Here is a 137,612-nt window from a genome sequence, read left to right as displayed (position 1 = left end):
GAATTCGAGGCCCAGGAGAGGAGGATTTTTCTCTCCAGTCAGCCTCCTCGCCTTACCTCCTACGTACCTGGGCGCTGCTACTGGTGCTAGAGAACTGGCTTGAGTCTTTCCGAGCCTAGAGCCCATGGAGGCCTTACTGCTTACGTTTATGGAATATTTTTTATGCTTTTCAGACTAACTGTACCCGTGCGTTATCCCTTTTAATGATCCCTCGATTCACTGGGCTCTTACTATGTGTCAAGTGCTTTGCATTTCTTATTTGCAAGCTAGGTGAAGGAGCCAGGTTCAGAAAGGTGAAGTTAACAAGTACAAAGTCACACTGCTGATTGGGAGTGGATCTAGATTCCACTAGTTTCGAAATACAAGCTATGGGCCTTCCCTGGCGGCCCAGTGGTTAGGACTCTGCGCTTCCACTGTAGGGGGAACGGGTTCGATTCCTAGTTGGGGAACAAAGATCCTACATGCTGCAAGGCGTGGCCAAACAAAACAAAACAAAACAAAAGACCCCACCAAGCTATATCGGTTATCTCACACTACTTCTAATAACCTTAGTAACAAAAACAACAACCTCTTACCTGTGAATAATTTGCAGAGTTGTTCTGCTACTCTTAGTTACCAAACATCCTGGAGGTAGGCAGGGCAGGGATTTTATTTATGAGACTGAAAGGCAGGAGACTTAAGGGATTTGTCTTGGTGCATAATTGGAGATTGACCGAGATTGGAACTCAAGCCACATATCTTCTAATCCAGTGCTTTGACTTGAATTCAAACGTGCTTGTGGTGGGGAGCAGACTGTGGGGAGACACAGCGTCTAAAAACCCTGCCATCATCCCCCAACCTTTGAAATCCTAGGAAAGTACACGGAGCAGGAGCTTGAAGAGTGAGTAGTGATGGAGGAAACTGGAAAAGACCAACCCTGGATGGGTAAAGAGAACTGAGAAGGGAAACAGAAGAAATGTATATCAAAAGACATTTATCTGGGGCTTCCCTGGTGGCGCAGCGGTTGAGAGTCCACTTGCCGATGCAGGGGACACGGATTTGTGCCCCGGTCCGGGAGGATTCCACATGCCACGGAGCGGCTGGGTCCGTGAGCCATGGAGCGGCTGGGTCCGTGAGCCATGGCCGCTGAGCCTGCGCGTCCGGAGCCTGTGCTCTGCAACGGGAGAGGCCGCAGCAGTGAGAGGCCCGCGTACTGCAAAAGAAAAAAAAAAAAAAAAAAGACATTTATCAAAGTTAAAAAACAGATGTTAAACTAGGAGAAATATGGACATTAAAGAGGAAAAAGTTTATTCATCTTAATCGATGCAGAAAAACTACTCAAAATATTCAACATCCATTGATATTGAAGAAAAATGAACATAACCTGTTAAAGGACATATTCAAAAATCCAACAGCACACATCACAATAATGGTGAAGTGTTGAAAGCCTTCCTCTTTTTATTTATTGCAGTGCGTGGGCTTTTCATTGTGGTGGCTTCTCTTGTCACGGAGCACAGGCTGTAGGTGCACGGGCTTCAGTAGTTGTGGCTCGCAGTATCTAGAGTGCAGGCTCAGTAGTTGTGGCACACGGGCTTAGTTGCTCCGTGGCATGTGGGATCTTCCTGGACCAGGGCTCGAACCCGTGTTCCCTGCACTGGCAGGCAAATTCTCAGCCACTGCGCCACCAGGGAAGCCCAAAAGCCTTCTTCCTAAGATGAGACACAAGGCAAGGAAACCTGCTCTCAGTAATCCTAGTCAATACAATAATGGAAGTTTTAGCCAGTCCAATAAACAACAACAGCAAATATATAGACGTTGGAAAGAAACAAGAATTTCAGTATTGGGCTTCCCTGGTGGCGCAGTGGTTGAGAGTCCGCCTGCTAATGCAGGGGACACAGGTTCGTGCCCCAGTCCGGGAAGATCCCACATGCCGCGGAGCGGCTGGACCCGTGAGCCATGGCCGCTGAGCCTGCGCGTCCGGAGCCTGTGCTCCGCAATGGGAGAAGCCACGACAGTGAGAGGCCCGCGTACCGCAAAAAAAAAAAAAAAAAAATTTCAGTATTTACAAATGAAATATACAGTATTTGCATGTGTAGCAACCCTAAAAGAAAATTCAAGTGGAATTAATAAGTGAGTTTAGTAAAGTTGCTAGGTGGGAAATCAATATAGAAAAAAAATCAATTGCATTTCTATCATCAGCAACCATCAGTCAGAAAGTGTAACTTTTAAAATGTACCATTTGGTTACATAACTATATACGTATATAAAAGTCAAGCTATGCACTTGATTTTTGCACTTTATGTTATACTGCAATAAAATTTTTAATTAAAAAATACCATTTGCAATAGCAATAAAAATACAAATTACTTAGGAATAAATTTAACAACTGGAATGTAAACACTTTGTGGAGAAAATGATAAAACTTATTGGAAGATGTTCAAGAAAATCTAAATTAATGAAAAGATATACTATGTACTTGCAGAGAAAGACTTGATGTTGTAAAGATGTAGTTCTCTCCAAGGCCTTGGTGTTGGGCTAAGGGGGATGATAGAGTCCATGATGCCTGGTCCTGCTAGAGTCTCTTTCATCTGCCTATCTCAGGAGCAGGATGAGTGAGACTGCCCTTGGTGGTCCTTTCCCCCTCGCCAGAGATCCCTCCTGCAAGCTGAGGAGGATTTCTTACCTTGGAAATCACATTCCTGAAACCCGTGTCCCCTCTTCCACTGCTTCTCTTCCTTGTTTCTCTGGCGGATTCCCTTCTCCCTGCCCAGCCCTTTGTAGGCCTCTCCGCAGACGACAAAATGTGCAGTAAAGTTACCTTATGATTACCAAAGGGGAAAGGTCGGGGGGGAAGGATAAGTTAGGAATTTGGGAGTAACATATACACACTACTATATATAAAACAGCTAAACAACAAGGTCCTACTGTATAGCATAGGCAGCTATATATTCAATATCCTATGATAAACCATAATGGAAAAGAATATATAAAAAATGTATACACATGTATAACTGAATCACTTTGCTGTATAGCAGTAATTAAAACATTGTAAATCAACTATACTTAAGTAAAAAAAAATTTTTAAAGAAAAATGGAAATATTTAAAGGAAAACAAATCCATCATTCTGCTAGCCACAGAAACCACTGTTCGTATTGTTGTACTGCCTTGCAGCCTTTTTTCCACACATGTTGTTGCCTAGTTGAAATTCCAAAGATAAAAACCAAACAGAGAAACAAACCAAAAAATGTGAGACTCTTTAGATAAACAAAATTTAGTATATCCATAAAATGGACTATTATGCAACCATAAAAAGAAAGTACTCATACATGCTACAACATGGATGAACCTTGAAAACATTATGCTGAATGAAAGAAACCAGACACAAAAGGCCACATATTGTGTGATTCCATTTATCTGAAATGTCCAGAATAGGCAAATCCATAGAGACAGAAAGTAAATTAATGGTTCCAGGGACCAGGGGAGGGAGGAATGGTGATTGGCTAATGGGTACAGGTTTCTTTTTGGATTGATAAAAAGTGTTCCAAAATTAGATAGTGGTGATGGTTGACCAACTCTGTGAATATACTAAAAGCCAATGAATTGTACATTTTAAAAGAATGAATTGTATTTCTCAAAATTGTTATAAAAATGTCACTCAGTTTTCAAGTACAATTCATCATTTCTTAAGTGCCCACTCTGTCATGCATTGTGCGAGGCTCTTGGGCTACACTGATGGAGATAAACATCTCTTTCCTCCCAGAGCTTCCAGTTTGGGAGTGAAGGGGACACAGACAATAAAATGTTACCATATGGCAGAAGGAAGACAGGTGCTAGAGTCAGATCACCTTGCTCAGAGGTGAGGAGTGGGAGAAATATTTCCAGAGGAAGTTCTCATCTCAGCTGGGAGCAGCAAGATAAGTAAAAGTAAAGAGAAAAAGCAGCTTCCATTTCACAGGGGTGGAGACATGTGGGTGCAGGACAGGAGCTGAGGTCCCCAGCCAGAGGTGGTTGATTTCCCCCAAGTTGTTCTCCCTGTATCCCAGAGTTCCATTTGAAAACACAACCAAGGCATAGGTAGATACCACTCCTGTGAGGGAGAGACCCACTCGTTGCCATAGACAGTCCCGGGGAGGAGTGGGCCTTGTGATTTATTCTGGAGAGGAAGGCTTCCGGCTCATCCCGGAATATTCCAACGCTGCAGCTAAGGTTATATTTATTATATGAAGTTACATTTGTATAGCAACCTTATATTGATAACCCATTGTCTATCCCATTGTTAACCCAGCCAGGAACTTGCTGATTTTGTTATAATTAATCATATCTGTGTATTATCTTGCCAAGTTAGATTCCAAATGTCGAGTTTCTCTCCTTGTGGGCTGTATAAGTTAAAAAAAAAAAAAGATCTCATAACACATTTGCTTTCAAAACACACATCACTATATATTTTTTTAACATCTTTATTGGAGTATAATTGCTTTACAATGGTGTGTTAGTTTCTGCTGTATAACAAAGTGAATCAGCTATACATATACATACATCCCCATATCTCCTCCCTCTTGTGTCTCCCTCCCACCCTCCCTATTCCACCCCTCTAGGTGGACACAAAGCACCGAGCTGATCTCCCTGTGCTATGCGGCTGCTTCCCACTAGCTATCTATTTTACATTTGGTGGTGTATATATGTCCATGCCATGCCACTCTTTCACTTTGTCCCAGCTACACTTCCACCTCCCTGTGTCCTCAAGTCCATTCTCTATGTCTGCGTCTTTATTCCTGTCCTGCCCCTAGGTTCTTCAGAACCTTTTTTTTTTTTTAAGATTCCATATATATGTGTTAGCATACAGTATTTGTTTTTCTCGTTCTGACTTACTTCACTCTGTATGACAGTCTCTAGGTCCATCCACCGCCTTACAAATAACTCAATTTCGTTTCTTTTTATGGCTGAGTAATATTCCATTATTTATATGTTCCACATCTTCTTTATCCATTCGTCTGTCAATGGACACTTAGGTTGCTTCCATGTCCTGGCTATTGTAAATAGAGCTGCAATGAACATTGTGGTACATGACTCTTTTTGCGGTACGTGGGTCTCTCACTGCTGTGGCCTCTCCTGTTGCGGAGCACAGGCTCTGGACGCGCAGGCTCAGCGGCCATGGCTCACGGGCCCAGCCGCTCCGTGGCATGTGGGATCTTCCCAGACCAGGGCACGAACCCGTGTCCCCTGCATTGGCAGGCGGACTCTCAACCACTGCGCCACCAGGGAAGCCCTGTTTCTAGATTTTTTGATGATGGCCATTCTGACTGGTGTGAGACGATACCTCATTGTAGTTTTGATTTGCATTTCTCTAATGATTAGTGATGTTGAGCATCCTTTCATGTGTTTACTGGCAATCTGTATATCTTCTTTGGAGAAATGTCTATTTAGGTCTTTTGCCCATTTTTGGATTGGGTTGTTTGTTTTTTTGATATTGAGCTGCGTGAGCTGCTTGTATATTTTGGAGATTAACCCATTGTCAGTTGCTTCGTTTGCAAATACTTTCTCCCATTCTGAGGGTTGTCTTTTCGTCTTGTTTATGGTTTCCTTTGCTGTGCAAAAGCTTTTAAGTTTCATTAGGTCCCATTTGTTTATTTTGTTTTTATTTCCATTTCTCTAGGAGGTGGGTCAAAAAGGATCTTGCTGTGATTTACGTCATGGAGTGTTTTGCCTATGTTTTCCTCTAAGAGTTTTATAGACATCACTATATCTTGATCTTCCACAAAGGAAAACATTTATAATGTAAGGTAAGTGAAAAAGACCACCATCTTGTATATATACTACAACTAAAATTATATTTAGCAAAAAAAAAAAAAAAAAAGGATGCATGAGAAAAAGAGTGGGGAAAAATAATAAAAAGCTAAACTTTTCACCATGTTTACATATGTCATGTAACACGGTTTTCATACCTAGATATGAAAAAATTACTTTAAAAAAGCTTCCCTTGAGACTGACGATACCTCTCCCAAATGATATCAATTGACGTTTTTGAGGACACAAAAGTCAGACGGGGGACGCTGGAAAATTTCAGTTTGCATTTTTCTACCCAAAGACTAATAGAGATATTTAGTCCATAGGTAATTTCCCCAGTGGCTTTCCAGTTTTCAGAAAGATAAGAGAGCTCCTGACATTAACTCCAAACAGATGGCTGGAGCTGCTTTTGCCATCTCTTCCTTCCTCTCCCTGCTCTCCCAAACTACCCAAATCCAGTGAAAGGCACAGATCTAGAATAGGAGGGGAAGCAAGACTGTGGCTGAGAACGGCCGTGTGGCACTGGGCTCGAGGGCATCTTCAGAGCCAGGTGTCATCCGTGCTTCATCTCAAGCTGCACGGGAATCTTATTTCTAACCATGTGTCACAAAATTCCACTATGACAAACCGTAATGAATGAAGGTCCTGGAGAGTTTCTCCTGCTGGAAATGTTCATATCTGGACTTAGAAATAAGTGGTCATTTAAGTGGGCTAGAAGTTTGGTTAGAAGAAAGAAATGTGGTTTTCTATATCATACTGTCATGTCTTTAATGGGAAATGGAAGGTATTGAATAAACCAGGGAGTCTCTGCACACACTCTCCTGCCTCGAGATCCCTGCCTTAGACATGAAGACCTCCACCTCCAGTCTCCAGAAACAGTTGCCAAGGAGGCATCACTCACTACTGCCATACCCTTCATCTGCGAGGACAGGCATCCCAGAAGACAGCCACTCCAAAAAGCAGTGTCAAAGGTCCAGGCAAGATATGCCCTTTAAAGTAAGTCTAGGGAATCATCTTCCTTTGTTTGGTCACTGCTCCTCAGAAAAACTGAGTTATTAAAATCAGTGTTAACATCTTGCTTCATGTTTTGCAAGACTCAAATTCAGTGTAAAAAACTCTTGATCCTGGGCCAGTTGTAGCATGGAGCCTGGGGCTCCTCCAACATGCCACACTGTGCTGGGTGCTAGGAATACAGCAGTGAATGGGACAGACATGGTCCCTGACTTTTCTGAAGTTCTTGCCAGTGAGGAGTACAAACAGATGAGCAGATAGGCAATCACAAAAAACTAGGAGATCATGAATGTGACATACTTAGCACAGCACGTACAACACTATGAGTTACTGCATCACTGGGCACGGAAGGCCAGAGCCAGGCTCTTCAAGTGCACAGAACTGAACAGGGCTGGAGCACAGAACAATCTGGGGAGATGAGGCTGGAAAAGGTGCAAGGTGGTCAAAGGTGTCCTTCACCTCGTGTGTGTCCCTGGCTGTTGGCACCGCTCCACCGGCTCCACTGGCCCCCAGGGAAGTCAGCCACTTGCTCTACAGTCTGCACCTTACTCCAGGTTGTCCCCTGGGCGTGGCTCTGCCTACCTCCTCCTCAGACTTTCAAGACCTCAGCTCCACAAGCAGGCCGGCCCTTCTCATCAGCTGATGTGGCGGCGTCCGAGGTTAGTCTCTAGTAATGCAGCTCAAAGGGATGGACAGACCTCATATAAATGAGACTGCTCTTCTTGCTGCCCCCTGCTGGTGGCTGTGTGTAAAAGGCAGAGGTGCCACATCCTTGAAAACCATCACATTCCAGGAAGGCAGCGATTGTGTCCTGGAGAGGCAGAGAGAATATATGGTTGAAACACGGGTTGATGTATGTGTGGATTAACAAATTCCAAACTATCAGTTTAACATGACCAGAAAACAAATGGTCCTTTACTTTTTCCTGCGTACTCTAAGTCTTGCGTTTGTGGTCATAATCAGTGAAGCTACGTAACAACCGTTGAGAGAGTTGTCGGAAGCCAGGATTCATACGTGACACAGCATCCCAGGTAATGATGTACCAGTATTAAGTAAAAAGTGTGAGGGAACCTCAAAGGCGAGAGATCTATGTTGTTCCAATACAAACATATTCCAAAGAGCCATGACATTGTATTTCCTCAAGGCGTGAGGTATGAAATTATCCAGGAACGGTACATTGAACAATAAAGAACAAGAAACAATGGTTCCTGGACCTGAATGGGAAGAGATGATGCCTGGAAACCACAAAAAATCTTCATATGTACAGATCAGACAGTTAAAAAAATATGTAAGTACATATTTTACCCATTAATATAAATTTCCACCAATATATCACTATACTTCACTTGGGCCTATGTATTTTGTAGTATTTTTATTTATTTATTTTTTATAAATTTATTTATTTATTTATTTTTGGCTGTGTTGGGTCTTCGTTGTTGCGCGTGGGCTTCTCATTGCAGTGGCTTCTCTTGTTGCGGAGCATGGGCTCTAGGCACGCGAGCTTCAGTAGTTGTGGCACGTGGGCTCAGTAGTTGTGGCTTGCAGGCTCTAGAGCGCAGGCTCAGTAGTGTGGCGCACGGATTTAGTTGCTCCGCAGCATGTAGGATCTTCCCGCACCAGGGCTCGAACCCGTGTCCCCTGCATTGACAGGCGGATTCTTAACCACTGTGCCACCAGGGAAGCCCTTTATTTTTATTTTTTTTAATGTATTTTGTAGTAGATATATATATATTTAAGATATTGGGGGTAGGAGTTTATTAATTAATTTATTTATTTTTGCTGTGTTGGGTCTTTGTTTCTGTGCGAGGGCTATCTCTAGTTGTGGCAAGTGGGATCACTCTTCATCGCGGTGCGCGGGCCTCTCACCATCGCGGCCTCTCTTGTTGCGGAGCACAGGCTCCTGACGCTCAGGCTCAGTAGTTGTGGCTCACGGGCCTAGTTGCTCCGCGGCATGTGGAATCCTCCCAGACCAGGGCTCGAACCCGTGTCCCTTGCATTAGCAGGCAGATTCTCAACCACTGCGCCACCAGGGAAGCCCTGTAGTATATTTTACAATCAATTTGTTCATAGACTTTGCCCACACACTGTAGGTGCGACCCTGCCTCGACATGTCCAAACACAGCTTCCCCAGCAACTGCTCCTCATTTTGTGCCTGTCTCCCATTTTCTGACCACTTTTGCCAGAAATCTAACATTCTCCCTCCAACTACCCTCTCTCCACAATTACTGCGAGCCTCCTATCTCACCCACCTCCGAGTCCTGCAGATTCTACCTGCTGCGCATCCTTCCATATCTCCAACCTCTCACCTCTCACTTGGACTACTACAGCTGCATACAACTGCCTCTCCTATCCTCTCCTAATTCCTGCTGACTCTTTCTCCATTTTGCAGTCAGGGTGATCTTTCAAAAGTGCAAATACCATCACATCACTCCCTGGATTAAGAAGCATTGCCTCTCATTGCTGAAGTCTAAAGTGCAAACTCCTGGAGACTTCCCTGGTGGCACAGTGGTTGAGAATCCGCCTGCCAATGCAGGGGACACGGGTTCGATCCCTGGTCCGGGAAGATCCCACATGCCGCGGAGCAACTAAGCCCGTGTGCCACAACTACTGAGCCTGTGCTCTAGAGCCCATGAACCACAACTACGGAGCCCGCGTACCGCAACTACTGAAGCCCGCACACCTAGAGCCCATGCTCCACAGCGAAAGAAGCCACCGCAATGAGAAGCCCGCGCACTGCAACGAAGAGTAGCCCCCGCTCGCTGCAACTAGAGAAAGCCCACGCACAGCAATGAAGACCCAACACAGCCAAAAGTAAATAAATAAAATAAATAAATTTAAAATAAAATAAAAATATATAATGAGATGTCTTTTAACACCATAATCACAGATTGATATTTTATCTTTTTAAAAAAAAAATTTAGTTGACACCATTGTTATATTAAGTCTTTTTATCCGTTAACACGTATGTCTATTTATTTAGGTCTTCTTTAGCATCTTTCAATAAAATACGGTAATTTTTCTCAGAAATTTCTTGAACATTTTTTTGATTTATTCCTAGTTATCTTAAAATGTTTATTGTATTGTAAAGGGCTTTTTATTAAATTATGTTTTCTTACTATCTGCTACTGCTATAAAGGAAACTAATTGTTTTACTTATTAATCTCTATTCAATAATGTTTCTAAGCTTCCCTATAAATTTTAATAATGTGTTGGGTTTTCTTTTCTTTCTTTCTTTATTTTTGGCTGCGTTGGGTCTTCGTTGCTGTGCGCGGGCTTTCTCTAGTTGCAGCGAGCGGGGGCTACTCTTCGTTGCAGTGCGCGGGCTTCTCATTGCGGTGGCTTCTTTCGCTGTGGAGCGAAAGCACCGAGTCCTAACCAATGGACTGCCAGGGAATTCCCCTAGAATTACTTTTAATTAATTTAAATTTAAGTTTAAGTAGGCACATGTGGCTGATGGCTACCATATTGGAGAGCACAGCTCTGTAACATGCAATTATATAAAAAGACCACAAATAATTTTTCCATTCTTTTATTTACAGATATTGAAGTTATTTCCAAATTATTGCTATATAAGGAAATGCTTCAATGAACATATTTCTCTCTGCCTCCTTATGCAAATATGGGAGAATTTGGATATTAGTTTATAAGTGGAATTATATTGTCAACTCTCCTAAATATTGCCAAATGGTCTCCACAGTGGTTTTTCCAGTTTACACTCTTACACAATGTAAGAGGGTCCCTATCTCCCCATAACCTCAGCAACACTTGGTATTACCAGACTTATCTTTGCCAATATGATTGATGTCAAATGTCTCATTGTTATTTTATTTTATTTTAGATATTTATTTATTTAGGCTGTGCTGGGTCTTTGTTGTGGCATGCAGGATCTTTTTTAGTTGCAGCATGCGGACTTATTAGTTGTGGCGTGCAGACTCTTAGCTGCGGCATGTGAACTCTTAGTTGCAGCATGCATGCGGGATCCAGCTCCCCCTGCATTGGGAGCTCAGAATCTTACCCACTGGGCCACCAGGGAAGTCCCTCACTGTTATTTTAAATTGCATTTTCTGTTTCTCCTTTGAGGAATTGTCTTTCATACTGTCTTCATTTTTCTCTTGAGTTGATTGTCTTTTTCATACTGATTTGTGGAAGTTCTCCATAAATTCTAGGTGGTAATTCTTTCTTGGTTATATGCCTATATATGATGACTACTATAATGTTCTTTTTATTATTCATTTAATTTTTGGAATAGCAATAATTCACATGTATTCCAAAAGGTACACAAAGATAACTAGGGTTGACTGAAAAATATTCTCTCCTTGACCAAATTCTAGCCACGTTCCTCTAAGCTCTTTTTCTACTTTGGCCTGCAAAGACTTAAACAGAGGACTTCCCCGGTGGCGCAGCGGATAAGACTCTGTGCTCCCAATGCAGGGGGCCTGGGCTCGATCTCTGGTCAGGGAACTAGATCCCACATGCATGCCACAACTAAGGAGCCCTGAAGGTGCAACTAAGGAGCCCGCCTGCCGCAAATAAGACCCAGCACAACCACATAAATAAATATTTTTTTAAAAAAACTTAAACACGAACATAATTTCTAACAGCTCAAGGCCAAATCCCCACGATGACTTTTGCCGCCCTTAAAGTGTCTGCCTGAGAAAACACAAAGCTGCCAAAATAATTTTTTGTTTGTTCCAGTCAACACCTGAAGATAGGGCCCTTGTCTCCTGGCCTCCCTGGGAAGGTAGGAGTCTAAATTGGATAAGCACCAGTTAACAAACCCAAATGGATTTCACAAGGACCAAACCCCCACTTCCTGCTTTTTGTAATTTTTCACTTCCCTGACTCTACTGAGCTCCCACTCACCCCCCTCTCTATTCCCTCGTTCTCCTTTTAAAATGCCCAGTTACCTCTGTACAAATCCAAGTTGAGTTCTGTTCATGGTGGACTCTTTTCCCTAATGCATTAGTATACTACTGACTACCATCTGTCCTTACCATATTAACTAGTGTCCAACTTTTTTATCTTTGAATAACCCAGCAGTTCTACTCCTAGGCATATACCCAAGAGAAATGAAAACATATGTCCACACAGAAACTCGTACAAGAATGTTTACAGCAGCATCGTTTAATGATAGCCAAAAGGTGGAAAAAGCCCAAATGTCCATCAGCTGGTTAAGTGGATAAACAAATTGTGATTTATACATAGAATGGACTATTATTCAGCCATAAAAAGGAATGTAATACTGATATGTGCTACAACTTTGATGAACCTCAAAAACATTATGGTAAGTGTAAGAAGCCAAACACAAACGGTCACATGTTGTATCATTACTTTTATATAGTATATACAGAATAGGCAAATCTATACATATAGATCAGATTAGAGGTTGGGGTCAAGGGAATATATGGTAAGGCAAACCCTCAAACTTGTTTTCTTGGTTATTCTTGGCCCTTTGTTCATCCATATAAATATTGGAATCAGCTCATGAAGTCCAGAAAAAATATTACTGAGAATTTTTATTAGAATTGCTTTAGATTTATCAATTAATTTGGGAAGAGTTGACGTCATTGTTATATTATGTCTTTTTATCCATTAACACGTATGTCTATTTATTTAGGTCTTCAATAAAATACGGTGATTTTTCTCAGAAATTTCTTGAAAATTTTTTGATTTATTCCTGCTTATCTTAAAATGTTTATTGTATTGTAAAGGGCTTTAATTAAATTATGTTTTCTTTCTATCTGCTACTGCTATAAAGGAAACTAATTGTTTTACTTAATAATCTCTATTCAGTAATGTTTCTAAGCCTCCCTATAAATTCTAATAATGTGTTGGGTTTTCTTTTATTTATTATTTGTTGGGTTTTATTTTATTTATTTATTTATTTTTGGCTGCGTTGGGTCTTCATTGCTGCGCGCGGGCTTTCTCTAGTTGCGGTGAGTGCGGGGGTGCTCTTCATTGCGGTGCGCTGGCTTTTCACTGCGGTGGCTTCTTTTGCTGCGGAGCATGGGCTCTAGGGTGCGTGGGCTTCAGTAGTTGTGGCTCGTGGGCTCTAGAGCACAGGCTCAGTAGTTGTGGCGCAGGGACTTAGTTGCTCCGCCGCACGTGGGATCTTCCCGGACCAGGGCTTGAACCCGTGTCCCCTGCACTGGCAGGCAGATTCTTAACCAGTGTGCCATCAGGGAAGTCCATGTGTTGGGTTTTCTATGTAGATAATAAATTCCTTATAAACAACATAATCATTATTTATGTTTTTTTTAAAATTGTCAAGTTAGTATTGATAATACACACACACACACACACACACACACACACACACACACACACACACACACACACACACACACACACACAAACACTGCTTGGTTTGATTTGAAAAACTTTTGTTTAGGATTTTTCCCACTATGCTTGTCAGTGAGTTTCATGAAATAATTTTTTTTTTGTTTTTTTTTTTGGCTGCACCGCACAGCTTGTGTGATCTCAGTTCCCCAACCAGGGATTGAACCCAGGCCCTTTACAGTGAAAGCGCTGAGTCCTAACCACTGGACCGCAGGGGAATTCCCCCAAATAGTTTTAAAGTATATACTCTTTTATCTCTTCTCTGGAAAGGTGTATGTTGTTGTTGTTAATGTTGGTTGTAACTCTGTATGCAGGTAATAGTAATCTGATGAAGTGTTCTTCTACCATCAGAAACAACTTGTACAAAACAGTGAGCCGGGCTTCCCTGGTGGTGCAGTGGTTGAGAATCTGCCTGCCAATGCAGGGGACACGGGTTCGAGCCCTGGTCCAGGAAGATCCCACATGTCGCGGAGCAACTAGACATGTAAGCCACAACTACTGAGCCTGCGCGTCTGGAGCCTGTGCTCTGCAACAAGAGAAGCTGTGACAGTGACAGTGAGAGGCCCGCGCACCGCGATGAAGAGTGGCCCCCGCTCGCCGCCACTAGAGAAAGCCCTCGCACAGAAACGAAGGCCCAACACAGCCATAAATAAATAAATAAATAAATAAATAAATAAATAAATAAAAAGCCATGCTTATAAAATCTTTAAAAAAAAACAACAACAGTGAGCCCCTCAGCCTCCCACTCTTTTACTGGGTTCACTCCTACTCACCCTTCGGTTCTCATTGTGAACTTCACATCCTTAGAAAGCTCTTTGCTGCCTCCCACACTAGGTTAGATGTCTGTGTTCCACGCCTCTCATAGCACACTTTATTTCCTCTACCATAACTCTCTTCACATTTCACTGTAATGTCTCACTGAATGTTGGTATTCTCAGCTGGACCACAAGCTGCAACCTCATTTTTTTTTTTTTTTTTTGGCTGCACCACATGGCTTATGGGATCTTAGTTCCCTGACAAGGGATTGAACCCAAGCCCTTGGCGGTGACAGTGCGGAGTCCTAACTGAACTGCCAGGGAATTCCCTGCGACCTCATTTTTGTTCACCACTACTCCAGTGTTTGGCACATGGATGGCACAACATTACCCATCAATAAATGTATGTTGACTGTTTGATTAAATGAATGAGTGAAGGAAACAGCCGCAAAATGGGACATGAATCAAGTTATCCCTGTATATGAAAAAATTTGAGCTGCCTGTGAAGACCATCTGCTTTAGAACAAGGGAGAAGATAAGAACCAAGAAAGACTGCAGCCCCAGCTGTGGGAGCAGAGAAATATGGAAGGAGGTGGAGGCACCATCCAGGTCCTTCTGTGCAGAAGCTCAGTATGAAAAGACAGTGATGGGGGGCAGAGACATGGCAGCACCAGGGACCCCACCATTATTGGAGGCTGGCTAGAACCCCAGGGTTCCACCAAAGATGGCTCTGGACACTTAGATGTTCTGGGAGGATCATTATGCCACCTGAGAGCCAAGTGCTATGCAGGATCATGGGGAAGACAGCAGAGATTCCTCAAGATTCTCTCACAGACAGAGGGAGGGGCTTGGACAGGGTTAGATTTCTCCTATTACTGCAGGCAGAGTCCCCCGAAATATCAGTTAAAGTTTCTTGTTTTTTTAACCCAATAAAAAATGGGCAGATGATCTAAAGAGACATTTCTCCAAAGAAGACATACAGATGACCAAAAGCCATTTGAAAAGATGCTCAACATCGCTAATTATTAGAAAAATGCAGATCAAAACTACAGTGAGGTATCACCTCATACCAGTCAGAATGGCCATCATCAAAAAGTCTACAAATAATAAATGCTGGAGAGTGTGTGGAGAAGACGGAACCCTCCTACACTGTTGGTAGGAATGTAAATTGGTACAGCCACTATGGAGAAGAGTATGGAGGTTCCTTAAAAAACTAAAAATGATTCTGCAATCCCACTCCTGGGCATATATCCAGAGAATACCATAATTAGAAAAGATACATGCACCACAGTGTTCATAGCAGCACTATTTACAATAGCCAAGACATGGAAACAACCTAAATGTCCATCAACAGATGAATGGATAAAGAAGATGTGGTACATATATACAATGGAATACTACTCAGCCGTAAAAAAGGATGAAATAATGCCATTTGCAGCAATGTGGGTGGACCTAAAGATTATCATACCAAATGAAGTAAGTCAGACAAAGACAAATATCATATGATATCACTTATATGTGGAATCTAAAAAAAAAAGATACAAATGAACTTATTTACAAAACAGAAACACTCACAGACAAAGAAAACAAACTTACGGTTACCAAAGGGGAAAGGTGGGGGGAAGGGATAAATTAGGAATTTGGGAGTAACATATAACACTACTATATATAAAATAGATAAGCAACAAAGTCCTATTATATAGCACAGGGAACTATACTCAATATTTTGTAATAACCTATATGGGAAAAGAATCTGAAAAATATATAACTGAATCACTTTGCTGTATACCTGAAACTAACACAACATTGTAAATCAACTATACTTCAATAAAAGATACATTTTTTAAAAGTTTCTTTTTTTAAAATATTTTTGTACTGTATGACCAAATTATATCCAAACCTCAGAAATTAGGTTATATTTTTTAAATTCCCAAGTCCATGGTGGTGAACACACTTTAGTGTAAACAGAAGTAGAAATATAATGTTGTACACATGAAACTTACCTCTATTAAAAAAAAATCTAAAATAAAATTTTAAAAAATCCCCAAGTCTACTCAAGGCAGAGATAGCTCAATGGCTTCTGCGGGCCACTAGAGAAACCTCCCTCACCATGTCCTGACCCCACTGACTCATGCTCAGTAACTATTATGTTTATTCTACACCTGCACCTCAGTACCATAAGTGCCTTGTACAGAGGTACAAGAAATTCAGTCAGTGGAGAGACATGATAGCCGGGTATCCTAGCTTACCTGTCTCATGTGACTTTGAATAGCATCCGTTAGCCCCTTGAGCTTCAATAACTGAGTACACTGGCAAATGGACCTTTAGACTTGCCATAAGGCTCATTAGGCCCTGCTCCTAGACCGTTTGTTCATTCATCCAATTAACCCTGCCTGAACACCTCCTGTATGGGAGACCATGGTTGGGTCAGTCTCTGGTATCTACCTAGAGAGCTATTTCCATGTGACTCAGAAATGTTGATCTGTAGAGTAGACTTGAAGGCCTCACACAAGATTTGGAAGGCAGGATATCATACTAGGTAAAAGCATGTGCATTGGAGACAAATCCTGCGTTCAAATCCAACCTCTAGCACTTACTTCTCTGGACCTCATGGAAAAATAGGGCTAATAAGAGTTTTGTCTCAGTTAGGATGCATTCAGCTATAAGCAACAGAAAACTCAGCTAATAATGAAGACATTAAATTGTTTCATTTTACAAAAAGGTCTGGAGGTAGGCAGCTGGTAAAGCCACTCACATATATCATCCAACAAGACCTAGGCTCTCCTCATCCTGCTCCATCACCCTTGGTGTGCTGGCTTTTGGGACCCCTGTGATACTCCATGATTCTCTTGGCACATGGGAAACTTTGCCCCTGGATTTCCCAGATCAATTTGGGAGTATTACTTCTTGGGGGGTGGGGAGGGGACAATGGCCTTGTGGTGATTTGGATTATTATTCCCAGTTATTTGCTCCCTTATAATTTAAGTATACATCCCTGTCCTTTGCTGCATGACTTGCTTGGGCCAACAGGATGTCAGAAGACGTGATATAGGCAGATGGGTTTTTGTAATTTGACTTGGCCTCTTACACTCCTGTGATGTGACAAGAGAAAAGTAAAATCCAGACCTCTACTGTCCCTTCAGCTTGGGCCCCAGAATAAAGACCCTGGACCAGAACTAAACACAACCAGAAGCTTGGAGCCTTATCCATCCTGATCAAGCCCAACTTGGATCAGCCAAACCACAGCCAACTTCCAGCACTATGAACATAAAAATAATTGTTGTTATGGTAAGCCATTGATACCTTGGAGATGTTTGTTTACGCAGCAAAAACTAACTATTGCAGGACATTTTGGGGGCCCTACCAATGTCTAAGCTCTTTATCAGGATCAATTATCTTACACCAAAACTCAGAGGTGTGAGGAAATGAAGTTTACCTAGAAGAAATGTGGCCTTTCTTACAACCCTCATCTACTGGGTAGCAGTAAAAGCTGGAGCTGTTTCAGTACAATGCCATAGAATAAACATGCTGTTCAGATACTTCTTAGTCTCTCTAGGTAAAAATGCTGAGAATCCCAGATTTCTCAGAAGTCTTCCCTCCTCCCAGGCTTCTTGCCAAGTAGCTGTTGGGAGTGCATGAAGACAGAGAAGAGGCTTAAATTCTCTTGTGGGGGACAGGTGTAGGAGGAGAATCAGGGTCCTCATGATCTCACTGCGTCCTTTGGTTCCTCTGGTGTATGGGTCAATATGTACTTGGTCATGTTCACCCTGTTGTTCTTTGGCTAATGTCAGCACTTAGAGTATCTCAAGGGTCTCTCATGGCTGGGTCTGATCTCACTGGTACTCCCTGGCTGACTCAACCTCCCTGTGGCTCTGGAGAGCCCAGTGGACCCCCTGAATATCTACCATGTCCCCAATCTAGCCCCTGACCCAAGCTGTCCAAACTGCACACCTCTGTTGTCCATTCACCACCTTCCTTCCACACCACGCCCATGGCTCTCAGCTCAATACCCACCTAGGGAAGAACTAAAAGTGAAAACTAGACCCTCTCTCCCTCTCGTTCACCCTGGTTTGCCCATATATCTATATTGGACACAAGTTTGTACCAACTTCAGTGATTTCTTCTATTTTCTAGCTGTTTTTGAAGTCATTTCCCCATTTCCAAGGTAAGCCTCTTTGATGTCTATCTCCTTGTCACCTCCGGCTTTCTTCTTCAGTCCCCAAGACAAGAAGGGGCAGGCTTCTCTTTTATTCCTTTCATACCATATCCTTGGTTTCCCGGCTCTAGTCACCACTTCAGAGGACAGGAATTCCTTTTGGAAGCGATCCTTTGAGGTAGATGTTATGATTGTCATTATGGACAAATGAGGCAATCAGAGACGAGAGATAAAATTAACTCTTCCTTTGGTAGAAACTTGGATCTAGATCTGGATCTTGATTATGTTAAATGGGAGCTAAATGAATAAAGAAAATGATTTCTCTCTGAGTCCAATTTCAAGCCTATTGTCTTTCTGAACAATCCTATTCTGAGTTTCAATAGATGCATATTAGCTCTTTTCTTCTCTTTATATTCCGTCTGAAACAATCCTAATCTTCTCACAAGCAGATTGATGCCACTACCAAATAAGGAGGTCGTTTAGTTGCTAAGGGCAAAGAGAAAAGCACATGTATAGTTTCTCCATACATTACTCATTCCAGCTCCCTGTTTCTACCTGACTTCCCTTCTCCAAAGTCTAGTGAATTTTTATCTAGTCCTCTGATTGTGTGCATGCACATGTGTGTCAATATGTGCATATGTATGTGTGTGAATGTATCAAATGTGTGACAGTGTTGAGAAAAATGAACTCTTTATTCTTTTAAAACTGCTTCTTTTTTTAAATAAATGTATTTAGTTTATTTATTTATTTTTGGCTGCATTGGGTCTTTGTTGCTGCGCGTGGGCTTTCTCTAGTGGCGGTGCACGTGGGCTACTCTTCGTTGTGGTACGTGGTCTTCTCATTGCCATGGCTTCTCTTGTTGTGGAGCACGGGCTCTAGGTGTGCGGGCTTCAGTAGTTGTGGCTCATGGGCTCTAGAGCGCAGGCTCAGTAGTTGTGGTGCACGGGCTTAGTTGCTCCCCGGCATGTGGGATCTTCCAACCGTCTCTGTGCTGGTGGTCAGAATGCAGTTAACGTCTTCCACCTGGTGGGGGTTTTAGTATCTGCAAAACAACTCAAGGATATGGCTCAGGATATGATCTGTAGCCCCTGAGGAGGAACTAAATGTCCTTGAGTTTGTTTTATGGCTAAATTATTATCACTTTGTCTTGCTTGACTGTTTTCCTTTGTTTCTGCATTTTTTTTACTTCTCTGAAGAAATTTGCTCTTTGAAATTTGGGGAAGGCCTAGGAGGCTAAGGCTATTTTTTACAAACAAGAGGCAGGGGACACAGTGGGCGGTGGGGGGAAGGTCTATCCCCAGGAAGGCCCTGCAGGGTCCTGCTTGGTTTCAGTAGGTATTATCATTCTTACTTTTTAATGGTGAGGGAGCACAGCCTGAAAGAGGTTGAATAACTTCTCCAAAACCTCACAGCTAAAACATGAAATAGGTGGGATTCAAACCCTATCCACTGTGACTACTAACCTCACCATCCTTTCCCTATGTTAAGGTGCCTCTTGAGAGAATGTGCTGGCACTACATGGGGAGGACTCTATAAAGATGAGTATTTTTAGGACTTCCCTGTTGGCGCAGTGGATAAGACTCCATGCTCCCAATGCAGGGGGCCCAGGTTCGATCCCTGGTCAGGAAACTAGATCCCATATGCATGCTGCAACTAAGAGTTCACATGCCACAACTAAGGAGCCCGCCTGCCACAACTAACACCCAGTGCGACCAAATAAATAAAATTTTTTTTAAAAAATAGGTGAGTATTTTCTTCCTTGTAGAAGTTTATTTTTAAAACAAGCATAAAAGTAAGTATACCTAATCTTGTTTTAAACTAAAGGGATCGGATTTAAGCTGCTGCGGCTGCTGCTGCAAAAAAAAATCACAAGTGGAGAGGGAGGCCCCAGCTCCCTTGCCATGTGTTAGAAGGAGCTCATACTAGGATGGATCCAAAAGTCACCCTGTCTGGAGGTACTTTTGGGAGCATTTCCTATTCTTCTCTTTAAACTTAGGCTTTTGAAGCATATAACCGTGGGTGAAGAAAACAATACCCATGGTTCATTCTTCTTAAAGATTTTTTAAAATTCTAAAATGTATGTTTTCTTCCAGACCAGCATATGCTTTTAGCTGCCTTGTATGTTTGGCTCTTTTCAAGTACAGTCTAAATGTTGTCAGACCTTCTTGGTCTGTAGAGGAAGTCCCTCAGACACTGAGAACTCAAAGTTCCTCTTCTGGTTCAGTTTTGGTTATCTGTTGATATATAACAAACTGCCCCAAAACATGGTGTCTTAAAACAGTAACCATTTTATTGTTTCTCACAATTCAGTGGGTCAGGAATTCTGGCAGGTCACAGCTCGCCTCTGAACCCTGTAGTGTCCACTGGGGCTGGAAGATCCATGAGGATGTCTTCACTCATGTGTCTAGAGCCTCAGCTCAGAGGGCTCCCAGTGGCCAGGGGATGACTAGAACTGCTCAACCGTGGTTACACTTCTGAGGCCTCAGTTCTCAGTGCTTTGTCATGAAATCTCAGGGTCTCTCCCTCTCCGCATGGCCTCTCCGTGCAGTCACTCCAACAGGGTAGACAGACTTCTTACCTGGAGATTCAGAGTTCCCAGAGAGGAAAAGTAGAAACTATCAGGTTTCTGAAGGCTTAGGCTCAGAACTGGCACATAGTCACGCCCACTGTGCTCTATTAAATCAGGTCACAGGGCCAGCATAGATTCAAGGAGAGGGGACTACGCGAGGTTGTGAATATTGGGAGGTTTCCATTGGGGATCACCTATGTCACAGACCACCACAGGTCTTAACCTGCATCGGCCAGTCCTGCAAACAATTCTCTCTCCTGGTATTTCTAGATGAGCCCACGAGAGGCCTTACATGTGTTCATAAACATCAGCTGTGGCCACCTTGAAGCATCTGCCAATGCGCTTCCTCTTCTATTCTGCTTCAATGCCCACAGTTCTCAAAATCACTCAAGGAAGTTTTGCTTTCTAACCCTCATATCTCACTAACATCCATTCCCACTGGAAGTAAATTCTTTACTATAATTGGTTTATGCAATGCATTCCTGATGAACTAGCCAATGTCTTTTTGCCTTCACTTGGGAAGAAAAACAATTCACCTGGACAGTAATGCCTCAGGCTTTCACTGAGAGTCCTTCTTATTTATCACAAATCCTGAAGGTTTATCGGGATGACAGAAAGTTCCCTAGAGGTTCTACTTTGCTGCAATACGTAGATGGTTTGCTTCTTTGCTCTCTTTCCCGAGGCTCCTCCCAGGGAGACAGCATCCAGTTTGCTAAAGCTTTCAGCCTTAAAGGGACATGAGGTTGCCAAGAGAAAATGCAGTTTGCCCAAACCTGGATTTGATATCCGGGCATCTGCTATCAGAACAAGGGCTACACCTAGATCCAGTTAGACTTCATGGTATCCTAAGTTTCCCAAAACCCAAAACTAAGTGCCAACTGTGAGGTTTTCTCTGGATAATTGGTTATTGCCAAAATTGGATTCCAAATTTCTCTCTTACGGCCAAACCTCAGTATGTTTTACTCAACAATAACAACCCCAACCCAATTTTATGGAAAGAACCGGAGACTTAGATTTAAGGCTTTAAAGGAGAGTGTAAGGAACCCACACACCGTTAGGCATCCCAATTATCAGATTCCCTTTTTCCTTTTTGTATATGAAAACTAAGGGAATGTCCTTGGGGTATTCACCCAAAAATACGGGGACCACCATCGACCCATCATGCCCCTTGCCTTAGAGCCATTATGGTCACTGCCCTTTAGGTTGAAGCCACTGAGAAAATTGTTGTGGATCCCCTTTAGCCATTTGTACCTCATTCAGTAGAAGCGCCCCTGAATTCTCATGACACTGAACATTTCTCAGCCAGATGCCTCACCTCCTATGAAGTCCTTTTGTTAAATGGTCTCATGTAACTCATTTATGTTCTAGTAATCTTAACCCTGCTACTCTTCTCCCCTTTTCACCAATGAAATCCCTCACAACTGCTTAACGCTGATGGACCACCTTGTGATTCCTCTTGATGATCTTGAGGAAGTTCCTCTGGGTAATTCTGATCTCTTATGGTTTACTGGTGGTTCTTATTTAAAAGGTGACAACAGTAAATATTGTGCTGGGTATGCTACTACAACTCCTTTTGATGTTGAGGCAGCATCTTTACCTACGGCCAACAGGCTGAATGATATGCTTTTCCATGGGCTTGTACTTCAGCCAAGGACAAAACTGCCAATATCTATACTGAGAGTAGATATGTTTTCAGAGTAGTTCATGATTTTGGAATGTTGTGGAAGCACTGTGGCTTCCTTACTTCCAGTGGAAATAAAATTTAAAATGGCCCCTATGTTCAGAAATTATTAGGTGCAATACTTTTACCTGCCACTTTAACTATTGGTAAAATTCTGGGGCATTCTGAACTTGACTCTCTGGAAGCTAAGGGAAATCACCTTGCTGATACTTCCACAAGAAATGCTGCCCTTAAAGGGACTGCCAGCAGCCAAACTTCTGTCACAGTCCAAAGGGATATTTCTCCCAAATGATAACTTAGAAAAACTGGCTAGAGAAGCCCAACCAATTAGGATTAGGAATTCAACGTTGTTGCTTTGACTCTAAAATTCCCACTCCTCACCACTGTACATGGATTAACCCACTAGGCTACTGACAAAATGATAGCATTCATGAATCCATATTGGTGAGGAAGCATTAACAAGGCCACAAAAACTGCCCACTTCACTTGTCCCACTTGTCAGAAGTATAACCCAGGGAAGCCTATTCATACTTCTATACTTAAACTGCCTAATGGACCATTCAGGATCTGGCAAATGGATTTCAAACAACTTCCTCCATCTCATGGATATATGTTTTAGTCATGGTCTGTATGTTTTCACTCTGGACCAAAGCCTTCCCTTGCAGATGAGCTACTGCCTCTATTGTGGCTAAAATCCATTTGGAAAAGATTATCCCTACCTGGGGAAACTCCTCTCAAACTTCATTAGTGATCAAGGAACCCACTATATTGGCCAGATACCTCAACAAGTCTGCACTGTTTGGCCAGTTTTACAATGCTTTCACTGTGCTTACTACTCTCAATCCTCTGGTTTAGTTGAATGCGCTAATGGCATCATTAAGACTTAACTGGCAAAATTTGTAGAGGTCCTTCAATTACCTTGGAGAGACCCTCCAAAAGCATTGCCATGGGTCCTTCTAAGTCTCAGATCCACCCCTTTTGGAACTCATAAATACTCACCCTTTGAGATAGTCACAGGATGCCCAATGCACTTGGCTTCTGCTTCTTTTGACTCACAACTGATAAAAGGAGAGACACCCAATATTGCAAAGGCCTAATTGCTTCTATTAAAAATAACCGTGCTTTGGTAGAGCAATCTTTCCACAGTGCATACTCAGGAGAGGAAGACCTTAAGCATCACACCTTGCAACCTGAAGACATCATCTCTTGGAAAAGAAACCTCCAGAAGGACTCTCTTCAGCCTCTCCGGAAAGGCTTTTATCGGGTACTTCTACCAACCCTCGTGCTGCCAAACTCCAAGGAATAGACTCTTGGATTTATCTGACACACCTAAAGGAAGTACTGAACCCTGACTGTAGCTGCACATCATTTGGTGACCTGAAAGTAAAGATTCCCAGAATTGAAGCAGATGACATCTGATGAGACAGCTTTCCCAAGATATCCAGACCAGGCCTGTTGAAAAAATTTCCCCAAACCTTTTTGATGACATAATACTTCAGATAGGGACTTCCCTGGTGGTCCAGTGGCTAAGACTCCACGCTCCCAATGCAGAGGACCCGGGTTCGATCCCTGGTCAGGGAACTAGATTCAACATGCCACAAGTAAGAGTTCACATGCTGCATCTAAAGGTCCCACATGCCGCAACTAAAAGATCCCACGTGTCGCAACTAAGGCCCGGCATGGCCAAACAAATAAATAAGTAAATATTAAAAAAAAACCAACAAAAAAACCAACTTTAGGACTTCCCTGGTGGCGTGATGCTTAAGAATCCGCCTGCCTGGGCTTCCCTGGTGGCGCAGTGGTTGAGAGTCCGCCTGCCGATGCAGGGGACGCGGGTTCGTGCCCCAGTCCGGGAAGACCCCACATGCCGCGGAGCGGCTGGACCCGTGAGCCATGGCCGCTGAGCCTGCGCGTCCGGAGCCTGTGCTCCGCAATGGGAGAGGCCACAACAGTGAGAGACCCGCATACTGCAAAAAAAAAAAAAAAAAAGAATCTGCCTGCCAATGCAGGGGACACGGGTTCGAACCCTGGTCCGGGAAGATCCCACATGCCATGGAGCAACTAGGCCTGTGCTCCACAACTGCTGAGCCTGCACTCTAGAGCCCGCGAGCCACAATTACTGAGCCCACGTGACACAACTACTGAAGCCTGTGTGCCTGGAGCCTGTGCTCTGCAACAAGAGAAGCCACCGCAATGAGAAGCCCGCGCACCTCAACGAAGAGTAGCCCCTGCTCACCGCAACTAGAGGAAGCCTGTGTGCAGCAATGAAGACCCAATGTAGCCAAAAATTAATTAATTAATTAATTAATTAAATAGATTTATATAAAAAAAAACTTCAGATGGTATCCAGTGTCTATGATCTTGATAACATATGGACTTTAGATAAAAGGTACATGAGACTTCTCCCTCCTGCCCCTTCTTGTTGCTCAAATGTGACCTTGATAGGTTTTCAATCTGTGCATTTTCTCTCTGACATAAGACACTACACCCAAGAAAGATCCTTCCTGATACTGAGGGACAAAAAGCCGTTGAAACTAGAAAACCTGTCTCTGGATCTGCAATGCTTTCAGAGAATGATCTTGATCAAAAGGGAGAAATGTAAAAAAAAGTAGTATCAATAAATAGAAACCTCAATTAAATACAGTCAGGAGACCAGCAGGGGGAGCTCTCACACCCTGCGACAACAGCAGAGACCAATAGGAAGAAGAAAGACTCCTTTCCTGGCAAGGACTCCGCCAGTGAAAAGCCATGGATTCTTTGTTTGCTATAGCCCTCCCAACTTCCTTTTCCTCTCTGTAAAAGAATTCTCCCTCCCTTGCCGTGTAGGGACTTGCACGTGCCTCACCAGACTGCAGATCCCGAACTGCAACTCTCTGTTGATCCCTAATAAGCCTATCTTTGCTGGAGAAATATCTGGCAGTCTGTTTATTTAGGTCAACAGTACTAATTAGAGGGTCTCTAGACTGGAGGACATCAGAGAGCAAGGGTGTCATCCTGAAATAGGAGGATTAAGTGAAGATTTAGAGTTTCCCAATGAAAGTTGAGATTCCCCGCCTTTCCCCCCACTTAGCTCACAGACCCTGACAACCAGACTGTAACCCTCCAGACAAGAGATTGTCTAGAAAATATGACAAGGACAAAAGAAAAGACCTAAAAATACAGATGGAAGTTCCCAAGTAACAGCCCAGCTAGGTCACTACAGCAGACATCACTGCCCCCACTCGTATCCTCTGGGCAATCCCACTTCAGTGTACTCCTGTTGACTTCCAGCTGCCAAAATCTGAGCCTCTTTGCCTGGAGTCTCTGTCCAAAGCCAGGTAAGGTGACCTTGCCCAGGTACAAGGCAGAGGCCAGAGGTTCTAGGGAATTAATACCTTCCTCCACAGGAGCAGCTCTCAATTAATGACTGTCGGAATTTGATGTATAAATACTCCAGGTCTCTTGCCCTTGTATGCAATAATTCTGAGGTGTGTGTTTTACACCGTTTTCCCAAAGTTACTCCATAGCATTAAGCCTCAGTCATAGTTAGCTTTACAGCTGTTTTCTCTTCCCTATCTCACTTTCCTACTCCCCTACTTATGTTTCCACCAAGTACTTCCACTTGAATACATAGCTTTCAGTTCTCTTTTGGGAGAACCCAAACTAGGATTATCATGTTAAAGTTGAAAAGCCCCATGCAAAGTGAACAGATCTTCTAATCAGCTTTTTAGTGCACCATTTAAAAAAAATTATTTACTTTTGGCTGCACTGGGTCTTCATTGCTGCACATGGGCTTTCTCTAGTTGCTGCAGGCGGTAGCTTCTCTTGTTGCAGAACACGGACTCTAGGGGCACAGGCTCCTAGTGCACCCAGGCTTAGTTGCTCCGCAGCATGTGGGATCTTCCCAGACCAGGGATCGAACCTGTGTCCCCTGCATTGGCAGGAGGATTCTTAACCACTGCGCCACCAGGGAAGTCCCACCATTCTTAAATATAGGCAGACAGTCAAGGATCATCAGAAATTTAAGAAAAATCTCTAACTGGAAATATAGAGATCAAAATAAGAAAATACCTCATAGGAAACAGAGACTAAAAAGGAGGAAGAAAACTTGCCAAAATATCTATTATTAATCTTCAAGAGAGTTAAGAAAAGAAATTACATTCATGAAACAATAACAGAATACTATAAAAAATAATATTCAGAGAACAAAACAGAACTATTGAAAATGAAAAAAAATATATGATAGAAGTGAAAAACATAGAGATTTGAAAGATAATGTTGGTGAAATCTCCCAGAATATAGAGCAAAAGGAAAACAATGTGAAAAAATGAGGAGAAAAAAGGATTAAAAAATTTATAGAATCAGTCCAAGAGGTCCAGTATCTGATTCTGGGAGTTATATAAAGAAGGAAAACAGCTGGAAGGATATAACCAAAGAAATAATTTAAGAAATTTCCCAGGACTGGCAGATGAGTTTCTAGAATGACAGGGCCCAGCACATTAAACAAAAATATGCCCGTTCCAGAGTTATACCATTTTGAAGTTTCACCAGTGAGGAAAAAGAGAAGATCCTAACAACTCCTGAAGGAAGATAAAACAGGTTTTGTTTTGTTGGTTTGGCTGTACCACGTGGCATGAGGGATCCTAGTTTCCCAAGCAGGGATCAAACCTGCGCCCCCTGCAGTGGAAGCACAGAGTCTCAACCACTGGACCACCAGGGAAGTCCCCTAAAAAAGGTTTTATACAAAGAATCAAGAGCAAGAATGCCATTCATTGAAAGCAAGAACACAGTGGAGCAATGCTTTCAAATTTCTTAGGAAATTTTTTTCCAATCTAAGATTCAGTACCAAACCAAACTACTACCAAACTACTAAGATTCAGTACCAAACCAAACTACTATGAATAGGATAAATACATTTCCAGACATACAAAGTCTCAAAGCATTTACTTCTCGTGCACCTTTGCTCTGGAAACTTTTACAGGATGTGCTCCACCACAACTAGGAGATAAACAAAAAAGAAGAAGGCTTGATATGTATGAAACAGGAGGTCAAACACAAGGGAGGAGGAAAATTCCTAGGGGACAGTGAAGGGAGACCCCAAACACCAGAGCTGTTCAGCAGGACTGGAGGGCAGCCACTTCCCATTGGAGCTGATCAGAGGCTTCGAGAGGGAATTTCATTCAGAAGATGTGATAGACTACTTGATGTGTTTGAACAAATTGAGAAGAAATACATACTGGAAGATATGTGGGGGTTGAATTCATGGTAAGAACATAGAAACAATAAACAAAAAGGTAATTATTAGGTCAAGGGAAAATGAGAGTTTATTCAGTGAGTAATGTTTGTGCAGTCATAATAGGTTAATGATGAATATCCATCTAAGCAGAATGAGCTATAATGTACTAACTCTGTATAGTGACAGATGATAACTAGACTTATCATGGAGATCATTTCATAAGGTATAAAAATATCAAATCACTATGTTGTATGCCTGAAACTGATATAATATTATATGTCAATTATAATTCAATAAATAAATAAATAAGCAGTTTAAAAAAATGGGCTATGTTGGACTGGAGAAATGGGCAGATGGGTGGGAGAAGGTATGTTTTTTCCCAACTATTTGAATCTTTAGGCTATGTGCATGAATAACTTTGATTAAAAAATAATAAAAGTATGAAATTAATAGCAAAATAAATAGCTAAGTGAAATAAGGTTGGGACCTCTAAACAGGAGAGGAGAAAAAAGTAGGGATCAGCAGTTTACTTTTTTTTTTAAAGCCTTTTTAAATATTTATTTATTTATTTATTTATTGGCTGCATTGGGTCTTTGTTGTAGTGTGTGGGCTTTCTCTAATTGCAGCGATCGGGGGCTACTCTTCATTGTGGTGCATGGGCTTCTCCTTGCGGTGGCTTCTCTTGTCGTGGAGCACAGGCTATAGGCACGCAGACTTCAGTAGTTGCAGCACGTGGGCTTCAGTGTTGTGGCATGTGGGCTCAGTAGTTGTGGCTCGCAGGCTCTAGAGTACAGTCTCAGTAGTTGTGGTGCACGGGCTTAGCTGCTCCACAGCATGTGGGATCTTCCCAGACCGGGATCGAACCCATGTCCCCTGCATTGGCAGGTGGATTCTTAACCACTGCACCACCAGGGAAGTCCTTATTTTTCTAATTTTTAAAAATGTTTTATTCTTTGTTATTGTTCTGCCTTTTTTTTCTGCTGTGCCTCATGGCTTGCAGGATCTTGGCTCCCAGGCTGGGAGGTCAGGCTTGAGCTCCTGTGGTGGGAGTGCCGAGTCCAGACTGCTGGACTAACAAAGAACCTCAGACCCCAGGGAATATTAACTGGAGTGAGGTCTCCCGGAGGTCCTCATCTCGGCACCAAGACATGGTTCTACCTAACTGCCTGAAAACTCCAGTCCTGGATGCCTCAGGCCAGACAACCAGTAAGACAGGAATACAGCCCCACCCATCAAAAAAAATGAGACGACTAAAAAATATGTTACAGATGAAGGAGCAAGGTAAAAACCTACAAGACCAAATAAATGACAAGGAAATAGGCAACCTACCTGAAAAAGAATTCTGAGTAATGATAGTAAAGATGATCCAAAATCTCAGAAATAGAATGGAGGCATGGATTGAGAAAATACAAGAAATGTTTAACAAAGACCTAGAAGAACTAAAGAACAAACACTGATGAACAACACAATAACTGAAATGAAAAATACTCTAGAAGGAATCAATAGCAGAGTAACTGAGGAAGAAGAACAAATAAGTGACCTCAAAGATAGAATGGTGGAAATAACTGCTGAAGAGCAGAATAAAGAAAAAAGAATAAAAATAATTGAGGACAGTCTCAGAGACCTCTGGGACATATTAAATGCACAAACATTCGAATTATAGGGGTCCCAGAAGAAGAGAAAGAGAAAGGGTCTGAAAAAATATCTGAAGAGATTATAGTTGAAAACTCCCCTAATGTGGGAAAGGAAATAGCCACCCAAGTCCAGGAAGCTAGAGTCCCATATAGGATAAACCCTAGGAGAAACACACCAAGACACATATTAATCAAATTAACAAAAATTAAATTCAAAGAAAAAAATATCAAAAGCAGCAAAGGAAAAGCAATAAATAACATGCAAGGGAATCCCCGTAATGTTATCAGCTGATTTTTCAGCAGAAACTCTGTAGACAGAGTGGAATGGCAGGATATATTTAAAATGATGAAAGGGGAAAACTTACAACCAAGATTACTCTACCCAGCAAGGATCTCATTCAGATTCACCAGAGAAATCAAAAGGTTTACAGACAAGCAAAAGCTAGGAGAATTCAGCACCACCAAACCAGCCTTACAATAAATGCTAGAGGAACTTCTCTAGGTGGAAAACACAAGAGAACAAAAAGACCCACAAAAACAAATCCAAAACAATTAAGAAAATGGTAATAGGAATATACATATCAATAATTACCTTGAATGTAAATGGATTAAATGCTCCAAACAAAAGACACAAGCTGGCTGAATGGATACAAAAACAAGACCCGTATATATGCTGTCTATAAGAGATCCACTTCAGACCTAGCGACACATACAGACTGAAAATGAGGGGATGGAAAAAGATGTTCCATGCAAATGGAAATCAAAAGAAAGCTGGAGTAGCAATACTCATATTAGATAAAGTAGACTTTAAAGACTGTTACAAGAGATAAGGAAGGACACTACATAATGACCAAGGGATCAACCCAAGAAGAAGGTATCATAATTATAAATATTTATGCACCCAACATAGGAGCACCTCAGTACATAAGGCAAATGGTAACATCCATAAAAGGGGAAATAGACAGTAACACAGTAATAGTGGGGGATTTAACACCCCATTTACACCGATGGACCGATCAGCCAGGCAGAAAATAAATAAGGAAACACAAGCTTTAAATGACACAATAGACCAGATAGATTTAATTGATATTTATAGGACATTCCACCCAAAAGCAGCAGATTACACTTTCTTCTCAAGTGCACACAAAACATTCTCCAAGATAGATCCATCTTGGGTCACAAATCAAGCCTCAGAAAATTTAAGAAAATTTAAATTGTACCAAGCATCCCAGAGAAAAGGAAACCCTCTTACACTGTTGGTGGGACTGTAAAATTGATACAGCCACTGTGGAGAACAGTATGGAGGTTCCTTAAAAAACTAAAAATAGAACTACCATATGATCCAGCAATCCCACTACTGGGCATATACCCTGAGAAAACCATAATTCAAAAAGACACATGTACCCCAATGTTCACTGCAGCACTATTTACAATAGCCAGGTCATGGAAACAACCTAAATGTCTATCAACAGATGAATGGATAAAGAAGATGTACATATACATAATGGAATATTATGCAGCCATAAAAAGTAACAAAATTGGGTAATTTGTAGAGATGTGGATGGACCTAGAGTCTGTCATACAGAGTGAAGTAAGTCAGAAAGAGAAAAACAAATATCGTATATTAATGCATATATGTGGAATCTAGAAAAATAGTACAGATGAACCTATTTCCAGTGCAAGGATAGAGACGCAGATGTAGAGAACAGACGTATGGACACAGGGGCAGAAGTGGAGGGTGGAATGAATTGGGAAATTAGGTTTGACACAAATACACTACCATGTGTAAAATAGATAGCTAGGGGGAACCTGTGGAATAGCACAGGGAGCTCAGCTCGGCGCTCTGGGATAACCTAGATGGGCAGGATGGGGGTATGGGAGGCAAGTCCAAGCGGGAGGGGATATATGTATACATATAGCTGATTCACTTCATTGTACAGCACAAACTAACACAACATTGTAAAGCAATTATACTCCAATTTAAAAAAAAGTTTTTAAAAATCTCAAAAACAAACAAAAATTCATGAAGAAGACATAATAGTCCTAAATGTTCATGCATTGAACACAGCTCCAAAATACATATAGCAAAACTTATAGAACTGAAAGTCAAATAGATAAATCCACAGTTATAGCTGGAGGCTTCAGTACTCCTGTCTCAGTAATTGATGAAACAAGTAGACAGAAAATCAGCAAAGGTAAAAAGATCTGAACACACTATCAACAGATTTGACCTAATTGACATTTATAGAACATTCCACCCAACAACAGAAGAACAACATTCTTTCCAAGGGCACATCAAGCGTTCATCAAGATAGATAATAGTCTGGACCATAAAACAAGACTCAACAAATTTTAAATAACTGAAATCATAAAAAGTATGTTCTCTGACCACAACTGAATTAAATTAGAATGATATCTGAAAAATCTCCCAAATATTTGCAGGTTAAACAACACACTTCTAAATTACCCATGGGTCAAAGAGGAAGTCACAAGGGAAACTAGAAAATATTTTGAATTGAATAAAAATGGAAAAATAACATATCAAAATTTGTGGGACACAGCCAAAGTGGTGCCTAAATGGAAATTTAAACATTAAACTAGAAAACAAAAAAAGTTTCAAATTATTAATCTATGTTCCATCTTAAGAAGTCAGAAAAAAGAAGAGCAAATTAAATTCAAAGTGAATAAGTAAGGGGGCTTCCCTGGTGGCGCAGTGGTTGAGAGTCCGCCTGCCGATGCAGGGGACAAGGGTACGTGCCCCGGTCCGGGAATATCCCACATGCCGCGGAGCGGCTGGGCCCGTGAGCCATGGCCACTGAGCCTGCGCGTCCGGAGCCTGTGCTCCGCAATGGGAGAGGCCACAACAGTGAGAGGCCTGCGTACCGCAAAAAACAAAAAACAAAAAAGTTGCTATGGGCTTCCCTGGTGGCACAGTGGTTGGGGGTCCGCCTGCCGATGTGGGGGGCGCGGGTTCGTGCCCCGGCCCGGGAGGAGCCCACGTGCCGCAGAGCGGCTGGGCCCGTGAGCCATGGTCGCTGAGCCTGCACGTCCGGAGCCTGTGCTCCGCGACGGGAGGGGCCACAGCAGTGAGAGGCCCGCGTACCACAAAAAAAAAAAAAAAAAAAAAAAAGTGAATAAGTAAGAAATAAGGAAGATTAGAGCACAAATCAATGAAATTGAGAACAGAAAAATAGAGAAAAATTAATGATACCAGGTTATTTGAAAAGATCATTAAAATCAATAAACCTATAGACAGATACTAAGAAAAACTATTTTAAAAAATTTGTAGGAGGAGAAATCAGATCAGCACTTGCTAGTGGCTTCATGTCGGGGGAGTCGACTGACTACAAAGGAGCCTGAGGGAATTTTGAGGTGGATGGAAATGTCCTATATCTTGATTGTGGTGATGTCTGCGACTGCATACATTTGTCAAAACAGATGGAACTGTACACCTAACAAGGGTGGATTTTACTGTATGTAAATTATGTCTCAATGAACCTGAAGTAAAAGAAAATACAAGAGTGCATTTTAGCACTTTATGTAGAAGGAGAATTTCATGAAATTTTTGTTTTGGATGCATGTGTTCTGGATTGCAGTAATAAACAGTTTTTTATCCCATAAATTGTAGTTAAAAAAGAAAAAACAAGTCATTGCCCGAGAACGTGCCAAGGTCTTCCCTGTCTTGCGACTTGACACTAGCCAGTCCCTCTGCCTGAAACACTGGGACAGTTCATTCTCCGACTTCAAGTCACCCCAGGGAGTCATTTCCAGGCAACTCTATCAAGAAACCCAATGCCTCCCCTCTCTCTATAGCTCTAATTCTCTCTCACGCTGTTTATTTCCTTTATATCACTTACTACAATCTATAATTTTTTTTATCTCTGTAACAGTACATTGAGTCTGTGGGCTTGTAGGTTATAATCAGATAATAGCTTTATCCTTTTCCCCCATTGTCCCTGGTAACCTGCCCTGTGGAGCTAGTTCTTTCTCTGCCTTTGAACAATACTCAGGAAGGTCACAGAGCGAATCTGCTCAATCTCTCTATAAAAAGTCCTCCACACTTCATTTTAAATTAAGTTTCTTCCCTCGGCCAGCCATCACTGGCTTGACTTGGAAAGTTGTGCTGGGGAACAAAGACAGTGTGGCCGGGTTCTTCTTGGTGAATTTCTTTCCAGACTCCCGCAACATCCCACCATACCCATCAGTGCCAGATGCAGGGGAGGAAATGCTTTACTTAACCAGCACAGACCAGAAGTGGTTTTGGTTTCCTCTGGCTGTGACAGACGTTCAGATTGACTTTTGCTCTGTGGGACGTTTGTGGGTTTGTATAGCCCCATGATTGCTGGCTATCTCTCACCTGCACTCTGTATCCCAAACTTCAAATTTATCTAGGTGTGGAATCGGCTGCAATTCTCCCCACTTCCTGTTATCTGAGCTCTTTGTAATGTGCTCTTGGCAGCTACGCCATCAAAAGGTGGAGCTTGTTGCCGCACTGCTGGAATCTGGATTGGCCTTGTGACTGGCTTAAGTCAATAAAACCAGGTGGAAGCAACCTTGTGCCAGCCAAGGCCTCAGAAAGCCCTGTACACTTCTGCTCTCAATCCCGAAACCCTGCCAGCCAACAACCTCAGGCTAGTCTTCTGGATGACAAGACCTGTGGCCCGGGCACCTCTTATCACTGCAGCAACACCCAGGCAACCTTCAGAAGCAGAGCTGTCCAACTGACCAGCTGCTGATCACAAACATATGAGTGAGCTTTGCTGAGATTACAAGAAATCCATACAGGAGCCCAGCCCATGCTGCCAACCCACAGAAGCGTGAGTTAATTAAATGCTTAAGACACAAAATATTGGGATAGTGAGATACACAGTGTTAGAAAACAAACTGAACAGAGAGAATTTGAAGATCTAATTGGCTTTATTCAATGATTCATGAATTGGGCAGCATCCTATCTAACAAAGAGGAGTGTGCTCAGGGAATTCCCTGGTGGTCCAGTTGTTAAGACTCAGCACTTTCACTGATGTGGGCCCGGGTACGATCCCTGGTCAGGGAACTAGGATCCCACAAGCCATGCAGCAGGGCCAAAAAACACCATCAAGAAACTGGGGCTTCCCTGGTGGTGCACTGGTTAGGAACCCGCCTGCCAATGCAGGGGACACGGGTTCGATCCCTGGTCCTGGAAGATCCCACATGCCGCGGAGCAACTAAGCCCGTGCTCCACAACTACTGAGCCTGCGCTCTAGAGCCCGTGCTCTGCAGCAAGAGTCGCCACCGCAATGAGAAGCCTGCGCACCGCAATGAAGAGTAGCCCCTGCTCGCCGCAACTAGAGAAAGCCCACGCACAGCAACGAAGACCCAACGCAGCCAAAAATAAATAAATTAAATAAATAAATTTATTTAAAAACAAACAAACAAAACCCACCAAAAAACAAAGAGAACTGTGCTCTGAGGAGATGTTCAGGATGGAAAGATTTTAAAAACAGAAGGAGGATGAGACAAGGAAGTTAAGTGAATTTTCCAGGGAAGATCCCCTTGCGTTAGGGGAAAGCAGGGGGTTTTATCAAGCTGATTACTTCACTAGGGTTGATCAGGTACTTTCAGACTAATTGGTTTAAAATTCCACTCCTGGGAGAAGTTGAAAGTACAATTAAGTTAGGTACTAAGTCTCGGTGGGGCGTAGCATAAATGACTCCATTTGGGGCCTGTTGTTCTTTTTTAAAAAACAGCAATTAGGGCTTCCCTGGTGGCACAGTGGTTGGGAGTCCTCCTGCCAATGCAGGGGACATGGGTTCGAGCCCTGGCCCGGGAGGATCCCACATGCCGCGGAGCAGCTGAGCCCGTGTGCCACAACTGCTGAGCCTGCGCTCTGGAGCCCGTGAGCCACAACAACTACTGAAGCCCGCACGCCTAGAGCCCGTGCTCCGCAACGGGGGAGGCCACCGCAATGAGAGGCCCGTGCACCGCAATGGGGAGTGGCTCCCGCTCGCCACAACTAGAGAGAGCCCGCGCGCAGCAACGAAGACCCAACACAGCCAAATATAAATAAATAAATAAATAAATAAATAATTTTAAAAAAAAAACAGCAATTAGGACTTCCCTTGTGGCGCAGTGGTTAAGAATCCACCTGCCAATGTAGGGGACATGGGTTAAAGCCCTGGTCCAGGAAGATCCCACATGCCACGGAGGAACTAAGCCCATGTGCCACAACTCCTGAATCCACGTGCCACAACTACCGAAGCCTGTGTGCCTAGATCCTGTGATCTGCAACAAGAGAAGTCACTGCAATGAGAAGCCCGCACCCCAACGAAGAGTAGCCCCTGCTCGCCACAACTAGAGAAAGCCCACAGCAATGAAGACCCAACGAAGCCATAAATGAATGAATGAATTAATTAATTGAAACCAAAAATAAATAAATAAATAAAAACAGCAATTAGCTAACTGATACAGTCTGTTAAGAACTTAGCTGTGCCAGTTGGATTCTTGTTCAAAATTTGCATGGCATACTCTTATCACTTTACCTTAATTTTGTGTGTGTCCTTATGATTTTTGGTTTTAAATTAAGGGCACTTTAATTAATTAATTAATTTATTTTTGCTGTGTTGGGTCTTTGTTTCTGTGCAAGGACTTTCTCTAGTTGTGGCAAGCGGGGGCCACTCTTCATCGCGGTGCGCAGGCCTCTCACTGTCGTGGCCTCTCTCGTTGCGGAGCACAGGCTCCAGACGCGCAGGCTGAGTAGTTGTGGCTCACAGGCCTAGTTGCTCCGTGGCATGTGGGATCTTCCCAGACCAGGACTCGAACCTGTGTCCCCTGCATTAGCAGGCAGATTCTCAACCACTGCGCCACCAGGGAAGCCCCTTATTATTCTTTTTAAAAAGCCAAATAACAGGACCAGAATTATTGTTTATTTTGGTTTTCCAAGCTAACTATCTTTTCTTGGCATAGGCTCTTTAACTCCAACTTTGTGAAGTAGAGATTATTATCTACTTTATGGATAGTTAATTGAGTCAATGAAATTTAAAAGATTTGTCCAAAGTTACTTAGTTAGCAAGAGGCAGAACTGGAACATGAACATGGCAGTCTGACTCCAGAGCTGATGCTATTAAACACCATCTACTCTGTTCCCTGCCACACTGACAAGTATTTCCTGGGATGTGTGTAAACCAGTTTGAAAAGCATGGATTAAAATAAAGTATGTGTATATTTACCTCCAGCCTTTACTTTCCCGAAGTTATTTCTAAATAACAGGCAGCACTCCCCAACATATAAAAATCTCTTTCAAATCAATAAGAAAAGTATTGACAACCAATAGAAAATGAGCAAAGACATAGATTATTTATAGGAAAGGAAATTCAAATAGATTTTCAACCACTTGACTGAAAGAAATACACTTAATTTCACTAACTTTTAAAAGTAAATTAAAATAACAATGACACACTATTTCTTGCCCATCATATAGATATAGAAGTTTGATAACACTCTCATTTGGCAGGGGCCAGGGAACGAAATTAGTACTGTCCACACGTTGATGGGAGGGTACACCGGTGCAACCTCTACAGACAGCAATTTTATAATATCTACTGAAGTTAAATATTTACATATTCTTTAATCTAGTGATTCTCCTTCAAAGAATATACATCTACACTGGACATTTTTGAGAATCTAAGGGAGCACTGTTACAAGTAAGGACTACCCCAGACACCTGCAGGTATGGTCACTCTGACTGTGAATTACATACAAGGTTATTCATTGCAGCACTGTGTGTATTGGTAGAATAGTGGAAATAACTCAATTATTCATCAATAGATGAATGTTTACATAAAAGTACCATTATCCCTACAATAGAATGTAACACAATGGTTAAAAAGGAGGCAACTCTTGTAAATACTGATTTCAAGATATGAAGTGTAAAAAAGCAAGGCAGGGAACAATGAATATGATATACTACTGTTTACGTATTTTTATAGAATATATGCAAATACATGCTTGTATATGAAGACACTGTCTCTGGAAGCTAGCAGATTCAGGTTTGAGGGACTCTGAAACTTGTACAATTCTGGTGGCCCTTTTTAAGAAAAAGAATACAAAAAGTACAAATACAAAATTCGGTATAAGGCCTGGGAAGGGGCCTAAGCAAGCAAAGGACGCTGATGCAGAAGCGTAGTTGGCTTCACAGTAAATTGCCTCTATCTGGAAAGATGCAGGAGAAACCAGTAAAAGAGTCTGGCTCCTGAGAGGTGAACTGGGTGGCTGCAGGACACGAGAAAACAAGCGATGCACCTTTCTCCCTGTGGGATTTTGCAGTATGTTACCTATTCAATAGGAAGAATTCCTTTGTAAATTAATTGCAGTGTCAAACCAATACAATTCCTAAATAACCAGAACAAAGAGTAATTTCTCAGAGAAAGATACATTTCTTTCTTTAGAGACCCCCTTCATTTTCAAGACACAAAAAGAAGATACATACCATTTTTGGTTAGTCGAGCTAAGGATAATAATGCCAACTGTTGTTTTTTAAATACCAGTAGCTTCTTTCCCTCATAAGAAGAAAAGTCTGGATCTTAAAATGGGCCTTAAGGTTTTATTTCTCATATACTGTTGATCATCTTACAGCACCTCCTTGCTGATGTTTCACAGCATCCTGTTCTTCTTTCAGAGACACTCTAGCTTATCTATGAGGAAGTTTATTATAGTTTATGTCACATTCCCCTCTTCTCTCTGCCTCTGTTTGCTCTGTATTTTGTTGTTGTTTGTTTTTTGCCACAGACAGAGCCCGTTGTTCTTAGATCTCTGCCTGTCTTGTCCGTCTGTCCATCCACCCGTCCGTTCTCGTATGTATCTGTATATCTCTATGGAAAGGGAAAGGGGGTTTCTCATGTAAAAATCCAAAATATAGTTCTATGAACACCCGTGTACTAATCAGTCCAAGTGTGGCTATGAAGCCCCAAGCAAGCCTTGGCACACGGGGCCGGACCCTTGGTCTGGGGGGCCACGCCAAGACCCAGGCCTCTAGGACACAGTGGGGTCCCTTGCTTTGGGGGGCTCAGAGCCCATCAGCAGGGAGATGGTGGGGTCATCAGCGTGGTTGTCCTCCTGTGAGAAGCAGGAGCCCTCCCCCAGCTCTAAGAGCACCGGCAGGGCTTCCCTGGTGGCGCAGTGGTTGAGAGTCCGCCTGCCGATGCAGGGAACACGGGTTCGTGCCCCGGTCCGGGAAGATCCCACGAGCCGCGGAGCAGCTGAGCCCGTGAGCCATGGCCGCTGAGCCTGCGCGTCCGGAGCCTGTGCTCCGCAACGGGAGAGGCCACAACAGTGAGAGGCCCGCGTACCACAAAAAAAAAAAAAAAAAGAGCACCGGCAGACCACTGCCCTGCACGTCCACGGAGCCCGGGTCCAGCAGGAGCTGCTTCCCCAAGTCAGGGCTGCTGCTCTCTGCCTCGCGAGGCCTGGGGGTCTCGCGGGCCAGGCTGCTGTCAAGGTCAGGCAGACTCCTGTCGGGCAATGTCACCGAGGGGCCGAACAGGTCCGGCAGGGCACTGGTGTCCACGCTGAAGCCGTGGCTAGTCGGCTTGGTCTGCAGGTCGCCCAGGTTGGAGTCCATGGCGTCCAAGTGGTCCCTGAGCTCGGTCCCCTGGCTGGACTCAAACACGCAGAGAGGAGGAGGGGCAGGGGAAGAAGCGGGCGACCCCAGACATCTGTGGAGCGCGAGTCAAATTGTCCAGGCGGGCTATGCTGAGGCACTTCTGGGAGGGATGGGGTGTGGGGCCGAGGCGGGCAGGGGCGAGAGGGGTCACCCCCTTCCGCCCCAGCGTCTGTGAAGGGTGTGGCCGAGGCAGCCGGCGCAGGCTCTCCCACAGGATGGAGTCAATGAGGGTGGTTGGGGACAGGGGCGTATCCACCATGGTGGACGGGTGCCCGGGACCAGCATCCTCTGCCCGGGGGCTCCGAGGTGGGCTGGGGGGCTCCTTCTTGACTCGAACCAGGGTCCTACTGGACAGGGGCCTCTAGTCGTCTATGTTCCTGCCTGGAGAGGCCAAGGGACTACTGGGGTAGCTCAGTGATGTCAGAGACGAAGGGTCCCGAGCCGGCAACAGCATCTGGGGAACAGAAGCTGCGGCCGCTGTAGGCCATGCTGGAGCCGAGTAGGGGCCCGGGCCGTGGATGTGCTCCAGGGAGTACCGGGCATGGAATAGCTGTCGTACAGCATCAGGGGGATCTTTCTCTTCACCCCCCGGATCTAGTTCCACTGCACCAGCGAGATGAGGAACTGGATGAGCTTGTTGACGACTTTCTGCTGCCGGGCGTGCTTCTGCTGCAGGCCACCCACCTTCCGCCACAGGGCCTCGTTCTCTTGCTTCACGGTCAGCAGTTTGGAATCCATGCTCTCCTGCTTCCCCTTCATCTGCTGCACGTCGGTCAGCAGCTTGGTGACCCTGTCCTGGGGAATCTTTATGTCCTCGCTCCACAGAGTGGACACGCTGGTCACTTTCCTCTTGACCAGGGGCTGCTCCTGGCCGCGCAGGAAGCACAGGTGCTGGAACTTGGTGCCGTCCCCCTCTGGCTTGACCAGGCTGCCCTGCTCAATGCGGACCACCTTCCGGAAGCCACACATGAGCTGCCCCACGAAGCTGGCCGTGCTGCTGTGCTTGGAGGACTTAGGTGGCACCTCCTTGGCAGACGGGCCCTGGTTGAGCACGTGGACGCTGTTCCTGCTCGGGCTCCAGAACGTCCGTGTCTTGGTTGCTCACGAAGGTCCACAACTTGGTCAGGAAGACCCGGACGTTGCTGGGCTCTGCCGTGCCCAGGCACACGGGCAGATCCATCCCGGGCAAGGCGGGAGAGGCGGAGGGAGTGACCACGAGGAGAGACCACGGGCCGGCCGCCACCGCGGGCCGCCCGGATGTGAACCGGCCCGGGGCCTGCGGCCCACATGGCCGCCGCCATCTTGCGACGGGCGAGCTCCCGCCGGCGCCGCCCACCGGCTTCTTTTTAACTTTTTATTTTGATTTTTTGTTCATGTCCAAAGTCTCCCTCAAATACAGTATACAGTCCTGAACTGAGCACTCCTATTTAAAAGCAAGACACCCACAAGCTGGTGGGCCACTCTGGAACCTAGGTGGGAACTAGTGGCCTTGAGGTAATTGAGTGGTAATCCAGACTTAAATTTTTGAAGCACGGAAATTCCCTGGCAGGACAGTGGTTAGGACTCCGCGCTTTCCTGCACGCAGAATGGCAAATTTTTTGAATCACATTCAAACGTCAGTACCTGTGGGTATTTTTTTTTGAGGGAGTCAGTTGCCTCCTGGGGGGTGAGAGTGGATTGTCAGTCTTCTGGGAACCAAATGGGGAAAGGGGGCTGGTGGTTCACTGCTTGGGATATAGGTCTTCACTAAAGGCCCCTGTGTTCAGAATGGAGCCTGCTCTCTGCTCATTTGGGCTTGGTGTCCCCCAGGCCAGAATCTGTCTGGTTTGGCCTTTCCCCAGTCTTCTCTCAGCATGATGGGCTGGCCTGGGAGTTGCCTGGTTACCAGCTGTGGGGGGAATTAACTGCAGGTATCTCAGCTTCTTCAAAAACTTTTAATCCATCCTCTCCTTGCACCTCTGCTTTCACGGGAAACTAGAGCTGTGAAATTCCTACATCTTCCCGAAGTTGTGCCTCAGGAATTGCTTCTTGTTGCCCACAGCTCCTGCTCTCACCCTTAGGTATTGCTTTTTCGGATTGACAAGGTCAGTAATCACTCTTCTCTCAGCTCCACCAGCTTTCCAGTTAAGATGTTGTCTTCTCCTGTCTGATATTGTCTCTTCCCCTGTTCTCTTTGTGCCTTTCTTATCCCATTTCAGGGAGGTTTGCGGCATGAGGTGAGAGGAACTTGAACTTGAATTCTCAAGATTTAACCAAAAGAGCTTAAAATTTCTTTCAAGTTCAAAGAAATGAAGCACAAATTTGTCCTTGGATCAAGATATATCTTTGTTTGGGGATGAACTACTTCTGTAAACCTTTTGTTTAGCATTGGTTTTTTCATCAATTGATTCAAAAATATTTCCAAGTGTCCAGTATACTGCACAGACTGGACAAGACAGTGTTGGTTGCCAGCCTCATAGAGCTTTGATTCCAGTTTCTTTTTTTTTTTTTTTTTTTTTTTTTTTTTGCGGTACGCGGGCCTCTCACTGTTGTGGCCTCTCCCATTGCGGAGCACAGGCTCCGGATGCGCAGGCTCAGCTGCCATGGCTCACGGGCCCAGCCGCCCCACGGCATGTGGGATCTTCCCAGACCGGGGCACGAACCCGTGTCCCCTGCATCGGCAGGCGGACTCTCAACCTCTGCGCCACCAGGGAAGCCTATGATTCCAGTTTTGAGAAAGGAGACCCACAGATAAAGAAGAGAAGACAATATGTGTGTATATATATATATATATATATATATATATATATATATATAATAAACTGCAGTAAACATTATAATGAAAACCAATAAAAGGGATAAAGAATAATCCTATTGTCCTCCTCCAAATAAGAATTGTTAGTATTGGCTTTTCCCATCCCCCACCTCCCACTCATTTTTCACAACCCACTCCAGTTGGGCTTCTGCCTCTTACTCTCCTAAATCCCCCAATGACTTGGATGTAACTAAATACAATAAATTTCCAGACCTCCTCTTACTTGATTTCCCCAGCACCAGATAAGTGGACTTCCACTTTCTTGGGACACTTTCCTTGGTCTCCAAGACCCAACACTTTCTAATATCCACCTCTGTGATCACTCTTGACCTCCATTGCCTTCTTTATCCTGATGATCTTGGAGAAGCAGCAGCAGTGAGTGGTGGCTTGAAGCAAGATCTTAGTTCCCTGCCCAGGAATTGAACCTGGGTAGCCTGGATGAAAACCAGGAATCCTAGCCACTAGACCAGCAAGGGCTGGAGACTAGAAGTAAATTTTCTGTGGCTCTTGCCTCCACTGAAAAATGCATTTCTCAGGGAGACAAAAACTGTAAAAACAGGTATGAAGTTTATTATTAGAGACACAGCACAACAAGTGGGAGAGCACACAGAGAAACAGTTTGTTTAGTGAAGACAGAAGCAAGGCAGAGATAACACACCCAGAGAGAAAGGGTGTGGGCGTTCTCCCTAATGAGGAGGAGTAAAGAGTTGGTTAAATCGTTTATACAGCATGGCTCTTCCCAGCCTTTGTTTACCTTTGGCCAATTATCTGGTTTCTTTTTCCACACCTGACCTGTCATAGGACCCTCCCCAACTTGCATGCACAACTTTTTTCCAAGATGGATTCCAGCCCAGAGGCCTATGGGGGCCCTTGGCATCACCTATTCTGGGGTGGTGACCCCTTCTTTTTGACCCCCAAGGAGCCTTTCTGTGCATGTACGGTGTCTCCTTTGCCCCAAAGATGGGAAATATAGGACCTCTTGATCTTTTACTCAAACAGGGTTTAGCCCCTCTCTGTTCCTGCCATGACTGTTATCTTAAAGTGTAGGCACCCTGTTTCTGTTGTTATTCCTATTTCGAAGTGCAAACAGGAGGCTGGTTGTAAATATCTATCCTGGAGCCCACCTATCTCCTGTTTCAGGAAATGCAAACAGGAGGCCTGTTGTAAATGCCTAGCCTGGAGCCCATCTACTTCCTGCCCCACTGACATTAAATATTGGAGCTGTCCAAAGCTGGAACCCCCTTCTCTTCTCATTTTGCTACTCTGGGAGAGTTCATCCTTAAGAACTGGAAATTTTAGGACTCATCTTCCTGTCTGGACTTCACCAATAATCCTGATGTTACCTTGCATACAGCCTTGACTCCTTTGCTCCTTCATCCTTTCCCAGCACTCTTGGCAAAGTCCTAATTCTCTGCCAACTCTGCCATTGCATGCACGTGGCTGAACATATCTGGAGGGAAAGGAAAACACATACCATGCTGACTGGTCTCATTTTGAATTTTTGGTTAAGTCTCAAGTACACCTTGTGCTGGCTGACAATCATACTACATGTCCCTAGTCCAGTGGTCTTCACCCTGGAGTGTGCAGACTCCAAGGAATACACAAAGTCCTACAAGGGACAGGAGGACATGGCCAGTTATGAATGTATCCATTTTCACATTCTCTATTTCTGTATATCTTTTTCCTAAAACTGATTTACCTGTGAACTTTTGTGCATATTTTCATTTCTCTCCTCCTCTTTTGCCATTGCCCATTTGCCATTCTCCCAAGATGGGGAAATATAAAAACATCTGAGTTGCTAAACTAAAGTACAATTTGAAATTTTTTTTTTTTTTCGGTATGCGGGCCTCTCACTGTTGTGGCCTCTCCCGTTGCGGAGCACAGGCTCCGGACGCGCAGGCTCAGCGGCCATGGCTCACGGGCCCAGCCGCTCCACGGCATGTGGGATCTTCCCAGACTGGGGCACGAACCCATGTCCCCTGCGTCGGCAGGCGGACTCTCAACCACTGCGCCACCAGGGAAGCCCAATTTGAAATATTTGAAATATTGTTTTTGAAAGTAAATGACTCTAATAATTGAGTAATGAATCCTTTAGCAAGTCAGGTGGTTTTCAATTCGTTGCTTTCAACAAAATTAATAGAGAATCTAATTGAGTTTTCAGCTTGAATATCATTAAAATACATTTAATGATGGCTTATTATGGGATTTTTGGCATATAATTCAGAAGGAGTTCAAAGAAGTGAGTGTCATTGCTATAATAAAATTATTTCCATTCCCATTTACTTATTTATGTGAACAAGAACTCTCAGCTTTTATTCTGATGAAAAGAAAAATAGATAGAGAATTGTTACTGAAGGTTGTCTCATTCCAGCTATGCTATTCTTACGATTGTTACATGTAACTATGTTACATGAACTGTTACCTAAAGCAAGCCCAGGTGCCTGAGGCACAGTGAGGCCAAACAATACCAGAACTTGTTGTTTTCAGAGTCTGGAGTAGAGAAAGGTTTATTGCAGGGCCAGGCAAAGGGCTTTTTCATGACTTAAAAAGCCCAAACTCCCCAAAGGCTTTCAAGCAAAGCCTTTTTCTTTTTCTTTTTTTCTTTTTGGCCACACTGTAGGGCTTGCGGGATCTTAGTTCACTGACCAGGTATTGAACCTGTGCCCCATATAGTGGAAGCAAGTGTGGAGTCTTTACCACTGGACTGCCAGGGAAGTCCAGTAAAGCCCTTTTAAAGGCAAGATGAGGGAGTGGCGTGGTTAGTTGTTGCAAACTTCTTGGTGTGGGATCGTTTGTTCTTGCAGCTGTCCAGGTAGGTCAGTTCACAGGTCATGATGTTCCTCTAAACCTCCAACAAGACAAATGTTATTCTGTGTTCAGGTCAGGTCAAGGTCAGTCTATCCTGTATACTTGAAGCTATAGGCAACATTCTTTTACAAAATGTGCAGAGCCAGCATGACTAAGCACAGGCAACAGAGCATAAAGATTAAAGTAAAAGGAGGACTTACCTGGTGGCGCACTGGTTAAGAAGCCGCCTGCCAATGCAGGGGACACAGGTTCGAACCCTGGTCCTGGAAGATCCCACATTCTGTGGAGCAACTAAGCCCATGCACCACAACTACTGGGCCTGTGCTCTAGAGCCCCAGAGCCACAACTACTGAGCCTGCATGCTGCAACGACTGAAGCCCATGCTCCTAGAGCTCGTGCTCCGCAACAAGAGAAGCCACCGCTCACCACAATTAGAGAAAGCCTGCGCGCAGCAACAGAGACCCACCGCAGCCAAAAATAAATAAATAAATAAATAAATAAATAAATAAATAAATAAAAAATTTAAAATAAAATAAAAGGAACAGATCTAATATGGAGTCAGATTTGTTCTTCCTTAATACAGAACTAGCTAAAAACCCATTAAAAGACATATTGTAAATAAAATTTTATGTTTATTGATAGCTATCAAAATGTATATTTATGTGATTTTGATCAATTTGCTTTGTTGCTAATAGTTCAATCCAAAAGAAAAGTTTAAACATTTAGAGTATTATGGTTAAAAGAAATTAAAAAGAACTAATTTTAAAAAATATATTTTGTTACAGAGAAATATAGAAAGATCAATACAAGACTTTCACATATAAAATACATTAAGAAAAAATTATGTAGTGGAAGTGAATGAAATATAAATTCAAGGAAAAAGTAAATAATGTAAAATGTCCAGCTGTTGAAGAAGAGTTTATTCATATGTTCTATCTGGTTTTTTTTTAAAGATTTTATTTTTGGATGTGGACCATCCATTTTTTTTTAAAGTCTTTATTGAATTTTTTACAGTATTGCTTCTGTTTTATGTTTTTTTGTTTTTTTGGCCTGAGGCATGTGAGATCCTAGCTCTCCGATCAGGAATTGAACCTGTAACCTTGCATTGGAAGGCGAAGTCTCAACAACTAGACCACCTGAGAAGTCCCTATTCATATGTTTTTCAAAAGGATGATGCTGAATATCAAAAAGCTATGGCATTGGGACTTCACTGGCGGTCCAGTGGTTAAGATTCTGCTCTTCCACTGCAAGGGGCACGGGTTCAATCTCTGGTTGGGGAACTAAGATCCCACATGCCTCACGGCATAGCCAAAAAAAAAAAGCTATGGCATTTAGGTTCTATTGGTTACATTTAAAACAGTAATATAAACAGTCTTATTTTTAAATGTTGATATTTATAAGATACTAAAATTTTTACACTGTTTGTAGTTATTTAAATTTACAAGGAAAAAATTAGATATGAAGTAAAAGCCATGCAGGAGGTCACATAGTTTTCCAAAATGTTTTTAGGGAACATGCAAGCAAAAAAATTGAAGACTAATGAACTAGTCCTGGTACTGTTAGTACACCCAGGCAAGAATGGACTCTGCCTTGAGCCCACGTTTAAGAGGACACCTCGTGTCAACACACACAAACAATTTTGAAGGGACATAGGGGTATCTCTGTTACTAAGGATCTGACACTTAATTCTGGCTCAGTGTATTAATTATCTCTTGTTATATAAAATTACCCCCAAACTAGTAGCTCAAAACGACACACATTATTTCATGATTTCTGTCAGTCAGAAACCTGGGAGAAGCTTAGCTGGATCCTCTGCTTCAGGGTCTCCAATGAAGCTGCAATCAGGGTGTTGCCAGTGGTCTCCTCTGAAGGCTCCGTTGGGGAAAGACCTGATTCTAATCTTGCTCCATGGATCGCTGGCAGGATTCAGTTCCTTAAAGTTTGTTGGACTGAAGGTATCAGTCTCTTTTTGGCTATTTCCCAGAGGCCACCCTCAGTTTCTTGCCACGTGGGCCGCTCCAAAGTGGCAGCTTGCTTCTTCAAAGCCAGCAATAGAGTGCCTACAAGACAAAAGTCATGAATTTTAATCTCAGAATTGACATCCTGTCACTCTTTGCCAAATTTTATTCAATAGAAGCAAGTCACTAGGGGACTTCTCTGGTGGCGCAGTGGTTAAGAATCTGCCTGCCAATGCAGGGGACACGGGTTCAAGCCCTGGTCTGAGAAGATCCCACATGCTGTGGAGCAACTAAGCCTGTGCGCCACAACTACTGAGGCTGCGCTCTAGAGCCTACAAGCCACAACTAGAGCCTGTGGGCCACAACTACTGAAGCCCACGCGCCTAGATCCCGTGCTCCGCAACACAAGAGAAGCCACCACAGTGAGAAGCTCGTGCACTGCAACAAAGAATAGTCCCCGCTCGCCGCAACTAGAAAAAGAAGCAAGTCACTAGATTCAGTCCACACTCAAGGGGAGGGGATTACATATGGGCATAACCATCAGAAGGTGGAGATCACTGGGAGCCATTTTAGAAGGCAGCCTACTAGACACAGCATGACCATAAGTCTAAACATCTGCTGCTATAATTAACACTATTCAAGTTGCAAGGAAATGTGTCTCCTTACCTCTTGTCCTTTATCATTGAAACAAAAGGTGATGGTGACCAAATGCTGTGAAGATTCCTAGGTTTTGCTGTTGCTGAGCCTGCAGATGGCCACTTGTTTGGGATGCAGGGAGAATTTAGCAGTGATAGTGATTAAGTAACAGAAAAGATAAATCAATCAACTTGTCAAACCTTCTCTCAGTCAATATGAATGTAGTACCTTCTTACATAATGATGTATCCTTTCCCAGTAGGGTCACAGTTGACCACAGTGGCTGAGGAACATGTTCCTGTACTAAACAATTAATATTACTCTTCAATTTGTATATATGCATATGTATGTATAACAAATATGGCACATGAAGTTACACTGGCAACTAAATAGGCATCTAATACTTGAATACTTTTATTTTTATAAAAATATTTCATAGGATTTAATTAAAATTTCAAAAAGTTAAATTTTCAACTGGCAGCTTTCTTTTTTTAAATTAATTAATTAATTTTATTTTGTTTTTGGCTGTGTTGGGTCTTCGCTGCTGCTCGTGGGCTTTCTCTAGTTGCAGCGAGTGGGGGCTACTCTTCCTTGTGGTGTGCAGGCTTCTCATTGCAGTGGCTTCTCTTGTTGTGAGCACGGGCTCTAGGCATGTGGGCTCAGTAGTTGTGGCTCACGGACTCTAGAGTGCAGCCTCAGTAGTTGTGGTGCATGGGCTTAGTTGCTCCGTGGCATGTGGGATCTCCCTGGACCAGGGCTCAAACCTGTGTCCCCTGCATTGGCAGGCAGATTCTTAACCACTGCGCCACCAGGGAAGCCCTCCCTTCAAATGGCAGCTTTCTATAAATAACTTTTAATATTTATTCAGTATAATTTGCAATTTACACTTCAATTTTAATAGATGATTTAAATATTAGAAAAATAACATTTGAAAGCATGATAATTTTAATTTTACATTAACTTCATTATGTCTTCATGAAAATATATTGAAATTATGTAAAGTTTGAAGTCAGTTGCATTTAAGTTTTATTTTATTTTTAATTAATTAATTTTTGGCTGCGTTGGGTCTTCGTTGTTGCATGCAGGCTTTCTCTAGTTGTGGCGAGCAGGAGCTACTCTTCATTGCAGTGTGCAGGCTTCTCATTGTGGTGGCTTCTCTTGTTGCGGAGCATGGGCTCTAGTTATGTGAGCTTCAGTAGTTGTGGTATGTGGGCTCAGTAGTTGTGGCACGTGGGCTCAGTAGTTGTGGCACATGGGCTTAGTTGCTCCACGGCATGTGGGATCTTCCCTGACCAGGGCTTGAACCCGTGTCCCCTGCATTGGCAGGCGGATTCTTATCCACTGTGCCACCAGGGAAGTCCTGCATTTAACTTTTAAATTATTTAGCCCATTACTGTTAATAGAACATAGATTGTATGAAAATCTCAGTTATAACAACATAATTAGTGACTTTGCAAAAATGAGGATAAGAAAAATAAATGGTTTGAAATATATATTTATTAACTTGTAAATAATGCATGTCTCTTTTAAACTGAGGTAACATTGGTTTATAACATAAGTTTCATGTGTACAACATTATACTTCTACTTATGTTTACACTATAGTGTGCTCACCACCAAAAATTTTGTTTCCATCCATCACCATAAAGTTGACCACCTTTACCCTCTTCACCCTCCCCTCATCCCTTCACCTCTGGTAGCCACTGCTCTGTTCTCTGTATCTACGTGTTTGTTTTTGTTTGGTTTGGTTTGTTCATTTATTTATTCATTTATTTATTTTTTTAATTCCACGTATGAGTGAAATCATACAGTACTTGTCTTTCTCCATCTGACTTATTTCACTTAGTGGAATACCCTCAAGATCCGTCCATATTCTCTCAAATGGCAAGATTTAATCTTTTTTATGGCTGCATAGTATTCCATTTAATATACATACACCACATCTTATTTATCCTTTCATCTGCCAGTGGGCACTTAGGTTGTTTCCATAGAGCAGCTATTGTAAATGATGCTGCAATAAACACAGGGGTGCATATTTCTTTTAATTAGTGTTTTCATATTTTGGGGATAAAACCCAAAAGTGGAATAGCTGGGTCATATGGAAATTCTATTCTTAATTTTTTGAGGAATCTCCATACTGTTTTCCACAATGGCTGTAGCAGGTTACATTCCCACCAACAATGTACAAGAGTTCCTTTTCTCCCTCCACATCCTCATCAACACTTGTTATTTCTTGCCTTTTTGATAATAGCCATTCTGACAGGCATGAGATTATATCTTGTGATTTTGATTTGCATTTCCCTAATAATTAGTGATGTAGAACATCTTTTTCATGTGCCTATTGGCCATCAGTGTGTCTTCTTTTGAAAAATGTCTATTTGGCTCCTCTGCCCATGTAAAAAAATCAAGTAGTTTTTGAATTGTATGAGTTCTTTATATATTTTAGATTTTAAGCCCTTATCAGATATATGATTTGTAAATATCTTCTCCCATTCGGTAGGTTGTCCTTTCATTTTGTTGATGGTTTCCTTTGCTGTGCAGAAGATTTTTAACTTGATATAGTCTCCTTTGTTTATTTTTGCTTTTGTTTCCCTTGCCTGTGGAGACATATCCGGAAAGATATTGCTACAATCGATGTCAAAGAGCATACTGTGTATGTTTTTTTCCAGGAGTTGTATGGTTTCAGGTCTTACATTCAAGTCTTTAATCCGTTTTGAGTTGATTTTTGTAAATGGTGTGAGGTAGTGGTCTAGTCTCTCTCTCTCTCTCTCTCTCTTTTTTTTTTTTTTTGCATGTTGGCTGTGCAGTTTTCCGCATCATTTATTGAAGAGACTATTCTTTCTCCAGTAATGCACATCTTTATTTTGTTACTCATCCAGCCATATCTGGTCCACCAAAAGAATACCTAGGTACATGCGATAATAATTAAATGTAGTCATTTTGATATTTTTTCCAGCTGTGTTGCTTTACACACATTCTTTTGTTGTTATGAAAGTAGACTTGGTAAAGTAAGAGTAAAGAACATACCTAACAGTTTATTAGCTTGATGATTAACTTTAAAAAATTTAGACCTATGATATGTGAGCCTCCTTTTTTATTCTTGCCCTGGGGCACCTTCTTTTCTCTCCTCAAATCAACTCCCTCATGCCCAGCTGATGACATTACTTCCTAGTTCACTGAAAACCAGGGACAACAGAAAAGAACTTCTTTTTCCACTTCCCACCTTCTCCTACATTTCTGCCCTTAGACTCTGTCTCCCTCCAGGCATCACAAATGTGTCTATCTAGGGTCACCCCCTCCACTTGTGCACTGAATCCCAGTCCTTCTCAGTCAAGAGCATCACTCCAACAATTGCACTCCCTGGTCCCTGTCCCTGTCTACTTTGTCATTCCTATCAGCATATAAAAATACCAATATATGCCCATTTTAAATATCCTTCCTCTGAGCCCACATTTCTTTCTACATTATGCTGCATTTCTTTCTTTCCCTTTATGGCAAAATTCTTTGAAAGGACTGGCTGTACTCTTGTTGTCTTTCTCATCTACTACTTTGTCTTGAACTCTTTCCATTTCTGCTGTCAAGAGGTTGGTTTATAGACTCACAGACATAGAGAACAGACTTGTGGTTGCCAAGGATGGGGGGATGGGGGAGGGGAGGATTGGCAGTTTGGGATGAGCAGATGCAAACTATTATATGTAGGATGGATAAACAACAAGGTCCTACTGTATAGCACAGGGAACGATATTCAATATCCTGTGATAAACCATAATGGAAAAGAATATGAAAAAGAATATATATATATGTATAACTGAATCAATTTGCTATACAGCAGAAATTAACACAACTTTGTAAATCAACTATACTTCAATAAAGTAATTTTAAAAAAGAAGTGGGTTATGAGGTCCATACCTCCTCCCCTTAAATCTAAACATGTTTGTAACTGTCTTATAACCAACAGAAGGCAGCAGAAGTCATACTGCATGATTTCTGAGGCTAGCTCAGAAAAGATTATACAGCTTCTGCCTTACTCATTTCAACATGCTCTTGGAGCCATGAGTGCCATGTAAGAATCTTAACTATCTCAAGGTTGCCATGCTGTGAAAAAGCTCATGCTACATGGAGAGGACAAGTGCAGGTGTTCTGGCCAACATCCCCATTAGAGAGTCAGCTGACAGCTAGCATCAACTGCCAGAAATGTGACAGAAGATGCCTCCAGATGATCCCAGCTCTCAGTGGTTAAGTCACCCTCAGCCTTTAAGTCTCCCCAGATAAGGACCCAGACATCACTGAGCAAAGACAAGCCATCCTTATTGTGTCCTTTCTGACACAGTATTCCATGAGTATAATAAAATGGTTGTTTTACACCAAGTTTTGGGGTGGTATGTTAGGTGGCTATAGTAAATGGAACAGTGTGTGTGTGTGTGTATGTATGTATGTATGTGTATACATATATACATTCATATATTTCCTAGCTCTATTTGCTGAGAAGGCCTAGGAACGATGGCATCATAGTAGCAATGAAGATATCTGGCACCCAGATCTTGGTTTCCAAATACTACCCTTTGTTAAAAGAAGCCAGAGAGGGCTTCCCTGGTGGCACAGTGGTTAAGAATCCGCCTGCCAATGCAGGGGACACTGGTTTGAGCCCTGATCTGGGAAGATCCCACATGCGTGGAACAACTAAGCCTGTGAGCCACAACTACTGAGTCTGCGCTCTAGAACCCTCGAGCCACAACTACTGAAGCCTAGAGCCTGTGCTGCACAACAAGAGAAGCCACCGTAATGAGAAGCCCACGCACTGCAATGAAGAGTAGCCCCCACTCACTGCAACTAGAGAAAGCCCACAGACAGCAATGAAGACCCAACGCAGCCATAAATAAAATAAATAAATTTATTAAAAAAAAAAAAAAAAAGAAGCCAGAGGCTCTTGAAGAAATGGTTGATTCCTGGGCTGAGTCAGGAAAAGTACAAATTGAGCCTGAATTACCTCTTGTACCAGAAAGTAATCAAATAATGTTGTAGACATTGCAAAAGGACACAGGAACCAGCTTGGAGCACTTTCTCATTTGCCAAATTTGGGATAATTTTTTTCAACCTTACTTTCTGTTTAATTCATTTTGCCAAACAAACATAGTGAAAACTTTAATCTGACTAATTGTGCAGAAAATAGAATTTGTAGCAAACATAACAGGATAGACTTAAGTCCCTGGCAAGCTGGATCTCCACGAGATCCCATAGATTGCCTTGTAGATGGCCTCCTGGGAGGGAGGTCCTAGGAGGGAGAGGCACAGATCTGCCAGTCCCTATCAGAAGCACAGGCTGCACGTGGGAAGGAAAAGCACAAAAAGTAGAACTGATGTTACTTGGATCTCTTATCATTACATGTGGAAGAGTTCTGATTACTGGCCAAACTCAAGGTGTCGTCTTCCCAAACCCATAGTCCTTGGGCATCCTGCCTGCATCCGTAGGGGATAAGTTTCAAGTTCAATGGTTCTGAAGCCTCTGCTTCACCAGAACCTGCAACGTAAATTTGGGGGTGGGGGTGAAGGTGGGGAGGAGTAGACAAAGTCATAATTGCTGGTGTCACCGGTGCAGAGTCTGAGATCCCAGACTTCAGGAGCTTGCTTCAGGAGGAAACGAGAGGGTGCCAGGTCACCAGCAAGAGCCCAACTGCCCTAAGCTTCAGTACTCTCAACCAGTGCCCCAGGAGTATGAGGGAGTTCAACAGCGGCCGTCTAAGGTCCCCACTAAGCTGCTAGGTGTCTGGGAGTTCCGAAGGCCGAAATGGCACTCGTTCACATCCTGTGCTTTTTGCGGATGACAGCCATAGCCAGCAGCCGATCCCTCTCGAGGAGTTCTTCACAGAGCTTGGCCTCAGTGAGACACAGGTGAGGATGCTGCCCTTCATCTCCTTCATCTTCACCTCCATCAGCGCCAGGATGTCCAGCTGCTCGTCCAGCTTGCAGGAGCTCCTTCTCCGTGGTGCCTGACGACAAGTAGAGTGGTTCGAGCCAGTATCAGGGAAGCCCTCACAGCCCTCCCCGCCCCCCACCAGCTGGGGGCCCTTGGGGCTGTGGCAGCCTCTAGCTCCGATGCTGCAGCTGCTGGGGCTGTGGCCTATGAACTCCACTTGCACCACCAAGCCCATGGGCTTCCCATCTTCTCCCGTGGGAATGGTGGGCGCCAGGTGGCACGGATCCCAGAGTCTGGCGCTGCCCAAATTTGGGATAATTTGTGCATGAAATTAATGATGATAGTAACTAACTACAATTAATTAAATAAAATAGAAATGCATGGGTCCAGGCAATATAAGTAAATATAGTAGTAATGGATTACAAGTTATTGAGTAAAATTGGAATCCATGAGTCCATATGATATAAATAAATAAATGAATAAATGAGGGAGAAAGAAATGTTCTTTTATAGTCGATTGTTGACTGAAAACTGAAGAAGAAATGACGGAGTAAAAAAAAAAAAAAAATCACCATTTAATAAACATCATTGGGCTTCCCTGGTGGCGCAGTAGTTAAGAATCTGCCTGGCAATGCAAGGGACACGGGTTCGAGCCCTGGCCCGGGAAGATCCCACATGCCGCGGAGCAACTAAGCCCGTGCACCACAACTACTGAGCCTGAGCTCTAGAGCCCACAAGCCACAGCTACTGAGCCCACGTGCCACAACTACTGAAGCCTGCACGCCTAGAGCCCGTGCCCCACAACAAGAGAAGCCACGACAATGAGAAGCCACAACGAAGAGCAGCCCCCGCTCACCGCAACTAGAGAAAGCGTGCGCACAGCAACGAAAGACCCAACGCAGCCAAAAATAAATAAATAAATAAATTTTAAAAATAAAAATAAACATCGTCATGCTTATTCCGATGAGAGTCATAAAGGGATGCTAAGGCAGGTAGGTGGAGATTTGGTGATGTGCCAGATACTTAGGAATTACAAAGGGACAGTTAGGACTTTAAGGTGGAGAACCTGCCAGACTGGTTTGGCAGCATCAGGAGTGAGATGGTTTTGCCTCCAGCAACTTCTGATGTGATACACAAAGGCCGCATCATTTCTCTCTTGCCCCAACATGTACTTAGGTTGGAGAGATTGTACAGAAATGAAAAGCCTGTACTCTTTAAAACTAATTCATGAAAGAGAAAGACAGAAGAACTGCCCACATTGAAGGAGTCTGCAGATATGTGACTACCAAATGCGATTTGTGATCCTGGACCAAAAAGGACAGAGGCATTAGTGGGACAGCTGATGAACTCTGAATTGTACCTATAATTAGATAGTGGTGTTGACTTCCTGATTAGGATGGTGTATTTGTTTGCTAGGGCTGCCATAACAAAGTACCACAAACGGGGTGGCTTAAACAGTAGAAATTTATTTTCTTACAGTTCTGAAAGCTAGAAGTCAGAAATCAAAGAGTCAGCAGGGTTGGTTCTCTCTGAGGGCTGTGACAGAAGTCTCTTCCATGCCTCTCCCCTAGATTCTGGTGGTTTGCTGGCAATCTTTGGCGTTCCTTGGCTTGTAGACACATCAACCCTATCTCTGCCTTCACATTCACATGACATTCTGGTCTTGACATATGCTGGTCTGGACGTGATGTTCTGGTCTGGACATGTCTGTGTCCAAATTTCCCCTTTTTATAAGGACATCAGTCATATTGGATTAAGGGTCCACCCTACTGCAGTATGACCTCATTTTATTTTAACCAATTACATCTGCAACAACCCTATTTCCAAATAAGGTCATATTCTGAGGTACTGGGAGTTAGGGCTTCACTATCTGAATTTTGAAGGGACACAAATCAACCCATAATAGATGGTTATATTGGGGTTGAGAGAAATAAGCAAATATAACCAAATGTTGACAAATGGGGAATCAGGGTGAAAAGGATACCAGAGTTCCCGATACTGTTCTTAAGTGTTTTCTGTAAGTTTGAAATTACTTCAAAAAATTTTTTAAATTCAATAAAGTGCTGAGTTTATGTATTACACAAGATCTTAGTGCTGAACCTATCATGGGGAAGGAACTATAAGGAGATGATAAAGGTGTTTGGGTGGCCTTATTGCAAACTTGCCTGAGACATAGTGAGGGTATCAGAAATTAATACATTATGTTTACACAGCACTTCATAATTTACAAAAAAAAAATCTTATTTCGTTTGTCCCTCCTGACAACTTTGTGAGGCAAGACTTTTTCAATTTTAAAGAAAAACTAAAGAAAGGTCAGCTGACTGGCCCAAGGTCTCCATCATACAACTGTTAAAGGTAAACTGAGGCATGTTAAAATTTTAAGTTTGAGCAAAAAATGCATTCAAATGGGCCTGCACCAAACCAGAAGTGGTTATGAGCGCTCCTCAGACCTCAGCCAGAGGAAAAACTTAAATGGAGAAAGTGTGGAAACAGAGAAAGGAAATTATTTGATTGGCTATAGCTTAGCCTAGTTGGCTGTGTGTGATTGGTTGTCCTTTAGTGTTTTTTTGTTTCGTTTTGATTTTGTTTTTGTGTTGCCTGTGCCTCCCAGCATGCAGGATCTTAGTTCCCCAAACAGGGATCGAACCTGTGCCCCCTGGAGTGGAAGTGCTGAGTCCTAACCACTGGACTGCCAGGGAATTCCCTCCCTTGGCATCTTGATTACATGACCTTGAGGCATTTACAGGTTTAGATTTTGGCTTGCTTAAGTAGGCCGCCATGACATTAGAGCCACTCAGTCTGATGGCCTCCTTGTTTAATTAACACAACTAATAAATGATTAGTTTGGACCCTGATCCAGTTTTTTTTTGACTTGTAATGACCTCCTGTGGCGGTAGCAAACGATAACATGAGTTGACTCTAAACAAAACTGTGACTTCCCTGGTGGTCCAGTGGGTAAGGCTCCACGCTCCCAATGCAGGGGACACTGTACGATCCCTGGTCGGGAACTAGATCCCACATGTATGCCTCAACGAAGTCAGCATGCCACAACTACAACCCAGCGCAGTCAAAATAAATAAACAAATATTTTAAAAACAACAACAACAAAAAACCTGTGACATCCTTTGTACCATTTTGGGTAAACAAGTTCTTCCCAAGAAAACAATGTCTTCTTATTAAGATCAAACTGGAGTTTAGGTAAGAGACCATAGAGGCTCCAGATATGAGGTTCACTATGGACCCTTTCCTCCGCTGTCCACACTCCACCCCCCAACCACCACCTACGGGGCGGGTGTGGGCCGGTCTCCATATGGACTTCGATTTCCCTCACGAACTTTCAGGCCAGTGCCTGGGGAACAGGGTCCAGAAAAGGCCTTCAACCCGTGCCACAATACAGCCTCTTGGACATTTCCCACCAACTCTCAGGCCACGCCCCTCACGCACAAGCTCGCTCTTCCTTATTATTGCCCCAATAGTTAAGTCCCAATCATTCTCCTTCGCACCGCTGGCCAATCATGTTCTTTCTCTTTTTATAAACCTCCGCCCTGGCTCCTGCAGTCCAATGATTGATATAATCGTCTTCAAAGTCACGAAGCAAGAGTGCGGGGTTTCAGCGCCGCAACCTCGGGGCCCCACAGACCTGGGGAAGAACTACGAGCCTGCGCGGACTGTAGCCACCGCTGCTCGCTCTCCCCCTTCCCCCCACCTAGGTTAGGCGTGTCCCACCCCCACCCCCCCAACCACCCAATGTAAAGGTGAAAAGGGCCTTAGGTGCTTGACTAGCATACTAGGTCCACTTGCTCCCTCTGTCTGTAGGGGCCCAAGACCTTGAGCCTTAAGCTTAGAGGCCCAGAATGACTTGGTCAGCTCCAGCTGGCATGTCTCTGTTGGGCCTTCAGCTTCCGAAACACAGAATTATAAAACGGTAAAGCTGGACAGACTTTAGGAATTGTTTAATCCAGACCATTCACATTGCACTGACTGTTCCAAAGGCTCAGAGGCCCTCCTCTCCTTTCTTTCTCTTGGTTGGGGGAATTAGGGTCAAGCTCCGCAGGTGCAGGACTTGCCAACACCACGTCCCTTAATCCTGGCCAGGCTGAGTAAGGGCTTCCATCCCAGCCTCCGTGCTCCAGCCAGCTGTCACATAGTGGGTTAAGATGGCTGAGGAGGAGGGTGATGTGGACGAGGAGGACGTGTTCCTGGCGTTTGCCCGGAGGCCCTCTCCTCCCAGGGGTCCCCTGCGGCAGGCCATGGACAAGGCCTTCTTTATCTTCCTGGTCCTCACCCTGACACTACTGACGCTGGAGGCTGTTTATAAGCTGCTATGGCTGTTACCATGGGCAAAGTTTGGGGACTGGCTCCTGAGAACACCTCAGATGGAGGAGGAGCTGGAACTGTGACCGCCTTTCCTATAAACGTCCTCTTTCCCTGCCACAGAGGTGAGAGGGGAGAAAGGGGGAAATGGGGGCTTTGGAGGGACACTTGGAGAGCTGAGAGCAGCTATCTTAAAATTTCTGCACCTATACTCCGGGAATTAATTTTGAAAAAGTTTATAATCCTCAGGTATTTTTAAGTAAGCACCTAAAACTTTTCATCATACATTAACATTGTTTCAAGGATGTAATTCCTGGCATACAAAAAATATTCACATTTTAAAATAAAACAATTAAATCAATCTTTTGTGTGTCCAGGGGAGTTGAAATATCAGAGTGACTTGATATTCACCACCACTCGTTTAAAAATATAATTGGGCATCCTTCCTTTTCTTCTTCCATCATTCTCTTTTCTCCTAGAACTTCTATTACCATTCTACTTCTCCACAGACAATTTTATCCTTTTATACTTGAAAGTCTTTTATTGACCAATCTATCACTCTTTTCTACATAAACATACATATTAATTGAGATGAAAAATATTTTTCTTTCTTGTGACCATAAGACTCTAGTTTTTTAGAAAAATTTCTTCTGGGTTATCATTACAATTATTATGTGAGCAGAACTGATTAAATAGCATAAAGATTGTACACATTTTCATAATTGTTAATATTAAAGGTACATTTTTTTTCTGTTTCAGCTTGCAGGATCTTAGTTCCCTGACCAGGGATCAAACCCCAGCACCCTGCTTGGCAACACAGAGTCCTAACCACTGGACTGCCAGGGAACTACCTAAAAGTACATTTTAAGTGAGATAGACGAGGTGGTGCTCATGGTGCCTTGAAGAAACAGGTTACATGTCTCTTTATGTAAGACAAAGTAAGGGAATTCCCTGGCCGTCCAGTGGTCAAAACAAAAACAAACACAAACAAACAAAACCAAAAAACAAACAACAAAAAACAAGGTAACATCCTGAGATTTCATGATTGAGAACTACAGTATCCTTTTTTTTTTTTTTTTAAGAGGGAGAAAGTCTATTGTAAAAGAGAAAAGGAAGAAGGAGAAGCTCTACTGCAGGAATTTACTGAGGAAAACAAATTTTGGGAAAATTGAGAATCTGGAAATTAAGTCCCTTATATCTCCCAAATCCGAGTACCCTTGGGCAAGTCTTCATGTCCCCCAATTTGAAGACTTAGATGACTGGAGAGAAGTGGTGTGGGATTCTTTAATGGAAGGGAGAGTTTGAGGTTCTGGGACTCTGAGGGCTTGGGGATGTAAGGGTCTGTGGTCCCAGAAAGTGGCAAGATGCTCACCATCTGTGGAATTCGCAAGGATGCAGGAGGTGGGAAACTCAGCAGTTGGAACCGTATTAACATTTCCGGTTTCCCCAGAAGCTCACCTTTGGACCCAGCTCTGCCTCCACGAGTCCCTCCAGCATCCCTAAAGCTGGGTTAGGTGGGGGGGGGGGCGGGCGGGGCGGGCGAGGCGGGCGTCAAAGTCGTTTTCTTCTCTCTTCCTTCTTTCATCAGCTCTCTCAGAGGAAGAGAACGAGAGAGACTCGAGGTATTTTACGAGCCTCATTTCGTCTCACGGCAATTGGCACAGATTCTTCTCAGAACCCCCTCCCCACATCGCCCGTCCTCAGGCCCTGGAGCCCCTGGACAAAGCACGGCCTCCTGGTCATCAGCGCCTGCGCCTCGGGAATCCCCTCCAGAAAAGGAAGGAGAACCACCCAGGTCCCACCTACTTGGTTGGTCATTAGTTCTGTGGTGGAGCTTGAAAAGCAAACCAACAACAATAGCAGTAATAATAACACATTTGTACAGCGTGTTGTGCTCATTTGTATGCATGTGTTATGACTTCAAGATTGGGAGATGTAGGCAACTGGATGTAGAAATAGCTTCTGGACAGCGACAAGGGAGCGCACAGCCCATAGAAAGGAATGACAGGCACATTCGATTAAGCCGTGGAAACTGGTACCTGGCAGGTAGGAAAGCAGCGCCAGAAGGCTTGTCAATAGCCCAGTGGATGGAAAAGGTTTTATTTCCCTCTTAAGAGATTCCCGCCCTTCCGTGCATACCTTCCGTGTGGTATCTGCACCCTTGTGCAGCCTTGGAGGGCCGATTCCTCAGCTGCCCTGTTCCGTTCCCCCCTCCCCTGCTTGGACAGGTGGCTCAGTCCTCCCGGCACGCAACTCGCCGGCAGCTGGGCCAGGATGCGGGAAGTTTCTGATTGGCGGAGTGGCAGAAGCACCGGGTGAAAAGAGCTCCACTGGCGGCGCGCCCCAATCCGGGCGTAGCCAGCGCCGTACGGCAAAATGGCGTCCTCCAAGCATTTGGGACGCCCGGATGGGACAATTCCGTCCCCTGCAGGTCAGGGGGAAGGGAGCCGCAGACTATGTGGGCGGCATTAGAAGCCCTCGCGGGGCGGGTCCACCGTCACTTCCGGCCACCGGGGGCTGGGGGGACTGGATTCCGTACGACAATATGGCCGCACCTAGGTGCCTGTAGCCGGAAACTCCGCGGCTTCCGGTCCGGAGTAGGGCCTGCGGTGGGAGGGGGAAGGAAGACGGAGGGAACCATGCGAGGTTCTGAGATCAGCGGCGAGGGTCTTCTCGAGAGACTGTTTCTGAGGTGGGCGCCGGACGGTGCGGGGAGCGAAGGCGGGGGCGGGAATGTCGAGGGACAGGTACTGGGGGGTTCCGGGCGCTGAGTCTGAGGGGCAAGCTGTGGTACCTTCCTTCCTATCCCTGAAGGGGAGTGGGGCGGCCGGGGGCTGAACTGGGGGAGGGGTACTTGGCGGGAAGCTCATCTAGGGGAAGGACCGGACTCAGGGCTGGAATCTGAGTGGAAGCAGGAGAGCCCAGTGTGGGGCTCACTATCGGTTACAGGTCCCAGAAAGAGAATGAGGAAAATTAGGGTGGGGTGAGAGGGAGGGGGACTTGAGGTGAAATATCTCCAACCTAACGCCCCGGTTTGAGGAGAGCCATCAGAGGGTGGAATACGGAGATAATTTAAGTAGGAGAAAGGGGGATGGATTGTTGGGAGGGAACCTTCTTCGCCTCAGAGAGTCTCGGAGTTGGGGTGAACCTTCAGGATGGAGTGAGGGTGTGGATTTGATGTGTGTGAGAACGAAAGGGGAAAACACCTGAGGTGGTGCCAGCGGGGGTGTGGTATCTGTTCGAGGGGATGTCAAGGAAATCTGGAGTGCAATGTGAGAGGTCGTCCAGGGGTTGAGAGGAAGAATCAACTTGCCAACTATGAGAAATAGTGGGGAAATGCAACTGAAAGACCGGATATCGACGTGAGGGGTGGAGCTGGGGGTGGGACTTAAGGTTTTCTGATGGTTTGGGGCTCCCATAGTAAAGGGCCCAAAAAACATATGGTACTAATGGTTGCTGAAGATAGGCAGTGAGGACACTGTTGGGCATGGCTGGGTGTTTTGAAACCCAAGAAGACTGAAAAATGTGTGAGATGAAGGGATGGGGCTATGCTGGAGGGGCTCTGTCTGAGGCCCCATCCCCTTCCAGCAGGAATTACAAAATCCCCAACACTTCCTCCCTCCGGGGGATTTGATCCCCCATGGCCACCGCTAACAGCATCATCGTGCTGGATGATGATGATGAAGATGAAGCAGCTGCTCTGCCAGGGCCCTCCCACCCACCCCCCAATCCGGCCTCACCCAGGGCAGAAGCCCCTGGCTCCTCTCAGCCCCATGGGGCTGGAGGAAGCAGTAGTTCGGGCGGCAAGAAATGCTACAAGTTGGAGAATGAGAAGCTGTTTGAAGAGGTGAGCTTTAGGGGAGAAGATTCTCGTACCCCAGGGAGGGGGATGGCTGACTGGCTCTCCTGTCCTTTCTTCCCCACTAACCCCACCTCACCTTCTTTCTCTCAATCCCATCCCTTGTCTCTTTCCCCCTCCCTTTTTCTCCTGAACCTTCCAGTTCCTTGAACTGTGTAAGACGCAGACGGCGGACCACCCTGAGGTGGTCCCGTTCCTCTATAACCGGCAGCAGCGGGCCCACTCTCTGTTTTTGGCCTCGGCGGAGTTCTGCAACATCCTCTCTCGGGTCCTCTCTCGGGCCCAGAGCCGGCCAGCTAAGCTCTATGTCTACATTAATGAGCTCTGCACTGTTCTCAAGGCCCACTCAGCCAAGAAGAAGCTGAACCTGGCCCCTGCTGCCACCACCTCTAGTGAGCCCTCTGGGAATAACCCTCCCGCAGACCCCTCCTTGGACCCCACAAGTGCTGAGACCACTGCCTCTGAGGCCCCAAGGACCCATGGTTCCCGGCGGCAGATCCAGCGCTTGGAGCAGCTGCTGGCACTCTACGTGGCAGAGATCCGGCGGCTGCAGGAAAAGGAGTTGGATCTTTCAGAATTGGATGACCCAGACTCCACTTACCTGCAGGAGGCGAGGTTGAAGCGTAAGCTGATCCGCCTCTTTGGGCGGCTGTGTGAGCTGAAAGACTGCTCTTCACTGACAGGCCGGGTCATAGAGCAGCGCATCCCCTACCGTGGTACCCGCTACCCAGAGGTCAACAGGCGCATTGAGCGGCTCATCAACAAGCCGGGGCCTGATACCTTCCCTGACTATGGAGACGTACTGCGGGCTGTAGAGAAGGCAGCTGCTCGGCACAGCCTTGGCCTCCCCCGACAGCAGCTCCAGCTCATGGCTCAGGATGCCTTCCGAGATGTGGGCATCAGGTTACAGGAGCGTCGCCACCTTGATCTCATCTACAACTTCGGCTGTCACCTCACAGATGACTATAGGCCAGGTAGGCATTAGTGAGATGCTCCTTGGTAACCCTCATTCGTCAGGTGTGTGGTGGAGGGGGTGTCTCTCTAGTCCCTTCTTCTAGGGTTCTGGGTGAGTACACTGACTTTATATCTTCCCACATAGGCATTGATCCCGCACTGTCAGATCCTGCCCTGGCTCGGCGCCTGCGGGAGAACCGGAGCTTGGCTATGAGCCGGCTGGATGAGGTCATCTCCAAGTATGCAATGATGCAAGACAAGAGCGAGGAGGACGAGAGACAGAAGAGAAGAGCGCGGCTCCCCCAAGCCACCCCTTCCCACTCTGCAGACCCCTCCAAAGCCTCCTTGGATTCTGGTGAGGTATGGAAGGGAATACACCCTTCAGAGAGACCTTGTCCTTCCACTGCACTGGCCAGGAGGGAGTACGTGGTGACTGATCATGGCGTGTGCAGAAGGAATGCAAGAAGCAGCCCCTCTGGGGCAAGGGATTCCATAGAGAAACTCCTTTGTCCCCTGCAGGGCCCTAGTGGGATGGCATCCCAGGAGTGCCCTACCACCTCCAAGGCTGAGACCGATGATGAAGATGAGGAAAGTGATGAGGAGGAAGAGGAGGGAGAGGAAGATGAGGAGGAAGACGAGGAGGCCACAGATTCCGAAGAAGAGGAGGATCTGGAACAGATGCAGGAAGGTCAGGGGGACGATGAAGAGGAGGAGGAGGAGGAGGAGGAGGACGAGGAAGCAGGTATGTCAAGGAAACAGTATTCTTGTCGGTTCCCTCTACTCTGCTGGGCATGAGCCCCCTGTTTGAGATCCTTCCCTTTTTCCTCTTACTCCTAGTGTCCTCTCAGCAGTTTTCTTTCCCCTAGTTCTTTTGCTACCCCTCCCCTCTTTTCTTCTTTTCCAGGGAAGGATGGAGATAAGAGCCCCATGTCCCCACTACAGATCTCCACTGAAAAGAACCTGGAACCTCGCAAAGGGATCAGCGGGTCGTTGGGGGAGCAGCAAAACAAAGGACTCACAGTGTCACCATCTTCACTGGCAGAAGAGCCCCCGGCCCCCTCCAGCGTAGTTGCTGAAAGCAGTGGAGAGCACCTCGAGGAGTTGCCCCTGGAGGAGGAGAGCCCTATGTCTCAGCTCTTTGAGCTAGAGATTGAAGCCTTGCCCCTGGATACTACTCCTTCCCCTGAGGAGAGGGACGTTTCCTCTTCCAGGAAGCAATCAGAAGACCCTCTCACCACTGTCTTGGAGAATGGAGCAGCCATGGTCACCTCCACTTCCTTCAACGGAGGCGTCTCTCCTCACACCTGGGGAGATTCCAGTCCTCCCCACAAGAAATCTCGGAAGGAGAAGCAAACAGAAGCCGGGCCATTAGGAAAGAGGTAACAGCAATAAGGAGGAGAAAGAGGGAAGCCAAGGAGGGACTGCGGGGGCTTTCTGAGAGGAATACTGTGGAACGGAGTCTGCGAGGAGAAACTGGAGCTCCCCCTCCATCCTCAGTCTCCACATACCCTTCCACCCACATATGTTTCTGTCTCTAGCTATGTGGAAAGGCAAAGGGCAGTGCATGAGAAGACACATACTCTGCCCAGCCCGCCTTCCCCCTTGGCTTCCATGGCTCCAGTTGCCGATTCCTCCACAAGGGTGGATTCTCCTAGCCACGGCCTGGTGACCAGCTCCCTCTGTAGCCCATTTCCAGCCCGGTTGTTCGACACCCCACAATCACAACCCTCCAGACCTGGTACTTTTAAGGTAAGAGGGGGAGGCTGTGTTTCCTGACTTCATTCTCTTTCATTGTTCAGTTTGGGGTATTCTGTCTGCTGCACTCATCACCTCCTCTCTCTTCCCACCCCAGTTTTTGATCTCTGATAAGTCCTTCCCTTGGCTTCTCGTCCGCTGTGTTCCAGACCTCTCTGACTCTGTCTCTCACTCCCCTGCAGATGAGTGTGGCCACACAGTGCGATCCAGAGGAGATCATCGTGCTCTCAGACTCTGATTAACTGCCTCCCCCTCCTCCCTGCCTCCAAAATGTTTTGGGATAGTATTTGGAGGACGGTGGGAACCAGACGACTGAGGAAGGGATGGACTGAGCTAATCGCCTTTTGGTGGTTTCTTTAAAAAAAAAAAAAGCTTAAGTTTTACACAGAAACATTAATAAACAATAAAGTTCTTTTCTTATTGTATTCCTGTCTTTTCCTTGTCCTGCTCTCACCAGCTGGTGATTGGCATGAGCTGTCCTCTGGCTCAGGGTTAGCCGTTCCCCCGGGATAGCCCTGGATCTGCCCTTTCCAGCTGCCTTCAGCACGCCTCTCGCGGAGTTTTTCTCGCCCTCAGGCCTTCTCCTTGCTCTCTGCCAGGCGCTGAAAAAATGTACTTCAGCCCCCTGAACGCGCTTTACTTTCTCACTTCGAGCGGTAGCAGTAAAAAGGCCAATCACGGGCCGACTCAAGGTTATTTAGCCAATCCAGGCCCGGAGGTAGGGGGCGGGGTTTCAGGGGGACTGTCAGAAGCTGGGAGACCGGGGCGATTAGATCCCGCAAACCCGCTAATGGCCACAGCTCAGGGGCGGAGCCCAGGCAGCGACGGCCTAGACCCATCGCCAATGGGAAGAGGCAGGCTTACCGAATTAAAGGGGAATGAGAACTTCGGCCGAACCGAGTCCTGCGTCCTCAGCGGCGGAAAGAGACCTGGTACCCTTAAGGTGGAAGGAAGAAGCTGTTCTTTAAAGGAGAAGTGGCCGAGTCGGCCGAGTATTGCCCAGCGGGTCGGGCGGGGTTCCCGCCTGTGCCTTTAAAGCCTGAGGGGCGGGAGGCGGAGCGGAGGCGGAGGGCGGAGGGAGTCGGCGCAAGATGGCGGCGGGAGGGGCCCAGGCTGCGGCTCTGGCCGCCGAGTGAGGGGCGGGGGGGCCCGGGGGCGCGCGGCCCGGTAAGCGGGGACGCGCGGGGTTGGGGGGCGCCTTCCGGGTGGGAGAGGAGGTCGAAGTAGCGCTTGGGGCGGAGCAGAAGGGGGCGGGGTCCGATGTGGGCGGGGGTAGATAAGGGGCGGAGCCCAAAAGCCATGGGCGGGTCTTGAGGTGGGCGGGGCCTAAATGGGCGGGGTTGGGATAACTGGGGGCAAGGTGCGTGGCCTGCGAGAGAGCCGTGGGGTGGGGGGGCACGGCCTAAAGGGAAGTGGAGAGAGGGGTGGTTTTCAACACCAGAGCCAACCTGCCCCCCTCCCAAGAAAAGGGTACAAAACCCCAGAAAGGTAAATTTTGGAAAGTCAGGTTCTCAGGCAAATGGGAATTTCTGAGGGGAGGCACCCCACTCCCCAAGAGCACCTTATTTCTGTAACGTCCAAGGAAAGATCACTGGATTTGGAGTTAGGACACCTGCATTTGTGGGTGCTGCCACTTAATGGTGTAACCTTGGATAATCTCTTAATCTTTCTGAGCCTCAGTTTCCTCATCTGTCAAATGGAGTTGAAAGGAATACCTACCTTATAGTGTCACTGTGGGGAGTTACTCAGATAATGTGTGAACATGTTTTTAAACTGTAAAGGGCTGTGTCATTATGGGTTGTTATCATTCTTCTCTCTTTCTTTCCAGAGACCCCCCCGGCCGCCCTCCTCCTTCCCTTGTTCCTGTGGCTGGGGGGGTACCCCTTCCCTCCACACCATGGAGCCATCTCCCCTGTCTCCCAGCGGGGCAGCACTCCCCCTGCCTCTATCGCTGGCCCCACCACCACTGCCCCTGCCTGCAGCGGCAGTAGTGCACGTGTCCTTCCCCGAGGTGACCAGTGCCCTCTTGGAGTCTCTCAATCAGCAGCGGCTGCAGGGCCAGCTCTGTGATGTGTCCATCCGAGTGCAGGGACGGGAGTTCAGGGCTCATCGTGCTGTCCTGGCTGCCTCTTCCCCTTACTTCCACGACCAGGTCCTACTCAAGGGCATGACCTCCATCTCGCTGCCTAGCGTCATGGACCCAGGCGCCTTCGAGACTGTCTTGGCTTCAGCTTATACTGGTCGCCTCAGCATGGCCGCTGCTGACATTGTCAACTTCCTCACAGTGGGGTCTGTGCTCCAAATGTGGCACATCGTGGATAAGTGCACTGAACTCCTCCGAGAGGGCCGGGCCTCAGCCACCACCACCACCATCACCACTGCTGCAGCCACATCGGTCACTGTCCCTGGTGCTGGGGTCACCTCAGGGAGTGGGGGCACCGTGGCCCCTGCCACTGTGGGATCCGTACGCTTCCATGCCTCCAGCCGGGCCAGTGAGAATCAGTCCCCCAGCAGCAGCAACTATTTCAGCCCTCGGGAGTCCACTGATTTCTCTTCTTCCTCCCAGGAGGCTTTTGCAGCTTCTGCAGTGGGCAGTAGGGAGCGTCAAGGAGGTGGCCCTGTATTCCCCGCCCCTGTGGTTGGCAGTGGGGGGGCTACCTCTGGGAAGCTGCTGCTGGAGGCAGATGAGCTGTGTGATGACGGTGGGGATGGGAGGGGTGCAGTGGTCCCTGGGACTGGGCTCCGCCGGCCCACCTACGCACCCCCCAGCATTGTGCCGCAGAAACACTGGGTATATGTGAAACGGGGTGGAAACTGCCCAGCACCAGCGCCCCTCGTTCCCCAAGACCCAGACCTGGAAGAGGATGAGGAGGAGGAAGACTTGGTGTTGACCTGTGAGGATGATGAAGATGAAGAGCTGGGGGGTGGCTCCGGGGTGCCACCAGGGGGAGGATCTGAGGCTACCCTTAGCATAAGTGACGTCCGGACCCTGTCTGAGCCTCCAGACAAGGGAGAGGAGCAGGTCAATTTCTGTGAGTCCTCCAATGACTTTGGCCCCTATGAAGGTGGGGGTCCTGGGGCAGGGCTTGATGATTCAGGGGGACCAACCCCTTCCTCCTATGCTCCCTCCCATCCTTCGAGGCCCCTGCTTCCACTGGACATGCAAGGCAACCAGATCCTGGTCTTCCCATCCTCTTCATCCTCCTCCTCCTCCTCACAGGCTCCAGGCCAGCCACCAGGGAACCAAGCTGAACATGGGGCAGTGACCCTGGGGAGCACATCGGCAGGGGCCCTGGGCATGCCGGGTGGCACCGGCGGGACTCCTGGAGGGACAGGCAGTGGGGATGGAAATAAGATCTTTCTGTGCCACTGCGGAAAGGCCTTCTCCCACAAGAGCATGCGAGATCGCCATGTGAACATGCACCTCAACCTGCGGCCCTTTGATTGCCCCGTGTGCAACAAAAAGTTCAAGATGAAGCATCACCTGACAGAGCACATGAAGACACACACAGGCCTCAAGCCATATGAGTGCGGCGTCTGCGCCAAGAAGTTCATGTGGCGAGACAGTTTCATGCGCCATCGGGGACATTGTGAGCGCCGGCACCGCCTAGGCGGCGGGGGCGGGGCTGGACCCGGACCCGGGGGGACCACCGGGCCAGCCTTGCAGCCCAAGAGAGAGTCCCCCGGCGGCGGGGGCAGCGGCGACGAGGCGAGTGGGGCCACGCCCCCGTCCAGTCGACGGGTCTGGTCCCCGCCCAGCGTCCACAAGGTGGAGATGGGCTTCAGTGGGGGCGGAGGAGCAAACTGAAGAGGCGAGCTACAGGGGGTAGCTTTCCGGGAAGAGGGATTAGGGATCACTAGCCAGGGGCGCTGTGGCTCGTAGGTGATCTCCCAACACACTTACTGTCTTCCTATCTCTATGGACTTGTATATATTCTGGAGAGGGAACCGCCTCGCACCATGGGCCACCCCTTTCTACTCCTCAGCCCCTCCTCCCTAAAGTATCACCGGAACTCAGCCCTTCCTTCCCTTCAGATGGGTACACTGAAGCCCCAGCTCCCGAGTAGGGTGCAAGTGGTGGTGGGGGGGGAGGGGACTTGTTGAGCATCCTGGAGTCGCTGGGTCGAGGGTCAGGTGGTTGTAGTCTGTACCTGAAGTCTGTGTTTGCGTAGTTGTGGGGACCAGGACTTTGAGCCCCACCCTTGTCCTAGAACATACCCTGTCCCCGAAAAGGATGTGCCCCTTATTTCTATCCTAATCCCTCTTCCTCCACCTTGGGGGTCCCCCACCTCCATTCTCACTGGGGAGTGGGGGAGTGGAGACAAGGAGTAAGTCGTAGGAGTACAAGGGTTTTATTTTAAATCTTATTTTTTTTAAACGGTGATTAAAATATTTATTGGTCATTTCATTTGCCTTCCCGACAACCCCTATGTGTTTGCTGGGGACCTGGCCCAGGTCGGGGAAGGTGGAGTAAGGGTTCTCAGGGAAGTGGATTCGGGGTTGGGGTGGACAGGAGGGGGTGCCTTTGGTGTGGGAAGGCTCCCGGACTCTGTGGTGCTGGGTGGTTCAGGAGGGCTGGGCGGGGCTGAGTTCCCCAGATCAGAACTGGAGAGGATGTTCCGGGATCCCTGCCCAGCCGGCGGAGGAAGCACCTGCCTCCCCCGAGCCTTCCCCTAGCCGGAGCGGAGATTTCCTCCGCCCCTCCTGCCGGCCTTTGGAGGAAAGTGAAAGTGAAAGTTAAAGGGGGAAAGCCGGCTTCGGAGCTGAGAAGATCGCGGCGCCATGAAGCCTCTGTCCCTGCTCCTCGCTGTGGCTCTGGGTGAGCGAACCCCGCGACTGTTAGCCTAGGGAAGCGGTGGGAGGTGACTGCCACCACGTCTGGGGGTGGGGTGGAGGAGGTCGGGTCACCTGACGTTGGGGCCGTCCCCTCACTCGCGCCCATACCCCCCAGGCACGGCGACCGTCGTCTCGGCGGGACCCGCAGTGATAGAGTGCTGGTTCGTGGAGGATGCGGGCGGGGGCCGGTTGTCCAAGAAACCCTCTGCACTGCTGCTGCGCCAGAGCTCGGAGAGCCCACCTCCCCGGCCGGACCTCGACCCAGAGCGCTACCTCAAAGTGCATGGTGAGTCATGCTGGACTCGCTCCCAACTCTGTCGCCTCCACCGAAACCCTCTGCTCTTTAGGTCTCACAGTGACCTCGGGCCTCAGTTTCCCCCTCTGTAAAATGAAACTGGATCACTTTTAAATCTCTCGCTACCGGATAGTCTGTACCTTTAAAATTCCCTGGACGCTGCTCTCCCCTCCCCTTTCCTGGCGGAGATTCTACTGCAGCAACTTCTCTCTCTGTGCTCACAGACCCCGCGGGCACCCTCCTGGCCGCCTTCAGGCGATACCCGCGGGACGCCCCCGCGCCACGCTGCGAAATGAGCCACTACGTCCCGCTTCCTGCCTCGGCGATCTGGCTCAGCGGCTTGACCCCGGAGCAGAGCTGCCCGCGGGCCCTGGATGGGAGGTGGCTCATGGTCAGCATGTCCAGCCCGGTCCTCAGCCTCTCCAGCCTCCTTCGACCACAGTCCGAGCCTCAGCCGGAGCCTGCTCTCATCACCATGGCAACAGGTAGCTACCGAGGGGAAGTAGAGATAAACGGGTAGATTCTAAGGGTCCAGATCAGCCGTTAACTCGCTATGTGGACTTGAGCGAGTCATTTCCCTAGTCGGGTCTCAGTTTCTTTATTTATAAATCGAGGCAGTTCAGCTGAAGTTAAGATGTCTCTACCGGTTCTTCTAGTTCCAGCCTAGTTTAAACAAAAGTGCGGTTTGGGGCGGGGCTTTGGAGCCAGGCGGGGGTTCCTGACACCCGACCTTAAGAAACTCGCTAGGCGACAGAGTTGGGAGGGTCTCAGAAACAGGAACTTTTGCACCTTTCCTCCTAGATCTTGCTAGGCTCCCCCACATTTGCGGTTCACCCAGTTTAAAAAAACAGCCTTCGCGCCCCACCCGCGCCCACATCCGGCACTGCAGCAACCAGCAAAGCGCAGGCTCTTGAGCTCTAGCGCGTCGACCTCCCTTGACAGACCCTTCCCTATGGCGCGTGATGATGCCCTGACTCTGTGGTCACCGAATGGTGGGCTTGAGTGCGTGGAAGGGAAGCGGCAGAGCTAATGGTTCGCGCTGCAAGGGCCACTTACTGCATTGTGTGACGCAGTTTGAGGCCCAGGGGTCGGGCACCTTGCTGGGCTGGGGCGCAGGGAGGGAGTGGGCCGATAAAGCAAGAATGGGGAAGATATGACCGGGATTTGGGATTTCTCGGAGGTCTTCTCGAGAGGGTAGGTAGGATATTAACAGAGTCCTCGGCTTCCTTCAGTCTTGTGCGATTTTATGGAAACAATACAGCCTGACCGGCTGGTCAACCCCAGCCGAGCCCTACACCCTCCCTTCCCCAGTACCTTCTCCCTGCCACCCTCATCACTGAGAGAGAATCACCCACGGGGCTCAGCACCCACCCTGAAACCCTCACATCTGCCTACACCTCCATTCTTAGTCCCCAGACCTCGCTGTGGGCAGGGGCAGAGGCAAACTGCTCCTTGTGGGGACAGTAGCTCTCTCTAGTGGGTAGGAATATTTCCCAGGCTGTTGGCTTCACAAGGTGGGGTGAGAATGTCCTTTTCTCTCTGAATATGCTTTTCCAACTGTAAAATGTGGATGGTTATTTCCCATCTGCCTTCCCATTGTTGTAAAAATCAAGCGAGACACTTTGTTAATTTATTCACTGATTAAATATTTATTATCACCAAGAATAAATTAGGGCCCAGTAGTTCTCAGTCCAGGCTGCAAATAAGAATCCTTTTGGAGGTTATACTGAAATCTGAGTTTTACTCCAGATGAATTAAATCAGAACCTCTGGGTGGCCTTGGTTACTTTTAAGGGTCACAAAGGTGATCGGATGTAGAGTCTACTCTCAGGAAGGTTCCCATCAGATTTGTCTTGGGTAATTGTAGAGTAGAAAGTGACTTGGACCATAAAAGAAGTGCAGATAGGGAGCCATGGGCGTGTGCCCAGGAGAGAAAATTATTGCATCTCACCCACCACCAGGGGTGAAAACTAGTTGCTGTGTTCAGCCCTCCTTTTCAAGCATTCCTACTTGATTAGGGATTTAAGAATGTGAAAGTTGTTGTTTCAATGTAAAGCTAAAAATGAACTCTTTCCAGGGTCACAGATCATCAGTAATTTCGCTAGTATGCATTTATACTTTATTTCTTACCAACTTAGTTGTCAAATACTCTAAAATGTTTCTTGAGAAATATACTTTTGTAATATACTTGTGTGTATAGTATTTAATTCTCATCGTTCTTTTAAAATTGTTATAGAAAGTTTCAATGACACACTAAAGTAGAGAACAGTAAAATGAACCCCCCATATACCCATTATCTACTTGTATAGTTATTACATTTTACCAAATTGTTTTACCTATCCTCCCCCAAACTTCTGTTCTTTTTTGGAAGTATTTTTAAGTATATCCCATCGTATTATTTTACTCATAAGTACTTCAGTAAGCATCTCTATCATATAAGGACTTTAACAACTCCCCCCCCCACAATAGCATTATCATACCTAACAAAACAAACAATTCCTTAGTATCATTTAACTCCTGGCTCATATTAAATTTCTCCCGATTGTCTCAATGATGTTATTTTACAGTCTGTTTGCTTCAGTCAGGATAAAAAAGAGGTCTATATATTCTATTTGGTTGTTGCAGCTGCTTGGGCTGCCAAAACAAAATATCATAAACCAGGGGGCTTAAACAACAGGAATTTATTTTCTCGGTTTTGGAGGCTAGAAGTCCAAGATCAAGTCCAAGATCAAGGTGCTAGCAGGGCTGTTGTCTGGTGAGAACTCTCCCCTTGTGGTTACAGATGGCTGCCTTCTGGCTGTGTCCCCACGTGGAGGGGAGAGAGAGAGCTGCGGTGTTTCTTCCTCTTCTTATAAGGGCACCAGCTCTATCAGGTTAGGGCCTACCTTTATGACCTCATTAACTTTATCACCTCCTCCTAGTCCCTATCTCCAAATACAGTCACATTGTGGGTTAAGGCTTCAACATTTGAATTGGGGGCTTGGGGGAGGGAGAACCACAGACATTCAGTCTATAACAGTTTCGTCTCTCTTTTTTAAAAAATTTATTTATTTTTGGTTGCCTTGGGTCTTCATTGCTGCATGCGGGCTTTCTCTAGTTGCAGTGAGTGGGGGCTACTCTTCATTGCGGTGTGCGGGCTTCTCGTTGCGGTGGCTTCTCTTGTGGAGCATGGGCTCTAGGCACGCGGGCTTCAGTAGTTGTGGCTCACGGTCTCTAGAGTGCAGGTTCAGCAGTTGTGGCACATGGGCTTAGTTGCTCCGTGGCATGTGGGATCTTCCTGGACCAGGGATCGAATCCTTGTCCCCTGAATTGACAGGCGAATTCTTAACCACTGCGCCACCAGGGAGGTCCCAGTTTTGTCTCTTAAGTCTCTTTTATTTGTAATTGCCCCACCCCTTTAAATGCTATTGATTTGTCATTTGTTCTGTAGAAGTTCCCACATTCTATATTTGGCCAATTGTTTCCTCATCCTGTCATTTCCTTTGTTCCTTTTCCCTCCATATTTCCTATAAATTGGTAGTTAGAGCTAGAGGCTTGATTAGATTTGGGTTTAAATTTTTTCAGTTTTTTATATATATATATATATATATATATATATATATATATAGCAGGCCTCTCACTGCTGTGGCCTCTCCCGTTGTGGAGCACAGGCTCCAGACGCGCAGGCTCAACGGACATGGCTCACGGGCCTAGCCACTCCTCGGCATGTGGGATCTTCCCGGACCGGGGCACGAATCCATGTCCCCTGCATCGGCAGGTGGACTCTCAACCACTGCGCCACCAGGGAAGCCCCAGTAATATTTTATAATAGTTTTTACCATTCACTTTTTAACAGAAAAGCATAAGCCTATATAATACAAGCTGCAAAACAGGTAGAAATTTCCTTACCAACAGGTTCTGGCCCTGTTGTGTTTACATTTGTATTTTTACAGAGTCCAGGTTGTGGGATGCAGGTCTAAAATTGCTTCATACTCCCATATTAAAGAGCACTGTTAGCTTAAGGTTTAACTGTAAAACCTTTAGGTTTTGTTTATTAATCCTACAGATTGATTCTTACAATTCAAAACTGTATTTTTGGATTTTAATAACCTCAATGAAATTGCTTACTTTTTTTTACTCTATTGAACAAAAACAATCCCATGAAGTTCAGAGAAGTTTAACCTTATAGGCCTTAGAAGCTAGGATTAAAAATTACACAAAAAAAGGGGGGGCTTCCCTGGTGGCGCAGTGGTTGAGAGTCCGCCTGCTGATGCAGGGTACACGGGTTCGTGCCCCGGTCCGGGAGGATCCCACGTGTGGAGTGGCTGGGCCGCTGAGCCTGTGCGTCCAGAGCCTGTGCTCCGCAATGGGAGAGGCCACAACAGTGAGAGGCCCGCATAACGCAAAAAAAAAAAAAAAAAAAAAGGGAATTCCCTGTCAGTCTAGTGGTTAGGACTCTGCTCTTTCACTGTCAAGGGCCTGGGGTTCAATCTCTGGTTGGGGAGTTAAGATCCCGTAAGCCCCGTGGCATGGCCAAAAAAAGAAAAAAGAAAAAAAAATTACATAAAAATAACCACAGAGGCTTCCCTGGTGGCGCAGTGGTTGAGAGTCCGCCTGCCGATGCAGGGGACACGGGTTCATGCCCCGGTCCGGGAAGATCCCACATGCCGCGGAGCGGCTGGGCCCGTGAGCCATGGCCGCTGAGCCTGCGTGTCCGGAGCCTGTGCTCCGCAACGGGAGAGGCCACAACAGTGAGAGGCCCGCGTACCGCAAAAGAAAAAAAAAAAAATAAATAACCACAAGAGAAAAAAATTACTTCTACATGGAAGACCCAGACATTTCTGGCAGTGGAACAGATCTGAAGGACATGAAGTAGTTAGATGTTGGAGAAAATGGGGGAGGGACATTAGAAACTGAAGGAACCAAAGCAAAGAAAAGCCCAGTGACTAGAGTTTCTGCTGGTCGCAAGAAAGGGATTCTATGTGGCTGGTTCTTAGGGTGCAAGAGAAGTCTGGAAAGATGGGTTGGGGGCTGGATTACCAAGTACCGTGAAAGCTGGAGTTTATAAATGATAGTGAACCGTCAGGAGTTTTGTGTGTGTGTGTGTGTGTGTGTGTGTGTGTGTGTGTGTGTGTGTGTGCGCGTGCGTGTGCCATTTTTCCAAAAGCCTGTTATTTTACTTGATTCCTACAAAAGGTGGCAAGGATTAGATCATTGGACTAATGGGGAAAATAGAGATTAAGTCCTTTTCCCAAGATACCCAGCAAGTCCATCATGATGATGATGACAGTAATGAAAATAGTAACAGCTAAGCATTTTCTATATGCCAGCTCCTGTTCTAAGCACTTTATAGGCATAATCTTATTTATTCCTCTCAACAACCGTTAGAACTAGGTACTGATGTTATTCCCATGTCACAGATGAAGATATATGAGACACAGAGCAGTTAGGTAATTTGCCCAGGGACACACAACTTGTAAGAAGCAGGGCTAGGAATTGAACCCGGGCCATCTAGCTCCAGCGTGTGCCTTTAGTTGCTGGCTTCCTAGGTAGCTGGGATTTTTAAACAGGCAAGTGCCCAGATCAGACTTGTAGCCACGCTATTTGGTTTCAGTGTGGAGGATGAAATGAAAGGGAGAGAGATACTGATAGAGGATAGGGAGACCTGAGAGGAGGCTGTTGTAATTGTCCAAATGTATATTGATAAGAACTTGAGTAGGAAACATGTAAGATCTATTTGGGAGACAGAATTAGGGCCTGGTGGGGAGAGCACATAGCACATTATATTTGGCAATCTGTCTCCTACACAATTTGAAGGCAGGGGCTGCCTGTCTTGTTTACCACTCTCGTCAACCGTGAACATCCTAGGTGCTCAATAAATATTAGTTGAATGAATTAATTAGAAGAAGGAGTCTTAGGGACTCCAAATGCTTGCCTTTAGCGCCTGGGGGCTGGTGGTGATCATTGGTCAAGGCAGGTAAGATGGGCATTGGAGCCGAGTGGGGAAATGTTCTAGAGATGCTATTGAGTTGGGGCACGTTACATTTGTCTGGCAGATGGTTGGCTGTAATCACAGCAAACACTTTTGTGGTCATCCTGTGTTCCAGGCACTGTTCTAAGCAGCTTTCATATATAGATGTCTTTGTTATCCAGAATCAGGAACTGCATACGTCTGAGTAGCAGGTGTTAAATGATTTAACCTTCACTACAACCTCATGGGATAGGTACTATCATCATTATTATCCCTATTCAGGAGATTCAGAAACTGAAGAGTAAAGTAACTGTTCCAAGGCCATATAAATAGCTGCAGAGTGGGGATTAACCAGGGCAGCCAGGCTCCAGGCACTCAACCAGCATATACTGCCTCAGTAGATCACAGATGTCTGTGTTCAGGTCTAGTCTAGAGCCAGAACCTTCCAGAGTCAGTAAATACTCTGCATAGCACCATAGGGTTGACAGTCATGAATCATCACTTCTTCACCAGCAAACCAAGAAGGGCCTGGCTCTTCAAAGGTGGGCGTGGAGGCTGGTGGGCTGGTTCAGGTTGTGTCAGGGCACACTCAGATCCCGCTGATCCCAGAGCTGGTGCAGCACGGGCTGTGTGTTCCGAGCAGCCTTCAAGAGCTGTACCCACTCACTGCCTCTATTCACCGTGAGACCTCTCTGCTCACTCTGAGTCTCACTGGGTCCCACCCAGTCCCAGGGCAAAGGGGATTTGCAGGGAGGGCTGGAAGATGGTGAGTGTCAGAAAGGAGGTGTCCTCAGAGGGGTGGGTAAATTAGAGTCGAGTGCCCCCTGTAACTCCATTTCTCTATTTTATTCTCTTTCTTTCTCTCCCCCTCCCCACCTTCCTCTCCTCATCTTCCTCAGCTGTGCTGACTGTCCTCACTCACACCCCCACCCCTCGCATCCGATTGGGACAAGATGCCCTGCTGGACCTGAGCTTCGCCTACTCGCCCCCCACCCCCAAGGCTGCTACCTCTCTGGCCCCAGGTCCCCCTCCCTTTGGGCTGGAATGGCGACGCCAGCACCTGGGTAAGGGGCACCTGATGCTGGCTGCGACTCCTGGGCTGAGTGGGCAAATGCCAGCTGCCCGAGAGGGGGCGGTGGCATTTGCTGCTTGGGATGATGATGAGCCCTTGGGGCCGTGGACCGGAAATGGGACCTTCTGGCTGCCTGCAGTGCAGCCCTTCCAGGAGGGCACCTATCTGGCTACTGTACACCTGCCATACCTACAAGGGCAGACCACCCTGGAGCTTGCCGTACAGAGTGAGTGAGGGGACAGGGGTCTCTGTGGGTAGAGGGTGATCACTGGGATTATGGGGACACCATGATGGGGGAAGGATGGTGGAGAAAAGGGTGCTGGGTGAGTAGAGGGAGACAGATTGGGGGTCCCTGAGAGTCAGGGGGGCAATGGGTAGAGGGTCCCTGGGAATGTGAGCGGCTTTGGGATGAAGGTTCCCAAATCTGAGGGAGTAGGGGTCCCTGAGAATGGGGGCTTTGGCATGGAGATTCCTGTGAAACACCAATGGAGAGATGGCAGGTTCCCCATCCTGGGAGGAGAAAACCCAAACCCCTCAGTATTGGGGAAGCCAGAGGGCACACTGAGGGCCTCTGAGAGAGGACAGTGTAGATTGATTCCCTCATGCTGCTTTCTTACTCTCTCCCCAGAGCCCCCCAAGGTGACCCTGACACCAGCACCTCTTATATGGGCTGCCCCCAGGGAGGCACCCCCGGAGCTGCTCTGCCTCGTGTCCCACTTCTACCCCTCCGAGGGCCTGGAGGTGGAGTGGGAGCTCTGGGGTGGCCCAGAGGGTCGCTTTCAGAAGGCCGAGGGGCAGAGGTGGCTCTCCGCCCTAAGCCATCATTCAGATGGCTCCGTGAGCCTCTCTGCACACCTGCAGCCACCCCCGGTCACCACCGGGCAGCATGGGGCACGCTATGCCTGTCGTGTCCACCACCCCAGCCTGCCCGCCTTGGGGCGCAGCGCCGAGGTAACCCTGCAGGTAGCTGGTAAGAGCCTGAAATATGGAGAAACGGGGAGGGGTGTGGGGAGAGGTGCCTGGGAATTTCAGACTCATTCTTGCTCCTTCTGCCTGCCAGGTCTCTCTGGGCCCTCTCTGGAGGATGGCGTAGGCCTCTTCCTGTCTGCCTTTCTCCTCCTTGGGCTCATCAACGTGCTGGGCTGGGCCGGTGAGTGTAAGTCCCACCCAGGCTGGGACCCTTGACTGGCAGACATCCTCTTCCTCCTCCCAGAAGAAGTCTGACACCCATCCCTCTGCCCTTCTACTGCCCCATCCCATCCCTTCTAAATTTCTCTCCACAGCTGCCTACCTGGCAACTTCCAAGGATTCAGTGGAAAAGGTAACAACACTCTACCTTCCTTTATTTTTCCCTTCTCATTTTATCCCCTCTGCCCAACTCCTCACCCAGGAGGGAGGCTGCTGGCTTGGTGGGCAGAACCCAGACTTGGAATTCACACAGACCTGCATTAAATCCTGCCATCTCAAACATGCTACACCTCAGTTTCCTTGGGTGTAGGGGGAAAAAAACTGCTTAGGCAGTGCTGTCCAATAGAATTATAATGCAAACCACATACGTAAATTTAAATATATAATCTAGGGACTGCTTTAAAAAGGTAAAGAGATATCTAATATATCCAAAATGTTATCGTGGCAACATGTCATCAGTATAAGAAATTATAGTGTTTTTTCCATTCTAAGTCCTCAAAAACAGGGGTTTATTTTAAACTGGCAGCACACCTGAATTTGGACTAGCCACATTTCAAATGCTCAACAGACACAAGTGGGTGGTGGCTACCCTTCCGGCCAGCAGAGCCTCAGAGGGCTCTTGGAATGATTAAAAGAGAAAGGGCATCTCCTCTGGAAGATGCAGGAGCAAAAGCACTTGGCACAGTGCCAGGCTTAAAACACATAGAAAATGTTAGCCTCTATCATCTGCCATCCTCTGTGCCCATGATGTTCATTTGTCTCTGGATTGACCATGAGCACTTCACCCTGCCCCGAATTCCTCACCTCCTTTTTACTTCTCTTCCAGAAAACACAGTGAGGCCAACTCACCACCATCCTGGGGAAGCCACCATCATCTCTGGTCTGAGCCACTGTAGTAACTCCCCCAAATTGTATACCCTTGGTTCGTGCCCCCTCCAGTCTCTCTCCAGTGAGCAGCTGCTTTCTGAAAAGACAAAAGACATTCACCTTCTTAGGGCTCTAGAGCAGCAGTTCTCAAAATTTTTGTTCTCAGGACCTCTTAAAAATTATCAAGGACCCTACAGAGCTTTTGCTTATGTGGGTTATAAACTATAGATATTTATTGTACTAGAACTTAAAACTGAGAACAATTTAATACACAGGAAGACACAAGCACACGTTCCATTAGCTGTGGGGACGATGTCAATACACGTCATGTAGCTTCAGGAAAACACTGTACGTTTTTTAGAGAATGAGAATGAAAAGGCAAATAACAGTTTGCGATTGTTATGAAAATAGCCCAAACTTCGCATACCCCCTGAAATAGTCTCAGGGACCTCTGGGACAGAAACGGGTGCTCGAGAGGCAAAATCCATTCTTCTTGTCCTGGCTTGTGTATCCCTGAGCTCCAGCCACTGCTTACCTCTTCAAGCCCGCCTCGTGCTCTCTCCGGCCCTCTTCTCAATGCTTATCACACCTACGGCTGATCCTTTTCTTCAATAGCCTCCTACCCTCCCTGGGTCCCAGAGCGCTGTTCCCTCTGCCTGGTCCATCCTCGCCCTTCCTGGGCTCCAGACCAGGTCAGCCTTGTCATTCCCTCAGATCGCCGCGTGTCCCTCTTGTGCGGTTCACCACGGTTGTATTTAAGTGATTGTGCGAGTCGTTGTTAAATGCTTGTCTCCCTGCCCGGACTGTCGTCTCCTCGAAGGCGAGGATGAGCCTGTCCGTCCCCTGGTGTATCCCCCGCGCCGGCACAGGGCCTGGCGCCCGCTGGAGGGCGCTCAATATAAGAAGTTAGTCTTTTTGCGTCCTAAGAATTCAAAAGCAGGTGTTGGATCAAATAACTATTGGAGGAAGGAAGCAGCGGCTCGGCTTAGGGACCTCCGAAGGTCAGGACGGTCGGCCAGACTGACGCGGGGAGCGGGTCTAATCGTATGGGAATAAACTTGTTCAGTGCTTCCAACGGGTGCCTTAGTTCTTCCCCAGGGATCCCCTTTGCAAGCGCGAGAACACTTCCAATCGCGTGTGGTTCCTTCCAACGACCCCGCCTCTCAAATGCCTCGGCTGCACCCAATCCCCTTTCGGAACTGATTGGGGTCGGGCGCCACTAATGGCGGACAGGACGCCCTCAAGCAGCCGGCCCTAGAGGGGTGACAGTACGTGAACCGAGATCCAGGCCCTGGCGTCGGAAACCCCCGAGCGCCGAGTCCCTAACCGGACGTGGCGGCTTCCTGCTCCGCCCCTTTCCGAGGGGGCGGGAACCCAGGGCTCTCAGGAAAAGCCGGAGTGGATTTCGGCCCGCTACACGCGCGGGTGGGGGTGGGAGTGGAACCCCGCGGGCTGGAGGAACTGTGTCCGTCCCCGCCTAAAACGCTTCCCGCGGGAGTTTTAGCCTAGTGGTTGTGTTAGGGGAGAGGAATGTGAAATTTGGCTCCTGCCCTTCCCCGGGGGCTGGAGACTGAAATCTTTATATCAGTTAAGTGCGGGGCGACTTGGGTTCCAGGATCCCCGAGTCCGGGGGGCCCGAGGACAGCGGAGCTGGAGCCCCGGGCTCCTGGGTCCCGGCCCCTGAGTGTCTAGCGCTCCTCTCGTCCGCGGCCCTGGCTCCTGTCCTCACTTCCTTCCCTTTTTGGCTCCTGCTCGCGGAGCGGGCGGACGTGGGGGGAGCGGAAAGGGCGGGAGGGCCCGGGAGTCTGGCGAGGGGGTGGGGTACAAGGGGGTGCGGAAAAGCCAGGGAAGGGACTCGGTCCGGGAACTTGATCAGGGGCCGGAGACCTACGGGAACAGCGGCCCGGGACCCGCGCTGCCCCCACCCCTCCTGAGCAGGTCAGAGCCAGAGCACCCTGTGACCCTGCCCGTTCCCGTACTCGTGACCCCCTCATCCCCAAAATGCAAGGCCCCCCATATTCCACCCCTGTATCCCTCCTTCCCCCCCCCCGCCCAGCCTCCCTGCAGGACTCCCATCCGGTTACCTAGAACCCACCCGCTTACCTCCCCTCCGGATCCCCCGCGCCCACCTGACTCTCCACCTGACCCCTCCTGTCTCTCCCCAGGCGCCCCCATGGCCCGACCCCGCTGATTCCTTCACTTGGCCATGCTCCCGCGGCCCCTGCGGCTGTTTTGGGACACGAGCCCCCCCGGGGGAGTCGTGCTGAGCAGCTTCCGGAGTCGAGACCCCGAAGAGGGTGGGGGCCCAGGTGGCCGGGGCGTGGGCGGGGGGCAGGAGGAGGAGGAGGAGGAGGAGGAGGAAGACGACGAGGTGAGACGCGGGAGGTGGGAGGTAGGGGGCGTGTATATTTCTGAGACTCTCCACCTTTTGGTGTCTGTGTCCCTTCATCTCTTCCTGCCTCAGCTACTTCCGCGCCTCTCGCTGGTGTCTGCCTGTCTCCCCGCTGCGGGGAGTCCCGGCGTTTCTGTGGTTCTGTGCCGCAGTGTGACTCAGGACCTGCCCGCAGGAACCTGCCCTGTTCCTGCCAGGAGCGTCTGGCTGGCTGTCCTGCGGGTCTCTGGCCCTCTCCGCCTGTGCCCGAGTGTGCCCGTCTCTGGGCTTGGTGTCTAGGTCCCTGTCTCCCTCCCTGTTTTTGTTTGGCGGGGAGGGGTTTGTTTCCACAGTAACCCGCTCCTCTGATTCCGGGATTGGGGAGGGAACCCTTTGACTTCGTGACCCCTCCCCCCTCTCCTGCCGGGCTCTCGGTGGAGGCGCGAAGCCAAGGTTCTTGGACCTTGGAGGGACCATCCCGGGCTGAGTGGCGGGTGGTCACCTGCTTTTCTCCGGGACTAATGGCGGTGGCCAGGAGTATGACTGGGGCCTCGGGAGGCGCCAAAAGTTGGATTTGAGGCCCCGAGGCTTTGGACTCTTGGGTCCAGAGTCTGGGTGAGGGCTGGGTGACTAGCAGGGCTGGTTTTTCGGGATCGGTTGGGGGAGGGGCTGGGTCACATGACACTCTGAGTCTTTCCCCCACATCATCCCCACTTCCCCTTCTTCCTGTACTGGGATCAGAGCCGCCACCTCGAGGGGGGTCTCCAGGGCTGAGGGACCCGGGGAAAGGGGGCTAAGGGGAAGGACTAACTCTTTGGGCTTGGTCAGTTCCTGCGGGGGAGGGCGGAGCATGCGGCTGTGCCTGTGACTGAGGTTTCAGCTTCTCAAGGTCTCTGCCTCAGGCTTTCTGCCTCTCTCGCTTCCCGTCTCCTACCCTTTGCACCTTGATTCTCCGCTGTTCTGGGGTTCAGCTCTGGGGGGAAGGGGCTACAGCGGTCTCCAGGACCAGGGTTCCTGCATTCCATCCAGCCCCCCACGGCAAACCCCTAGACTCCACCGGGCCCTGAGGCGGCTTGCGGGGGGCTGTCTGGGCCCCAGTGGGGGAGACCTGGGGTCACTAGTCCCCCCCACCCCTCGTACTCGCTGGTACTGTCCCCCGCCGCAACAGGTGAGGGGTACAGAGGGAGGAGTAGGGCCTGGGGCTGAGGGTTGGGCAGTGGGGTATGGTGGGGAACTGTCTGACCTCCCCTTCCTTGCTCCTCCAGGCCCCTGTGTCTGTCTGGGACGAGGAGGAGGATGGTGCCACCTTTACTGTCACAAGTCGCCAGTATCGGTCTGTTGATCCCTTGGTGAGATCATAACTTTGACTTCACACCTCTGACCCTCCACCTCCCAGTTCCCCTTCCTCCGGCCAACTTTCTGGCCAGAGTGCCAGGTTGGAAGTTTGCAGACTGCACTCTGCTGTGTGACTTAGGTCAAGTCTTTTGCCCTCTCTGAATCTTAATACAGTGAGCCTGGATCATCTCCTAGGTCTGGGATTTCCCCCAGATATCTAGGGGCAGAGTTGAAAAAAGGGTCAGTGACTGGCCCTCTGTCTCCCCCAGGCCCCGAGGCCTCCCCCGCGTTCCTTCCGGAGGCTCCGAGCTGGCACTCTGGAGGCCCTGGTCAGACACCTGCTGGACACCCGGACATCAGGGACTGACGTGACCTTCACGGCAGCCTTCCTGGCTACTCACCGGGCCTTCACCTCCACGCCTGCCCTGCTAGGGCTTATGGCTGACAGGTCAGGGTCATAAGGGGCCAAGGGTCATTGACATGTCTGGACTTTCTAAAGCCGGAATATCCCGCCCAAATAGTCAAAGCCACTAGCATTTTGGAAAAAATGGACAGATAGAATCTCTTCCACTCCCCAGGCTGGAAGCCCTTGAATCTCATCCTACTGATGAGCTAGAGAGGACAAAAGGGTGAGTGACCCCTGATTCTTAACCTCACAGTTCCCTCCGCCCAGGCTGCAGCCTGACATCTGACCCCTGGCGGATTCCACTTCTCCCAGGGTAGCCATCTCTGTACTGTCAACCTGGCTGGCCTCTCATCCTGAGGATTTTGGCTCTGAGGTCAAGGGTCAGATTGACCGGCTTGAGAGCTTCTTGCTTCGGACAGGGTATGCAGCAGGGGAGGGTGTTGGGGGGGGCGGCGCTGACCTCATCCGCAACCTCCGGTCCCGGGTGGACCCCCAGACCCCCGAACTTCCTAAGCCCCTGGCCCTCCCCGGCGATCCCCCTGCTGACCCCACGGATGTCCTGGTGTTCCTCGCTGACCACTTGGCCGAACAGCTGACCCTGCTAGATGCGGTGAGACCTTGACCTCTGACCCCCCTGCCCCCTGCCCCCTACTAACCTGTCCCTGACTCCAGATCCTTAGCGTGCTTCCAATCCTTCCTGATCCAGCTCCCAGTCTCCTTCGCCCACCCAGTTTTGACCTTGCCCCCTTTCCTCTTGATTGTTGCCCTTCAAACCATGTGCCCCTCTGGTTCCTTGGCCACCTGAGATCCTCACACCCCTGATATTGGAAGGCTGACCTCACTTGACTACAAACTTTAACCTCTAACCTCTACCCCACAGGAGCTATTTCTCAATCTGGTCCCCTCTCAGTGCCTGGGGGGCCTGTGGGGTCACAGAGACCGGCCAGGACATTCCCACCTCTGCCCGTCTGTCCGGGCTACTGTCATACAGTTCAACAAGGTGGCAGGGGCAGTGGTCAGCTCTGTCCTGGGGGCTACCTCAACCGGAGAGGGGCCTGGGGAGGTGACCATACGGCCACTCCGTCCCCCCCAGAGGGCCCGACTGCTGGAGAAGTGGATCCGTGTGGCAGAGGTAAGAGAGAGGCTCGGCCCTACTAGGGACTGTGGTGTGGAAAGAGGCCCACAGCTGCGGCCCCCTCTTGTGAACCCCACAGGAGTGCCGTCTGCTCCGAAACTTCTCTTCAGTGTATGCTGTGGTGTCGGCCCTGCAATCCAGCCCCATCCACAGGCTTCGGGCAGCCTGGGGGGAAGCAGCCAGGTGGGGAGGATGGGGCACTGGAGTCGGGTAAGGGCTGGGAGGGGGGCAACTGAGCCAGGCCCCTCCTCAAGACCACTGCCTCCTGCTCCCCAGGGACAGCCTCAGAGTCTTTTCCAGCCTCTGCCAGATTTTCTCCGAGGAGGATAATTATTCCCAGAGCCGGGAGCTCCTCCTGCAGGTGAGGCCTGTTCCCAGCATTCCCAGACATCCCCCCCACCCCCCAACCCCCACCCCCATGTCTCCTTGTTCTGTCACCACCAGGAGGTGAAGCTGCAGCCTTCTCCGGAGCCAAATTCCAAGAAGTCCCCGAGGTCTGGCTCCCGGGGTGGGGTGAGTGACTAGTTGGGGGTGGAAGCAGTCTGAGGGATGGAAGAGGAGGCACAGCAGCGTGAGGAGAATTCAACTTGTTCTCTGAGGCAATGGGATAGGAAAGTGCGGAGAGATGGAGGGGCCTTGGATCAATGGCAGGGGTGACTGACTCTTACCTCTGATCTCAGGGTGTGGTCCCATACCTTGGCACCTTCTTGAAGGACCTTGTGATGCTGGACGCAGCCTCCAAGGATGAGCTGGAGGTCAGTGGTGTGTGTGTGTGTGTGTGTGTGTGTGTGTGTGTGTGTGTGTGTGTGTGTGTGTGTGTGTGTGTGTGTGTGTGTGTGTGTGTGTGTGTGTGTGTGTGTGTGTGTGTGTGTGTGTGTGTGTGTGTGCGCGCGCGCGCATTGCGATAATGGAATGAGTAGGCCTCAGGGTCAGACAGACCTCCTTCCAGAAGGGGCTGCAAGGCAGAAGCACTGCCAGGACTCTGTTACTTCGGCAAGTTTGTTTAACCTCCTTGTGCCTTAGTGATTTGTAAATGGGAAACTAGTGACGTCTCTACATCAACCTTTTATTATGCGAGTTAAATGAATTAACGTTTGGCGAGTGCTCAGAACATGCCTGAGATGTAAGCATATATAGTTTGCTAAATAAATCAATACTGGGATCTTGGGCAAGTTCCTTATCTTTTCTGAGCTCTAATTTTCTTAACTGTAAAGTGGACACAATTTTGACCCATGATGTTCTATTTAAAGGGTAAGGTAGGGGTCTTGGGGCATGATGGATGAGAGGGGGAGGAGGGGGAGGGCCAGAGGAGTCAGAGAGGCTGAGTGAAGTGAGTGTTTGGGAGAGGGGATGTTCTCTCTGTGGCAGGGTTGGGACCCTCACCCCATCCCCTTTATCCTTGCAGAACGGATACATCAATTTTGACAAGCGGAGGAAGGTGAGGGGAGCATTTGGGCTGGATGCTAGCTGTCCCTAGCTACATCCCAGGAAGGGGAGAGGAGGGCAGAGTCAGGGGTTCCTGAATTTTGGCGCCTGCAGTCTGTGGGCTCCTTCCTAGGAGTTTGCTGTCCTTTCTGAGCTGAGGCAGCTCCAGAACAAATGTCGTGGCTATGACCTCCGACCTGACCCCGATATCCAGCGGTGGCTACAGGGGCTCCGGCCACTGACAGAGGCCCAGAGGTGACTGGCTGGGTGCGGTTGGGACTCCAGGGCTCAGGCTGGGCGTGGGGGTCAGTATGTCATGCACTGACCTCTGCCCATTGCCCCCATCCCCAGCCATCAGGTGTCCTGTGAGGTGGAGCCATCCAGTAGCAGTGACCCTCCTGCCCCGCGGGTGCTTCGGCCAACGCTTGTCATCTCGCAGTGGACAGAGTGAGGGAGTCAGTGGTTGGAGGGTGGTCTCTTGGGGACTTGTCCTTCTCCCTCTGACCTTCCCAATGTCCTGCCACTCCAGGGTGCTGGGTTCTGTTGGAGGTCCCACACCCCTTGTCTCCTGGGACTGGCCGAATGTGGGGGCAGAGGAGGTGCCTGCAACCCCCGCTCCACTGCTGACCCGGCTGGCCCAGGTGAGCTCCGCTCCTGACCTCTGACCTCAACACTGACCCTGACTTCGTGAATCCTTCTTCCTTGACCTCCCTGCCTTCGTGCCAGTTCCCTGTGTCGTTTGTCCCCAGCACATGAAGTGGCCGTCTGTCTCATCTCTGGACTCCGCCCTGGAAAGCACTCCAGCCCTTCAGAGTCCCGCTGACCCCAGCCACCTCTCTCCCCCAGCCTCCTCCCCGAGGCCTTCTCGAGGTCACCGCCGCTCAGCCTCCTGTGGCTCCCCGCTCAGTGGGGGTGCAGAAGGGGCCTCCAGGGGGCCTGGATATGGGGGAGGGGGGCCTGGGCCAGGGGCCTCTGATTGCCGCATCATCCGAGTCCAGATGGAGCTGGGGGAAGACGGCAGTGTCTACAAGAGCATCTTGGTGAGGGAGCTGTGGGCTGGGAGGTGGGGTGAAGGATGGTGCCCCGAGGGACTAGAGATAGATGATGTCTTAGATGTCAACAGCCAAATGGGAGGATGATTTTACTTTTTTTTTTTTTTTTTTTTTTTGCGGTACGCGGGCCTCTCACTGCTGTGGCCTCTCCCGTTGTGGAGCACAGGCTCCGGACGCGCAGGCTCAGCTACCATGGCTCACGGGCCTAGCTGCTCCGCGGCATGTGGGATCCTCCCGGCCCGGGGCACGAACCCGTGTCCCCTGCATCGGCAGGTGGACTCTCAACCACTGCGCCACCAGGGAAGCCCTGTTTTTACTTTTAATTGACCTTTGGTTTTAGCAACCATGTTTTCTTTTGAAGATTACTTTGCATTAGCTGGTGCACCTTGAACTTTGGGTGGCTGTATTAGATTTTCAGAACCAATAGCAGTTTCCCCACAGGAAGCAGCCCAGCAACTATGTGGGCTGGCGGATGGAGTACAGGGAGCCACCATGTTGGGTTTCCCTCTTCGCTTGAAAGTTTGGGTGCGGGTAACCTTTTCTGGTTGGGATTACTGGCTAGGGTTGGAAAAATGGAAAGCACAGGTCATCATGGCCAACTGATTGCTCTTTTGGTCTACTGTCCTGCCAGGTGACAAGCCAGGACAAGGCTCCAAGTGTCATCAGTCGTGTCCTTAAGAAAAACAATCGTGATTCTGCGGTGGCTTCAGAGTATGAGCTAGTGCAGCTGCTCCCAGGGGAGCGAGGTCAGAGGCTGGGAGGGCAGACAGACTCTGGAGGAGAGTGCGTCCACATCCGGGGGGTTGTGCGGGGAATGACTGTGTTTGTGTTTGACACCCTTTCTGAACCTACAGAGCTGACCATCCCCCCCTCGGCTAACGTCTTCTATGCTATGGATGGAGCTTCACTCGATTTCCTCCTGCGGCAGCGGCGACGGCCCTCCACTGCTACACTGGGCCGTGCCAGTGGCCCTTCTGCCTCGGGAACTCCCCCAAGTGAGGGAGGAGGGGGTTCTTTTCCCCGGATCAAGGCCAAAGGGAGGAAGATAGCCCGAGCACTGTTCTGAGGACGAAGCCCTGTTGGCTCCTAGAACTCATGGTGGCCGTGCCAGATGTGGGGAGCCATCCTGAATGGTGGCAGTTGCCGCACTGGGGAAAAATCCAGAAGGATGGCCAACCACCCTGGGGCAGTGAAGCGCCACTGGTTTACCAGCCAGCCGAGATCCAGCCCTATGGGAACTGGTAATCTTGGTACCCAAGACGGATACCTGTGTATAGCTTCCCACTTTCCATGAATGCAGCACACAGCTAGTGCTGGGAAAAGGATCCGTTTCTGATTCCTGGCCACATCCTAACATGCTAAGGGCCAAGGAAAGGCCTGGAAGTAGGGGGAAAGGAAAAGCCTAGAGGCTCTGAGCCCCAGGGGAAGGGAATGGTAAGAAAAAGGTTCTAGTAGGAGTTCCTCTTCCTAGTCTGGGGGTTCCTGTCACTGTGACAACACTAATAAACCAAAACACTACCTGAACTCTACTCCCGTCCTTGCAGTGTGTACGAACTAGCTGCTTGGAGTGGGGGTGGGGAGTTGGCTGAAGGTAGACACCGTGGAAAAAGAGGGGCCCAATGTTCTCTATCCATGAAGAGCTGGAAGCAAGGACTTAGTGGAAACGGTTTCCTCAGAATGGTTTGTTCCTCCCCAGCAACCTCGCCATCCCTGGTCCCTTTATTTGCTCTTACATTTTTCTCCTCAGTTGCTACAAACCCATGTCAAGTACTAGCCATCCCAATTAAAGTGATCAGCATGAAGAACACCCCTGACTCTGAATTTGTAAGAAACAATTTTAGGACAAAGAAATGGAAGAACAACTTTGTGGACAATGTACAAACTGGGAGACCTTACAATATTACAATGCATTATGTGCTGGGGCTTGAAATCAGTTTAAGCTACACTCAAATTCTAGGAAGAAAGAGACTAAAAAGAACTAATGTGCCAGGGCTATTTTGAGGATGACAAGAAATCATAGCAAAGGAGGGTCACCATGTTTCATTCTGGGGTCAGAGAATTGTGAGTTCTTCAATAAACTCACTTTCCCTGAAATTATTGTGTTGTAAATGCCCTTTTCATGTTTCCAACCAAGATATGGAAGAGTTAAGGGTTCCACATACAGGCAAGAATTAGGTTTGAGACATTTCGGATTTTAGTCTCAAGAAAGAAGGGTTACTCTGCCACACAGAGATTCCAGTGCAAGGATCTGGACCTGAGAGAGTAATGCAAGTGATAAACATATAAGGTGGAAGGGACCAGGAGAATGGATGGAGACAATTATAACAGAAGCGACTGGTCAGAAAACGGCCAGGTATTTTCACATTTTATTAGCTACAGTATAGACCCTAGAGCTGCCTCATTTCCTCCCCTCCCCCGCCCCCAGGACAGGGTCAGACCTTCCCAGGAGCCCCTGCTTTTGCTGCCTGGGCCCGCTGGAACTCCTGCTGCAGCTGAGCAAGGGTCTCTCTCTGTTGCTCTGACTGCCGCTCTAGGTCCCGGAGCTGGGATTCGTATCGCTTACTGAGGAAAGGCAAAAAAGCAAGTAAGGAGAAGTTACTGAGACTTACTGTTGAGGGTGCTGAAGGCAAGAAGAAGATTGGTGGAAAACTTGAGATCTAAGGGGAGGATGGAGGAGAGGAGTTACAAGGGAAGGGTTGGAGGAACTGGACAATTGGGGGATACTCTGGAGAGCGACTCTACGATGGTTCCTCAACACCTTTTTCCCAACGCGTCAGGTACATCACAGGGGGGTGGAATAAAGACTCACATCTCAGCCGTGATGTAGTCCAGCCTTTTCCCCACTGTGGCCCGAGCTTCCCCCAGCTCCTGTTTGACCAGCACGGGACCCAGAAGTTTAAAGACCACATTGGATCCATCCAGCAGGGCCAGTTCCTGATGGAGGGGTGGGACATACATGATCAGAATTACTGCCAGGACAGATCCCTCCTCACCCCACAAATCCCAGTCTCTCACCTCCTTCACGATATTATTTTCTGTTAGTTGTGCCTCTAGTTTCTGCCTCCCTGACATGGATTTACTCAAGTCTGGTGGGTGGGAGGAAAGACTTTATTAGAGACATCACATGCGCCACCCGACCCCCAAAATCCTGATGAGAAAAAGATTTAATTGAGGAAGTAGGCCAAGGATGGGGCGGCGAGTCAGTGGATGGGAAGAGTATAGAGGTGGGGATGGACCCGCACGCTGGGGCCGGGAGTAGGGGGGTGGGGTGGGGGCAGTGCAGAACACATGGTCTGGGTATGGCTTTGGGTTTTGAGGGAATTGGGGCGAGGCCACACCGACCCTGCTCCCTTACCCTTCTGTAGCTGTTGATATTTCTCCACTTCTCCCTGTAGCTTCTTCTGGATTAGCTCAGCCATGGCGGGGACGAAAGCCTGCGGGGAGCGGGAGGGGGGCGCTGGGTCTCACACTCTGGAAGGTACCCGAGCTCTCTTTTCTGGCCTGCGGAAATGACAGCCCTCCTGACAGGCAGCCTCTCGGAACACCGCAGTCTCTCCGGATCCGGAATATCTGCTTCACCCCTGCCCCAGGGGGTGGCGGGCGAAACAGGACCCCAAACCCCTCAACCAAATCCCTGACCCACTCACGTTCTCCCGTCAGTATTGGTAAACCCGGAAGTAAACAACGAATGCCGGGAAAAGACGGCGCCGGAAGCTTTCGTCTGGTGCATGCCGGGAAATGTAGTTCTAACAGTTTAATGAGCGGCTTTCCGCTGAAAAGACTGGATTTGGAAGGTTTTAGGCAAGATGGGGAAACCAAGCTGGAAAAAGAAACTGCACGGTTGCTTGGGTCCTGGCCCCGGACAGCCTCTCTTTCATTACTCGGGCATAAGCTGCTGCACGGGAGGGCGGGGCCAAGGCCCGCGGAGGCCCTCAGTGGCGAGCGCGCCCTCAGTCAAGATGGCGCCTAAAAGACTTCAGACCTGGGGCGGCGCTGATTGGATGAGGGTTGGAGAACTTCCGGGAGTTCTCCATCCGATTGTGGGACAGCTGAGAAGAGTTTGCACGTGTATCGTGGTTCGAGTGGACTAGATGGAGACGGTCCCCAAGCTGGGCAATAATGTCCCGCCCAAGAAAGACAAACTTCAGGGCAAGAAGAAGGTAGAGACCTCCTTGGGGTGGAAGGGAAGTTTTTAGCTGCGGGGTTGGAGGGGCGGGGCGAGGGGCAGCGCACTATCGGGGATCCTGATCTGCCGGCAGAAACCGCGGCGATACTGGGAGGAAGAGACCACTCAGACTGCTGCCGGAGCCTCTCCAGGTCCACCTCGTAAACGGAAGAGGAATCGAGAGTTCCGCCCCCAGAAGCCAAAGAACACTCACAGCACAAAGAAGTCTCGGATCTCCAAGAAGCCCCAGGTCCCGAAGAAACCCCGGGAACGGAGGAGTCCAGGGCCTCAGCGGAGCTTGTCTGGGGTGAGCCTGGCACCTGATAGGGTGGCAAGGCAAGTCGCCTTGTGCTTGAGAGTACGAGGGTTGGGGTCAACCTGAGCCTGTTTCCTAATTGCCTCCTCTCTGCCCCAGGCCCAGGACCCATTTACAGGCCCCGCCCCCGTCCCTGTGGAGGTGGTTCAGAAGTTCTGTCGCATTGACAAATCCAAAAAGGTGAGGACCAGTCGGAGAGTGGGGAGGGGTTGCAGGCAGGGAGTGTCTGGGTGAGTTGGATGGAGGCGGGGCCAGGTGGCTCTCCTGTGACCCCTATATCCCTTGGTTCTTCTCCCACTCCTTCTCCACCAACGATGTTGTAGCTGCCACGTTCTGAGACCAAAATCCGGAGCCGACTTGAGGCGGCTGAAGCTCAAGAAGAGGAAATAAGTATCAAAGCTGCTCGTTCTGAGCTGCTGCTTGCTGAGGAACCTGGGTGAGTGGACCCTAATGTGGGCCTCCCCAGCCCCTGCTTTATGGGGCTCTCATTTCTCATTTTTATCTTGGTACACCCACTTCATATTAGGAAGCCTTAATTCATCCCTGATGCTCACTTGCAGGTTTCTGGAAGGAGAGGATGGGGAGGACACAGCAAAGATATGCCAGGCTGACATCGTGGAGGCTGTGGACATTGCAAGTGCAGCCAAAGTGAGCCTGAGGATGGAAAAAGGGCCAATGGGTTGATGGATGCAGAATAAGATGGGAGTGGGGACTAGAAGAAAAAATTACCAAAGGGAGCCAATTATTTCTTTTTTTTCTTTTCTTTTTTTTCTAGCATTTTGACTTGAACTTGAGGCAGTTTGGACCCTACAGGCTTAATTACTCTCGAACTGGGAGGTAAGGAATTCCAGTCACTTCAGTCTTGCTCATCTCAGCCATACCAGTGTGTGTCTGGGTTGTTGATGTGGGGAGGGTCTTGTGATTTGCTTGCATGTGAGGGTGCGCATGTATGGCAGCATCTCTGCTCTCACCTGGAGAGAAGGAGCTGGAGTGGGGCAGACGTCTGAGCCCAGGTGCCCCCCTGAACTGACACCCTGCCTGTCCTCCAACTCCAACAGACACTTGGCTTTTGGAGGGCGCCGGGGTCATGTGGCCGCCCTTGATTGGGTGACAAAGAAGCTCATGTGCGAGATCAACGTCATGGAGGCAGTGCGGGACATCCGGTCAGTGGCCTCGGTTAGCAGCGGTGGGGCTGAGACAGCCCATCCCTGATCGAATGACAGCCAGTGACTCCCTTTCACGTTGTACTGTTACTCCGCTCCTCCCAGGTTTCTGCATTCGGAGGCACTGCTTGCTGTCGCCCAGAACCGCTGGCTTCACATTTACGACAACCAGGGCATCGAGCTCCATTGCATCCGCCGCTGTGACCGCATCACGCAGCTTGAGTTCCTGCCTTTCCACTTTCTCCTGGCCACAGCTGTGAGTGGCTGCGGAGCACAGGGACCGGGTGGCAGGCCCTGAGAAGACTGACCATCCTCCCCTGGGGCCCCAGTAGAGGAAGGACAGAGGGCAATCAGGACTCATTTTCTCTCTCTCTCTCTCTCTTAGTCAGAGACAGGGTTTCTGACCTACCTGGACGTGTCAGTGGGAAAGATTGTGGCAGCTCTGAATGCTCGGGCTGGACGGCTCAACGTCATGACTCAGAACCCTTACAACGCCGTCATCCATCTGGGACACAGCAATGGTCGGTCCCTGGGTGAACTTTGAGCCTGACCATCCTGTCCTACTTTTCCTTTCTTTTCTTTTTTTTTTTTCAGCTTGAGGGATCTTAGTTCTCCGACCAGGGATCGAACCTGGGCCCTTGGCATTGAAAACTCTGAGTATTAACCACTGGACCGCCAGGGAATGCCCCTGCTTTTCTTCTATATTTGCTTTTAACGGGTCCCTTCAGGTTGCTCCTCTGCTTCCCTCTCTTGTTACTTCTTGGCCTTGAGTCCCCATCTTTCCCAGGGTTAATCACCTCAGCACCCTTTTAGTAACTAAAGTTCTCCTCTGATGCCTAGGGACTGTGTCTTTATGGAGCCCAGCCATGAAGGAGCCACTGGCAAAGATTCTCTGTCACCGTGGTGGGGTCCGGGCTGTGGCAGTAGATTCTACAGGCACGTAAGTCACTTGTTTGGGCCTGAGGTGCTGGGGGGTGAGGGGCGGTGTGTGTGTCACAGCTCAGCAGAAAGGAGAGGAGGGGCACAGACGCTGCAGCCAATCTGCTTGGGTTTAAATCCTGGTGTCAGCCATGTCAGCGAGCATGTTAGGTGACCTCGGTGTACCACACATTGTCCTCACCCTGAGACTGGGGATATGAGTGTCTCGCTCAAGGGCCGGAAGACTTTTTCTGTAAAGAGCCTGATAGTAAGTATTTTAGGCTTGTTGGCAATGGGGCATATCTGAGTGATTTATGTAGGTCCTTAAATAACAAGAGGAAACACAGGATTGCAAATTTTTAAGCAATGAACTTAGAAAAATAATTGAGCACAATATTTTTGTAATACAGGTCTACTCATGGGAAGAATTGGATTCCTGTTTTTGAGAATAACATTTGGTTTAATTGAGGTTGAAAGTTAGTGTCCCAAATCATCCAACCCAATTGCAAATGTTTATCTACAGATGCCGATCTGTGGAGAGATTTTGGTACTTGAAATGCTCTCAAGTGAGATGCTTTACGTGGTGTCAGTCTTGACCACAATACTGTGCTGTCTTAGCACAAAAAGCAGCCACAGAATAAGTAACTGAATGAGTGTGACTGTGTCCCAATAAATTTTTATTTGTAGATGCTGACATTGGAGTTTTCAAATAATTTTCATGTTTCAAAATATATTTCTTTTTTTAAAAAAAAATAATAAAATAAATAAATAAATAAATAAAAATATATATATATATTTCTTTTGATTTTTTTTCCCAACCACTTAAAAATGTAAAAACCATTCTTCACAGCTTGTGGGCTATACAGAAATAGGTGGTGCGCTGGCTTTGTGGCTCATGGGCCATAGTTTGCCAAGCCTGGGGCTTAGCTTAGAAAACTGTTGTAGGCGTGAACGCGAGTTAAGGCCTATGGAGTTGATCATGGTGCCTGGTGGGTAGGGAGCGCTGTATTTCATCATCTTTGTCAAAGACGATTGTCCTCTTTAGGTCTGGCTGGTGATGTGAAGGGTTGGGGGTGGCAGGTCTGCTTTGAATTTCCGCCTCACGACCACTGTGAAGTCCTGACTGCTTTTCTCCTCCAGGGTCCCTCCAAGGTCTGTTTCTCGCCATTCTCAGTGTCTCACAGTTTCTAGCCTCCAGTTCTTCCTCCTTCTTGTGTGTCCTGGGTGTTGATGTCAGAATACTCTTTCCCACATGGCTTTCCTCCTTTTACACCATTGTTCAGGAATCTTCTACATTAAGTATTAACTCCATAACCTTACTTTTAAGTTGTTTTATAGAAAATCAGGAAGAAGAAAAGCCCAGTGGCTACCAACTTATGAAAGCCTGCCAGATGCTCACGCCTCCTGGGCTCCCCATAGTTGTGTCTCTGTGGACAAGTGGTTTGCTTCTGCCCTGTTTACTCCATGTCTGTGCCAGTCTGGTGCTAGGACTGTCAGGGGGCCTGTCCTGAGGTTTTCTGCCTTCTGTGGGCCATTGGACCTGAGCTGGACTTGGCCTTCCCCAGGCTGCCTGGGTCAGCTACTCCTGTGCTCAGGGCTCCATCAGTTCCTTCACGGAGGTTTGGTCAACAGCCTGACACCAGACGGCTCTGGTCCTTGGTCTTAGGCCCACCCCGGCTTAGCTCTGGTCCTCCTCAGGGGTGCCTCAGACCAGCCACAGGGGCTCCAGAGATGAGGCTGACTGTCGTCCTCAGCTGGCTTTCTGGAAGCTTGCATTATGATTGGATTGGACTCGCAAAGCTGAAGTGTTTCTTGCAAGTTCAGTAGCGTGGTAGTGTGGCCTTGGATACCCATCTGGCCACTGGGTGGGCATTTGCACAGGGGATCCCAGAGCTCGGCGTGTTTGGGGCAGGAGCCAGCGTGTGCTCCTCAGTTGTTGGCTCAGTGAAGGGTGTGACCCTGTGTCCCAGGAGCCCTCCATAAGTCCTGGTTTGTGCTGATGGCCTCTCCCTCGGGTGGAGCTGGGTCCTGATTGTCTTGTCAGGACAAGTATCCAGCTGGGCCTCTCTTCGGCCCCATCACAGGCCAAGTCTCTGCTCAAGTAGGAACTCCTTAGTGTCTTCCTCCTGGGTTCACAGCCAAGGCTAAGAGGAGGGTCTTTGGCTTCTGGCAAACATACATCCCCTGGCCTGGCTGGTCCCCCTTCAGCCTCCCTGAGGAGCAACTTGAACATCAATAGAAACTCCAACCTCAGCAAGTAAATGACTTGCCTGGTACATGCTTCCTTGAGAGGATTTGGTCACCAACCTTGCCCACCCTCCTTCCAGGGAAGGGGGCGGGGCAGGGCCCTCTAGTGCATCACTTCCTTGCTTCCTAAGGAGGTTTTTTCAGGTCCATGCAGTCTCCATCTTGTGGCCTGTCGTTGCCGGAGAGCAGCTTTGGGAACTATCTCCCGTCCGACCTTCAGGAGCCCCTGCAATTTGTCCCCTCCTGGCCTTCCTGGCCATATTTCCCACCAGCCTGGAAAACAAACCCCTGCTTCCATCTCCCTGTCTCCATGCTCTGATGTTAATTCATTTGTACCTGCTTATACACGCATCTGTTTTTTGTGCTTTCTTGAGAATTACCTAGAATGGCTCAAATCCCACGAAGCCCTCCCTGACCACTGCTGTGAGCCCTTCCCGCTGCTTACCGATGGGCTGCCTGTCTATGTGGTGGGACCTCACACCTGGGTGTAGATTGTCGTGTGTGTCCTCCCTTTCATTCACATGTCGTGAGTGGGTAAGACCACAGACACTAAAGACACAGGTCTGACTTGAATTCTAGCTCTGCCACTCACCCTGATTTCCTTTCTCTGAGCTAGTTTGTTTCTTCTCTGTAAAAGGGAAATGAAAATAGTACAGCCGCCTCACTGAGAAGAGGTGCGCGGAGTGTGTGGTGTGATGGTAGTGATTACTGTCATTATTGGTCTTCTTCTCCTCAACCAGACCTGATGCCTGGACTTGGCCACAGGCCTGCCCAGTAAGCTCATACTATGGATTAATCAGCCCCCCTTGCCCCCAGGCACATGGCCACCTCTGGCCTGGACCACCAGCTGAAGATCTTTGACTTGCGAGGGACGTTCCAGCCTCTGAGCGCTCGGACCCTGCCCCAGGGAGCGGGGCACCTGGCCTTCTCCCAGCGGGGACTGCTGGCTGCAGGAACGGGCGATGTGGTCAACATATGGGCAGGACAGGGCAAGGCCAGCCCCCCGTCCCTGGAGCAGCCCTACCTCACCCACCGGCTCTCAGGCCACGTGCATGGCCTTCAGTTCTGCCCCTTTGAAGATGTGCTGGGAGTGGGGCACAGCGGGGGCATCACCAGCATGCTGGTCCCTGGTGAGTGGGCAGGGCTGGGGCTCTTAAGTGGATGACCTTGGGATGGAAGCTGGAGTGGGCCTGACCCTGAGACAGCTGGGGGCCAGGGGCTTGCCCAGGCTGGAGCAGGTTCCTGTTTACAGTTCTGTGTTCCCTCCTCCCTCCAGGGGCTGCTGAGCCCAACTTCGACGGCCTGGAGAGTAACCCATACAGGAGCCGGAAGCAGCGCCAGGAGTGGGAGGTGAAGGCCCTACTGGAGAAGGTGAGGAAGTGTCTGCGTGTGGTTTGGGGCCGGGGTCTTGGGAAGAGTGGGCTTCAGCGGCATCTCTTTGGTGTCACCCTCCTGTGGCTCCTTACGCATTCCTGTCCCTCTGTGACACACCCAGGTACCTGCAGAGCTCATCTGTCTGGACCCACGAGCCCTGGCAGAGGTTGATGTCATCTCTCTGGAGCAGGAAAAGAAGGAACGGCTTGAGAGGCTGGTACGGAGCAGGCCCCCGAGGGCCCGGGCCTTCCTCACCCCACATCCTGTCCCCACCATGTCCTCATAAGTGCAGTTCCCTGCCTTGGAAGTCTGTTTCAGGTTTCACTCCTGTCCCCTCCCTCAGGGCTACGATCCCGACACCAAGCCTCCCTTCCAGCCAAAGCCAAAGCAGAAGGGCCGCAGCTCCACAGCAAGTCTGGTGAAGAGGAAGAGGAAGGTCATGGATGAGGAGCACAGGGTAAGTGAGCACTGGGGGATGGGCCGGGTGGCCTGTGGGCTATGCCCTCCTGCCACTTCTCACCTCGCCCCTTTCTCCCCACCCCAGGACAAAGTCCGGCAGAGCTTGGAGCAGCAGCCGCAGAAGCAAGAGAAGGCCAAGCCCATGGGGGCCCGGCCATCTGCCCTGGACAGATTTGTGCACTGAGCCAGGCTCCAGGGGTTCCTGGGAACGACATTCTCTCCCCAAGAGCACCTGTGGGGAATGACCTGTTCCCTGGAATGAGGAGGGAGCAGTGAGCCCCCTCCCCCACAGGGGGTGGAAAGCTGACTCCTGGGGGTTGGGGGAGAGGGCTTGGTATTAAACAGGAAGGTGGGTTTTTGGATAACATGTCTGGATCATCCTGTGGACCTGTTCCCTTCCCACGTCCGGCCTGGGGCTGCTCTCAGACGCGAGAGGTCGTGGTGTCTTGCTTCTACCCTCACCCCTATCTTGTGGTCGCTGTGGCTTTAGTCTGGCTCTCTAGGACCTTCCTCCAGGGAGAGGCTGTCCTCCCTCTCCCATATCCCTGGAGATGTCCTTTCCATCCAGCAGGCTCTGGTAGCCTTCAGGTTCCCCAGGTTTGTGATCTGAGACTCCTGGTGAGGACCACACTGTACTCGAAGAGGAAAAGCGACAAGTTTATTGAGGGGCTTGTGCCCCTCCCCTGCCGTGGCTGGAGAGAACAACCCAGCATGTGCGGCTCTTCCTGATGACCATCTTTGGGGCTGGCAGGCAAGGCAGCCCCCTAGGTGTGTCCTGTATCCCTCAGCCTTCAGTGACAGACTGAGCATCTGGTGTAGGGCAACCAATCAGTTGCAGCCAGCTAGAGCCCCTGCCTTGGGCCCGGGAGAGAGAAGGTGGTGAGGGTGCTGGTTGGACTCTCAGCTCCTCACCCCTCTCCTGGGCGCTCACGCCCTCTCAGCTGTGAAGCCAGGCTATTACCCGGCATCGGAGGATGCCGAGGACTCCCTGGAGCCAGGAGCAGAAGGGTACAGTTCTTTCCCCGTCAGAGCCACCCACCAGCTTCCAGGCTTCCTGCATCTCCCAGGGGTCCAGCTTGTGGGATGTCAGCAGGAATTTCCCATAGCAGCACCGATCCAGGGGGTAGTGGGTGGCACCAGCCAGCTTGACACAGTGGGTTGGGGCGAGGCCTCCTCGTCGGGCACTTAACCCCACAAAGACATCCTCCAGTGGCAGAAGGGGTGCCCGGCTGGCTACCTTCAGTATGAGCTGCACAGCAGAAGCCGATAGCACATACCCCGTGCCTGAGGCATAGGGGGGAAAGGGGCCCCAGGTGGGAGGCCACTGTTTCTCTGATATCTGGTGCTTGCCCCCTGGTGTCCGAGAGGGGTGCACCCGCCAATGCACACGACCCAGGTACAAGAGAGGCACAGGCTGGCTCGCCAAGGTGGGGCCTCCTTCCCACTTTTCATCTCCAACTTTCGCCTTTCTCGGGGGCCCCATGCCCCTTTCCCATTGCTCCCAGCGGCCTCCTCGCCGGACCAGCTCTGATACCAGTTCGGGGACATTGACGAACACATCATCATCAGTCTTGAGGATGTAGCGGGCCACGGGGCAGTGTTTGTCGGCCCAGTTCAGCCCGCTGAGGGTCTTGAGAGTGAGGTTGCGGTAGGAATCCTGGAAAGCCGCCTGCATTATGTCCCCCTGGGCCGCTGACTCCCGCGCCAGGTCGTTCCCGCGCGAGCCCCAGCTGGGTTCTCCCAGCAGAAAGACAGTCTGCACCCTGAGCCCTCGGGCCTCGCGCAGCCGGCCCCACGAGGCCCGAATGGCGTTTCTCTGGTTCAGGTTATCCGGGGCCGTGCACACCAGGATTAGCAGGAAGGGCGGGGGGCCGGGACCGCCGCACGCCTCCTCGTTGGGGATCAGGAGGCGGGGCAGGGTCAGGGGCGGCCCGGGCGAGGCCGGGCCTGGGAGCAGGGAGGCTAGCGAGATGCTCAGCAGCTCCTCCCCGATGCCCGAGGGCCCAAAGAGCGTCCAGACAATCACGAGCAGCAGGGCGGCCAGGAGAAGGCGCCGGAAGAGGCTGAGGCGCATGGTGCGGCGCAGTCAGAGGGGACCTGGAGGGAAAGATGGAACGCGGTTAGAGGGCGGAGAGTGCAGCTCTAGGACACTTCGGTCCCTAACCGGCCACGCCACGGCTGGGGCGGGCGGAGGGCACGGCCTGTGCCAGCGCCCTACGGTGCCGGCGCGGGAGGCGGCGCGGCGGGGCCCATGGCTGCAGCTGAAGGGAGATTACCTTGTCGGCTCGGCCGCCGAGGCCTGCCTCCATGGCCGGCGGGTTTCCGCTTCAACAGTCACCTCCTCCGTCCGCGGAAGCGGCCTAGCCCCGCCCCTCTCGCTGGGAGGGCGTGGCGTGCGCGCCCCCGGGAACCCTGTCAGAAGCTTCGCAACCGCGCGGCAAGCAGAATGCAGAGGGGAGTGTGGTGTACAAGTGGGGTCTTCCCCGAAACTGGGCAAGAATGGAATTGGACCCGCGGGCCTCGGGCACAGCGGGCGAACGCTGTGCAGCCAGAACGGCAGCGGCTCCCTGGCAACAATGCGCCCCACCCCCCCCCGCCGCTCAGCTCTTCCGGGTCACCAAAATCAGCATCTCCCCCCAACTCTCAGAAACCTAGGGTGGTAAAGACCTGGAAATACTCGCCTAAGCGGCAACCGGCTAGGCTTAACTACCTACACAAGCCTCAACACCCTGCAAGACAATAGGGAGCCTAGTCTTGAAAATCGTGAGGGCTCCTCCTCGAGGATGAGCGTGTTGGTTGCCCCTTCTCCCACCCACCTGGAGAGCAGGGCACCACTAAGTAAAATGTTGCTTCCCACAGTGGGGAGTGGCAACAGCATAGCTTTAACCAAGACCAAGGACACTGTCTGGGCAGCTGAGTGGGGAAATCAGGCAGGAGGGAAAATGACCAACAGGCCCCAGTGTGAGAACATGTTCCCTATTAGTGTCTCCAGAAAAATGCAAAGAACCATAAAGAAGGAAGCCATAACTGTATAAACTATTTATTAACAGACAACGCCCACAAATTTATTTCTTCTTGGACACACCCACGGTGCGGCCACGGCGGCCTGTGGTCTTGGTGTGCTGGCCTCGTACACGAAGTCTGCAGGTGAGAAAAGAGAAGGGTTACAGGTCTTACACCATACAAACGTCTGGAAAAAGAGCATGAGAATTCCCTGGGAGTCTAGGGACAGGCAGAGATGAACCCCCGCCCCACTCACCCCCAGAAGTGGCGGAGCCCTCGGTGGGCCCTAATCTTCTTCAGTCGCTCCAGGTCTTCACGGAGCTTGTTGTCCAGACCGTTGGCCAGGACCTGGATACAGAGGAGATGGTGAGGTATGCTTGACCAATTCTAACTGGACACCCTGCTTTTCTCTAATCTCCCCCATCTTAATACACACCTGGCTATATTTTCCATCCTTCACGTCCTTCTGTCTGTTTAAGAACCAGTCTGGGATCTTGTATTGGCGTGGATTCTGCATAATGGTGATCACACGTTCCACCTGGCAGGCAGGACAAGGGTCAGGTCCAGATGGTCTCCCCGCCCCCTCCCCATAGGCCCAACCCCCAGCCCCCCTTCCTTGTCCTCACCTCATCCTCAGTGAGCTCTCCTGCCCTCTTGGTGAGGTCGATGTCTGCTTTCCTCAACACCACATGAGCATATCTTCGCCCCACACCCTGAGGAAAGGTTTCAGAGTCGGATGAGTCTGATTTTTTGGGTTTCCTTTGTAGACCCATGATTCAAAAAGCACAGAAAGGTAGGTCCTAAAATAACCTAATGCCTTATACTTTTCCAGATACAAAGCCTAATCATTAAAAAAGTTTTTTTCAGAGGCAGGGCTGGACCAGAGAACTTGGGGCATATACCCCTTGAAAGCAGAATCTTTTTTCCCCACTTGCCCAGCATACGGACATAGTGTAAATGCTGCTGTTCAGACAATACAGCAGCATCCAAGAATGGCACCTCCTCATTTCTGCATCGTGGAGAATGAAGCTGATGTCCCTCAGAGCTGATGTAGCACCAAGGCAGCAAGATTAGGGTATTTTGAATTAATAGGGTTGATTAAGGGGTAGGAATGTCAGTTGCTCACGATGTCTAAGGGCGACGGGCCATGATCCTTTGGGCAGGTCACTGCACGATCAAAATAAACAAACACTTAAATCAGTGGCATCATATCACCACCACCACTGGTACTCCTTGCCACCTGAATTCACAAGCCAAATTGACTTGGATAGTGAAGGACTGTGTGCTGGGTTGAATAGTGTCCCACCAAATATATGTCCATCCAGAACCTCAAAATGTTACTTTATTTTGAAATATAGTTTGTTAAAATGAGGTCTTACTGGATTAAATCCAATGACTGGTGTTCTTATCAAAGGAGAGGACACAGACACAGAGGGAAGAAGGCATGTGATAAGAGGCTAGACACTAGAGTGATGCAGCTGTAACACAAAGAAACCAAGGATGTTTGGCATCCAGAACTGAGAGATTAAGTTTCTGTTGTTTGAAGCCAACAAGTCTGTGTTACAAGGGCCCCAGGAAACTGAAATAGATGGCATTTCCTTTCTGTAAGAAAGTGACCAGGAAGTCAAATTACCAGATTGATTTGGAAGAGACTAGGATCTTAAGTCTCTCTCAAACTTTCCCTTCCTTCTATTTTTTTTTTTTTTGCGGTACGCAGGCTTCTCACTATCGTGGCCTCTCCCGTTGCGGAGCACAGGCTCTGGACGCGCAGGCTCAGCGGCCATGGCTCACGGGCCCAGCCACTCCGCAGCGTGTGGGATCTTCCCGGACCGGGGCACAAACCTGTGTCCCCTGCATCGGCAGGCGGACTCTCAACCACTGCGCCAGCAGGGAAGCCCCTCCTTCTACTTTTAAGTGTTTAAAACTTTCCATTAACAAGTTTTTAAAAAAGTTGCTGTCAAGCTAAGATTTTTGAAAGCCCTATTTAGATACTGGCTTGCCAACCTCCTAAGTTAGACCCACAGATCCCCTTTACTCTGCCCCAAGCAGACCACCCTTATTCTCTCCATCCAGAAGAATACACTACAGGAAATCATCACTTTCTCATCTTTGTAGCTCAAGGGCCTGGACCTTATAACAGAAGAGTTGATACTAACTTCATACTAGTCTCTGAAACCCAGTCATTGTGACCAATTCCAACCCCCTCCATGTTTCCAAACAATCCGCAGACAACAGTTATCATCCTGATTTAGAGAAAGAGCAGAACAACCAGCCTTAAGGAATATTCATAGCCAAAGTGGACAAATGGAAACAAAACAACAAAGGGATCATGGCACAGAATAACCTTGCAGGTGTGTATTACCTCTCAGCAAATACCCTCTTCTGCTTGTGCCAACTTCAATACTTCACCTTTCCCTGGCCAATTAACCTTGCTCCTCTAACTACATTTTTTTGAGGAACCCCTCCTTATACTCAACCCCCCTCCCCCGCAACTTTCTTCCAATTTCTAAGTACTACCCCGCCCTACATTCCAGATCATTAACAAAAGACCACCTGCAAAGGTGGTGGAGCAACAGGGCTCCCATACACTTCTGGTAGAAAGTGTAAACTGATACGACCACTTTGGAAAACTGTTTAGCAGTATTTACTAAAGCTAAACATATACATGTCCTATATACCTACCAGAAATGTAAATGGATGTTCTTTAAGAATGTATATGTACATGTACTAGAACATTTGTAATAGCACTATATGTAATAGCTAAAAACTGCTCCCCCCCCCCAAAAGACCACCTGCAAGCTTCAGTTGTCTCACCAGAGGAAGAGCCAGCAAAGGCTGACTTTCCACACAATTAGCAACGGCCCTAGTACCTGTCTATATCTAATCTTTCCCAGTTATAAGTAGGGCATCAAGTTAATAAAAAGATTTATCAAAATACTCATTAAGTATCGGAAACTGCTTTGGTTAAACTGTTTTAAGCTGACTACAAAGGTTGACACATACTTAAGCTAACAAATAACAAACTAATTAATTTCAAAGAGGCAGAGGAAGGGTTTAACAGAAGTATCCTACTAACCATGCTCACCTTTTATTTTCACTATCTCACCTACAGCCTTTAAAAAGGGAACAGGCAACCTCACAGATACAGTGGGCTCAGTTCCAGACCATGCCAAACAGTGAATATTGCAATAAAGGGAGCTACACAATATATTTTGGTTTCCCAGTACATGTAAAAGTTATGTAATCTATTAAGGGAGTCAATAGCTTTATGTCTCAAAAAACCCCATACATACCTTAATTAAAAGATACTTTATTACTATAAAGTGGTAACCATCACCTGAGTCTTCATCAAGTCTAAATATTTTTGTAATAGTAACACCAAAGGCCGCTGATCACAGATCACCATTAACAAACACAGTAATGAAAACGTTTGAAATCTTGCAAGAATTACCAAAATGTGACAGAGACACCAAGTGAGCAAATGCTATTGAAAACTGACTTCCTTGAGACAGGGCTGCCACAAAAAACACATTCTTGCTAAGCACGATAAAATGAGGTAAGCCTGTACTGTATTCCACACTGCCTTACTAGTTTCACAGAACAGAAGGCAGCAGTCTTCATATGTACCATTTAAGTATGAAAGCTGTGCTCCTCGAATTACAGAATGAAAAAGTAAATGCGATGGATCTTATAAAGAAAAGCTTATGATGTACTGTTTTAAATTAACAACCTATCTATAAAATACTTATAATGGTGTCCTGTCATGACATAGTGACACCTCCCATCTCCCAACTTAGAATCTCTCAGCATTTCTACTCACCCTTCAAAATGTACAATAATCCAATTCCTAGGATATACACATTTCCCAGGAAGAGTTGCTGTTATGATGCACTGGGGGAGAGCGGCAGAAACCAAATCTAGCACGGACCTTACAAGCTGATTGATGGCTGATGGTCCAGGAAGTTTTTAGTGAATTCAGGTAGACAACCAAACCCATTCTCCATCCCCTAGGTGAAATACATTGGCTTGACCTGAGACTGTTCTTTGGCTTTTATCACTTACCTTTTCGGGCAAATATTGTTAAGGGGTTAAGGGAACTAGTTGCACTCTTAACTATTCTTTTTTTACCCAGCAGATGTGGTGATCTGGTTGGGACTTCCTCCACCTTGCCTTAACGAAAGCTCAATTGTTAACAACCCAAGTTTCACTTACAACCCAAGTAGTCCTTACCCTACTTTACCTTAATTGCAGTGATGGCAAAGGCAATTTTCCGCCGCCCATCGATGTTGGTGTTGAGTACTCGCAAAATGTGCTGGAACTTCTCGGGGATTACTAGAGACTGACAGAGATTCGGGGAGAAATTAGACACCGTGAACTACTATTAAACTGTAACCTCAAACACGAGCGTTAAGCTTGTCACACAGAGAGCAAGAAGCCCCCGTCAGGTTTTCACGACACAACAAACTCCTCAGTCCTGCAGACAGCAGGAGCATCAAGTGTTCAGGTTTGGAAAAACGCAACCTCCGGGAGGAAGCACGTCTCCTGCCCGTTCCCAAAGTACACTCTGAGTGGCGGAGGCCGGAGGGCCCCACTCACGCCCAAGCCTTTCCAGCGCCCGCGGAATGACTTCCTCCGGCCCCACTCCCCAGAACTGGATGTCTTTAGTCGTCCTTTTCCAGGGGTGCGATCCAAGGCTCCACACAGAAAGTTGCAGGCCCCCAGAGTAGGACATTTTCGGCCCCCTGACAGCAGACCTTCCTTGCCCCGGTTCCGATGTCGCCAGATCCCCGTACCGATTCCAGTCTTACCATGGCGGCGGCCCCAGCGGCGGCGTGTAGGCCTCCAGTGGAAGAGAGAGCGGAAGTGACGTACCAGCACTATATCACTACCCGTCGGAAGGGGCGGAGCGATCTTGATGAGGAGTTTCCGGAAACTGTGCAAGAGTCTGAGTTGGGAGCCAAGACTTCCGGTGCGGTTTTTCTTGACGTGTTCGTAAAGTTCTTGGGTGTGAGAGCAACGAGGGTTCCGGATTGAGATCGTGCTTAAGACTTCCGATTCCCATTTGCACTTGGGTGAAGCGGTTAGAGCTGAAAGGGAAAGGCTGGAGGCAAACAATTTAACTCAAATATCTGGGAGCGATTTCGCGCAGTGCAAGACACTCCAGGACTTGTAGTTCCACTCCGGGGAACAGACTCGCTTGACAGCTGCCGGAAGTGAGGCTGCGCGGAATGGCCGCCGCTGCGACCATGGCTGCAGCCGCCCGGGAGCTGGTGTTGCGGGCCGGAGCCTCTGATATGGAGGAGGAGGAGGGCCCGCTGGTGAGAACGCAGGGCTGTTTCTCCTCCAGAGTCTCGTCCGATCTCCTCACGTCAGAAAGGCCTGGGCTGGGTTTAGGCACAAGGTTGGGAGCTCGGCTGCTACCGGTGATGCTACCGGTTTGGCTCTCCATACACCTTCCTGGAATCGGACCTGAAACTGAGCGGGGACCAGAATGGCCGAGACTCAGGTTCTGGGGCCACAATTTCAGTTAATCTCCAGATGTTCGGGCAGAATAGAGAAGCAGTGTAGAGTAACGGCTAGGAACATGGCCTCTGGAGTTAGATTGCTTGGGTTCTAATTCCATTTCTGCCACTTACACTGTGTGTCTTTGGGCAAGTTAACTAGTCCCTCTGTGCCATCACTTTCCACACCTATGAGGTGAAGAAAATAAGACCTACTGTATAGATTGTCGGTTAGGATTAGGCAAATGAATACAAATAAGATGGCCTCTGGCATGTAGGTAAACACTATAGGTTAGTTGGCATTTCTAGAAAGGCTGGGGCTCCCGAGTGGGATGATGATAGAACACCTAAGATAGCAGGAGTCTAGAGATCTTAAATTCAACTGCAGGTTCTGCTCTGTCCTCTTCATCTCCTAATTTTCCTCATTTGGTCACCTCCGCCCTTTCTGGGTTGCCTGTCTGCTGGTCATATTCCCTACCCATCAGCCCCAGTCAGTAAGACTGAAACAATATGAGGCTTTTGGAATTTTTGGACTCAGTATTTACCTATGGCTCCCCAGTGAAAGTCCTTCTCCCCCACTTGAAGGGTTGGTGATTATCCCATTGTATTTTGTTCTCCCCCTTGCTTTCCCATTAACCTGTCCCTCTCCAGGAGGGTGGTCCGGGTCTTCAGGAGCCATTGCAGCTTGGAGAGTTGGACATCACCTCTGATGAATTCATCCTGGATGAAGTGGATGGTAAGTGATGGCACGGGGGTGGGGGGATGCAGTTCCTATAACCTGAGAGGCATGGGGGCTGGAAGTACTAGGGCAGGGGTTAGTGGATGTTCAATGTGGGGATGGAGCTGTGGAGGAGCTGGATGGACCCTTATGATGAACTTCTATTTGCAGTTCACATTCAGGCGAATCTGGAGGATGAGTTAGTAAAGGAAGCTCTTAAAACGGTGAGGTTTTCCACTATACTAATCTGTCCCTCCACTTACCCTCCCCTCAGAGAAAAGAAGAAGAAAACAATCTTTTGCTCTTCTAATACCACCTTGGTGTCTTACTCTCTAGTCCTTCATTGACTCTGTTCCAGCATCGCTTCACTGACTCCCTCCTGACCTGTCACGTTTCTGTCCTCCCAGGGTGTGGATCTCCGTCACTATTCAAAGCAGGTTGAGCTGGAGCTACAGCAGATTGAGCAGAAGTCCATTCGGGATTGTATCCTCCAGCAGAGAAAAAGGGTGGTGTTATTAAAATGGGCAGTTTGGGGGGCATGGTGCTGACAGCCCAGCTGGGGCTGCCATCTTCTCTCTGAGGTTTATGTCACCTCAGGGAGAAATTGGAGGGGTCCTGCGGGTCTGAGGATCTCCATCTCCACAATGAGGCCCCTTGACTTTTTGTGAGTCAGATATCCAAGAGAGTGAAAACATAGCATCTCTGCACAACCAGATCACAGCCTGTGATGCTGTCCTTGAGGTTAGTAACCCTCATAATCCTGAGCCCAGATCATGGTCTCTGGGACCTTTCTTTACGTCATCAGCCTCAGGCGGGGACAGTTAGAGTCACTTTCAGGGTGACCTCAGCAGCCGTTTTTGTTGTTGCCGCTATGACTGATGTTATTTGCCAGTGATCTTTCAGGTACCTCTTCCCTTATCATCCACTACCCTCGGACTGATAGATACTGGAGATTTTACCAAGAAACTTGGGTGGCCCCCTCGTCCCCTACCAACCCTATGGCCATTCAGTAACACTTCCACCTTCCCCCAGCGCATGGAGCAGATGCTGGGAGCTTTTCAGAGTGATCTCAGCTCCATCAGCTCTGAGATCCGGACACTGCAGGAACAGTCAGGAGCCATGAACATTCGGCTTCGAAACCGCCAGGCTGTCCGGGGGAAACTCGGGGAGCTTGTCGATGGTCTGGTGGTGCCCTCTGCTCTGGTCACGTGAGTCATCAGTTTGAAGGGGCATAATGTCTGTACCAAGTAGATGGGCTGGAGCGACCTACCCTACTTACCACATGGGTCTCCATCACGTCACTTCCAGAAACTGATGAGTGGGTTGACAGCGCTTCCTAACCTTGATGCAGGCTTTAGGCATCAAAGATTAGGAATCATCCAGGGTTGGGCGTAGAGAAGGGGGTCCAAGGCTTATGTGGGTGGTGGAGGTGTGTGTGTCTAGGAACAGAAAACTTTGTATGTGTGTCCTGACTCTATGATGCAGTGTAAGAAGGGAGAGGAGACAGAGGCTGGATGCCAGGGGTATGGTTTAGAGTCTAGGGGTGTCTGGGTCTCCCTCCTCCTCCATCCCACCCCTCCTTGCTCCCCAGGGCAATTCTGGAGGCACCAGTCACAGAGCCCCGGTTCCTGGAGCAGCTGCAGGAGCTGGATGCCAAGGCAGCTGCAGTCCGAGAGCAGGAGGCTAGGGGCACAGCGGCCTGTGCAGACGTCCGAGGCGTGCTCGACAGGCTCCGGATCAAGGTGGGGAGGGGGGTGGATACCCTAGAGACTACTCAAACCAGCCTCCCTGAGAAGTCCACCCTGAATTGCCCTGGCAAAGCTCATTGTAGCCTGTGCCCAAGAACTTCATCTTGCCTTTACCTAGCAGAGCACATCTCTGGGTTCCCCTGAAAGTCTTAAGAAATATCAAAGAGGTATTCTCTACTCTTCCTCCTTCCATATCCAACATTTGTTCCTTCCCTCAGTAATTCCCAAACAGTGAGGTTGCAGCTTCATGCCCTGTGTTTGGTCCCCCATGTCTAGGCAGTGACGAAGATCCGAGAGTTCATCCTTCAGAAGATCTATTCCTTCAGAAAACCAATGACCAACTATCAGATCCCCCAGACGGCCCTGCTGAAGTACAGGTTGTCGCCCAAACGAAGGGCTGGGGGTGGCCTCGGAGCCCTTGAGCAGCCCAGCATGATGCTGGGCGTCTTGGGCCGTCAGGGAGACTGACTTGTCCCTGGCATCTCCAGGTTTTTCTATCAGTTCCTGCTGGGCAACGAACGGGCCACCGCAAAGGAGATCAGGGACGAGTACGTGGAGACACTGAGCAAGATCTACCTGTCCTACTACCGCTCTTACCTGGGGCGGCTCATGAAGGTGCAGGTGAGGCCACGGAGGGAGAGGCAGTCCTGGGCCCCTGGGCTGCGGGGAGGGGCAGCTACGGGGCAATGGGGGACAGGATAAAAAGACATTTTTTTGTTGCACTTTGGGAAGCGATGGTTCCCAGTTCTCTCTGCTCTTTTCTCTAGTATGAGGAGGTCGCTGAGAAGGATGATCTAATGGGTGTAGAAGATACAGCCAAGAAAGATATCCTGGAGCTGAGGGGCCCTCATGCTGGGTCTGGAGAGTGAGGGGGCTTCGGGCTCCAGCCTCCAAGGCACTGCTGCTTACCTTTTTCTGTGGGACCAAAACCTTTGAGAATGTGATCAAGGCTGTGGCCTCCCTCCCCAGAAAAATGCACAAATCATCTTGACACAGAGTTTTGCATATGATGTTAGGGGGTGTAGAGGCTCCTTAGGGCTCATTCACCGATGTGAGGTGAAGTGGGGCTCCAAAACTGGGAAAGAGGGACCCTGGGGCTGTGTCTGGCTGCTGGGGGCCCCTGGAGGTCCTGAGTCTTTGACCTTCCATCACAGTTGTGATGTGACTGTTTTCCTTGACTCTGACTCGCCACGATTCTTCTCAAAGCCATCCCTCCGCAGCAGGAACACCATCTTCACCCTGGGGACCCGGGGCTCTGTCATCTCCCCCACTGAACTGGAAGCCCCCATCCTTGTGCCCCACACCGCCCAGCGGGGAGAACAGAGGGTAGGAGGAGGAGCAAGCCTTAGCCGACGGGGTGGGGGTGGGGGCGGGAGAACTCCGAGTACAGACCTCAGGGCAAAGCTTCCCCCATTGCAGGCCCGTGGGAGTCCCCTTCTCCAGTCACCCCAGTGTTCTGTGATAAGAGGGTTGGGACCATTGACTTAGGGTGTACAGAGGGGAGAGGTGGGTGATATGTCATGAGGCAGGTGTGAAGGAGGATATGGGAGCAGCAACAGCAGGTGGAGGCGGCGTCTTCTCGTGCCCCCCCTCCCCCTACCTCTTCAGTACCCGTTCAGGATGCTCTTTCGCAGCCTGGACTAGGGTTAGATGGGGAGGGTCTCCTGAGCTCCCATTACCCAGGTTTGCTGATTTCCCAGCTGTGTCCATGGACTGCTGGTACTGGGGTCCATCCCGTCTGTCTCTTTTCTTACCCCTTCCATCCTAGTATCCTTTCGAGGCCCTCTTCCGCAGCCAGCACTACGCCCTCCTCGACAACTCCTGCCGTGAATACCTTTTCATCTGTGAATTCTTCGTTGTGTCTGGCTTGGCTGCACACGACCTCTTCCACGCAGTCATGGGCCGCACGCTCAGCATGACCCTGGTAGGCTCCCTCGCTCCCAGGCTCTTAAAACTCTGTCCCCAGTTCTTGTCAGCACCACAGTGAGGTCACAGCCCTAGGGTTACTGAAACCAGGATCCCTTCATTCTAAAATGCATGAGCCACGTCCTCGCTGTGTGATTCCCCTGAAACCATCAAAGCTTGGGGTCCCAGAGGCTCCTGGGGACACACAGGTGACAGCACCTGAAAACTCAGGGGCCCCTAAACCTTGGTGCTCAGCCCTGAATTCTGCTATGATGGGCTTGTGATCTTAGATCTGGGGAGCAAGGCTGCAGGACCACCCGAGTGGCCAGTGGGCAGGGAAGGAGGGAGCATTTCCCATTTAGATCCCCTCCCCAGTGCCACGTCCCTAGGGGAGCACAAGCATCTGTCCATGGCCACTGGGAAAAGCAAAGTAACAGATGCTCTCTTCCAATCCCCTGCCTGTTCCTAAATCACAGAAACACCTGGAGTCTTACCTCACTGACTGCTACGATGCCATTGCTGTTTTTCTCTGTATCCATATTGTCCTCCGATTCCGCAACATTGCAGCCAAGAGGGATGTTCCTGCCCTGGACAGGTCGCTGAGTTCTGGTCCTTGATGTCCCACTGGCCTTGAAATCTTTGGTCTTGCACCAGCCTGCTCTGACCCGTGGGCTCCTCCTGACCTGAACCATTGACCCTGTTCCCATTTGTCTGTCTAGAGGCAGTACTGCTGCTTCCAGACTTACCTTTCACACCCACTCCAGCCTCCACCAGCTATCACCTGTCGATCAGGGTTCCCGCACACACACCCTCCCCCTGGCCCCCACCCCTGACGTTCCTTGCCAGATCTCTGATTCTGATCAAGCCCACAGGTACTGGGAACAAGTGCTTACCTTGCTGTGGCCACGGTTTGAACTGATCCTGGAGATGAACGTCCAGAGTGTCCGCAGCACTGACCCTCAGCGCCTCGGGGGGCTGGACACTCGGCCTCACTATGTGAGGGCGGGCAGGGGTAATGGGCTGTTCAAAGGCAGGGCTCGAAGCCTCGCTGCAGGGGTCACCCAGGTTCACGGTTGTGTCCATGGGCCTGGCTGGACAGCTAGCCACGCTGCGTGAGGGGCAGTCTGGGAGTGTGGTCAGACTCAGGGTGGGTTGGGCACTGTGGGGGGAGGGATTGGAGGAGGGAGTCACCCAGAGACCGGTTGGCCAGCTTCAAGGGAGTTGGGGGTTTCATGGGTTGGGCCAGGGGGTTGGCTTGATTTTTCTTCCTACCTTCTTTCTCCCAGATCACACGCCGCTATGCAGAGTTCTCCTCGGCTCTTGTCAGCATCAATCAGACGATTCCCAATGAACGGACGATGCAGCTGCTAGGCCAGCTACAGGTGAGGGGCGGCTGGGAGAGGTTTCCGAGCCACAGCGCTGCTGCAGGGGGCTGGAGTGTGAGGTGGGGGCCCTTGCCTGCTCCTGTCACCTCCTCCTCTCATTTTTTCAGGTGGAGGTGGAGAATTTTGTCCTCCGAGTGGCAGCCGAGTTCTCCTCAAGGAAGGAGCAGCTTGTGTTTCTGATCAACAACTACGACATGATGCTGGGGGTGCTGATGGTACCTGAAGCCCTTTCTCCTTGTCTCCCTCCCTGGAGAATTTGGGTTCCCCCCACTGCTCTGTTACCTCCACGAGGGCAAAGATTATGCTGGCTTTGTTTGGTGTTTTATTCTTGCAGACTGGCACAGCGTCTGGCTATGTACAGTAAATGTGGGGAGAAGGGGATATTCTGACGTGAAGGGCAGCTTCTCCCCAAACTTGAGATTTCCCTCTGTCTTCCCTTAGGAGCGGGCTGCGGATGACAGCAAAGAGGTTGAAAGTTTCCAACAGCTGCTCAATGCTCGGACACAGGTAGGGGTATGGAGAAGAGGAAAGAAATAGTCCCATGTGCTGTTTAGTTGAGAGAGACAGAGAGAGACAGAGAGAGACAGAGAGACAGAAGGGGCCGTTAGCTACGCGGGCCTCTCACTGTTGTGGCCCCTCCCGTTGCGGAGCACAGGCTCTGGACGGGCAGGCTCAGCAGCCATGGCTCACAGGCCTAGCCGCTCCACAGCATGTGGGATCTTCCCAGACTGGGGCACGAACCCGTGTCCCCTGCATCGGCAGGCGGACTCTCGACCACTGCGCCACCAAGGAAACCCTTCTTTTGTATTTTTTTAATGATATAGACATCCATGAACCTACCACACACCTTGGCAATAAACCCCACCCCATCACCCTGCGTTTCACATAGAGGCACCTCTTGACCTAAACGTTGTCTTTATCATGCCCTGGCTTTTAAAAATACAGCCATAGGGACTTCCCTGGTGGTCCAGTGGTTAGCACTCTGTGCTTCCACTGCAGGGGGCACGGGTTTGATCCCTGGTTGGGGAACTAAGATTCCGCATACCGCATGGTGTGGCCAAAAAAAAAAAAGTAAAACAAAAATAGAGCTATAGGTATGCAAAAACTAACTATTTGGTTTTGGGTTTGAGTGCCATAAAAGCGAGAATCACAGGATTATTTCATACATGATTTTTCTAGTATTGTCCTGTTATGACGTATGGCTATAGCTCATTCTTTTTTTTTTTTTTTGCGGTACGCGGGCCTCTCACTGTTGTGGCCTGTCCCGTTGTGGAGCACAGGCTCCGGACGCGCAGGCTCAGCAGCCGTGGCTCACGGGGCCCAGCCGATCCGCGGCATGTGGGATCTTCCTGGACTGGGGCACGAACCCGTGTCCCCTGCATCGGCAGGCGGACTCTCAACCACTGCGCCACCCGGGAAGCCCATGTAGCTCATTCTTTTTCACTGCAATATAATGTTACATTGTGTGAATATAACAGAGGACATTTGGATTATTTTCAGTTTCTTGCTCCTGTGAGCATTGTTTTATGAACAATTATGTCTTTTAGCACACAAGATATATCAAAAGTTTTATCAAGAATCTCTCTTGGGGCTTCCCTGGTGGTGCAGTAGTTGAGAGTCCGCCTGCCGATGCAGGGGACACGTGTTTGTGCCCCGGTCCGGGAAGATCCCACATGCCGCGGAGCGGCTGGGCCCGTGAGTCATGGCTGCTGAGCCTGCGCGTCCGGAGGCTGTGCTCCGCAACGGGAGAGGCCACAACAGTGAGAGCCCCACATATCGCAAAAAAAAAAAAGAATATCTCTTGGAGGTAGGAGTAGGCTTGCTGCATCTAGAGAAGGCTAGTATTCAACTTTATGAGACAATGCCAAATTGTTTTCCTAAGTGATGGGACCAGTTTATTCCTTACCTGAAATGTATAAGAATTTTCAATGAGTCATATTTTCTCCAACATACGATAGATCAGACTATCTTTGCCTTTCTGGTAGGTGTCTCACTGGGAGCTTGATTTGCATTTTCTTGATTACTAATGAGATTGAGCATCATTTCAAATGTTAAATAACCATACAAATTTTTCTTTTCTGTAAAATGTCTGTCAGCATTTGACCTTTTAAAACTTGGGCTGTTTGTGTTTTTCTTACTGATTTATAAGAGTTCTTAATACATTTACCTACTAATCTTTTGTTGATTGTGTAGGTTGCAGATACCTTTCAGGAGGTGTTTTATCTTTTAACTTTTTTTTTTGATTTAATTTTATTTAAAGAAATTTTTTTGCCCGCTCTGCGAGCCTTGTGGGATCTTAGTTCCCTGACCAGGGATCAAACCCAGGCCCTCTGCAGTGAAAGTGCAGAGTCCTAACCTCTGGACTGCCAGGGAATTCCCCTTTTTACTTTTTCTATGTTGTCTTATGATGAACAGAAATTTCTAATTGTAACTTGATGAATTTAATAATCCTTATTTTTGTGTCTTGTTTAAGGAATCCCTAATTACCCCAAAGCCAGAAAATATTATACTGCATTTTCTTCTTAATATTGTAGAATTTTGCTTTTTACTTTTAAGCCCTAAATTTACCTAGAATTGATTTTTGTGTATGATGTGAGGTAGGAAACTAATTATTTTCTATTTGGAAAAATGATTGGCCTAGAACCATTTATAGGAAGTCCCTTTCTTTCCCCATTTGATCTGTAGTCCTGTCTGTGTCACACAGCAAAACTCCACAAACATGTGCCTCTTGCCTCTAGTCTATTCCATTGATCAATTTGTCTACCTGCAAAACAGTTTTAATTATCATGCTTTTAAGACAAATTCTCCTACCTTCTTTTTTGTTTGTTTTGTTTTGTTTTTGGTGGCACCATGCAGCTTGTGGGATCTTAGTTCCACAACCAGGGACTGGACCCATGCCCCTGCAATGGAAGTGCGGAGTCCTAACCACTGGACTGCCAGGGACTTCCCTCTCCTACCTTCTTTTTCATCATTATCTTGAGTATTATTGGCCTTCTGATTTTTCATGTAAATTTTATGATCAGCTTATAAGTTTTCAGAAAAGCTCATTAATGATTTTGAATGTAGTTGCATTGATCAGTTTAGAAGAATTGATACTTTTTGATATTGAAACCTCCCATCCAGGAAGATGGCCCCTCTCTACATTTTTAAATGTATTCTTTATTGTCTTTTGATAACCTTTTATAGTCTTCAGCACAAAGATATTGCAAACCTTTTGTTAGAATTGTTCCTAGGTAGGTGTAATATGTAGCTTTAGTCCTACTAGGAATACATAAATCCTTCCCAATTCTTTACCTTTAATTTCTTATGTCTTTGATCTTTTACTCTTCTGGCCAGGACCTCTATGACAGTTTAATAGTTGAATAATATCCTGTTCCTGAGTTTAAAAGAAATGCTTTTATCATTTTCTCATTAAGAGTAATGTAGATGTAGGTTTTTTTGTAGATGCCCTTTATCAGGTTAAGAAAATTCCTTTTAATCACTCTTGCGCTAAGAGTTTTTATCATAGTTTTTCCTACTAGAAGTAAATCTACATTTATTTAGGGATAATTACTAAGAATAATACTAGGAATTACTAGAAATAATAACTACATTTATTTTTCTCTCTGTTTGGACTTTATTCTTTTAGGATTTGTCCTTTAAATAAACTGTTGTTCCTTAAATATTGTGTTTTAAAAAAGAAATTTACTTGTTTGAAGTGGTGTGTAGAAATGCTGTTGATTTTTGTACATGGATTATATAGCCAGCCACCTTCCTAAATTCTTTCTTTTTTTTTAAGTATCATTTTAACTTTATTTTTATTTTTTTAACTTATTTAGGCTGTGCTGGGTCTACATCGCTGCGTGGAGGCTTTCACGGTCTTTCTCTGGTTGCGGCGATCAGGGGCTACTCTTCATTGCGGCGCGCGGGCTTCTCACTGCGTTGGCTTCTCTTGTTGTGGAGCACGGTCTCTAGTTGCGTGGGCTTCAGTAGTTGTGGCACTCGGGCTCCATAGTTGTGGCTCATGCATGGGCTTAGTTACTCTGCGGCATGTGGGATCTTACTGGACGAGGGATCAAACCCGTGTTCCCTACGTTGGCAGGCGGATTCTTAACCACTTCGCCAGCAGGGAAGTCCCCTAAATTATTTCTAATAATATTTTTGGAGGTGTGTGTGTGTGTTTCTTTGTAGGCGTTCATCATCTCTGAATTGTAACAGTTTTATTTCTTCTTTTCTGATCCCTATGTATTTAATTTCTCTATGTCTTTATTCTCTTACTGCATTGGCTAGTACCTCCAGTACAAAGCTGAATGGTTGAATAGAAGTGGTGATAGTGAGAATGCTTATCTCTTCCTAATTTTAAAAGGAGTGCTTTCATCATTTCCGCATTAAGAGTACTGTTGTTGTAGGTTTTTTATAGATATCCTTTATCAGGTGAAGAAAATTCCTTTCGATCCCTAGTATGCCAAAAGTTATTAATTTTTAAAAAATCATGAATGGGTATTGAATTTTTAATCAAGAATGTGTGCTTTTTCTGCATACATTGAGGTAATCATATATTTAAGTTTTTAAAAATCTATTATGTCATGGGTGGGATAAATTAGGACTTTGGGATTAAGATACACACAACTATATATAAAATAAACAGCAAGGATCTACTGTATAGCACAGGGAACTATATTCAATATCTTGTAATAACCTATAATGGACAAGAATCTGAAAAAGAATGTATATATCTATCTGTATATATATCTATATCTGAATCACTTTGCTATACACCTGAAAGTATCACAATGTTGTAAATCAACTATACTTCAATTTAAAAAAAAATCTACTGTGTGGTATATTACATTTGTAGATTTTAGAATGTTAAACCATTCTGGATTTGGTCTAATTCATATGGAATTTTTGCTTCTCTGTGCAGAAGTGAGATTGGCCTGTGATGTTCTTTTCTTGTACTTGTGTGGTTTTGGTACCAAAGTCATACTGGATTTGTAGAAGAAGGTGGGAAGGAAGTATTTCTTCATTCTTTTTATTCTGAAAGAGTTTGAGATTGAAATGATCTCTTCCTTGGAAGTATCTTAGAACTTGCCAGCACACACATCCAGGAAGATTTAAAACTATGAAATTCCTGGGCTTCCCTGGTGGCACAATGGTTAAGAGTCTGCCTGCCAATGCAGGGGACATGGGTTCGAGCCCTGGTACGGGAAGATCCCACGTGCCGCGGAGCAACTAAGCCCCCGCGCCACAACTTCTGAAGCCCGCGTGTGCCCTAGAGCCTGTGCCCCGCAACAAGAGAAGCCACCGCAATTAGAAGCCCGCGCACCGCAACGAAGAGCAGCCCCCGCTCGCCGCAACTAGAGAAAGCCCGCGCACAGCAATGAAGACCCAACGCAGCCAAAAATAAATTAATTAATTAATTTTAAAAAAAATTGTGGCACTGCCATTTAAAAAAAAATACTATGAAATTCCCTCTAAGTACTCCTTTTATTGAGTTCTGTAGGTTTGAGTATGTAGCATTTTTATTATTCAGTTCTAAGAATTTTTATATTTCAGTCATTTCTTCTTCAATCCATGAGATTTTTTAGAGGAGTGTTTTAAAATTTACAAAAGTAGTTTTTTATCTTTTTGTTATTAATGTCTAACTTAATTGCATTGTGGATGGAGAATGTGGCCTTTTGTTACTGAATATTTGAAATTTGAAAATTTTTTGAAATTTGTTTATATTTGCTTTGGCCTAGGACACGACCAACTTTTGTAAATGTCCAATGTTTTTTTTAAATTTTTAAATTTTTAAAAATTTGTTTATTTGGCTGCACTGGTTCTTAGTTGCGGCATGTGGGATCTAGTTCCCTGACCAGGGGTCGAACCCAGGCCCCATACATTGGGAGCACAAAGTCTTAGCCACTGGACCACCAGGAAAGTCCCCCATGTATGTTTGAGAAGATTGTGTATTCTTTGATTGTCAGGTGTGGAAATCAAGCTCTTTAATTCTGATGTTCACATCACCTATATTTTTACTGATATTTTTTTGTCTACTTATCAGTAGTTGAGAGAGAGGTTTTGAAATTCATAAGTTTATCAGTTTTTCACTGCAGTTTTTTTTTAACATCTTTAATGGAGTATAATTGCTTTACAATGGTGTGTTAGTTTCTGCTTTATAACAAAGTGAATCAGCTATACATATACATATATCCCCATATCTCTTCCCTCTTGCATCTCCCTCCCTCCCATCCTCCCTAACCCACCCCTCTAGGTGGTCACAAACCACCGAGCTGATCTCCCTGTGCTATGCGGCTGCTTCCCACTAGCTATGGGTTTTACATTTGGTAGTGTATATATGTCCATGCCACTCTCTCACTTTGTCCCAGCTTACCCTTCCCCATCCCTGTGTCCTCAAGTCCATTCTCTTGTAGGTCTGTGTCTTTATTCCCGTCCTGCCCCTAGGTTCTTCGTGACCTTTTTTTTTTTTTTTTAAATTCCATATATATGTGTTAGCATACAGTATTTGTTTTTCTCTTTCTGACTCACTTCACTCTGTATAACAGACTCTAGGTCCATCCACCTCACTATAAATAACTCAATTTCGTTTCTTTTTATGGCTGAGTAATATTCCATTGTATATATGTGCCACAGCTTCTTTATCCATTCATCTGTCGATGGACACTTAGGTTGCTTCCATGTCCTGGCTATTGTAAACAAAGCTGCAGTGAACATTGTGGTACGATTCTTTTTGAATTATGGTTTGCTCAGGGTATATGCCCAGTAGTGGGATTGCTGGGTCATATGGTAGTTCAATTTTTAGTTTTTTAAGGAACCTCCATACTGTTCTCCATAGTGGTTGTATCAATTTACTTTCCCACCAACAGTGCAAGAGGGTTCCCTTTGCTCCACACCCTCTCCAGCGTTTACTGTTTGTAGATTTTTTGATGATGGCCATTCTGACTGGTGTGAGATGATATCTCATTGTTTTGATTTTGATTTTCATTACTCTAATGATTAATGATGTTGAGCATTCTTTCATGTGTTTGTTGGCAATCTGTGTATCTTCTTTGGAGAAATGTCTATTTAGGTCTCCTGCCCATTTTTGGATTGGGTTGTTTGTTTTTTTTGATATTGAGCTGCATGAGCTGCTTGTAAATTTTGGAGATTAATCCTTTGTCAGTTGCTTCATTTGCAAATATTTTCTCCCATTCTGAGGGTTGTCTTTTTGTCTTGTTTATGGTTTCCTTTGCTGTGCAAAAGCTTTTAAGTTTCATTAGGTCCCATTTGTTTATTTTTGTTTTTATTTCCATTTCTCCAGGAGGTGGGTCAAAAAGGATCTTGCTGTGATTTATGTCATAGAGTGTTCTGCCTATGTTTTCCTCTAAGAGTTTTATAGTGTCTGGCCTTACATTTAGGTCTTTAATCCATTTTGAGTTTATTTTTGTGTATGGTGTTAGGGAGTGTTCTAATTTCATTCTTTTACATGTAGCTGTCCAGTTTTCCCAACACCACTTATTGAAGCGGCTGTCGTTTCTCCACTGTATATCCTTGCCTCCTTTGTCATAGATTAGTTGACCATAGGTACATGGGTTTATCTCTGGCTTTCTATCCTGTTATTGATCTATATTTCTGTTTTTGTGCCGGTACCATATTGTCTTGATTACTGTAGCTTTGTAGTATAGTCTGAAGTCAGGCAGTCTGATTCCTCCAGCTCTGTTTTTTTCCCTCAAGACTGCTTTGGCTATTCGGGGTGTTTTGTGTCTCCAAACAAATTTTAAGATTTTTTGTTCTAGTTCTGTAAAAAATGCCATTGGTAATTTGATCTTGATTGCATTGAATATGAAACTGCTTTGGGTAGTATAGACATTTTCACAATATTGATTCTTCCAATCCAAGAACATGGTATATCTCTCCATCTGTTTGTATCGTCTTTAATTTCTTTCATCAGTGTCTTATAGTTTTCTGCATACAGGTCTTTTGTCTCCCTAGGTAGGTTTATTCCTAGGTATTTTATCCTTTTTGTTACAATGGTAAATGAGAGTGTTTCCTTAATTTCTCTTTCAGATTTTTCATCATTAGTGTATAGGAATGCAAAAAATTTCTGTGCATTAATTTTGCATCCTGCAACTTTACCAGATTCATTGATTAGCTCTAGTAGTTTTCTGGTGGCATCTTTAGGATTCTCTATGTATAGTATGATGTCATCTGCAAACAGTGACAGTTTTACTTCTTTTCCAGTTTGTATTCCTTTTATTTCTTTTTCTTCTCTGATTACCATGGCTAGGGCTTCCAAAACTATGTTGAATAATAGTGGTGAGAGTGGACATCCTTGTCTTGTTCCTGATCTTAGAGGAAATGCATTCAGTTTTTCACCATTGAGAATGATGTTTGCTGTGGGTTTGTCATATATGGCGTTTATTATGTTGAGGTAGGTTCCCTCTATGCCCACTTTCTAGAGAGTTTTTACCATAAATTGGTGTTGAATTTTGTCAAAAGCTTTTTCTGCATCTATTGAGATGATCGTGTGGTTTTTCTTCTTCAGTTTGTTAATATGGTGTATCACATTGATTGATTTGCATATATTGAAGAATCCTTGCATCCCTGGGACAAATCCCACTTGATCATGGTGTATGATCCTTTTCATGTGTTGTTGGATTCTATTTGCTAGCATTTTGTTGCGGGTTTTTGCATCTATATTCATGAGTGATATTGGCCTGTAATTTTCTTTTTTTGTAGTATCTTTGTCTGGTTTTGGTATTAGGGTGATGGTGGCCTTATAGAATGAATTTGGGAGTGTTCCTTCCTGTGCAATTTTTTGGAAGAGTTTGAGAAGGATGGGTGTTAGCTCTTCTCTAAATGTTTGATAGAATTCACCTGTGAAGCCACCTGGTCCTGGACTTTTGTTTGTTGGAAGATTTTTAATCACGGTTTCAATGTCATTACTTGTGATTGGTCTGTTCATATTTTCTATTTCTTCCTGGTTCGGTTGTGGAAGCTTATACTTTTCTAAGAATTTGTCCATTTCTTCCAGGTTGTCCATTTTACTGGCATAGAGTTGATTGTAGTAGTCTCTTAGGATGCTTTGTATTTCTGTGGTGTCTGTTGTAACTTCTCCTTTTTCATTTCTAATTTTATTGGTTTGATTCTTCTCCCTCATTTTCTTGATGAGTCTGGCTAATGGTTTATCAATTTTGTTTATCTTCTCAAAGAACCAGCTTTTAGTTTTATTGATCTTTGCTATTATTTTCTTTGTTTCTATTTCGTTTGTTTCTGCTCTGATCTTTATGATTTCTTTCCTTCTACTATCTTTGGGTTTTGTTTGTTCTTCTTTCTCTAGTTCCTTTAGGTGTAAGGTTAGATTGTTTATTTGAGATGTTTGTTGTTTCTTGAGGTAGGCTTGTATAGCTATAAACTTCCCTCTTAGAACTGCTTTTGCTGCATCCCATAGGTTTTGGATCATCGTGTTTTCATTGTCATTTGTCTCTAGGTATTTTTTGATTTCCTCTTTGATTTCTTCAATGATCTCTTGGTTATTTAGTAACGTATTGTTTAGCCTCCATGTGTTTGTGCTTTTTACGTTTATTCCCCCTGTAATTGATTTCTAATCTCATAGCGTTGTGGTCAGAAAAGATGCTTGATATGATTTCAGTTTTCTTAAATTTACTGAGGCTTGATTTGTGACCCAAGATATGATCTATCCTGGAGAATGTTCTGTGCGCACTTGAAAAGAAAGTGTAATCTGCTGTTTTTGGATGGAATGTCCTATAAATATCAATTAAATCTATCTGGTCTGTTGTGTCATTTAAAGCTTGTGTTTCCTTATTAATTTTCTGTTTGGATGATCTGTCCATTGGTGTAAGTGAGGTGTTAAAGTCCCCCACTATTGTTGTGTTACTGTCGATTTCCTTTTTTATAGCTGTTAGCAGTTAGTTGCCTTATGTATTGAGGTGCTCCTATGTTGGGTGCATATATATTTATAATTGTTATATCTTCTTCTTGGATTGATCCCTTGATCATTATGTAGTGTCCTTCCTTGTCTCTTGTAACAATCTTTAAAGTCTATTTTATCTGATATGAGTGTTGCTACTCCAGCTTTCTTTTGATTTCCATTGGCATGGAATATCTTTTTCCATCCCCTCACTCTCAGTCTGTGTGTGTCCCTAGGTCTGAAGTGGGTCTCTTGTAGACAGCGTATATATGGGTCTTGTTTTTGTATCCATTCAGCAAGCCTATATCTTTTGGTTGGAGCATTTAATCCATTCATGTTTAAGGTAATTATCGATATGTATGTTCCTATTACCATTTTCTTAATTGTTTTGGGTTTGTTTTCGTAGGTCCTTTTCTTTTTTTGTGTTTCCCACTTAGAGAAGTTTCTTTAGCATTTGTTTTAGAGCTGGTTCGGTGGTGCTGAATTCTCTTAGCTTTTGCTTGTCTGTAAAGCTTTTGATTTCTCCATCGAATCTGAATGAGATCCTTGCTGGGTAGAGTAATCTTGGTTGTAGGTTCTTCCCTTTCATCACTTTAAGTATGTCATGCCACTCCCTTCTGGCTTGTAGAGTTTCTGCTGAGAAATCAGCTGTTAACCTTATGGGGGTTCCATTATATGATATTTGTCATTTTTCCCTTGCTGCTTTCAATAATTTTTCTTTGTCTTTAATTTTTGCCTATTTGATTACTATGTGTGTCGGTGTGTTTCTCCTTGGGTTTATCCTGTATGGGACTCTCTGCACTTCCTGGACTTGGGTGGCTATTTCCATTCCCATGTTAGGGAAGTTTTCGACTATAATCTCTTCAAATATTTTCCCTGGTCCTTTCTGTCTCTCTTCTCCTTCTGGGACCCCTATAATGTGAATGTTGTTGCGTTTAATTTTGTCCCTGAGGTCTCTTAGGCTGTCTTCATTTCTTTTCATTCTTTTTTCTTTATTCTGTTCCACAGCAGTGAATTCCACCATTCTGTCTTCCAGGTCACTTATCCCTTCTTCTGCATCAGTTTTTCTGGTATTGATTCCTTCTAGTGTATTTTTCGTTTCAGTTATTGTATTGTTCATCTCTGTTTGTTCTTTTATTTTTCTATGTCTTTGTTAAACATTTCTTGCATCTTCTCGATCTTTGCCTCCATTCTTTTCCGAGGTCCTGGATCATCTTCACTATCATTATTCTGAATTCTTTTTCTGGAAGGTTGCCTATCTCCACTTCATTTAGTTGTTTTTCTGGGGTTTTATCTTGTTCCTTCATCTGATACATAGCCCTGTGCCTTTTCATCTTGTTTGTCTTTCTGTGAATGTGGTCTTTGTTCCACCTGCTGCAGGATTGTAGTTCTTTTTGCTTCTGCTCTATTTCTGTTTTGTAGACAGGTTCATTTGTACCATATTAGATTCCACAAAAGATTTTTAAGTGGAAGTAGTTTATTTTTAAATGGAATAAAAGTTTCATTTTCACCTTACCAGATCTTACTATTTGGGTTGGGTTTTTTGTTTTTGTGTTTTTTCTTTTCCTATTTTACTTCCTCCCTTCCATTGTTTTTTACTTGTTTGTTTGCTTTTTCATTTTAACTCTGTGTTTTGGGAAATTTCAAATGTACATGCTATATAGAGGATAGCATGGTGAACTCCCAGGGGCCATCACAGATCTTCAACCAATAACAACTCACAGACAGTTTTGTTTCATCTGTATCAACACTCACTGTTCATCCTTCTCCCACCTGTCCCCCCTACCCACAGTGATTTTGAATTTAAAAAGTTTTTTTTTTTTTTTTTGGTCTGCATTGGGTCTTTGTTGCTGCGCATGGGCTTTTTCTAATTGTGGTGAGCGGGGCTACTCTTTATTGTGGTGCGTGGGCTTCTCATTGTGATGGCTTCTCTTGTTGCTGAGCATGGGCTCTAGGCGCACGGGCTTCAGTAGTTGTGGCGCTCAGGCTCAGTAGTTGTGGCCCACGCGCTTAGTTGCTTCACGGCGTGTGGAATCTTCCCAGACCAGGGATCGAACCCATGTCCCCTGCATTGGCAGGCAGATTCTTAACCACTGTACTACCAGGGAAGTCCCTGAATTAAATCCCATACATCCCTATCACTTCATCTGTATCAGGATGTGTTTTAAAAACCACAATACTTTATCACACTTAAAAAAACTTATCACTTTCAGGGAGTTCCCTGGTGGTCTAGTAGTTGGGATTTGGTGCTTTCACTACAGTGGCCCAGGGTCAATCCCTGGTCGAGGAACTGAGATCAGCCGTGTGGTGCAGCCAAAAAAAGAAAAAAAACACTCTCAAAATAGCCAGTATTCAGGTATCCCCAGTTATCTCATAGACAGTGGTTCAAGTCAGGATCCATATGCGTCCGTACATGTCTCTCTTTTTTTCTTTTTTTTCACATGTCTCTTTTTAATCTATAGATTTCCCTTCCATCTTACCTCCCTGCCCCGCTCTGCAATTTATTTGTGGAAGAAATGGAGTCATTTGTCATGTAGAATGATGTACAGTCTGGATTTTGCTGACTGCATTCCGTGGCATGCCTAAACTGTTCCTTTTTTCCCATAAATGTGTAATTCGATGGAAAGATTTGATCAGGTTCCAATTAGATTTTTCTTACAAGGCTATTTGAGAGGTAGTGGTGTGTACGTCTATCAGGGGCACATAATGTCTTCTTGGCTCTCTTTTTGCCAGTAGCATCAATGATCACTGCCTAGACCATTAGATTTCTGTACTTATCAGTGTCTCAAAAATTTCCATCTCCTTATCTGTCTGTGCTGCATTCTGAGTCAGTTCTTTAATTATAAATTCCAATTTGCTCTATCATGCTTCCAGGTATTTCTAATCTGCGATTCAGCCAGTTGACTTTTTAAAAATTTTTAAATCATTTCTTTAAAATTCCATTTTGTTTCAAGTCTTTCCATTCCTAATCTTGTTAATTGGCCATGTTTGTGTCTGTACCTTTAACTTCTTTGAACAGTTTTTACAGAATGTACAGCTGCTCTGTATCTGACAGTTCTAACATTGGCAGTCTTTGGAGGTCTAAGTCCATTGCTTATTGTCTGTGCTGATTCTCGTGGTAGCTTGCTTTCTTCTGTGACTGGTGATCTTTGAGTTCTTTTCTTGGTCTTAAGCAGTCATAGGGGCCTAAATTGGGATCAAGGAGATTTCAGAGAAGATTTACCCCTCCTTTTGCAATAGCTGAAAGATGCCGTCCACCTGGGTCTACATTGGCACCTCTTTGAGGCTCTTGTGAGAGACCAGGCTCAGCATCCCCACTCAAGGCTAGCATCAGGCTCAGCTTCCCGATAGCAGAGTTGCCATGGCCACTTGCCTTCTGATAGCCCTGCCTCTCCCAGTTGTCCACTTCTCTCGTTCCAGCCCTCTGCTCCCAGCTCAATTTTTTTCAAATGTAATTTAAAAAAAATTTTTTTTTGAGGAGGGTAATCCTTGGAGATTTCCCCTACTTCTTGTGAGTCTGGCAGTGTCTTAAAGTATATGACCTTTGCAGAGTTTAGCTGTTCTGTTATGGGAGTTTTCTAAGGACCAAGTTGGGCATGATGCCAGAATTGGGGAAAATCTGCCAACACCAGTAAACTCAACTCTGTATGTGTGTATGTTTCTACAGGAATTCATTGAAGAATTGCTGTCTCCCCCCTTTGGGGGTCTGGTGGCATTTGTGAAGGAAGCTGAGGCTTTGATTGAGCGTGGACAAGCCGAACGACTTCGAGGGGAAGAAGGTCTGAGAATGGGGTGGTTGTGATGGGGTCAGTGGAAAGATGAATGGAAAAGAAAAATTCAAGGATACAGATTACATGGGGAGGGTGTCGAGCAGGAAAGAGTGGGTTGGGAGAACACTAGGAAAGAGGGCTTGCATGGTGAGGGTGGCTATGCCTTGGGGAAGACGTAGAGGGATCAAATATCACTTAGCCATGATCTCTTTCCTCCTACTCTCAGCCCGGGTTACTCAGCTAATCCGTGGCTTTGGTAGTTCCTGGAAATCCTCAGTGGAGTCTCTGAGTCAGGATGTAATGCGGAGTTTCACCAACTTCAAAAATGGAACCAGTATCATCCAGGTGACCTGCAGTTCCCAGTCCCCACTCCCACCCCACCCCATCACTGATTTTCCCCCCTCTTTTCTCTGGGCTCAGAATCATACAGATGACCCTTGATCTTCAACTACTAGCTGTGCCCAAAGTTCGGATGAGCCCTAACCTGACTCCTAATCATCATCCTTAGCCCACCCCAACTCTCATCCCTCTGTGACTTTCTCTGAGCAGGGAGCGCTGACCCAGCTGATCCAGCTCTATCATCGCTTCCACCGGGTGTTGTCTCAGCCGCAGCTCCGAGCCCTGCCTGCCCGGGCCGAGCTCATCAACATCCACCACCTCATGGTGGAGCTCAAGAAGCACAAGCCCAACTTCTGATGCGCCGGACCCTGGGAGCCGCCAGCCCTCTCCATGGACTTCTGTGCCCCATCCCATTCCTTTCTTCACCTGGGGGCCCCCTTCCAGTTCTTCCCTTGCCTCCCAGGTCCTTGACATGCCTCACCCTTCCTTCATTCCCAGGACCCTGCCTCATCAGGATAAGCTGAATCCCTTTGGCTTTCAGAATCTCCCATATCTTCATGTTTCCCAGGACCACTTCCTCCTGGGCTTCCAAAATGACCTTTATTATTTTTCCAGTTTTGTCATTCCTCTCTTTCCCTCCACTGCCCCACCCCCAGGGCTTTTTTCTTCTCCCAGTAAAACCTTCTGTTTCACTGAGCTCTTGTCACCATGTTATGAGGTGTGAAGCCTCGATTCTTCGAATTGGTGTGGCAAGGGGAGACTGCCTCATAATGGTTGATGTTTTTTTTTTCTTTTCCCTCAAAGTGAGTTCTTTTCTGTAGCTTTTTGACCTAAGATCTCAGCAACTTGAACACTAACCAGTCCCCTCCTGGCTTGAGAGTTACACCAAGGTCAGTCTGCAGAAAACAATAAATATTTAACATGACATAACACTCTTTTCCCATTTCTTTTCTCCTTCCTCCTGGGGCCTTCAAGTAGCCCCATCTCTGCTCCAGGGTCATCTTTGCTCTCTGACTACCTCCTGGGCCTACATCCCTTCTGGTGGGTGTCCAGAAAGTAGGGGCACACGGTTACCTCTCACCTCTAGCTACCTCAGGCCAAAAGAGTGGCTGTAGTGCTTTTAGGGTGGAGACTGTTTCATGAGTAACCAGCCTGGTGGAGGAAATGGCCCTGGTTAAGGTGGCAGATGCATCAACGGCTGTGCCACCTTGGGCACTGTCCAAGGTCTGCCTTGGCTCCCTGACACCAACAGCAGCTCTCTTTGCCTCCTGCCTCCTCAGGCTGACCCTGGGATTGCCTCCTCTCCTTCAGTGTCAGCCCCCTAGCTCCTCTGATGTGGTTGTCACAGCCACTTGCTAGAGGGCTGCGGTACCCACACCACTGGGGCATTAGTAGGCCAGGTTTGCAATGTGACCATCTCATCCATTTCTATGACTCGGCGCCTGCCTGCTGCCGCTGCCTGTACACCTCGTTTGAACTCAGACTCTAGACTGGGGAGACATGGGGGCGCCTTAAGTCCTAAGGGGGAAGGCCTGGGCAGTCAGGGGAAAATGGTAATTTGGCGACGCTTCCTCCGCCCCTATAGCCTAATCATTCCCTCCCAGGCCCCGCTTCGGCACTCTGGATGCAGGCCCAGCCCGCCCGCGGAGGCAGAGAGAATAAGAGTACAAAGGGGTCCCGCGTATGGCCTGAGCGCGGGTGGCTGAAAGCGAGGACCACGCAGAGCGAGGCAGAGCTGGACCGTTTTTTCTGCCGGCGGGCCCTGCCGATTGGCTGCCGCCGGGTGGGGGGGGTGGAGTGGGGGGGCGTGGCAGGGTCGCTGGAGCCGCTTTCTCCGGCTCCCGCCGTTTTGGGGTTCCGCCCCATCTCTGAGAGCAGCGCTCTGATTGGCTTTGGGACCCATATCTCTGAGCTTCAGTCTCAAGGACTGAAGAGCCGGGGAGGGTGCAGAGATGGTGGGGACTGAGGGCGGCTCCTGACTGCCTCAGACGCCTCCGGGGCAGAACCAGGACAGTGTCCTTAACTGACCTCACCCGGTGTCACCACCACTTTCCCCCTCCACTCGGCGTCCTTCCAGGTTTACCCTGCCTGACTCTTCGCCCCAGACATTCCCTGAGGCCTGCCCAGTGTTGGGCGGTTGTGTGCTGGGCTCTGGGGGACCGCGAGCTCACCGCTGGGCGCTTCCACCTTCCTGTCCCGTTACTACCCACCAACCCCACCACCACCAGGGGGATCCAGATATTCTCACATTTGACCTGATTCCTGCCCCAGCTCGAGGAGCACAGAAGGGCCCAGGATTTGGGACTTGGGACTAGGGAGACATAAGCTGCTTTGACAGAGCGGTTTCTGAGAAAGGGGTCTCTGGATATCCCACGAGGGAGATTCCTGAGACAGGTGTCTTCATCGAAAGTCAACTAATACTCCGATGGGAGAAGGGCTGTGCATGCTGGCTCCTTGGTTTTCGAAGTTCTGCGCTTCCCTTCTCCTGTCCATCCCTGAACCTAAGTATATACGCTGGACTGATAAGCACGGTTTCTTGCAGGCCTCACTGAGGAGCATTGCTGGAATATGAGGAGGCTCATATTCTGGAGCCTGGAGGCATTAAAGTTACACTGGAGCACACAGTTTTCGGGGACATTGAACTGCTCCGGGAATCCACAGGAGCCCTCTGACCCAACGGTCTCAGGAGGGCATGAAAAGGCGACAGAATCGCGTGAAAGGGAGCCGCGATACCTATATAGACCTCCAGGGGGCAGCATCGACCAGGGGATGGAGTTCTTCATCCGCTCAAACTTGGCCGACTGCTGAAGAGCCCCCTTCATGCTCCCTTCAAGCTGAAGCAACTGAGGGACTTTTCCTTCAGTCTAACAACATTCAGTCCTGTGGCTTAGATGGGTCCTTGTGATCCCCAGGCTGAAACTCATAACTTCTGGCTAACATCACCGCCCCTCAAGCTTCTCCTTCACTTTTTTCCTTTTGCTGATGACAGACACACTGGCCTCACAGACCCAGAAGCATCAGGGATCACTCCTTAGGACGGGACTGTGTCAATATCCTCCTTCCCTTTGCTAACCTGTAAGACTCGTGTCTGTATCTGGCACATCGGTCCCTGTCTTTACCTAGTGTCATATAGGAAGGACTTGGAGGTGTCCTTATGGATTGTAATAGCGCCCCACTGCTAAGGGATCTCTGTCCTTTAAAGAAATATCATTTCCCTCTATTTTTACACCTCTGTGCCCTCAGCTTGTCCTGAATTATTTCTTAACTGGACTCTCTGGGAAATATCTACTCTGTGTCCAACAGCTCTGTTTCTGCGTAAAATGGGGGTGCCCATCTCAGCGTCAATTTCAGAGCTATTGAATGTGGACATGTACCCTGAGGACAAAAGAAATAAGAGATTCCTCCTTTCTTCCCATCCTATCAATATGGACCCACCCACCCTCTATTTAAGAAGGGTGGCTTTTCAGATTTTAGGAAATCAGGCATGAGGGGAAGCAGGCAAATTGGCTGGGTTCCAACATAGATTTAGGGTAAAGATTCAAGGAAAGAAGGAGAAAGCAAGACCAAGACAACTTTGAAGGGAAAAATAGAATCAGCTCTCTCCATCCTGGGGAAAATGGATGTAGCAATTCATGTTGCATTTGAGTTTATAGAGTGTATTCAGATACAAAGTTCATTAAACCAAGGCATATGTATTGATCCCCTTCTCTGTGTTCTGTGACAAGCACTGTAGATTCAGCAGAGAATAAATCAAGGTCCCTGAAATCATAGAGCAGATATGTCATCTCACCGAATTCACACACCTGTCCTTGGAGGTGTTCTTCCTGGTTCATGTGCTGGAGCAAGTAATGAGCCCAACACCACACAGCCGTTCAGTGGTTCGAAACTTCTGTGCCCCAAATTCACCTGTTCCATGACTCCAGGCTGGGAGTCATGGAGCTGAGGAAGCAGCTGTCTGCAGAGAAATAACAAATTAACTCTGGTGAAGTAAGAGTAAATGATTAGAAGGATCTTTACAGAACTGAGGGAAAAGCTGGACAGGCAGGATTTAGAAAGGACAGAAGCCAGGACAATTCCAGGATTTAGGGACCAAGGGTCAGAAGACTGGTGGGCGGGGAACAACGTGTTCTCCTGACCAGGCTTCCTTTCCACTCTGAGACATCGCTGGCTCTAAGGCAAGGCTCTTAATCAGCATCCCAAAGGATCTGTGAATGAGGATGGGGAAAAGTACATTTTATTTTCACTAGCCTCAAAGTGAAATTCAGTATTTCTTCAGTTGTCTGTAGAGAATTTTTAAATAATACTAAAATCGACTTTTTATTGTTACCATGCACCAGCAATTCTACAATGATAGTGACAAAACACTGCTGCCTGTGGTGCAGCGCCCTCCCACTCCACCTCTCTTGGTATATCACCGCACACAGGAGAATTAACTATTTTCAGTTCACATACACACACTTAGCCTTTGCAGATTCCCCTTTACCCTCAACTCTCCCGCTCTCCTGAGGCCTCCTCAACCCGATCGTCTGTAATCCCATCCCCTGCGTGGGCAATGATTTCATGGCCATCAAACCACCTTCCATCAAGGGTTTGAATATAATAACCAGCTTCCTCTGCATTCCTCAAGGACACATAGTCCACACCAGCTGCGTGCCTAGCAAAGAAAAGGAGTTTCTTAATTTGTCCAGGCTTGGAACACTCCACTCAGAGGTGTTCTCTGACCTCCTTCGGCACCAACGGATCATCCTCTGAATCCACTGGATGAAATATATTTTTGATGATGACAACTCACTCATGGTACATTCTGGTTGGCCCATCTTGCCTCTCAGGTCTCCAGTCCAATTGCTTCTGTTGCAGAGACAGCTTCTTCTTGTAGATTTGAGGCATCATATCACTCCTTCAGCTGAAACTTTGCCACTTTGACCTGTAATGTGTGGCTTCTTAATGTTGTGTTAATTTCTGCTGTACAGCAAAGTGATTCAGTTATACATATATAGTTTTTTTATATTCTTTTCCATCATGGTTTATCTCAGGATATTGAATATAGCTCCTTGTGCTATACAGTAGGACCTTGTTGTTATCTGCTCTATATGTAATAGTTTGCATCTACTAACCCCAAACTCCCTGTCCATTCCTCCCTATAGCTTCCAATTTCATCTTCATCGAAGAGCTGTGATGCAAGATCCAAAGATTTCCTCTCCAAATAACAGCAAAGCCCACCTCCTTTAAGATTTCTTTGATTTTCTTTGTAAAACTTGACCTTAAATTCTTCTGACGATCTCTCATAATAATGCAAAATTTGGATGTCAGCTGTGTAAATTCACCTACTGTAGTGTCTAGAGGCAAATTAGATATATAATACATTTGTATTTCTATCTTTGTGGACATGAGACCATCTTGCTTCTTCCTCTTCTCTCCCCTCTTTTTGGGATCAGTGGGTTTGAGGTTTTTCTGGCAGAAGTTCCTCTGCATTCCTAGAATTGACGTCTTGTATTTTTGCAGTAGAGCTAGACATGCTATCATTAGAGAAGCCATAATTGGTCTGATATGTAGCAATGAAACCTTCTGTGATCTTGGGGAACCAAGCCCCCCTCCCAGAGGTAGGCAGTGACCCCAAGCTGCTGCCCCCAAAGAGTCCATTTTTCTACCAGGATCTTCTTGGGTGTCTCTGATCTTGGAGTCATTCTTGCATTTGCAGCTGCTCATCAAACTCCTCGTTCCCATCCAAGGGGTGGCTACTTGGCTTTCCTACCTAGGACAGGGCAGAGGCCAGGTGAGCCAAGAGGCTGCTCCCCTGGGCTTGGGAGCCACCACCGAGTTATCTGACATGCCTGTCCAGACACTGTTCTCAACATTTAACACACTAAGTCACTGGCTCAGCACAACAACCCTGTGAGGTCAGAACTATTGTTATCCCCATTTTACAGAAGAGGAAATGGGGGCCCAGAGACCTTGCCCAAGGTCGTGCATGACAACGCTGGGATTTGAATCCAGCAGGTCTTCTCTAGAGGCCACATCCTGAACCGTCACTTCTTATAGCTTCCCAGAGACTAATGAGATGATATCCAGCCTGCCTCCCATCCCTGTTTTTATATTTAAGAGTGAAAATGTAAACTCCCTGGCCCACCTACTCTACAGCGTTGTTGTCTCCACCACACTCTGTGCTTTCTGGCTCTGACCCACGTGCCCCCTCCTGAACCCACCCTCGTGCCCTCTAATAAGCTGGGAGTCTCCTCCTACCCTTCACTTCTCCTTGGATTGCCCCCTCCACTTCCTGGCTTTAACCGAAATTGAACTCTCCCTGGAGGGTACTACCTCCTCTGCAGGCTTCTGAAATGACAGCTGTTTATTTTCTTATAGGTGAGGGTGCTTTCATTGCTCCAGATTGCTGCCTCCAGACCCTCCTCCTCCACCCCATCCCACCCCCAGTTTCTGCTTTAAAATAACCCTCTGCCTCCGGGGCTCAGCCATTGGGCTAAATTGCTGTCTTCCTTTTTGCTACTGTCTGTCCCCTCCCAGACCTCTCCATCTCGCTCAGGGGGACTCTGGCACTCGGCAAACTGTCTGTCTCTTCCCATCTCATTGTCCAAGGAGGGGACCTGTTGCCCACCTGACGTCTGAACACCTTGGTGACTTCATGCCCTGGACCTTCTCCACTCCGACTTGGCCACCCTTCCTCACTGTCACACCCTGGACCTTGTCATCTGCAGCGGCTCCTCCAGAATCACTCAACCCCCATCTCCTAAGCTTCCCCCCTTCAGTCTCTCCTCCTCTCGCAACCATTTCTCAGTCTCCCGGGACCTCCGGGTCACTGGTGCCTCCCTTCCTCCAGCCCATCAGCCCCACCTTATGTGGCTACACCTGTGTGGTCCTTCATTTCATCAGCTCTCTCGACAGTATCCTGAACTGCCTTGCCCTGCTATATTTCCATCCTTTGTATGTCTCAGGCAAAACCTCAACCCTGGTGAGCCTAATGATCTTTCTTCAGGAGTTTATTCTTCAAGCTAAGAAGTGTTGGAGGAATTCTCGAGCCAGGAAATGGTCACCACTCCTCATTCGTGGTCCCTAAGAGGCATTGCTTCGTTAACCAGTCACATCAGGCTGGTCATTGGCTACATTAAACTCCCTGTTCCTGGAGCCTATGAGATGCCTCTCTGTCTCCACCTCACATTCAGTTGATGATCTTGCTCTTACATCACAGAGAAAACTGAAGCCATTAGAGGTGGACTCCTTCAATCACGTGTTACCAAATCCACATAGCACCTGTGCCCATCTCTCCCTGTTCCTTCAGAAAAGAGCGATGGTTTTCCAACTTGGCGCATCAGAATTGCCTGGAGGGCGTGTTAAAACACGTTTCCTATTCAGCGGGTGGGTGGCTAGAATTTTCAGTTGTAACTAGTTTCCAGGTGACGCTTGATGCTGCTGGCTGGGGACCCCACTTTGAGAACCACTGGAGCAGAGGCACTGCCCTCCTCCTGCCCAAAGCCAGTTTCTCTACCCGTGACTGCATCCCATGTCCTTGATTACCCTCCCCCCTTTCCCCTCCTGAATCTTCAGCCTCTCCCTCTCAAAATAAAACACGAAAAACCAACCCCCACCTCCACCTCACCTCCTCCTCTGACCACTCCCTGTACCTCTCCATCCCCTCACCCAGCCTCACTCTCTCGCACACAGCGCGTGTACATTGATGGGATCCTAATTTGAAAAGACATGTATAAAAGACATGTATAAAAGACATTTGGGGGTTCATCTGAGTATATTCTGTACATCAGGTGGTATTAGGGACTGACTGTTATTTCCTTAGCTGGAGGAAGTCCTTATTTTGAGGCCATGTGTGCTGAAGTGTTCACGTGTGAAGCGTCACGATCTCCTAAATTTTCACATGGTTCAAGGACTAGATCTAAATATGTAAATATTTGTATGTATGTATGTATAAAGGATAACGATTTTAAATTAAGTGGTGGATGTACAAGTGATCATTATACTATAGTTTCAACTTTTCTGTATGCTTGAAACTTTTCATAATAAAAAGTTGGGGGAAAATTCTCTCTCTAGTCCCTCACTTCCACTCACACCTCAACCCTCTTGGGCTGGGTCCACCTCTCCCAGGCCACAGAGGTGCTTTTTTAAATGACCCTCATTTCATTAAATCCATTATTTAGTTTTCTTCTGCTTGACCTCCCTCCAGTATTCAATGCTTTTGACCAATTCTTTTATTTATTTATTTATTTTTGGCTGCGTTGGGTCTTCGTTGCTACACGCAGGTTTTCTCTAGTTGCAGCAAGCCGGGGCTACTCTTCGTTGCGGTGCACGGGCTTCTCATTGCGGTGGCTTCTCTTGTTGCAGAGCACAGGATCGAGGTGCCTGGGCTTCAGTAGTTGTGGCGCGCGGGCTTAGTTGCTCTGCGGCATGTGGGATCTTCCCGGACCACGGCTTGAACCCATGTTGCCTGCATTGGCAGGAGGATTCTTAACCACTGCACCACCAGGGAAGCCGTTGACCAACTCTTCATTGAAACACAGTCTTTATTTGGCTTCCAGGACTGAGCACTCTCCTGGGTTTTCCCCTCTCACTCTGGCTGCTCCCTGCTCCTTTGTTGGCTCATCCTGCTCTATTTGGTCGTATTGGAGATCCTCAAGGGTCCTGAGCCCTAGACCCCTCCTCTTCTCATGCTACACTCTGCCTCCAGGAGATCCATCACTCCTGACCTACGGCTTCAGTTGCTATCTGCTGATCACTCTCAAATTTATGTCTTTCCTCTGATCTCCAGACTTGTGGATCTGACTCCCTACCTGGCATCCCTACTTGGATGTCTCAAAGGTACCACAGACTTAGCATATTCAAAAGTGAATATGTAAAAGTGAATTCGAAGTGAATATGAATATGATCACAAACAGTGTCATGCTCAGATCTGGACCACAGGGGCCCTGCTCTGGTCCACAGACTTTAGGGGACCTCACCTATCATGTGCCACATTTATGAAGCCACACCTGGGCACCTTTGTCACTTGGGATCCGGCCCTCAGTTCTGGCACAGCACAACCTGAAACCCTGAACTCCTGCTCTCATAATTAACATCCTTATGGCCCCAGGGAAATGCTTCTGCAATCTCTTACCCTATATCCTGGAAACAAAAGATGACTACAACCGAATCCTGAGAAAGTTTGAGGTTGTGTCTCTGCCAGATTCCAAAGCACACACTTTTGGGAGGTGGGGAGACGTTAAGCAGTAGAAGCTCATTACAACAACCCAATTGAGCAAATCTTCATGGCTGCATTGCCTCTGTTGCTTTGTATCTTTTTCTTTAAAAATAGTAATTTAAAAAAGCATTACAGTTATAGCTAAAGCTCATCCCATTCCTCTCCTTTCTAGGTGGGAATTATCATTCTGAAGTCACTGGGAATTATTCCCATGCATATTTTCTACTTTAACAAACAGGCTTTTGTTAATATAAGTGTAATTTATTTATTTTTGGCTGCGTTGGGTCTTCATGGCTGTGCGCGGTCTTTCTCTAGTTGCAGTGAGTGGGGGCTACTCTTCATTGTGGTGCACGGGCTTCTCATTGTGGTGGCTTCTTTTGTTGCGGAGCAAGGGCTCTAGGCGCGCGGGCTTCAATAGTTGCAGCATGCAGGCTCAGTAGTTGTGGCTCGCTGGCTCTAGAGCGCAGGCTCAGTAGTTGTGACACATGGGCTTAGTTGCTTAACCACTGTGCCACTAGGGAAGTCCCAACAAATAGGCTTTTTTTTAACATGTATCATTGTTTGTGTATTTTAAAACACATAAATATCATACAACATCCACTTTTGCAACTTTCTTTTACTTATATGTTGGTAAATAAGTCATTTATTTTAACTGCTGTGTAGCAGTCCACTGTAAGAATAAACCGTACTTTATCCATTCCTTTAAGGACAGATTAGGATGTTTCCACGTTTTCTTGACAATCACATGATACTGCAATGCCCATTCTTATCCTTGCCTCCTTGTACATATGTAGAAATTTTTTTAAGAGTTATGCATGATCAGGGTTTGTTTATTTATTTAATTTATTTTTGGCTATGTTGGGTCTTTGTTGCTGCGTACGGGCTTTCTCTAGTTGTGGCGAGCGGAGCCTACTCTTCATTGTGGTGCACGGGCTTCTCATTGTGGTGGCTTCTCTTGCTGCGGAGCAAGGGCTCTAGGTGTGCGGGCTTCAGTGGTTGTGGCTCACGGGCTCAGTACTTGTGGCTCACAGGCTCAGTAGTTGTGGCTCGTGGGCTCTAGAGCGCAGGCTCAGTAGTTGTGGTGCACGGGCCTAGTTGCTCCATGGCATGTGGGATCTTCCCGGACCAGGGCTCGAAACCGTGTCCCCTGCATTGGCAGGCGGATTCCCAACCACCGCACCATCAGGGGATCCCCTATAAATGTTTTCCTAAGGAATACATCTAGAAGCCGGAGCACTGGGTTTTAGGGTATGTGTATTTTCAGCATTAAGTGTTGCCAAATTTCCCTTCAAATTTGTTATAGCTGTTCACACTTCAAGCCAAAATGGATGAGTTCCTAATATCCCACATTTTTGTCAACACTTGGTGTTATCAGAGTTATTTTAATTTTGCTGATTTAGTAAAGTAGTATCTCATGGTTTGGGTTTGCATTTCTGCATTATTAGGGAAGTTGAGCATCTTTTCCTATGTTTATTAGCTATTTGGCTTCCTCTTTGATGACTTACCTGTTCATAGCTTTTGCTCATTTCCCCCTGCCTTGTCCTTTTTTTTTATTGATCTGCAAGAGTTCTTTATAAATCCTGAATACCCATCCTTTATTGGTCATATAGGTTGTAAATAGTCTCACAATCTGTGGCTTGTCTTTTTGTTTTGTTGTTTCTTGTCTCATAGAAGTTAAAATTTTTTTTAATGTAGTTGTATGTGTCAATCTTTTATTGCCTGTGTTTTTGTATCTTGTTTAAGAAATCCTTCCCTATGCTGATATCATCAATGTATTCTCTTGTATTTTCTTTGAAGAACTTAAAGTTTTCTTTTTCACATATTTAAGGTATCTGAAATTTATTTTTGGATCTGTTGTAATGCACGGATCCATTTTGTTTTTCATTTGGATAGCCAGTTAACCCCAGACAAGTCAAGAAATAGTCCATCCTTCTCCACTGACTTATGTTCCTTTTGTCATATACAAAGTTCTCATATCTCTGCGGGTCTGATTCTGGACCCGTGGTCTATCTATTTGTCCATGTGTCAGGCCTACACTGCTTAAATCACTCCAGCTTTAAATCTGTGATATACGGTGAGGCAAACACTCCAGTATTCTTGCACTTCAAACTTGTTTTGACTTTTTTTGGCCATTTACTCTTCCACAAGAATTTAAAGAACAGCTTGTTAAATAGAATTTAGATTAGAATTGTACTAAATTCTAGAACTTTTTTTTTTTTTTTTTTTTTTTTTGCGGTACGCGGGCCTCTCACTGTTGTGGCCTCTCCCGTTGCGGAGCACAGGCTCCGGATGCGCAGGCTCAGCGGCCATGGTTCTCGAACCTAGCCGCTCTGCGGCATGTGGGATCTTCCCGGACCGGGGCACGAACCCATGTCCCCTGCATCGGCAGGCGGACTCTCAACCACTGCGCCACCAGGGAAGCCCTCTAGTACTTTTGATTAGAATTGTACTAAATGTATAGATTTTGATTAGAATTGTACTAAATGTATAGATTTGAAAAAAACTAATCAGCTGTATATTGAATTTTCCTCCTCATGAGCATGGCATATCTCTCCATTCTTTTTTGTCTTCTCTTCATGTTCTCCAATAGAGTTCTATAATTTTCTCCATAAAGCTCATGCACATATTTTGCTATATTGATTCCTAAGTACCTTATAGTTTTTGTTGCAATTACAAATGGTATTTTCTTAAAACAAAATTTGTTTATTGCTGTTGTATAGCCATATTGATGTTTGAATATTCATCTTGCCCCCCAAAAGGGTGTTAGTTTTAATTGTTTGTAGGTTCTCATAAATTTTCTATGTAAATAATCAATCATCTATGTATAATTATGGCTTTACTTCTACTTTTTCTTATTGTGCTAGTTCAGACCACCACCACCCCCAGCACAAGTTGAATAGAAACAGTAAAAACTAGTATCTTTGTATTAGTGTTGGAAGTTATTTTCTATTCCTAGTTAGCTAGATTTGTTTTTTAAATCATTAGTGTTAAACTTTATCCAGGTGCATCTCTACATATTGGGACAATCATATTTTTTCCTTTTAATATGTCAATGCTGTAAATATCATTAATAGATCTTTTAAAGTAGACCATCCTTGTATTCCTGAAATAAACTCTGCTTGGTCACACATACACACGTGCATATATACATGCACTTGCACAAACTCCATTGGATTCAGTTTGCTAATATTTCATTTAGGATTTTCAATCTTATAAGTTCAATTGGTCCTCTTTTTCCATTGTCTGGGACTGTCTATATAAATAAATAAACAGTTCCTTGAAGAGTTAGCAGAATAATATACTTATAAAGCCATTTGGGTAGTGTGTGTGTGTGTGTGTGTGTGTGTGTGTGTGTGTACTTAAAATTTCTCATTCAATTTATTAGAATTTATAGAGCTGTCAGGCTTTCTATTTCTTCTTGAGTCAACTTTGGCTGTCTTTCATCTAATTTCCCCACCTGTTCAGGACTGAGACCTCATCTGTCTCTGGGTGGCTGGTGAAACAGAAAAGGTTGACAGAACCTGTTCCTTCCCAGCCCCCTCCTAGTAACCGTAGCCACAGTCAGCTCACCCTCTGGCTTTCAGTTTTCTCTTTGTTTCTAGCACCTGGGATTTTACTTTCCTTTTGAGAACTCAGTTATATGTTTAATTTTTTTCCTTTTTATCAGTATTTCTAGGTGATGGTGCTTTTAGATTTTCCACATCCTCCATCTTGCTTGATTCTGAAGTTGTTCCCATTTTACAGATAAGAAGGCTAGGGTTCAGAGTGGTTTAAAAGCCAGCTGAAGGTCACACTGCTAATCCTTTTACCTAGTTATTGAACCCAGATTT

General features: G+C 47.3%; 10 protein-coding genes and 2 pseudogenes across 18 annotated transcripts; 7 read left to right on the top strand and 5 right to left on the bottom strand.

The window, feature by feature from the left end:
• Positions 1 to 38,130: 38,130 nt before the first annotated feature.
• On the bottom strand, positions 38,131 to 39,941 carry LOC132528107 (heat shock factor protein 1-like; annotated as a pseudogene).
• A 17,083-nt stretch (positions 39,942 to 57,024) lies between these two features.
• Positions 57,025 to 59,058, top strand: SMIM40 (small integral membrane protein 40). Its single transcript, XM_060164132.1, has 2 exons — positions 57,025 to 57,306; positions 58,770 to 59,058. The coding sequence occupies exon 1, from the start codon at positions 57,025 to 57,027 to the stop codon at positions 57,265 to 57,267; it is 243 nt and encodes an 80-aa protein (XP_060020115.1). The 3' UTR covers positions 57,268 to 57,306; positions 58,770 to 59,058.
• A 703-nt stretch (positions 59,059 to 59,761) lies between these two features.
• DAXX (death domain associated protein) lies at positions 59,762 to 64,174 on the top strand. Of its 4 annotated transcripts, none has more exons than XM_060162576.1 (8): positions 59,765 to 59,873; positions 60,770 to 61,028; positions 61,183 to 62,014; positions 62,140 to 62,354; positions 62,514 to 62,736; positions 62,899 to 63,373; positions 63,533 to 63,743; positions 63,932 to 64,174. In XM_060162576.1, exons 2-8 carry the CDS (start codon positions 60,822 to 60,824, stop codon positions 63,989 to 63,991), a joined length of 2,223 nt encoding a protein of 740 aa, XP_060018559.1. In that variant the 5' UTR covers positions 59,765 to 59,873; positions 60,770 to 60,821; the 3' UTR covers positions 63,992 to 64,174. The 4 variants fall into 4 exon arrangements, with proteins under 4 accessions (XP_060018563.1, XP_060018559.1, XP_060018562.1 ...); XM_060162579.1 differs by having other exon boundaries at positions 59,787 to 59,873; positions 60,773 to 61,028; XM_060162578.1 differs by lacking the exon at positions 59,765 to 59,873 and having other exon boundaries at positions 60,181 to 61,028.
• A 428-nt stretch (positions 64,175 to 64,602) lies between these two features.
• On the top strand, positions 64,603 to 68,155 carry ZBTB22 (zinc finger and BTB domain containing 22). Of its 2 annotated transcripts, none has more exons than XM_060162567.1 (2): positions 64,603 to 64,692; positions 65,578 to 68,155. In XM_060162567.1, the coding sequence occupies exon 2, from the start codon at positions 65,647 to 65,649 to the stop codon at positions 67,555 to 67,557; it is 1,911 nt and encodes a 636-aa protein (XP_060018550.1). In that variant the 5' UTR covers positions 64,603 to 64,692; positions 65,578 to 65,646; the 3' UTR covers positions 67,558 to 68,155. The 2 variants fall into 2 exon arrangements, with proteins under 2 accessions (XP_060018550.1, XP_060018551.1); XM_060162568.1 differs by lacking the exon at positions 64,603 to 64,692 and adding an exon at positions 64,841 to 64,916.
• A 120-nt stretch (positions 68,156 to 68,275) lies between these two features.
• On the top strand, positions 68,276 to 81,985 carry TAPBP (TAP binding protein). Of its 4 annotated transcripts, XR_009542916.1 has the most exons (10): positions 68,276 to 68,568; positions 68,701 to 68,871; positions 69,105 to 69,365; positions 75,729 to 76,127; positions 76,530 to 76,871; positions 76,962 to 77,057; positions 77,185 to 77,222; positions 77,916 to 77,969; positions 81,593 to 81,676; positions 81,932 to 81,985. XR_009542916.1 is itself a non-coding variant. In XM_060162570.1 (8 exons), the coding sequence occupies exons 1-8, from the start codon at positions 68,532 to 68,534 to the stop codon at positions 77,925 to 77,927; spliced, it is 1,356 nt and encodes a 451-aa protein (XP_060018553.1). In that variant the 5' UTR covers positions 68,277 to 68,531; the 3' UTR covers positions 77,928 to 79,031. The 4 variants fall into 4 exon arrangements, 3 of the variants coding, with proteins under 3 accessions (XP_060018553.1, XP_060018556.1, XP_060018554.1); XM_060162570.1 differs by lacking the exons at positions 81,593 to 81,676; positions 81,932 to 81,985 and having other exon boundaries at positions 68,277 to 68,568; positions 77,916 to 79,031; XM_060162571.1 differs by lacking the exons at positions 81,593 to 81,676; positions 81,932 to 81,985 and having other exon boundaries at positions 68,284 to 68,568; positions 76,962 to 77,051; positions 77,916 to 79,031.
• RGL2 (ral guanine nucleotide dissociation stimulator like 2) lies at positions 79,770 to 87,204 on the top strand. The gene is made up of 18 exons (XM_060162566.1): positions 79,770 to 79,894; positions 80,122 to 80,327; positions 81,593 to 81,676; positions 81,932 to 82,110; positions 82,241 to 82,291; positions 82,381 to 82,678; positions 82,949 to 83,200; positions 83,283 to 83,386; positions 83,480 to 83,564; positions 83,648 to 83,716; positions 83,884 to 83,958; positions 84,609 to 84,641; positions 84,762 to 84,883; positions 84,980 to 85,075; positions 85,158 to 85,269; positions 85,378 to 85,668; positions 86,312 to 86,426; positions 86,535 to 87,204. The coding sequence occupies exons 2-18, from the start codon at positions 80,163 to 80,165 to the stop codon at positions 86,744 to 86,746; spliced, it is 2,343 nt and encodes a 780-aa protein (XP_060018549.1). The 5' UTR covers positions 79,770 to 79,894; positions 80,122 to 80,162; the 3' UTR covers positions 86,747 to 87,204.
• Positions 87,205 to 88,030: 826 nt separating this feature from the next.
• PFDN6 (prefoldin subunit 6) lies at positions 88,031 to 89,358 on the bottom strand. The gene is made up of 4 exons (XM_060162575.1): positions 89,036 to 89,358; positions 88,696 to 88,766; positions 88,490 to 88,614; positions 88,031 to 88,242 (listed from the first exon to the last, which is right to left on the bottom strand). The coding sequence occupies exons 1-4, from the start codon at positions 89,097 to 89,099 to the stop codon at positions 88,113 to 88,115; spliced, it is 390 nt and encodes a 129-aa protein (XP_060018558.1). The 5' UTR covers positions 89,100 to 89,358; the 3' UTR covers positions 88,031 to 88,112.
• A 106-nt stretch (positions 89,359 to 89,464) lies between these two features.
• On the top strand, positions 89,465 to 96,687 carry WDR46 (WD repeat domain 46). The gene is made up of 15 exons (XM_060162569.1): positions 89,465 to 89,840; positions 89,940 to 90,152; positions 90,261 to 90,341; positions 90,485 to 90,597; positions 90,722 to 90,809; positions 90,937 to 90,998; positions 91,220 to 91,324; positions 91,430 to 91,580; positions 91,710 to 91,845; positions 92,165 to 92,264; positions 95,306 to 95,619; positions 95,766 to 95,860; positions 95,985 to 96,080; positions 96,207 to 96,320; positions 96,408 to 96,687. The coding sequence occupies exons 1-15, from the start codon at positions 89,772 to 89,774 to the stop codon at positions 96,504 to 96,506; spliced, it is 1,836 nt and encodes a 611-aa protein (XP_060018552.1). The 5' UTR covers positions 89,465 to 89,771; the 3' UTR covers positions 96,507 to 96,687.
• A 271-nt stretch (positions 96,688 to 96,958) lies between these two features.
• B3GALT4 (beta-1,3-galactosyltransferase 4) lies at positions 96,959 to 98,650 on the bottom strand. Its single transcript, XM_060162574.1, has 2 exons — positions 98,599 to 98,650; positions 96,959 to 98,419 (listed from the first exon to the last, which is right to left on the bottom strand). The coding sequence occupies exon 2, from the start codon at positions 98,394 to 98,396 to the stop codon at positions 97,260 to 97,262; it is 1,137 nt and encodes a 378-aa protein (XP_060018557.1). The 5' UTR covers positions 98,397 to 98,419; positions 98,599 to 98,650; the 3' UTR covers positions 96,959 to 97,259.
• A 696-nt stretch (positions 98,651 to 99,346) lies between these two features.
• On the bottom strand, positions 99,347 to 104,239 carry RPS18 (ribosomal protein S18). The gene is made up of 6 exons (XM_060162565.1): positions 104,134 to 104,239; positions 103,566 to 103,664; positions 99,952 to 100,038; positions 99,762 to 99,863; positions 99,582 to 99,673; positions 99,347 to 99,463 (listed from the first exon to the last, which is right to left on the bottom strand). The coding sequence occupies exons 1-6, from the start codon at positions 104,134 to 104,136 to the stop codon at positions 99,388 to 99,390; spliced, it is 459 nt and encodes a 152-aa protein (XP_060018548.1). The 5' UTR covers positions 104,137 to 104,239; the 3' UTR covers positions 99,347 to 99,387.
• A 37-nt stretch (positions 104,240 to 104,276) lies between these two features.
• Positions 104,277 to 125,513, top strand: VPS52 (VPS52 subunit of GARP complex). 2 transcript variants are annotated; one of them, XM_060162562.1, is made up of 20 exons: positions 104,277 to 104,643; positions 105,478 to 105,562; positions 105,716 to 105,768; positions 105,952 to 106,027; positions 106,218 to 106,285; positions 106,577 to 106,752; positions 107,136 to 107,286; positions 107,569 to 107,669; positions 107,781 to 107,913; positions 108,060 to 108,117; positions 108,485 to 108,618; positions 109,061 to 109,216; positions 109,674 to 109,792; positions 110,070 to 110,193; positions 110,484 to 110,579; positions 110,690 to 110,797; positions 111,024 to 111,089; positions 124,142 to 124,253; positions 124,471 to 124,589; positions 124,794 to 125,513. In XM_060162562.1, exons 1-20 carry the CDS (start codon positions 104,554 to 104,556, stop codon positions 124,938 to 124,940), a joined length of 2,172 nt encoding a protein of 723 aa, XP_060018545.1. In that variant the 5' UTR covers positions 104,277 to 104,553; the 3' UTR covers positions 124,941 to 125,513. The 2 variants fall into 2 exon arrangements, with proteins under 2 accessions (XP_060018545.1, XP_060018546.1); XM_060162563.1 differs by lacking the exons at positions 104,277 to 104,643; positions 105,478 to 105,562 and having other exon boundaries at positions 105,715 to 105,768; positions 106,214 to 106,285.
• Positions 125,514 to 129,068: 3,555 nt separating this feature from the next.
• LOC132527399 (HIV Tat-specific factor 1-like) lies at positions 129,069 to 135,308 on the bottom strand (annotated as a pseudogene).
• Positions 135,309 to 137,612: the final 2,304 nt, after the last annotated feature.

The sequence above is a fragment of the Lagenorhynchus albirostris genome, chromosome 10, assembly GCF_949774975.1.
Source record: "Lagenorhynchus albirostris chromosome 10, mLagAlb1.1, whole genome shotgun sequence".
In the NCBI taxonomy this organism is placed as follows: Eukaryota; Metazoa; Chordata; class Mammalia; order Artiodactyla; family Delphinidae; genus Lagenorhynchus; species Lagenorhynchus albirostris.
The sequence above is the reverse complement of the archived record's forward strand: the minus strand, read 5'-3'. Positions and strand labels throughout refer to the sequence as shown.

Bases quoted from the DNA above. Each gene is read 5' to 3' on its own strand.
- PFDN6 (XM_060162575.1), bottom strand. From the start codon at position 89,099: ATGGCTGAGCTAATCCAGAAGAAGCTACAGGGAGAAGTGGAGAAATAT. The intron at 88,767-89,035 runs GTAAGGGAGCAG...CCCACCCACCAG, and splicing joins ATATCAACAGCTACAGAAGG to ACTTGAGTAAATCCATGTCA. The intron at 88,615-88,695 runs GTGAGAGACTGG...CCCCTCCATCAG, and splicing joins AAAATAATATCGTGAAGGAG to GAACTGGCCCTGCTGGATGG.
- WDR46 (XM_060162569.1), top strand. From the start codon at position 89,772: ATGGAGACGGTCCCCAAGCTGGGCAATAATGTCCCGCCCAAGAAAGAC. The intron at 90,153-90,260 runs GTGAGCCTGGCA...TCTCTGCCCCAG, and splicing joins CTCAGCGGAGCTTGTCTGGG to GCCCAGGACCCATTTACAGG. The intron at 96,081-96,206 runs GTACGGAGCAGG...CCCCTCCCTCAG, and splicing joins AGGAACGGCTTGAGAGGCTG to GGCTACGATCCCGACACCAA.
- SMIM40 (XM_060164132.1), top strand. From the start codon at position 57,025: ATGGCTGAGGAGGAGGGTGATGTGGACGAGGAGGACGTGTTCCTGGCG.
- DAXX (XM_060162576.1), top strand. From the start codon at position 60,822: ATGGCCACCGCTAACAGCATCATCGTGCTGGATGATGATGATGAAGAT. The intron at 61,029-61,182 runs GTGAGCTTTAGG...TGAACCTTCCAG, and splicing joins ATGAGAAGCTGTTTGAAGAG to TTCCTTGAACTGTGTAAGAC. The intron at 63,374-63,532 runs GTAACAGCAATA...TTCTGTCTCTAG, and splicing joins GCCGGGCCATTAGGAAAGAG to CTATGTGGAAAGGCAAAGGG.
- TAPBP (XM_060162570.1), top strand. From the start codon at position 68,532: ATGAAGCCTCTGTCCCTGCTCCTCGCTGTGGCTCTGG. The intron at 76,128-76,529 runs GTGAGTGAGGGG...CTCTCTCCCCAG, and splicing joins CCTGGAGCTTGCCGTACAGA to AGCCCCCCAAGGTGACCCTG. The intron at 77,058-77,184 runs GTAAGTCCCACC...TTCTCTCCACAG, and splicing joins GCTGGGCTGGGCCGGTGAGT to CTGCCTACCTGGCAACTTCC.
- RPS18 (XM_060162565.1), bottom strand. The intron at 99,864-99,951 runs GTGAGGACAAGG...CCTGCCTGCCAG, and splicing joins GAGAGCTCACTGAGGATGAG to GTGGAACGTGTGATCACCAT. The intron at 99,674-99,761 runs GTGTGTATTAAG...CTCTGTATCCAG, and splicing joins AGGATGGAAAATATAGCCAG to GTCCTGGCCAACGGTCTGGA.
- ZBTB22 (XM_060162567.1), top strand. From the start codon at position 65,647: ATGGAGCCATCTCCCCTGTCTCCCAGCGGGGCAGCACTCCCCCTGCCT.
- RGL2 (XM_060162566.1), top strand. From the start codon at position 80,163: ATGCTCCCGCGGCCCCTGCGGCTGTTTTGGGACACGAGCCCCCCCGGG. The intron at 81,677-81,931 runs GTGAGATCATAA...TGTCTCCCCCAG, and splicing joins ATCGGTCTGTTGATCCCTTG to GCCCCGAGGCCTCCCCCGCG. The intron at 85,076-85,157 runs GTGAGGGAGTCA...CTGCCACTCCAG, and splicing joins GTCATCTCGCAGTGGACAGA to GGTGCTGGGTTCTGTTGGAG.
- B3GALT4 (XM_060162574.1), bottom strand. From the start codon at position 98,396: ATGCGCCTCAGCCTCTTCCGGCGCCTTCTCCTGGCCGCCCTGCTGCTC.
- VPS52 (XM_060162562.1), top strand. From the start codon at position 104,554: ATGGCCGCCGCTGCGACCATGGCTGCAGCCGCCCGGGAGCTGGTGTTG. The intron at 105,769-105,951 runs GTGAGGTTTTCC...CTGTCCTCCCAG, and splicing joins TAAAGGAAGCTCTTAAAACG to GGTGTGGATCTCCGTCACTA. The intron at 106,286-106,576 runs GTTAGTAACCCT...ACCTTCCCCCAG, and splicing joins CCTGTGATGCTGTCCTTGAG to CGCATGGAGCAGATGCTGGG.